Below are 144179 nucleotides of genomic sequence, written 5' to 3' on the forward strand. Positions count from 1 at the left end.
AGAGCCACAAGCTTCAGAGAGGCCAAGCAACCAGCCCCAAATCACACAGCTCATGCAGAGGCTGAACTGGGGCCTTCTGACATGCACTGGGCTTCTGTGCTTATGGATATTAATCACATGGCTCAAGTGGTAAAGAATCCACCTGCAATGCCGGAGACACAGGAATCGTGGGTTCAATCCCTGGGTCAGGAAGATCCCCTGGAGAAGGAAATGGCTACCCATACCAGTACTCTTGACTGGGAAATCCCATGGGCAGAGGGGCCTGGCAGGCTACATAGTCCATGGGGTCGCAAAGAGTCAGACATGACCGAGTACACATGCCCATAGATGCACTATCCTATCCTAAGGACATCAAGGGCAATAGGGAGATGGACTCATGTCCAGAGCGAAAGCAGAGCATGTGTTCTTCAGCCCTGAGGCTCACTTTGCACAAGGCCCTGGTACTTGTGGTCACAGCGACTGTCACAGCCAGCACTCTGCCCTGGTCATTTAGCAATCGGCAGCAATGCTGTGATTTATTGATGGCTTTCATTCCCCACTGGGATGGCATGGAAATAATCAGATGAATAATGAGCTCGTGAAGATGGATGCACTGTGAGCCAGCTCCCACAGAAGGGAAATATATGCTGGGGTTCTGCCCGGAGCAGCACAGGACGATGAATGTTTCTGCAGAAAGCTGGGCCTCATTTGCTCCTTTGGCAGAGAGTCACTACTCTCTGCAGACACAGAGAGGCTTAAGAGGTAATAGCACTGGCATTTCCCTGTTCCAGGAGTGGAGATGAGATGAGCACTGATGGGCTCTGGGATGACAAAACAGAGCCTCATCCTTGGGGGAAGAAGCTGCATTTAGCCCTGTGGTAGCTGGCAGGAAGGCCAGCGTGGGCTCCTGCCCTACTTGGTTATGAGCCATGGGACTGTCCTGCTGGTGCAGCCAGGTTGTTTTATTGCTGAATCACAAACCACCCCAAAACTTAGGGACTTCACACAACAATCATTTTATTCCTTACAATTCTGTGGGTCAGAATTTGAGTGGCTCAGGGGGAATGCTTATCTCTGCACCCCGTGGTGCTGTCTGGAGTGGCCTGACCGGGACTCAAGGACCCCAGGTGACCTCACTCCGTGTCTGGGGCCATGCTGTCCACTGTTGGCTGGAAGCCTCAGTTCTCCTCTGCACAGCCTTCCTCCAGTAGGACAGCCTGGACTTGTTTACATGACAGCTGGGTTCCAAGGGCAAAAGTGAAATTTGCAAGTCCACGTGGGCCTGGACTTCTGAATTCCCAGAAAATCACTTTCACACATTTTCCTGGTCAAATCAAGACAAGACATGAGGCCAGCTCAGATTCAAGGGGTGGAGACATGGACTTCATCTCTGCATGTCACTGCAAAGGGGTGTGGACATAAGAGGGGCCCCCAAAATTCCTTGGGAGCCACTGGGAAGCAGACTCTGAGTTGGCATGTAGTGAGTGAGCAAGATATGTATCAAGGAGGGCCCTTGGAATGGTCACCAGTAGAAAGGAGGGGAAGGAGCAGGCGGGGGGGGAGGGAGGTGTTGAGCAGCAGTCAGGTCCACTGACAGCCCAGCCTACGCCACAGACACGCTAAAGGGAAAATGGCCCTTCAGAGCTGTCCCGAGGTAGGAAAGACGGCCAGGACTTCATACGCACAAGTCAAAGGATGTGGGTGCTTGGAAAGGGGCATGACCTTGGGTGAGGCAGTCCCTAAAGGCTGCACCCCCTGCATCTGGGAACAGACCCTGCGCTGAAAGGCATCTGGGTGGCCCTCATGGTGTCCACCTTGCCTTCTACCATGCTTGCCTTCCCAGAAAATCTATTTTCCTCTCAGCTCCCCACCACCCAGAGGACAAGGCAAGACAGGGGAGGTCAAGGTAAGACACCCTGGACTCCCCTGGACCTCCCTCTCCAGGTCTACCTGCTCCACATTCCTCTCCCCACGTGTCCAGCCTCTCCCTCCCAACCCTACCTGGTCTGCTCTTACCTGGATGACTGAGATGTACTCCTACCAGAAGGTGTCCCCCCTTCTGCCCTTTCCCCTTCAAAACCCCTGTTTCTGCAGCAGCCCCAGCTGTCTTTCTAAGACAGAAATTGACCCAGGATACTCTCCCACTTAAAGCTCTTCCCTGATCCCTACAACCTCAGGACCAAACTCTGGCTTCCCACATGGCTCCCCAGGCTGCATGGCCTGATCGTGGCTCTGGCCACTTATCCCTTCACACTCCCCCTCACCCTTGGGAGCTTGGAGCATGCTCTTGTCCCTGCTCCGTCTGCCTGGACACTCCCCCAGTCTTGTGTATCCCCCTTCCCATGCCCCTCAGCCCCCCGCAGTCCGCCCCTCAGCCCACTCTTCAGCTAGCAGCACTCCTGTGCTGGCAGCCCTTCCAAGCCCCCAGGTCCACCCCAAGTATGTCAAGTGGCCCTTCCTCACACTCCTGTGGCCCCTCCGCTCCCCCACTTCAGCAATCTGCTCATGCGGGCAGTACAGGGGCCCATGATGTCTGTCCATCTCCCACTAGACGGTGAGCCCACAGGGGCCGGCCCCATGTTCACTTCACCCCAAAGAGGAGGACCAGCATCACCAAAACTGTGTGCACAGCACAGCACAGCACAGCGGCCCAGTCACGTGTCCTCTGGGTCACGTGTGACCTAAGAGCTGGAGGGGTGACAAGAGGAAGGGAAACAGGGGCTATGCCTGAGGTCTCAAATTAGACTAGCCCCAGGAGATGAAAGCCCTTGGGCGAGGATGGAGAGTGGCTCTGGAAAACGGGCCTGACCTACAGCATGTGCCCGGCCACAGGCCAGCATTTGAGAGCCCCTCCTTGGATGCAAAGTTGACCAGGGCGATGGGAGCCTGGGGGATGCCCAGCGACAGCGGACAAGCTGTGGAGGGCACTACTTCCTTGAAGATGATGCCCATGTCTCTACTCCCTACTGGGCTTTTCCTCAACATTTCCTCACAGCCTATCTTCCCCCCATCCCAGACAAATGCTGCCAACCCATAGCGCAAGAGGACTACCTGCCCATCATTCCTTGAGCTCGCACCCTGTCCAGCGTACTCTACAGGGATTATAGTCCTTGTGTTCCAGGTTAGGTAACGGAGGCTCAGAGGACATAAGTGACTCACCCAAGGTCCTTACAACTAGCACATGGCAAAGCTGGGGTTTGAAATCAAGCCTTGTGTCCTCTGAACACCTGAGACTTTACACGAGGCCCAGGCAGGGCAACCTGGAAGAAACCAAGCTAACGCCCCAGGAAGGCACCCACAACCAAAGAGGGATGGGGCCTCAGCGAACAGACCACCAAGTTCATATTCTAACCTCTGTAAACCACTCTACCATTCGCAAACACAGGACTGAAAGGGAATGTGGAGACAGTCTTGTCTAACTACCTCTGTTTGTATTTAATTTTATGTTGTGAGCCCTCTGGGTTATGGTCTTAAGATCCATCCCTGTTTCTAAATGAACATCTGGCCTGTTACTTTTAAGTGTTTCCAGTGCTGCATCAACCCTGGTTTACTGCCCACTGCCGCGAGGATGGACGTCCAGATTGCAGTTCACTACAGACTCCACCGCGCTCACTCATAGTCTTGCTTCTGTTTTAAAGGTGAGAAAACAAGGACCAAAGAGTGGGGAATGGCTGGCAGCCATGTTCATCTGTCGTAGCCATCTCTAGTTAGCTCTATGCAAACCCAGGGGGTGAGGCATATCTGTCTCCTAATTTTTGCATGTCCTTTAATGACAGGGCTCTGAGTGATATTGTTTGCATGTTTATACCCTTTGCAATGGTGGAGGTGGTGGGGGGTGGGGGGTGCTGGAGCATTCTGATAGGCTGAGCTGGGCCATGTGACCACTTTGGTTAGGGGTAGGTTGGAGCCATTTCTTACCTCCCTACAGGGGACATATAGGATGGGGAAAGGAACACTGAATTCTTCAAAGAAAGGAAGAGTCTTGGCAGAGAAAAACAGCTGGTGTCCACCCACAGCCTCATGGTCACTGCTGGGTTGGGTCAGCTGTGCCAGTCACAGGGGTAGGGTCCTCTGAGGGGTGGGCACAGTGCAGTTCTCCTAAGAAGCAGGGGTCAGCACGTGGCCCTAGGCTGCCCACCAGGAATAGTTCATCTCCAGTGCTGTGCCACCACACAGGGTGAATAGGCCTGATCTGATCCCCCTGCTGTCCCTCTGAGATGCTGAGCAGTGAGAAGCAGGACTCCTTGTTTACCATACACCACTGTCTCCATCTTCGTCCCAACCAGAGCATGGAGATGGAGAACCTTGGCTGACACCCTCACCACATTGCACACAGCAGGCTCAGGGCAGGGAGAATCTCCAGACCCAGACCCATAAGGGAGCTTCATTCTGCTAAATGTAGAGTCCGGGCTGCGCTGATAATGTCACCTGTCTGTCAGCTGTAAATTGGCACTTGCCATTGGCACTTGCCATCGACCTCTACAAGGATTAAATCATGTGCTGCTAAAGCTGCTGATTTTCAACACCTTCTGAAAGGAGTTCAGGGTGGAGAGCAGAAATGAAGCACTCTGCTCAGGGAAAAACTGCCAGGACAGGTCTTCAGATAGATATTTTCAGGAGCTGATTTTATGAGCCCAACTCTTACATCTCCTCATATCTAGAAAAGCGCTAAAATTTTTCATGGTGAGGACTGCTCCTTATAACCAGCAGAAATATTCTGAAAAAAAAAATAAAATAAAATGTGCTCAATTTCATGTACCCCTGCCCCCTTCCCCAAAATCACATATATATGGACCTTCCCAGTTACCTCTTTGGAGCAGTTTCTCAGAGCTATCTGAGGTGCTGTCTCCCAGGCTATAGTCCTCACTTTGTCCCAAATAAGACTTAACCTTGCAGCTTTCACATTGTACATTTTTTTTAAGTCAGCATCTCAGAACATAGAGGAAGGAGAGTGACTCCTTCATTCTGGTCCCCCAAGGACTCTGGTGGAATGGACAAGAAAGGAAATTGACCATGGTCACCCTAGCACATGGGTGTAGACTAGGCTGTGTCCACACCCCACACCCTCCACTGGGCCCAGGGCACACCTGAGACTTGGCACCAGGCCCAGGCAGGGCAATCTGCAGACACAGAACTAATGCCTCGGGAAGTGTCCATAAACACTGAGGATGGAGATTTGGTGAGTCAACCTCCAGCCTCCTTTCCCTCCTGTGGGGTGGCTTTGAGTCCCCTCTCCTGGGGCTCCCAGGGCTCCCAAAGGGATAAAGTTTTCCTTGACCACAGTGGATATACATGGGCATAACACACGTTCTAGGAGCTTCCTTCCTTTCTTGACTCATTTCTTCACTCCCTTATCCATGTCCCTGCGATAGCTTTTCAAAAAATGACTTACACACAAATCCTTCTCCAGATCTGTATCCAATTTAAAGGATACTTTCTCAATCTCAAGAATACTTGAGAAAGTAAATCTGGAAACCTGGAGATGCAGCAGTAATAGAGTGGATAACCCTACTCTGGGTTTGGAGTCATACAGTCTGTGTTTAATCTGCCTCTACTAGTATATAAATATTTAAAATTAAAATGAGTGTTGTTTATAGAATTTAGGAAGTAGATTTCAGGACACGCAGAGCTGGGAACTCTAGAGACAGGAAGATGTCTCAAAAAGGATGGGAGACTTTTACAAATTCTGAGAATATACAAATAATTCCTTCCTCAGAGGCAAAAAGGACAAAGGGCAAAAGAAGCCTTGTGGTAGGCTGAGAACAGAGACTCCACCCCCAGCCTGTAAGACAGGTATTGGGAGAACACACTTGCTAATATCCCCAGGACAATAGAAGGGGCTTTGTTAAAGTCCTTCCACATGAATTGGACATCAAGGAGATCAAACCAGTCCATCCTGAAGGAAATCAACCCTGAATATTCATTGGAAGGACTGATGCTGAAGCTGAAGCTCCAATACTTTGGCCATCTGATGCAAAGAGCTGACTCATTGGAAAAGACCCTGAAACTGGGAAAGATTGAAGCAGGAAGAGAAGGGGGCGGCAGAAGATGAGATGATTGGATGGCATCACTGACTCAACAGACATGAGTTTGAGCAAACTCAGGGAGATGGTGAAGGACAGGGAAGCCTGATGTGCTGTAGCCATGGGGTCGCAGAGAGTTGGACATAACTTAGAGACTGAATAACAACCACAAAAACATGAACTGGAGGAGGAAGGGCCAAGCTGGTGCTTGTGACAGAGTGGGACTTTCACAGGTGACAGCAAGAAAGCAGAGCTGCAAAAACCCCAATTTTACTCCTATCTTTCCTACCAAAGCAAAGGTTGTAGAACATAAAAGGTAAAGACAGACAGAGTTAAGAGAAATTAACACACAACTAAAGTCCAGGTGCTGGGGCTTGACAGGATTACAGGCTGGTAGACTTAGTGAGGCTGGGCTTGACTCCCCAGCTGACGAATCTCCATCCTGAGGGCAGTCGGCAGGTAGTAACTGAGGGGCTGCAGGATCCTGTGCTTCGTTTGAGCGTGTTTTCCACAAAGCATGACAACCCTAAGCACAGTGCTTGTCATAGAGAAGGCTCCAAACCCAGGATATTTTCTGGGTCAGGAAGACTCCCTGGAGAAGTGAATGGCTACCCACTCCAGTATTCTTGTCTAGAGAATTCCATGGATAGAGGAGACTGGTGGGGTCGCAGAGTCAGAACAACTGAATGAGCACATAAAAACCCCACTAGGTTGTCACAACTGGGGGTGTGTGGTGCTGTTGACATCCAGTGGCCAGAGGCCAGGGACGTTGCTTAACTTCCTGCAATGGGCAGGATAGCCCCTACCACAAAGGGTTACCTGTTCCAACATGTCAACAGAGCTAAGGTTGGGAAACCCGGCTCCACATGAATGACTGCTGAATGAATGAGGAGTTAGTGAGCGCCTGCAGATGTACAGATGATTAAGACACAGTCTCTTCCCTCAAGAGCTTATACTCCAGTACAAGAACTAGAGGCAGGGGGCTGTATAACAACAAGATGTTCTTTCATGGAGGGGATATGAGAACAGAGATAAAGGAATCACCAGTCCAACTAAGCAAAGTGCCATGTGAGCTGGGCTTTGGAAGATAAAGCTTGGTTAAGACACAAGGTGGAGATGAAGGGTGAGCAGAGGCGTGACGTGTGCCTGGTGTGCTGGGGGCACCACAAGTAATCCCACGTGACTGGTGTGCAGGGTTCTTAAGGAAGAACTTTGGGGACCAGGTGAAGGGTGGCAATGCCATGGTGAGGCCCCTTGACTCTCTGCGTTACAGGCACGGGGTTAAGGATGTTGTTAGGCAGATGTAACATGGTCAGAACCATCTAGTGAAAATAAGAATATATTCATTATCTCTTTGGTTAAAAAGAAATCTTTTACATAAAGAATTAGTGTAACATTAATCTCATTCACAAAGCCACCAGGATGATCTCACAAAAAACACATCGGAATATGCTAGATCCTCCTAAAGCACACCAGAACCCTCTGCCCTACCCACCCTCCTCAATCCCACCCTTTGCCCTGTATATGCACCAGATTTTTTTAAGTGTATGACTCAGTAATTCTCAGTAAATTTACAGAGCTGTGTAACCATTACCATAATCTGGTTTTAGGACATTTTTATTACCTCAGAGTCCCACGTGGGTATTTGTAGTCAATCCCCATTCCTACCCCTGGCCCCAGGCAACCACTGATCCACTTAATGTCTCTATACATTTGCTATTTTTAGACATTTCGTATAAATGGAATCACACAACGTGAGGTCTTCTGTCTCTAGCTCCATTCACTCAGCATCTTGTTTCGAGGCCCATCACACGGGAGCATGAATCAGCAGTCTGTTCCTTTTTATTGCTGAATGATACTCCAGTCAGATGTCTGTTTCAAAGAATGATGCTGGTTGTAGAAGGTAAGATGGATAGAGGAAGAAGAAATAGAAGCCAAGGGACAAGCTAGAAGATCCTGGTGGTTCTTCCGGCTGGAGACCAAGGAGGCCTGAGTTGGCCAAGTGGCAGTGGGCATGGAGAGAAGAAGGGAGGGAAGTGACAGGGTCTTCAGACAATTTGCTCATGTGAGCTGGATGGGGAAGGTGAGAAGCCTGGGCGAGGTCCAGATTCCCACTGGGTAAGGAAGGGGCGAGTGAGTGGATAGCACCTCTGGGCAGATTCATACCTGGCTAAAGGGGCCTAGTGTTCACAGATCCAGCCAGCCCTGAGCAGCCTCCTGGCAGCCTGCTGAGAGGTTGGGTCCTTGAGCCATCGGGATGACAACACTGAGAACATGCCTGTCCCTGTGCTGATGGCACAGAGCTATGAGGGACAGTGAATCTGTGATGACTCAATTCAAAAAATCTTGGTGGGCTCAAATGATGGGCCATGGCAGAATCTGGGCAGCTCTGTGGTAGTGAGACCTACAAATGCCAGTGGACTGTGGTTTTCTGAACACCCATCTATCTTCCTGGCATGCTGTGAGCTGTAGGAACAAAGACAGTGCCTGAGGATACAAGGAGGATCTCATGAAGATGACCCCAATAGCTGGCTTTGGTTGTCAGGGCCTCCTCTTTTCAGCTTCCTATGGGAATAAAGAGCTCCTTTGCTTCACAAGACGGTTTGCCCTGCCCGAAACTCCCACAGGCCCCCAAGTTCCCACGTGAGGGGTGACAGCTTTCCTCACTGCTCCTCTAGTGCCTCTCCATTGAACAACAAGCCCAGCATGCCTCTCCATGGGATGCTGACAAGATGGGGAGCTCATGTCCCTGCTTCCTGATCTTTATTTTGGTGTTTCTCCCAATGAATTCTGCTCCTTAACCCTTACTGTGTATTGTGGAAGAATTTATGATGCTATTAATCACAGTAGCAACTACCAACACAATAGGGGTTTCTTCACTTTTGAATCCATGCACTGCCAGCAGAGCGTCTGACTCTCTGTGACCCCATGGACTGCAGCATGCCAGGCTCTTCTGTTCTCCACTATTCCCCAGAGTTTGCTCAAATTCACGTCCATTGAGTCAGTGATGCTATCTAACCACCTCATCTTCTGTGGTCCCCTTCTCCTTTTGCCTTCAATCTTTCCCAGTATCGGGGTCTTTTCCAATGAGTCAGCTCTTCACATCCCTTGACCAAAGTATTGGAGCTTCAGCTTCAGCAACAGTCCTTCCAATGAATATTCAGGGTTGATTTCTTTTAAGATTGACTGGTTTGATCTCCTTGCAGTCCAAGGGACTGTGTTTGATAAGTAGCTATGGGCAAATAAAAGCACAGACCACTTGGATGATAGGTACCTGCCTTAAAAGCAATTGGTTCAGAATTCCAGGTGTTAAGCAAAGATCCTATCACCACACTCTATTCATCGAGTCCTAGTTCTTGGAAACTGGAGATCTGATAACATTTACTATAATTTCCAATTATAAAAGTAGCATATGCTCTCCGAGGCAGATTTGGACACTATAAGCAATGTTAACTTTTTGATTGATTTCTTTCTCGATACAGAAGGAATGTTCAGAATATTTATTCATTCATACATATACATAGGATACATATACACATACCGCAGATCCTTACTACATAATTGGGATCAACAGGAGGATTTAAATTTCAACTTAAAAACATCTTTCTGTCATTAAAACTCTTTGGAAACACGCTTTTTAATCTGGCCGGGATAGTCTATCACATGTAGGTGACACGGTTTATTTGCCCATTCCCCTCTCACTGACCTTGTCGGTTGCTCTGGGTCTGGGGGCTGGCTTCGGTGATACCTAAGTCTGCAGGTGCCAGGTGGGGCTCCGGAGTCCTTCCCCACCACGTGATTCTGTTATGCTTTTTAGCCCACCTCGCTCAGCTCCTGCAGACTCTCCTGTTCTGGCTACCTTGCTCAGGTTTACGTGCAACCTTACCCCTGCCCCGCTCCCCACCCCAGGGGCCAGTTCTTTCCCAGTTTCCTGTTTCCTCCCTCCCAGCTGGTGTCTAGGACTCCCGCATCTTCACAGTCCTGAAGGCCATGGTGGTGCTTGTTCCTGGCTCTCTCCTGCCATCTCCTGCCCAATTGCAACATCTCTAGTATCCTAGCTTCACTCTTACGATGCTGGGCCAACTGGGAAAGGACAGGTCTAAATCAAGAGGACACCATTTAACAGGTTTAATTGTAAAGTCCCATACTTATTTGTTCTCAATTATCTGCAGAGTAACATTATGAAAGGCCTGATTTAATTGTATCTGAAGGAGGCAAGGGGTCGGTCCCTGGGTTAGAAAGATCCCCTGGAGGAGGAAATGGCAAACCCACTCCAATATTCTTGCCTGGCAAATCCAATGAACAGAGCCTGGCGGGCTACAGTCCATGAGGTCACAAGAAGTCAGACACGACTGAGCGATTGAGCAGGAGCACAAAAACAGTCCTAGAGGCTTTACTTGGTAATAAGCCCTCTAAGAATCACTAATGGAATGTGGCTGTCAAAAAAAAAAAAGAAAGTCATACCATTTCCAGTCACCTTTATGTACTATTTTGGGACTCAGGATCACCAGGGGGATGTCTTGGGAAGGCAGATTTCAGGTTAAAATAAGGAAAAAGCTTTGTAACAGGAGCCGTCCTCCAATGAAATGAACTGGCAGTGACTGTTAATGTTAAGAAAAGATGGGATCCCTTATGCCTCCAAGATTTTATTGCTGCCCACACAAACTCATTACACACGCTTCTTAAGTGACTGCAGGGAGATTGAACACCCACGCTAGCAGTGGGAGGTGTGAGCTCTGGGTTTACATGTGAGCCTTCATTATGCAGCTTGTTCCCTGCCATCACTGAGAAGAATTCAAAGGCTAAGTGAGGCATGTGGTAGCTCCCTGGGGTGGTAGCTCCCTGGGGCGGGGGGGGGGGGGGTCCTGGGCAGGCCCTGAGGCCAGCTTTCCACCGCTGCTAGGCTTTGTAACTGTGAGGCAGCAGCCAGTCTCATGAGCTAGGATAATGGTACCTCGGGTGGTGGTGGGAAAGGGAGGGTCCTTCACTCTCCCCAGCCTGGGCAGGCCGTGCCACAGGCCTCACCCTGCCTTCCCATCTACCCCAAGATGCTCTGCTGCTATCACTGTATCCATGCTTGTGCGTAGCCACCAAGCCGTGTCTGACCCTTTTGCGACCCCATGGATTGCAGCCTGCAGACTCCTCTGACCATAGGATTTCCCAGGCAAGAATACTGCAGTGGATTGCCATCTCCTACTCCGGATCAAATCTGTGTCTCCTGCGTTGGCAGGCAGATTCTTTACCTCTCAGCCTTCTTGGAAGCCCTGTCTGCATTCATATAACCCACAGCAGCTCCAACAGACACTTGCCTGTTACTCATTGAACACAAATTTCCTTCCTCTAGGCCTGTTGCGTGGGTAAGTCTGCAGAGGAGGTTCATGACTGCATAAGGGAAAGGCTCCATTTCCCTTGGGGAGAGAGAGCAAGATAGCAAAGTCTTCAAGGGCCAAGGCAGAGGACATGTGAAAGGATGCTTGTGCCAGACAAGAGCAAGTGCAAAAGCAGAGGGGGCGGAGTGGCTTGGGCTGGGGATTGGGGAAGAAATAATTCAATATGGCAAGTGGCTTAGCCTGGCTCGGACTGAGGTGATGCAAAAAAGGGTGGGTGAGAGATGAAGGTAGTTGGGGCTCCAAATAAGAACAGCCATACTAAGGAACCCGGATTCCAGACTGAAGGATGTGGGGAGCTACTGTCAGAGAATAGTACTAACACCCTGAGAATTCAAGGACTGTGAGGTGTGCCGCTCCTTTTAAGAGCAATGACCAGCTGAAAGAAAGACTGAACAGCTCTGAACCCTAAGTTCTTGATTTTATAAGCTCACCTTGCCAACAGTGACCAACCAGAGGCTTCATGGAGCACCCTATGGAGAGCGTGGTGTTTTGTCCTCACCGATACACACTCAGATTTGTGTCCACGCACATGATGCCTCTGCTAGCACACCCATCTGTGGACTCACCTTCTACACATTCTCAGGATCAAAGACCACCTTGCTTCTAAGGAATCCATCCTTTGTGCAAAATTAGGAAGTTGGTTGATAGATCTCATTCAAAAGTTTTTACCATGTACCAAATTATTCAGCGGCAACTGGCTTTATTGTTATTGTTTAGTTGCTAAGTTGTGTCCAACTCTTTGCTACCCCATGGACTGTAGCCCACCAGGCTCCCCTGTCCATGCAATTTTTCAGGTAAGAGTTCTGGAGTGGGATACCATTTCCTTCTCCAGGGAATCTTCCTGATCCAGAGATCAAACCTGCATCTCCTGCACTGCAGGCAGATGCTTTACCACTGAGTTACCTGGGAAGCCCCACTGGCTTTACAGAAGGGTATAAAACTCAAGTTGTAATGCCACTGGACAGATGACACCTGAGGTTACCACACTGACTTACAGCATATGATACATGCCTTGAAGCAGCAACTAATACTCAGGGCCAGGAACCAAGCCATGGAAGTGGAGGTGCTCACTTGTCACTTTCATAACTAATGACTCCCCAGATTTTTGCTTCCCATCCCTATAACTCAGGGCTCTGTTTGTTTTGAGATTTTAGTCTTGAGAGAATGTTTCCATCAGGAGACAAAAATAAAGGTTTCAAAAACTTGGCTGTTCACCACCTCATACTACTGTGGTGTTGTAACATAGTACGTAACGTAACCATTTGGAACACACTGCCCGTGGAATTCTCCAGGCAAGAATACTGCAGTGGGTAGCCATTCCCTTCTCCAGGGGGTCCCCAACATCTACGACATAATTCAGGAAGGGAAAAGTATAGATGTAACTTAGAAGATCCCCTGGGACTTCTCTTAAAAATGAATGAAAACAGTAATCGATGACATTGAATTGTATTGTTTGCCAATTTCCTTAGAGTAAAACCTCCTCCTGTGGCCAATTTCAAAGCATCAATATGACATTACAGCATTCTGAACAGGCAGTTAAGACAAACAGTAGCCCACCGTTATGTGGTTTTTATACAATACATACAAAGATAATAAATAACCCCAAAAGGATAGATAATATAAAATAACTAGAAAGTGATGAACTTGGGGTATTTATTACATTGTTTTTAATATAATTTATTTGACGGTGAGGGCTTCCCACATGGTTCAGTGGTAAAGAACCCACCTGCCAATGCAGAAGACACAGGTTCAATCATGGGGTCAGGAAGATGCCCTGAAGGAGAAAATGGCAACCCACTCTAGTATGCTTGCCTGGGAAATCCCATGGGCAGAGGAGCCTGGCAGGCTATAGTCCATGGAGTCGCAAAAGAGTTGAACATGACTTACCAACTAAACACCAAAGTCCCACAATAACACATCATCTCTTAAGGAAAACCAGGATACAGCACAATCGGTGACTGCCTCAGGCATCTGACCAACTCTGTTCTCAAATGGAGGTGGGCTTAATTTGTCATCTTCTACTTCTGCAGCAGGAGGGAGGAATATGGAAGGAGGATGAAGCAGAGGAGGAAAGCAGCAGGCAGCCTCTTCAAGAGAGAGCTGGAGGCTCTACTCCTACGTCACTCACTGGTTTTCTCTCCAGATCAGGACAATTAGATGAGAACTGACTAACTAGGAGAGTTGCAGAATCATTGTAACTGCTCTGGAATCCCTGCACACTACAGAATCCAGAATCCTTTTCTTGACATTTCAGCTGGAGCTGACAGCTGCCCCCAGTCATGCCATATGGCAGCTAGGACATGGCCCCAGTTGAATCAGGCAGCGGGGACTTTCAGAATCACCATCCAGCTAGTTCTGCTATCTCACCCAGTTATTTTTAACACAAATATATTCCCCATTTTACAAGAGTTGAGTTTGGAGGGAATTTACTTATAACATTGCAACAGGGGTTTACTGGATTGGACACCAGAGGGAAGTTGGTGAATATTTGTATTTTGTTGGCTTGATTTTGGGCTTCCCAGAATTTGAAACCATTTACTTAATTGGGAAACTCCCACTGTATGAATCTTAGTATGAGGTGGTGCTGATGATGCCCTCAGCTCATCTTCCCAGCCTCCCTCACAATTAGCAGGTTAGGGGCAGCTGGGATGCAAACCTGCCTGTGGTCTGGCACTGAGTGGTATCAACAGTGGCATCTCCACCAAAACAATTCTGCAATGGGATTTGCTGTCCAGCCTTCAGATTCTGTCTTTCCATCTTTCCAGTGATTCCATGAGCTTCCCAATATTTGTTTCAATAAATTGCCTTTCATCTTGGGCTTCCCAGGTGGCGCTGGTGGTAAAGAACCCACCTGCCAATGCAGTAGATGTAAGACATGAGGGTTCAGTCCCTGGGTTGGGAAGATCTCCTGGAGAAGGAAATTACCCACTCCAGTATTCTTGCCTGAAGAATCCCATGGACAGAGGAGCCTGGTGCGCTACGGTCCATGGGGTTGCCAAGTCAGTCTGACACAACTGAAGCGACACAGGCCTTTCTTCTTAAATCAGACAATTGTTCTTGTGACTAAAACTCTCGGTTGATATCATATAAATAATTCTCAGGGGAAGTAGCAGAGTCTTATTCTAACTTCTGGACTAACGACACAGGAAGTAGGGCTGTCCACTAACAGAGTTCTGTGCATGTGGTGGGTTGAAGCGAAATGATGAGCCACTTTGAACAACTCTGAAATCCTTTTTGAATGAGTCTATTTCCAGCCTCGATTTCCTACTTCTTTGGTGAGCTCTTTGAACTCTCTCTGCCTTTAATCTTTCCTGTCATATGGCTTGTCTTCCAGCCACCGTTGTAGAGGCTGGAAGGGAGCTCTTATACCCAAAGTGGCTTGATTCGCCCCGTATTCTTCCTCTCTGTTAATACATGTAAGCAAGGACTGACTCCTTAACACCAGTGGTGAGGGGTTTGGGGACACACATACCAGCACACATACATCTCAAACCAAACTGAGTCAGAAAAAACAACCCTGAAGTTCATAATTCAGAAAAACCAACAATCATCCTAGGAGTAGAACTTTTCATAAAACTTTTATGCCAAGAAGAGCTGTTGTAATAATCAAAGCATTTCTCTTCCCACTCAGGTCTGGATATCAAGTCACACCAATCATCAAGAGTATACCTAGGAACCAGAACAAAATTTTGCTTACATCCATACATTTCACAAAACTTTATAAATTCTCATCATAAAATACATCCCAGAAAAGCCCATGGATAATATCTAACATGACCATATACACATACATGCATATAGTATCCAGTAAGACAAAAAGGCTTTCTATATAAAGACAAGTCCCAACTTCCAGCTAAGCTCACCAATTTCCAAAAGACATCCCTCACTTGATCTAAAGCTAATTTCTTCCCCCAGGACTTTAATCTCTTCTCCTACATGATGCCATTTTAGAAGATTCTCAGCAGACTTTGCACTTTGAAATTCTAATGTTTAGTTTTTCCATCATGGGCCCTGGCTTTTCCTGTTGACCAGCATAGCCAAGGCATAAACTGGGAAGTCCATGATCTTGAATACACCCCCATTCAAATGCAGAAGAGAAAGGATATGGGCCACTGCTGAATGTTTTCACTGTAACACAAAATAACAGAAAAAGTTCTTTGACCTACTCAGGTGCTAAAGGAGCTATCCTTTGGATTACAGTAGTAGCCCAGGGAAAGACACAGAAGACCCTAACAGAGCCACTTTTTCCTTTGGACTCCAGAAAGCTCAGAGCCAACTCTGCAGGTCAAGTTTAGTTATGCTATGAGGACATTACCCTCCCCTTTCTCTTCACCCTCAATTTCTTAATATAATTTTACCTTGCCATATATATTTCTTATTTTTCTGAGAAACAAGGGGAATTTATTTTTACCATATTTAAATTTCAAATAATTACAGAGTCACTGAAAGTTTTAAAGGTATTAGAGAGGCCCTGCTTTTCATTTCCCAAGAGCAAGAACCACACTGCCCTGGCTCTGCCACATTCCAATGGAAGGCCCCTGGGATCAGCTTTCCTTGTCCTGAGAAACCTTCGTGCTGAGGCAAACCAGGCCTGAGAACCGCGCATGGCTGGGTGGCTTTAGCTGTTTCAAAACAAGCGTGTAAAAGCCTGAGAGATTTGACAATGTGGATGCAAACTCTAATTCTCCAGCCAGGCCCCTCGGGATGCAGACCCTGTGTCCTGCATTCTATATGTTTTCCTTCCTGTACCCTATTCATTCTATTTTCTACATTCCCTTGCTGCTTTCTGGAGAAGGCAATGGCACCCCACTCCAGTACTCTTGCCTGGAAAATCCCATGGACAGAGGAGCCTGGTAGGCTGCCAGTCCATGGGGTCGCTGAGGGTCAGACACGACTGAGCGACTTCACTTTCACTTTTCACTTTCATGCATTGGAGAAGGAAATGGCAACCCACTCCAGTGTTCTTGCCTGGAGAATCCCAGGGATGGGGAGCCTGGTGGGCTGCCGTCTATGGGGTCGCACAGAGTCGGACACGACTGAAGCAACTTAGTAGTAGTAGTAGTAGTAGTTGCTGCTTTCTTCATAAGACTCTTTTTTGAAAGGGTAGAAGCCTTCAATGAATTTTTCTGTATTTTTAGCTGTTTAGCCAATGGCAACCCACTCCAGTACTCTTGCCTAGAGGATCCCATGAATGGAGGAGCCTGGTGGGCCGCAGTCCATGGGGTCGCTAAGAGTCGGACACGACTGAGCGACTTCACTTTCACACATTGGAGAAGGCAATGGCAACCCACTCCAGCGTTCTTGCCTGGAGAATCCCAGGGACGGAGAGCCTGGTGGGCTGCCGTCTATGGGGTCGCACAGAGTCAGACATGACTAAAGTAACTTAGCAGCAGCAGTAGCAACAGCCTTGTCTTATGTTTGACCAAGAAGACCCGAAACCAAAAAAGCCCCAAAGAGCAGGGCAGCCTGTTTGGATAATAGGCATTTTTGCTTGTATGTTTATTCCCAAGATCCTCACTTGACTGAGGGGCATGGAGATTAAAGGTTTCATTCTGTACCATTTTGTATGATTTGAATTTTTACCCTATGCCTGTTATTAATTTTTTGTTTGTTTGTTTACAAAGGTATACTTCATCAACTTGTTGTAGGTCATAGCCTAAGAGATAAAGGTTTTCTGGGAAACAAAGATTAAAGCTAGTATATTTTCCCAAAAGTCATACAGCTGTAAATGATACTCATCAGTTCATTCAGCCCCATGTAATTAATTCCTATTGATCTGGATGAAGTAACCAGGTTTTTCAGTAGAGTTTTGTCATTTGTTGGGCTTTCCAGGCGGTGCCATGGTAAAGAATCTGCCTGCCAATGCCAGAGACAAGAGTTCAATTCCTGAGTCAGGAAGATCCCCTGGAGTAGAAAATGGCAACCCATTCCAGTATTCTTGCCTGGAAAATTCCATGGACAGAGAAACCTGGAGGGCTACAGCCCAGGGTGTCACCAAGAGTCAGACACAACTGAGCACAAGCTGCTTTTCACTTACCTAGTTTCTTCCAATGGTTTACACGTCATGTAAATATAGTAAAACACCAAAACCAGGAACTTGATACCAGTACAATGTGTGTGTAAAACTCTAGGTCATGTTACCACATTCTTGTATCTCTGTAACCTCCACTGCAAGTGAGATACAAAAGCATTCCATCTCCAGAGACCTCCCTGTGCCGCCCCTTCCAGTCACACTCCCTCCCGTCCCTCCACGGGCCCTAACCCCTCGCAACCATTAATGTGTTCTCCATCATTACAATTTGGTCATTTTGAAAATGGTATATAATCCAGAATGCCCAACGCCTGGCAACCACTGATTTGTTCCCATTGCTATAATTTTGTCATTTTGAAAATGTTGTATAATTGGGCTTTGTTGTCAGCAAAGGTGAACGTAATTCTGAAGTACAATTATTTGTTTACTCATCTCTTTTTCTCTAGATCATTTCAATTTTCTACTTTATTTGTACATTCACTTATTCAAGTGGAAGAGTCTGGGCTGGGGTAGCCACCACTTGGAAAGAGTTTTTCTTCCAGGATCTCTACTGTCCAGTAGGGCTTCCCTGGTTGCTTAGCCGGTAAAGAATCTGCCTGCACTGCAGGAAGCCGCCTGTGGTGTTAGAGACCAAGGTTCGATCCCTGGGTTGGGAAGGTCTCCTGGAGAAGGAAATGGCAACCCACTCCAGTATCCTTGCCTGGAAAGTTCTATGGACAGAGGAGCCTGGTGGCTATACGTCCTTGGAGTTGCAGAGTCCGACACAACTTAACGACTAAACCACCACCACGTCCAGTAGCTTATAAATGGTTCAGGAGATATTAATAAAAATCAATGAAACTTATTTTGAACTTCCATCTTCCTGAAGGTGAGAGGATAAATTTCTGTTGTTTGAAACCACTGCACACGGTAGTATGTTACAGTCATCAGAAGAAACCAATAGGACAACTAAGAACATCCCTTTCTGATACAAGGCAAGCACTCAAGAAATGTTTTGTGAACTTCTTTGTATTCAGAATAAAAGGAAAAACTCTCCCAAAAGCTAATTCCTGGAAGGCTTCATGGGAGTGAAGGTCATGGGAGTTTAAGTTATTTCTTAAAGTACTCTTGCCTGGAAAATCCCATGGATGGAGGAGCCCAGTAGGTTGCAGTCCATGGGGTCGCTAAGAGTCGGACACGACTGAGCGCCTTCACTTTCACTTTTCACTTTCATGCATTGGAGAAGGAAATGGCAACCCACTCCAGTGTTCTTGCCTGGAGAATCCCAGGGACGGGGGAGCCTGGTGGGCTGCCGTCTATGGGGTCGCACAGAGTCGGACACGACTGAAGCGACTTAGCAGCAGCAGTAGTAAAGAACCGGGTAAATTATAAAGGGAAGAAGTGGAGTGAGAGATCATTTTAAGTGGGAGGAATACAACGGGGAAAGCAAGGACGTGGGCAAGCCTAGGACTCTGAGGGCAACGACCCTGGCCCAGTTTATCTGGGATAGAAGAAGGCCCTTATGGGGAAAAGTGGGAAAGTACTGCAGTACAAATGCCCTGGTTCCCCCAGCCTACATGTGGGTTTTCACCGGTTTTCCTCCAATACAACCAATCTTATCAATAATCTTAAAGACTATTTGTCTAAGACCTGAGTGTAAGCAGTGGTATTCTGTGGTGTGCTGTCATAATCCAAGTGGGTTTTCTTGGGTTCCCTACCAGAAAGCTATCTGGAGTGAAGCAGGAAAGAAAGAACCTTTTTCTTCCCCTAGGAAACGGCTCCATGAATTACTGATCAACTGTTTACCATTGTCTTGGTTACCGTAACTCGCAGCTTAGTGTAGATCTGGTAATGCACATAGCCAACTGATGGACTTGCCATCTGTCTCCCAGGACCCTGACATTCACTTCACTCTCAGCACTCCAAAAGCAAATTCAGTCAGCTCTGCTGTATCCAGTATTCTGCCCAAGCTCTGTTAATGAGGACATCAGTGCGTCTAGAGCATAATGATAATTAGTGTCTGTGCTGTTGCTGATGATCCTGAAATACAATAAGGTCTTGACAGCCCTATGCATTCTCAAAGGCAAAGTCAAATTACTTCAATACACTTACTTCTTTACCAAAATTCTACATTAACCAGAGTATTCCATCTCCTGCTCACATTAAAGGACAGTTTTCCATAATGATGGTTCTAATCAATAGGTTTACCTCAATCCCTGCCTATTTATCCAATATTATTCTTTATCTTTCTTAGAGTAACTGCCAAAAGATTTGGAACTTGAGATAACATATAGATTTTTGAAGTGGAGGTTAACAGATATATAGACCCGTGGAACATAATAAAGATTAAAAAACAGCCACAAATAGAAACTTATTGCACTTTTGAGTGGAAAAATCAATATTATTGCATTGAATAAAAAAGATAACTGAATTAATTAGACAAACTGGATAGAAATATGGATAATAATTAAGCTGAATCTGTACCTCATGTGATAGCATAAAAAAGTACAAATGCCTTGTTTAATATAAACAACAATATAATTAAAGAACTAAATAAAATATAGATCCATATGTTGAGAAAGCTTAAGGTATGATATCAATGCCAGAAACCATAAAAGACTGACAAATTTGAATACAAAATCTAAACTTGCAAATGAGAGAGAAAAGCCAAGTTAAAAGGAAAATAACAAAATCAGAGGGGAAAAATTACAGCCTATATGGCAGAGAATTAACATCCTTTTGAAGGTGATTCTTAGGTTAAATTTAACCATAATTTAAACTTAAAGGAGTTGAGAGCAAATGCTTGCCTACATAGTCCAACTCAATTAAGCACTCTCAGCTTCAGACTCTTCAAACAATGGGAGGAAGCCTATTTATTGGATTCCCTGATCAAAGAAGGAAGTGCCCCCAAATGCTATATTATTATTGTTTTACAGGATAGTCTTCCTTGGAAAGGACACATACAGGAAGCCTGGAAAAGAGACAAAGCAGTAACCATGGGTATAGCAAGGTTTGGAAGGGTTGGAGGGTGAATTGTTTTTTTCCTTTTTCTTGTCTGTATTTTCTAAAAGTTTTCAAATTGAATATATGTTTTTTTGGAATAAGGGGGAAAATGTTTAATCAGCCCTGATTCTTATTTGCAAGCAACAAAACTCAATTCTGGCTGTTTTAAATAACGAGGGGATTTATTAAGAATGCACTGGATTAGAAAATTGTTTTACATAATTTTTAAAATGCATTTGGAAGCTCATTAAGTTATAGAGAAGGTGGAAACCAGACTTGGGCCTAAGTGGACAGAAAAATCTTCCAAATTATATTTGAAAGTCTGAGGAGAAGACAGCAGTGGTCCCATCAAGGACTAGATGGTAATCTTTGGGATCACCTCCATCTCAGCACCAGAAACTTGTCTTGGAGCAAACCCAACTGTCCCTGCAACCAGAAAGAGAGACCAGTGCCATCTCCCCCTCTTACTTTCAGTCCCCCAGTCAAAGTCAAGGGCACAGCTGGCAAAATTACCTGGCTTGGGTCACGTGCCTACATCACAGGATGCTGGGGGAAAACAAACCCTTGGCATTTGCAGCCTCTATAGTGGGTGGATATCTCTTTATCTCATTAAGATACACGAGGCAGAGAATGCCCTAGACACGGAAAAGTGGTTCATAGGCTGGTGGTCAAGGGAAAAGTAATTGGCCACTACATAATACATTTTGGAGATTTTCATAAAAAATATAGAGGGAGGTAGGAATCTGAAAAGCAATAGCAGTTTAGAGGGAATTGTGATGGGGTAACTCAGGCAGCCAAGATGGCTCCTCGTGTGAAAAATTATCTCCTTCTCCCCTTAAAAATAGAATTTCTTCCAGTTATTTTATTACTGTCTCTAAGATTATCTGCTAATAAATACATTATTTGGGGTTAAACATAACTTTTTTAAGTAAAACATTTTATATAGTAGTTAACATGTTATAAATAATTTACAAATATATTCCTTTGGTCATACTGCTTTTTTAACTCCTGTCTCTGAAAGCTTCACCATTACTTTTCTTGGAATAGAGGTGAGGGAGATAAAGGAAAATTGGAGTCCATGTGAGGCCTGGATAAGGGGGTGCAAAATGGAGGATTCAGGGTATGGTGAGAGCATAGGAGGCCAGAAAGGACACGGGCAGTGAATGCACAAAAAGAGCGGAATGGAAGGCAAAAAATACCACAGACAGACAGCGACTTTAAAACTTTGTTTGCAGTATCTGTCAACCAAGAAAAAGGAGAGAGCCATCTGTTAGAATGGCCATCACCGAAAAGTCTACAAATAGCAAACGTTGGAGAGGGTGTGGAGAAAAGGGAACCCTCATACACTGTTGGTGAGGCTGTAAATTGATGCAGGCCCCATGGAAAACAGTATGGACATCTCTTAAAGAACTAAAAATAGAACTGCCATATGATCCAGCAATCCCACTCGCGGGCATATATCCAAGAAAGATAGAAGCTCTAATTCTAAAAGATACATGTACCCCAGTGTTCACAGTAGCACTATTTATAATAGCCAAGACATGGAAGCAACCGAAGTGCTCATCAACAGATGATTGGGGATCTTCCCAACCCAGGGATCAAACCCAGGTCTCCCACATTGTAGGCGGATTCTTTACCAGCTAAGCCACAAGGGAAGCCCAAGAATGCTCGAGTAGGTAGCCTATCCCTTCTCCAGCGGATCTTCCTGACCCAGAAATTGAACCAGGGCCTCCTACATTGCTGGCGGATTCTTTATCAACTGAGCTACTAGCGAAGCCATATACGAATGAGTCTATATACAAACAGAAACAGACTCACAGACATAGAGAACTTGTGGTTACCAAAGAGGGGAACAAATAGCAGTACGGGATTAACAGAAACTATGTATAAAATAGGTGAGCAACAGGAATTTACTGTATAGCACAGGGGATCTCACACAAATCATGGAATCATCTACAAGGGAACATAATCTGGAAAACTACAGAATCACTACGCTATCTACCTAAAACTAACACAATAATGCAAATCAACAGTAGTTCAATAAGAAATATAAGGTGAAAGAAAAATACAAATTCTTCCTCATGGACCCAAGTGGATCCAAAATGTGGAGCATTACTTGATTCAGTCATACCATAGGTTAATTATTCCAAAATTTAGAAATTATTACAAAATAGCTTAAACTTTTACCATCAGGTCTGATGGAAGCACTTAGGAAGACGCACCCTGTGCATCCCACTGCATATCCTGGAGTTTTCACTCCAGTTTGAAATGACATGCTGCACACATGGGGGAAAGCCTGGCCAGCTTCAGAACCAGGAATAACTGCTCTACCTAGTGGGCACAGTGTCTCACATGTGTGATGTCCACTTCCTAACACTGGCTGCTAGAAAGTTCCTTCAAATTGAGGTCAGTTCAAGAAATGTAAGCAGAATATTATAGTGCTTATGGCATGTTTTCTAGATCCCAAGTTGTTTGTTTTTCCTGTCTTTTTAGTATTTACCACTCCTCTTTTCCTCTCCCATATTAAGAAAAAAAATTGCAAGCCACCTTAAAATCCTTTTTTTGTAATGAGGTAGGGCAAAAAGTAATAAATATGCATATTGACATTTGCTTGGGAACCTAAAATGTAAATTCAACGCACTAGCTCCCTATTCTGGTTAGACATCAGATCACAATTAAATCTTCCTCAGATTCTCTGTTGTCCTGGTAACTGCTCTCCGCTTGGAGAACACAGAGGGTGATGTCGCCCAAAAGGGTCTGTGGAGGGAGAGCAAGAGCGTACTAAGGAATTCCTCCTGATGTTCATAACCACACAGCAAGCTGTGGCAGAATGGTAGCATGGAGCGGAGACAAGCCCTCCTCAGGTTACTCCCGTTGCTGTGATGTAGTGGGGCTTTGCTGCAGTTAAGTGGCTATGTACGTTATAATAACAAGATTGGCTATGGCACACCAAAAATATTGACAATGAATAGTACTTTGGATAATCACAGATTGCAAATCCTCTTAAACGCATTCAACTCTAACAGATATATTTAGACTTAGATGAACAGTAGCTGGGGGAATTTCTCAAAGTGTCAACTGGTGTGAATGAATAAAGATGGCTTTAAAGGAGCTATACTGCTTAGGGATTAAGGCCAACTGGAACAATTCACTTTTACAAAATAAGCCTCCAAGCTCAAGAGAGCAGCCCTTCTTTGTTTGATTGAGGCGTATCACTTCAATCCTCAGGACGTGTGCTGGCAGTCCTGTGATGGCTCATCCCTGTCCATTTGTACAAGAGGTTTTAATTGTACATTGATGGGAACTCGCAACTCTGTTGAGGCAATCTTTGTAGCAACGACAAAGAGGGAAAATTTTTAAGTAGCCGTCATTTTTATTTTGGCTTAACAGATTTTAGCAGGAAGATTCTGAATATGAATCGGCTTCATTTTTAAATCCTAAAGAGAATTTCTGAAGCAGCCCAGAAGGTGCCACTTTAGTCGGAGGCAATTAAAAAAAAAAAGCCTAGAATAGCTAGCAAGAAAGAGAATCACACAATTTGTTTGGACGTTGTAGGGAAAAAAGTTACAAATTACATGAAGTCCTTTCCTCCATCCTCCCTGAGTGTATTTGCTCTTGTTTACACTCTTACATACAATTCTTCCTCAGTGTTTGGAGGTGGGGATGGGACAGGAGGTATAATGTAAATAGTAAGAAGAGTTTATATTATTTAAGATACAGCTTGTCGCGTTTTAACTGCAACAAAGTCAAGTGTTGCGGGCACTTAACAAAAGGGCCAGTGCAGTGACTTTCCCGGTGATCCAGGGGCTAAGACTCCACACTCCCAATGCAGGTTTCATCTCTAGTCCGGGAAACAGATCCACGTGCTGTAACCAAGAGTTCACGGGCTGCAACTCAAGGTTCCCCCATGCTGCAACAAAGACCCTGTGTGCCATAACTGAGACCCAGTGCAACCAGTTAATTAATTATAAAAGGGGGGGGATGGTACACTTTTGGATGGTACAGAATCTCTTCCCATAGGGGAGTTGTTTTTCTCGAGTTGAATTCCAGCCTTTAGAAGGTAATGTGGGCATCAGTAGAGAAAAGTAGAAGCTGATTAAGTCATTTCTCTCTAGGTTCCCCCCATCCCCTCACAGTTCTTAAGGACCACCAGAGAATGCATTTTCAAACTTAAATTCTTTATAATGTTGAGCTACCTGAAACTACTAGACATATGGTTCCTCAAGGTGAAATGTCTACAGAGAGTACCCAGCTCCTGGGATTCCCTGCAGGTACCACTTTTAAAGTGGCCTGTACCATGTTCCTTCAGTTTGTGAGAAAGCTACTTAATGATGCATAAAACTAATTATTATAAAATAAGACTGAATCTGTATGGTAGCTGTTCACAATGTGGAAAATCACACTTTTTCATGGCTTATTTTCTTTTAAAATGTATGTCCTTTTCCCATCCTTAATGTGTTCTGTATATGTAAAATAAATACTCTTCGCAGCAGGACCCGGGCTTGGAGGCCTTAAAACCCAATAAAAGAATCCTGTAGTTTAATGGTCCTTAAATGCTCGACATCTTTTTCACTTAATGTAAAATCCATCTGATCTAATAGCCGTGACTGAATTATAGATATATAATTTTTTCTATTAAATGTTAATCTTCTGACTTGGCAGAGCAATAGAGGCTCTAAATTATTAAGAAGGCAATAACCTCTCTAAACTCTTTCCTGAATTCAGAATATTCCCAGGACTGCTATCTTGAAAAAAAAAGAAACTGCAAACCTATTTAAAATATAAAATAAAAATTGGGCCAATTAAGTACAATTTGATGCTAAATATCAGTTATAAGGAACATTATTTTTATAGATGTTTATCTCCTTTATTATTTCACTATATATGTGTTTGTAGGTATGTGTACACAGATACACACTTATAACTGGAGAAGCAACCCTCACAAGTCCTGGCTCTTTTTCATTTACATATGACATTTTTGTAACCTTGCCTTTTTGGTGGAATTCATTCATCATCGATGTTTGTTCATGCAGGCATAAATAATGAAAGTGCCCTCTAATGCGTAAGTGATGCCACGCGTCCAATTATGCTAAACACAGTCTTAATGCCCAGAGAATCTTATTGGAGTGCCATCTTTGCTGAAGTTTTTTTCTTTAAATCTCTACATTTATGATTCTCATGAGCCAAAGATCCATACATGCAGTAGGAAACAGAGCCACGTTAAGAAGCAGGTTAGTATGTACCTGGAGAGGCTAGTATAGACACTCTTGTTTCAAACAGTCAAGCCCAAAACATAAGGAAGAATTTAATTTCCAACAACAAAGTCTTAAATCCAGTTTAGTTGGGAACAACACTGAATGAAGTGGGAGCTGAAATATCTATTTAGCATTTTGTGCACGACATATCTTCTGGTGCCGTTTGCTTTTTTTGTTTTTCTGAAAATTACTCACAGTAATTGTTTTTCCTCTCTGAAATTTATTCACAACATTCAGCAGCCAGGAGCAAGGTCCAGGTTCTTCTTCCCTTGCCATACGTGTGCAACCATAATTTGCACAATTATCACAGGCAATTCTCTTTCGATCCTTATTTTGGTGCCTTTACTTTGATATACAGAACTTGTAGGATGAAAAGGATCACCACAAGGTTGTAGAATCCAGTGATGAGGAAGATAAAGACACTGCAAGAAAGTTTTCTTCCACCATGGGGAAGCAGATGTCAAAAGAAGTCTGTAATCACTACTGTCAATACTGCCCACTTGCATTAGTGTGAGCAGGCACTGATGGATCTGGTCATCATGGACACCAAAAATTAATTGGAAACTCCCCTTTTCTGCTTTGAAACAAGCAAACTGAAAATATGAACCATGTTCTCTGTAGGTAAGAAGCGCGTGTATGAGACCAATATTCAGGTCTTTGTTAGAAGAAAGGTGGTAACACTGGGGGAAGAAAAAGTGCTCATGTTCTAAAGCCGCAAGCTTTTTAAAGCACCAATGATCCAATGCATTCAGAATTACAGAAAAATTTAAACTGTATAATATTGGTTAGGGACAAGAGGAAAGGTTTAAATAAAAAACAAGCTATAAGAAAGATTAGCCTTAATTCCAAGTGGTGCTAGTGTAAGGAATCCACCTGCAAATTAAAGAGATGCAAGAGGCCCAGGTTCAATCCTTCAGTTGGGAAGATCCCCTGGAGTAGGAAATGGCAACCTACTCCAGGAATCTTGCCTTGAAAATCCCATGGACAGAGGAGCCTGGGGGGCTGCAATTCATGGGGTCACAAAGAGTCGGACAAGACTGAGCACACGCACACACACACACGCACACACACACACACACATCTGAAATTTCACAATAGCACAGGTGTAGCTAGTGCTTGATGCTGCAAAAGTGCTGCATTCAATATGACTACCCCAAAGCCTTATGTTCTTTGCAGCCAAAGATGGAGAAGCTCTATATTGTCAACAAAAACAAGACCAGGAGCTGACTGTGGCTCAGATCATGGACTCCTTATTGCCAAATTCAGACTTAAATTGAAGAAAGTAAGGAAAACCACTAGACCATTCAGGTATGACCTAAATCAAATCCCTTATGATTATACAGTGGAACTGAGAAATAGATTTAAGGGCCTAGATCTGATAGATAGAGTGCCTGATGAACTATGAAATGAGGTTCATGACACTGTACAGGAGACAGGGATCAAGACCATCCCCATGAAAAAGAAATGCAAAAAAGCAAAATTGCTGTCTGGGGAGGCCTTACAAATGAAAAGAAGAGAAGCAAAAAGCAAAGGAGAAAAGGAAAGATAAAAGCATCTGAATGCAGAGTTCCAAAGAGTAGCAAGAAGAGATAAGAAAGCCTTCCTCAGCGATCAATGCAAAGAAATAGAGGAAAACAACAGAATGGGAAAGACTAGAGATCTCTTCAAGAAAATTAGAGATACCAAGGGAACATTTCATGCAAAGATGGGCTCGATAAAGGACAGAAATGGTATGGACCTAACAGAAGCAGAAGATATTAAGAAGAGGTGGCAAGAATACACAGAACTGTACAAAAAAGATCTTCATGACCCAGATAATCACGATGATGTGATCACTGACCTAGAGCCAGACATCCTGGAATGTGAAGTCAAGTGGGCCTTAGAAAGCATCACTACGAACAAAGCTAGTGGAGGTGATGGAATTCCAGTTGAGCTACTTCAAATCCTGAAAGATGATGCTGTGAAAGTGCTGCACTCAATATGCCAGCAAATTTGGAAAACTCAGCAGTGGCCACAGGACTGGAAAAGATCAGTTTTCATTCCAATCCCAAAGAAAGGCAATGCCAAAAAATGCTCAAACTACCACACAATTGCACTCATCTCACACACTAGTTAAGTAATGCTCAAAATTCTCCAAGCCAGGCTTCAGCAATACGTGAACCATGAACTTCCCGATGTTCAAGCTGGTTTTAGAAAAGGCAGAGGAACCAGAGATCAAATTGCCAACATCCACTGGATCATGGAAAAAGCAAGAGAGTTCCAGAAAAACATCTATTTCTGCTTTATTGACTATGCCAAAGCCTTTGACTGTGTGGATCACAAGAAACTGTGGAAAATTCTTAGAGATGGGAATACCAGACCACCTGACCTGCCTCTTGAGAAATTTGTATGCAGGTCAGGAAGCAACAGTTAGAACTGGACATGGAACAACAGACTGGTTCCAAATAGGAAAAGGAGTACCTCAAGGCTATATATTGTCACCCTGCTTATTTAACTTATATGCAGAGTACATCATGAGAAACGCTGGGCTGGAAGAAGCACAAGCTGGAATCAAGATCGCCGGGAGAAATATCAGTAACCTCAGATATGCAGATGACATCACCCTTATGGCAGAAAGTGAAGAGAAACTAAAAAGCCTCTTGATGAAAGTGAAAGTGGAGAATGAAAAAGTTGGCTTAAAGCTCAACATTCAGAAAACGAAGATCATGGCATCTGGTCCCATCACTTCATGGGAAATAGATGGGGAAACAGTGGAAACAGTGTCAGACTTTACTTTTTTGGGCTCCAAAATCACTGCAGATGGTGACTGCAGCCATGAAATTAAAAGACGCTTACTCCTTGGAAGGAAAGTTATGACCAGCCTAGATAGCATATTCAAAAGCAGAGACATTACTTTGCCAACAAAGGTTCGTCTAGTCAAGGATATGGTTTTTCCTGTGGTCATGGATGGATGTGAGAGTTGGAGTGTGAAGAAAGCTGAGCACCAAAGAATTGATGCTTTTGAACTGTGGTGTTGAGAAGACTCTTGAGAGTCCCTTGGACTGCAAGGAGATCCAACCAGTCCATTCTAAAGGAGATCAGCCCTGGGATTTATTTGGAAGGAATGATGCTAAAGCTGAAACTCCAGTACTTTGGCCACCTCATGAGAAGAGTTGACTCATTGAAAAAAAGACTCTGATGGTGGGAAGGATTGGGGGCAGGAGGAGAAGGGGACGACAGAGGATGAGATGGCTGGATGGCATCACTGACTCGATGGACGTTGAGTCTGAGTGAACTCCAGGAGATGGAGATGGACAGGGAGGCTTGGCGTGCTGCGATTCATGGGGTCGCAAAGAGTCGGACACGACTGAGCGACTGACCTGACCTGAATCAAAGCTATAGTTCTTCCAGTACTCATGTATGGATGTGAGAGCTGGACTATAAAGAGAGCTGAGCGCCGAAGAATTGGTGCTTCTGAACTGTGGTGTTGGAGAAGACTCTTGAGAGTCCCTTGGACTGCAAGGAGATCCAACCAGTCAATCCCAAAGGAAGTCAGTCCTGAATATTCATTGGAAAGACTGATGCCGAAGCTGAAACTCCAATACTTTGGCCATCTGAGGCGACGAATTGACTCATTGGAAAAGACCAATGCTGGGATAGATTGAAGGCAGGAAGAGAAGGCCGATGCGATGGACATGAGTTTGAGTAGGCTCCAGGAGTTGGTGATGGACAGGGAAGCCTGGTGTGCTTCAGTCCATGGGGTCGCAAAGAGTCAGACATGACTGAGCAACTGAACTGAACTGAAACTGAGCCAGTGCTTAGAGTCACTGGATTATTAAATTTTAAGATGTTCATTGCATTAATATTTTATTTTAAAGGTTCTTTATAATACTAACCCTCTGTTAAAAGGAATGAGCTTTTCTGATGAAGTAGGAGTGATTAAAAAAAAAAAACAACAAGCAACAAACAGTAATAAAGCTTTCAACGAAGGGCTGCACTCCCATAGGGATTCAGTGATTCTTTCAGAGAGCACTCGTATCTTAGACAACTGACATTCCTCTTGGCCTAAGTTCAGACTTCAGTCTTTCTGAATACAGAACAGCAAAGAGACCAGCATCACACATTGTATGTTTCATTTGTTAAGGCTTGTACGAGCTCTGCATTTGACATCCAGAGGTGAGTGAATGAGAAAATGAGGTTAATTCAAGGAGGTTACTTGATATTGCATTCTACATAGCTAAATGAAAATAGGTGTCATGTGATGAACATGGGTTTGAGTGAACTCCAGGAGTTGGTGATGGACAGGGGGGCCTGGCGTGCTGCGGTTCATGGGGTTGCAAAGAGTCAGATACAACTGAGCGACTGAACTGAAATGAACTGATCTGTACTTTGCACCCCATCATTCTCTACCCAAAATTCTCCAAAAATAGCAAATGGACTTGATCACCTTGTAAATCTCTTACAAGGATGTTCAAAACAATATTCCACAGAAAATTTTTTTTTTTTGGATGGCTGAAGACAAAATAAAACATATATAAACCCATACAGGGGTTCCCTTACCATCCCTAATAAGGAAAGTATAACACTGAAAATTATTCAGTTAAGAACTTCTCTATTCCAGAGCTTCAATAGGTGACTTAAAACTCATGAAATAGAGCTCATGCTGAAGGACAACATTTAACATAAAATTTAAAGAATCTAAATATTGCTTATGAAAACTGTGTATACTTAACTAAAGAATTAAAAATAAATCCATTTCTGACTTTTCGCTGTTGTTTCTATATTGAAGAACTATGATAGTTTATCCTTTGGTGGGATAAGTTATTCTGATGGTCCTTTGTCCTTGTAATTGACAAAAATGGGATCAAAAACCTGGTTCAGGATGCTCAAAGATTATTGCTAAGGCACATTTTGCAATTTAAAAAAAAACTTGCATTGAAATGATTCATTTGTGTAGTTTATTTGCTAATAGTCAAATTAGTAATTTTCAATCTGAATTGTAAATAAAATATTAATAAAATAACAAAACATATAAACTTTCCTTAAGGAGACAGAAATAATAAAAATGGTTGGTTATAATATTTACTATAAACATGTCCAATTGCATTATTTTCTTGCTATCTATATTCTTAGAGTTTACTATGTTACTGCACTTTGTCTAAATCCTTAAAGATCTGTCCTCTAAAATCCATTCTCGAATGCTAATTTTGCAAGAAAACTGCCTTTTACATTATTAATCTCATTAGTGCAATTTTCCTATAAATAAGTACAAAACATTTGGAGGATGCATACATAATGAGTGCTTGGTTACTATAGTAGCAAATGTCAGAGTAATTACTAAAAAAAAAGTCTAAAACTTTTGACACTTTGAAAAATCTAGTATACCATTAATCACAGTTTTCTACATACTCTGGCAAGAAAAGTCACCACAAGTGAAAATCAAGATACCATTATGGAGATTATGAGGCAATTTTATTATGAATTCCTGATATATTCCACCCTTGCCTGTTCTTAACCTAAATGTAATTTAGCACTGCAAACCATCTGTGAAATGAAATTTACTTTAAAAGGCATAAATGTTACTAGTGTAAAAAGAAAAAAAATGTGTATCTCCAAAAGAGGTCAAAGGCACTCATTAAGTTACTTGAATAAAAATGGAACTTGGCCAAGTTACCATGTGTTCCTTGAAACTTCATGAGGTCTCATGGCTTGACTGAAGACCTGAAAGATCTTCTGATGCACTTAAAAGAGTCTCCCAACCCAATTAATTTCTCTGGAAGAAACCTTTAAATAATTATTTCCGCCTAACCCCTCTTCAAATGGACCCACTCAGTTGGCTCAGGTTTTACTGGGTACTCAATCAATTCAAACAATCCAAGGCAAAGTGTTAATGTTGTTTGTCTAATTGTAAAATTAACATACACAGAATATAAGATTTGAACTCATATTGAAGAACTCAGCAACATATCTGTCTAAATTAAAAACCTACTGATGGATCAAAATACACTTTATTTTAATTATACTAGCACAGCGAGGCCCAGAAAGGCCATGAAGTTGCGCACAGAATGCTCAGCACCAGCAGGGAAAGCCACTGTGGGCTGGGGGGTGTCGACTAGCACACGAGCCCCTGCCGCATCTGTATGATCTGCAGTAAGGCGGCCTGCACATCCTCATCCATGTGACCCTGGGAGAAAGAGGAGAGGGGAGAAGTATTTTATGTCATCTTCATTCACACACAAATTCTTAAGACACAGGGCTTTATAACAGGTCCTTATTGGTTGTGATTCACCAAATGCAAAATCCTCACCATCGTGGTGACATTCTAAACATTTTATTGGAAAACAGAGTAGAGCTCTATCATAGAAAGGACAATCAATGTAAAAGTAGTGCACACCAGTGACTCTAAATGTCTAGTATCAGAGAACAGATGGACAAACTTCTTTCTCTCTTTTTATTAACGGCTCAGGTGATAGAGGCAGCGTAAGTTACAGATGAGCAAAGTAAACTACTACAAGGAAAAGTTTCTTTTGCTTCTGCCAAGTTTTTTTTACCAGAAAAGTAATTAATGAAAATTCCTATATTTATATTTTTTACACAAGTAGGATCATATATATTATTTTGCAATTTGCCTTTCCACCTAGTGTTACAGAAATCTTTTTCAAGTTACTGCTTATTTTTATTCATTTATTTATTGGACACACCACATGGCTTGTAGGAACCCAGTTCCCCAACCAGGAATCGAACCTGGGTCCATGGAAGTGAAAGCCAGAGTCTTAACCACTAGAATTCCCTGCCTTAATTATTTTAAATTATTGTATAATATTCTACTGTGTGTATGATAATTTCTTTATTAATTCTCTCAAAAATAGACATTTATGGAGTTTCCAATCTTTCACAGCAGGTTCCTAGAGAAGAAATTGCTGGGTCAAAAAAGCAGCCTCAATTTTTAAATTTTGCCAAGTACTACAAAATTTCCCTCTACAGAGATAATGACAAGCTACACTCCTACCAACAGGGTATAAGTGTCCATTTCCCACAATGCCCTGGCCAGTGCTACAGATTATCCTTTTGTTTAATATTTGCCAATCCCAGCAGTGAAAAATGGTTACCTCCTTGTTTATTTCCCCTTTTACTAGTTATGTTGAGGTCTTTTAACATGAATGTTATCTGCTTATATTTAGAAAGAGCACTTTAAAGTTAAAATGATGGCAAGAGGTTGATTAAATGCAAGTCAATATGGTGGGCTTATAACAGCCACCCCCTTCCCTTTTCCTTTGCTTGAGCACTTGAATGGATTTCAGCATAACACTTCCTATTAATATAAAAAGTTTAGCTTCCAAAATCTGTTTCTATAACAGCAGGATGTTTAAATTCCAAACATTAGCCATAGTTGACTAAACTGAATTTCTTAGTTAACTTTATGATGCCAGAAGGCAAGACTATTTCATATGCCAATTGCTTTTGTTATGTTTCATTAGGAGTCAGTAGAAAAAAATTTCGAATTTCTGAAGCATACATGATAAAAAGTTGATAGGCTTGTTAGGTTTGCTGTCTTTCAGTATGCTGCTCCCCGCCTTGGCCAGAAGCAGAGCCAAGCAAGTTCCCCCTCACTAACACAGAGCTTCCATACTTTTCTACCATTTTCCCTCCAAAGAACTCCCCACCCTGCTACCCGTCAACAGTCTTCTCTAGTAATTACAATAATAACTTTCAAACCCCAGCTCATCTTCTATCTACTCAAAAGAAAGCAGCCAAAGAGACTTTTCCATATTATTCGTCCTTTTCCATTGGTTTCCCCTTTATCTCCTACAGAAAAGGCAGGCCTTTTTAAGAAATTGATACTGTAAAAATCTCTTTTTATTTTACCTAGTTCTTTTTCTAAAAATGACCTTCTTTTTTTTTCCCCAGTGTGAACACTTCAAATCCTAAACAATTTCTATTACATCTCACCTCCTATTGCTATTCTAACATTGTCTCGACTGTCTTCCCAAAAAATCTACCCTGAGAATTTTGGAGATGCTGATGGTGTTTCTACAGAGTATTAAGTATAAAACACTTCATATGTTAAACATATTTCTTAGTGTGATTTTTTAAATAGTGTTCTCATTACACCCCTCAAGAAGGCAATCTGTGGTCTTATGCTTCACTGAGATTAAGGCTCAAAAAATAAATACTACTGATATTCTAACAGAACCTCTCTTTCTTGTATTATTACAATTCTGTGCACACTTGTCACTTTTTTGGTATTCTCTACATTTCAAAGAAACACTTCTGAGCTACCAAGAAACAGTGAAGTTCTTCCTCCTCTCCTCTTTCAGCAACAGCCATGTGTGGATGTCAGGCACTCTCTCCAGCTAGCGATACTAGAACTGTGTGCTGCTGTCACATGTTGCCAAACTGTCTACAAAATGAGTGACAAGCAGATGGAGACAACACTAAATTTAAGATGCTGTGTTGCCACACAGCTTTGTAAATTTCTCCGGAAGACATGCAACCCGTGATTAAAAGAAACAATTATTTTAAAATAAGCATATGGGGGTACAACTACTTTAAACATCAGTGACTTTCACATAAATTTACTGGAAAATAAAGAATTATTTTCTCTAAAATGATATCCTATCCAAAGGAGTAGTTCTACTTTACCTGTGCAGCACTAAGAAGGTGTGTCCGATAAATTGCAATTACTTCTTGGTGCTGTCTGTCGGCATCCTACAAGTGTGGAAAGATGGGGAGGTCAGACTATCAGCATTCATGTTTTCAAACACATGGAGGTTTGTAACAATGCTGTCCTCAGGCCTGATGCTTCTAAGCAGTAGTATTATTAAAGTGCTCCTGCTATATTCTGATAACAAACCACCTTGGACCCACCAGATGCAAAATTCCATACCAAAACAACAGTATAAACTTTTCTAAAGAAAGTGTGGGAACATTCACAGTGAAAGCAATGCCACTCATCCTAGGTAATATGAAATTATTGCCTTAGATTACATCTAATGCCAGGAAATTATCCAGACACTTATTAACGTATGCTTTAGATTATTGCAAAAACTTCCCGTCTCATCACCTGTCTCTAGACTTTATTCCTTTCATGCTACTGAGACTCAAGTAACTCTGTCCTCACATCACTTTTCACTCAAAAATCTTGGGTGATACCTCATCAGCTAATACCTAATATTTCATATCTGTAAGAGGGAACTGGAATGCATCAGCTTGATTCTCAACAGCCTCCACAACTGGGCCTCAGACGCAGCTCCCAGGACTGGCCAACCTAGAGGCCTTTCATTGCCCTGAGGCACGCACGCCACTTGATTCCATTTCCAGGCCCTGCTTCACTCTGTTTCCTCTGCCTGAGGGAGGCTCTGCTTTCCTTTCACCTACCAAGACACCATCCGTATACAAGTGCAGCCCAGGTACTCCCTCCCTCGTTCAAACCAGCTCCACCACATCAGTAACCTTTCCTTCCTGGGAGTTCATATCCCTTAGATCCCGGGACTGTAGACTCAATTCTATATCTGATATTTTTGTCTCATTATTTTATTTTTTATGGAGATACACTTTGCCTAACTACCCGGAACCCTTGGGGACAGGGACTGTCTACTCTCTTTATCCCTGACAGTGCTTAGCACAGTGTCATGAACATAATAAATAATAAACAAATATTTCCGAATACTGAAAAATCTACCACATCCTTTTGGTAAGATCCAAATCAGCAATATGTCATCATTAATCTATAGGCCAAGAGTGTTATAAAATGAACACTTGAAAAAATAACTTTCTTCTATTCAAAAACAACTCACAACAAATTCCTATACATTAGAAAAATAGTACCCAACAATTTACATTTGATTGGGCTACATTTTACTTAGCCTCACAGCTCATTCAACTAAAAAAAGGAAACAAGCAAGCAATCAGTTCATATTATCCTATTCTAAGGATGAGGAAGCCAAGGATTAAGGGGAATGTATCATGTCACTCTCTTTTAAGTGGCAGGGTTTAGAACTGAGCTCCCAACTTTACCTTCTTAATCCAGATGTTTTCTTTTAATATATAAAGGAGATACATAACCACACAGGTATTTATGAATGTACATACAAACAGATATTTTCTTTTAATATATAAGGATATAATGTATAAAAACCATAAGAATGCCTACCTTTATTCATAAGGATAAAAGATTATTTTAAAAAGTGTGCCCTGTCATGTCTAACTTTTGTGATTCCATGAACTGTAGCCCACCAGGCACCTCTGTCCCTGGAATTTTCCAGGCAAGAATACTACCGTAGGTTGCCATTTCCTACTCCAGGGGATCTCCCTGACCCGGGGATCAAACCCAGGTCTCCTGCGTCTCCTGCATCGGCAGGCAGGTTCTTTACCATTGTGCCACCTGGGAAGCTTCCTTTAGTTTGAAAGTGAAAGTCGCTCAGTGGTGTCCGACTCTGTGACCCCATGGACTATACCATCCATGGAATTCTCCAGGCCAGAATACTGGAGTGGGTAGCCTTTCCCTTCTCCAGGAAATCTTCCCAACCCAAGGGTCAAACCCAGGTCTCCCACATTGCAGGCAGATTCTTTACCAGCTGAGCCACAAGGAAAGCCTAAGAATACTGGAGTAGGCAGCCTATCCCTTCTCCAGCGGATCTTCCCGACCCAAGAATTGAACAAGGGTCTCCTGCATTGCAGGCGGATTCTTTACCAATTGGGCTATCAGGGAAGAAGTGGACCAGTATTTTAGAGTCTGCAACAGTTGGAAAGCTATCAGATTTGGAGTAAATCCCAGGATTAAATCCTAGCTGTATGACCTCAGGCATATTTTCGTCTTTGTTTCCTTAAGAATTAAATGGGGGGCTAAATGAAACCTTGTAGGACTGTGAAGAAGATCAAGTTTAAAGATCAAGTACACAAAATGCTTAGTATAGTGCCTAGTACACACCAAGCACACCAAAATGATATCGTAGCACTGGTAGAAATAACTTCTGGCAAAAATGATTATATTCTTGGATCTGAACACAGCCACAAATTAATCTGATTTCTAAATAAGATTTTACAAACAAGCAAAGGTGACCCTGCACATCCCAGCATGAAGCCCTGCAGGTCCCAGGTACTCACCGCCAGCTGCTGCTGCAGGGACCTGACCTGCTGCTGCAGGCTGTCAATCAGCTGACTCTGCCTCTTGCTGGGACTCCCACTTCCATAGGTGAGCTGGGAAAGGCCATTGAGGGCCTGTTTTAATCTCTCCACATCATTGAGCAGTTCAGTTATCTTATGGAAAAAAAAAAAAAGATTGTGGGAAAAACACGTATTAGTCATCTATTCACTTATAAGGAACATCTTTACGCAGAGCTCATTCTCTGAGACACAAAGTTTACCTTTATATACCAGAAAATTGACGAATGAATACTGTTAAGATTGTTTCAACAGTATGTGCAGTATATGATTTCCTCCCAGTATGGGGAAAATCTTTCATAGTTAAGAAAATCAAGTAAAATCCTAATATATGTTTGGTGTATGGGTGTGCATGCTAAGTCACTTCAGTCATGTCCGACCCTATGAACAGTAGCCCGCCAGGCTCCTCTGTCCATGGGATTCTCCAGGCAAGAATACTGGAGTTGGTTGTGATGCCCTCCTCCAGGGGATCTTCCCAATCCAGGGATCGAAGCTGTGTCTCTTACGTCTCTTGCATTGGCAGACAAGTTCTTTACCACTAGTGCCACCTGGGAAGCTCCTTGGTATGTAGAATGTGCTTAATAAGTGGCAACAATTATAAGTGGAAATTAATAATTTGTTGTTATATTCATAACTGATTTCCAAACAAGGTGAGGGCACTAAAGTTCTAGGTCATATGAGCAGACATATCAGAAGGTCAGGACTTGTACCACTCGACTGGGCTGAAGCTGTGGCTGTGTCCCTGTATTCCCAGCACTGAACACAGCACCTGGCAGGTAGAAGGCATTTAATAATTATTGGAATGGGTAAAATAAAACTGCATCCAATCTCCCTGATTTCTCATCTTCCTAGTACATACTTTATTCAACTACCAGTTTTGAAAATGTTATTGAGCACCTGTTCTGTAAATTGTACAATGAGGATGAACAGTAAGAAGGAAAGAAAAGTTATGAATCTGCTCTTAAAAACTGGGTGGAAGACCACCCATATCATTCTGACATGGTAATATATATGCTGTAAATAGATGTCAAACCCAAAACACAACATACATTTTAGGAGATGAACCGTTTACTGTAGGCTAGATTGGCCAATGAAGGCTTTAGGAAGGAGAGTTAAGTGATGATGTGGGCATTAGGGAATGTAGAGAATTTAAGCAGGTAGAAAGGAGGCACAAAGACATTCTGTCTAAAGGAAGATAAAATGTACAGTGAGTTGGAGGGCTCAATTTACTGGTATGAGTGAGTTTCAATATTCTGGGAGGCTTCAAATTCTGGGAGGCTCTGCAGTGTCTTCAGCTTCTTGCAGCCCAGAAACATAGTTTAATTTTTTTTCCTTTCCCATTCTTTAGGTGGCCTAAAACTCCCTGGGTTTTGATAATTCATTTTTGAGGCAAGTGAATCTTGAGTCTCCCTATCCGTCCTGGTTCAGTTCTTGGCTGAACCAGATGAGAAAACAAAAAGAAAACTGCTTTTGATTTCTGTTTGTGTAACTTTACCTTCTTCTCAACTCTGTTTTGTTTTTGGCATATTCATAGCCAGACTAAAAAGGTGGCATTTAATGATCACTTTGTCAATGCTTTGGTAAACCTGTCTTGTGGAGTGCTACAGTAAAGAGTCCTATCATACCCTGGCAGTTCTGCCCTGGGGTTGCCAACACCAAGCCACGCTTCCCTAAAGTATTATTATTACCTTATTATCTTTTGCTTCGATTTGTTTGGCAGATTCCTGTATTCTTCTCTGTAGCTCCGTGATGGTTGTTAAGGATTTGTCACATCGTTCCTGCTGATCTTTGATTTCTTGCTCTATGCTGAAATGGAGCAATTCCTTCTCATCTTTAGCAGACAGTTCCTTCTTTTTGGCATGCAAAACCTCCTCACATACTTCCTCATACTTCCTATTCAGATTGGCCAATTTTTCGTTTAAGTCGGAAATCTGTGTCTCCAAATCGCTTTTCGTTGCTTTATATTTCGACAAATCAACCACCTCCCGAGTCTCTAATTTTTTTAACGCTTGTTTAGTATTCTGAATCTCAGACTGGAGTTTGGAGACCTCTTCAGTTTTGTTTTGGCTTTCTTCTTCCTTTTCTCTCAAGCTAGCTTTTATGATTCCAACTTCTTTCTCAAATGCTTCCTTAACCTGCAAATGCTCAGCCAGGGGCACAGAGGAGTTCTTCTGATTCTCCAGCATCTGCCGCAGTTGGGTCACTGTCTGCTGCTCTTTCTCATAACATCTCTGCTTAGTCTTCAGTTCTTCCTTGAGTGTCTCGATTGTACCACTAAGAGATTTTTTCAGGGACTCAACCTGCTCCAGCGGAACATGCTGCTTCTGCAAAAGAGTTTGTGCTGCAAGGATCTCAGAAGTCTGCTTGGCATTTTCCTCCACGAGCTTCTCTTTCTCCTTCTTTGCCTCTGTGTATTTCTGCAACAGGTCTTTTAACTGTCTGTTCAGCTCCTCTGTTTTTCTGCTTAATGCTCTTTCTGTTTCATGAGAATTCTCAATGTGAACATTCTTATCCTTTAGATCCTTCTGAAGAGTGAGGATCTCCTTCTTTAACTTGTCATTCTCTTGCTTGCACTTCTTGGCCTCTTCTTCGCTGGTATTATACTTCTGTGTCTGCTGGGATAACTGTTCTTTTAGTTCTTTCTCAGTGGCTTTAAATTTTCTCTCACACTCTTCCAAGCTGATGATCGGAGCATATTTTAGCTTGATGCATTCCTGTATCGTGTCGAGTTCTCTCTTCTGGGCTGCAATCTCCTCATGCAGGGTGACAATCTCCTCCTGGCTTTTTTTGTAGTTAGCCAGTATTTCAGCGCTGTTGTCCTGGACCTTCTTCATGCTCTTCCTTAGGCCACTCATCTTTTCTTCATGCTCTCTTAGGCTGATGTACTCAGCTTTTACTTGGTTCTGAGTGTTCTCCAGATTTCTTTTTAATATTTCGTTCTCATCTTTTATTTTCACAAATTCTTGATTTATATCTTCACACTTCTTTTTCACATCTACTAATTCTCTATTGGTTTTATCCAATGTGCTACTCAAGGCAGTTTTAATCTCTTCATGGGTTTTCACGGGCACATACTGATGACTCATGGTCTTTTTCAAATCATTGTTTTCAGACATGAGTGAATATATTTTCTCTTGGTCTTCACCACATTTTTTATTAAGTTCACACAGCTGCTTCTTAAGTTCAGTGATATTGGATTTCAGAGCCGTCATCTCTTTTTCGTGTCTCTCAGGAGGTATGAACACAGTTTCCAGGCGGCTGACATTTTTACTTAAACTGGCATTTTCCATAAGCAACTTCTCCATTTCCAACTTCTTTTCTGTATATTTGTGTGTCACATCTGAAAGCTTTTTATTCAAATCATCAACAATTACATCATGTGACTTTTTCATTTCTTCACTTACTTTTAAAGGGACGTAATGATTTTTCATTTCAGTTGTTAAGTTATTTACTTGTTGTGTAAGGAGCTTATTATCCAGGCAGACCTTTTCGATTTCCTTTTGTAACGTCTGATTTTTCGATGTTAACTCAGTGATCCTCTTCCCAAGTTCTCCTGACTTCTGCTCTAATCTGCTCTTGAGCTGCTCATGTTCCTCTGGTTTGACGTGCTGAGCCAGTTTGGCCTTCAAATTCTCAAGTTCTCTCTTTAATGGTCTAGTTTCATTAAGTGATCTTTCATATTCTCTTTCCACATCTATTAATTTTTTTGCCTTCTCGTTTAGTTCATTTGATAACAAGCTCTTCATGTTTTCAAATTTCTCTGCTGGAATAGAAAGGGCCAGCTTGGCTGACAAGTCCTTTAACTGGCCTTCCATCTCAGTGAGCTTCCTTCCTCTCTTCTCTCGCTCCAGTTCACACATGCTCAACTCCTTCTGCAGTCGCTTATTCTCTTCCATCAGCTTGCCCTCATCTCTCTTAAACTCTTCAACTAACATTTCATTTTGTTTGATTTGGTTTCTCAATTTCCCCACTTCTGCGGACGCACCTTCGTATTTCACTTTCATGTCTTTCAACTGATCCTTCAGTTCCTCCATCAGCCTGTGGTTCCCAGTGGCCGCATCACTTGTCAGGTGCTCTTTCAAGGCAAGAAAATGTGTCTGCATTTGTTTCACTTTACCTTCCGACTCATACATTCTCTTCTGCACGTCTTTCAAGGCATCTTCTAGTTGCTTTATCTGCTCATCTGAATCCTCTTTCACCCTTTCACATTCCAATGCTAAGGCCTTGCACTCCGCCACCTTGTGAGCCAGTTCATTTTGGAGTTTGAGTCTGTCTTGTTTTGCTGAATCACAGAAAGTTCTCATTGCTTCTAATTCTTTCTTTAAAATTTCGTTTTCCGAATATGAGGCTTGATTAGGTAAGGCTAGCTCCAGTGGTCTTAACATAGATCGGCTTTGCATATGGACTGGCATGCCTGTGGAAGTACACTGCAAAAATAATAGTAACACAATAAAATATCAATCCCAAAAGCCTAAAGAAGACACTTATTTACCAAACTTTAAAGTTGCCACATCATCAGTAGCCAAAGGGTTTCCAGGCTAGTATATTAGAAAAATATAGCAGTACTGATTTTTGAGGTAAGAAAAACAGTTCTAGGTATGATTTCCTTGATGCAGTGACATTTTGAAAGCCTGTTCACTTTACATGTATTTCTGGCAGACCAAAGAAGGAAACAGTTGTGGCCTCTGGGGACTTTTTTCTCTTTCTCTTTTCACAATATCTACGAATGAATGTCAACTGATCAAAATACATTTACTATTTCTATGTTTTACAGAACATGATGTGCTTAGAACTTCAAATTCTGAAGAAAGTCATCAGAGCCCTTGAGTAAAAACAAGGCTTTTGCAATTTTAAATCTGCAAATAACGATATATTATTATCTAATAACATATATTGACCTCTAAGTTCCCTCAATGCTAACTCAAGTGTAATGTTTAAATTATAAAAATAATACCAAAATAAACCTAGCTAGTTTAAGAATCAAGAGAATGATATTAATCAATTCACAAAATATAATCATGTTTTCTTCTTTCAAACAGAATGATAAATTAGAATTTAGCATACGCTCTTACTACAAAATTGAATCAACATCTTGTTTCTTCTATTAAATGCTAACAAAAAGAAGTATAATTTAAGTTCTCACTGAAATATTTCATAAGTACCAGAATACAGAACATATAACCATGAAATATTAAATTTAACTATTTCTATTTTTCCCTATCCACCATATTACAGCAAGGGCTCTTTTAAAGTACTGATAAAAGCCATGTGCTATGAGTGTGTCCCACTATTTTAATAGGCAGGTTTTACTGTTGTTCACTTCAATTAACACTGCCTTCCCATTGATGAAGAAGAAAACCATGCTGTGCTTAGTCACTCAGTCGTGTCTGATTCTTTGCAATTCTATGGACTATGACTTGCCAAGCTCTTCTGTCTATGGGATTCTCCAGGCAAAAATACTAGAGTGGGTTGCCATTTCCTCCTGCAGGGGCTCTTCCCAACCCAGGGATCGAATCCATGTCTCCTGCGTTGGCAGGTGGATTCTTTACTACTGAGCCACCTGGGAAACCCAAAGAAGAAAATTAACAACATGGAATAATTTCTCAGCCTCAGTCTGCTTTCAACTTACCAGTTATCTTTAGACTAAGACTACTATAATTTACCAACTAATTACTTACACAGGTTCACAATTTCCATACTTATTTTACTATAATCAAATGTTTATCTTATCTTCTTAAATATTATTCAGTTAATTGACATCCATTCTCTCAACTTAGAATCTTAGAAATTTCCAACTTAGAGTGATCCTAGACATCATAAAGGCTAACTCACTCTGCCCATGGATGATGAAGGTATATATATAAAACCTTTAAAAGACCAAATATTTATCAGTCCTGCAGTCCATGGAGGGTGCTAGGAAGGCAAACCTTGTATCCACTGGAAACTAAAAGTGAAGAGCAGTTAAGGAAGAGAATCAGACAACACTCCCTCTCGGAAGCTTTATTTTGAGATAAATTTCCCAAATATAGAATACACATTTGAATTCAAGGAACAATACCTCTCAAAGTCAAAAGAATGCTTTTTGAATTGTTCATACCTGTCTCCCCTGTAAATGGGCAAATACTTAGAGTTGGCCAACTGCTGTTAAAGAATAGAGGCCTACTATCAAAGACAATGAAACTGTAATTCAAATCTTTTAAGTCACTGTCACCAAAAATACTCTAGAGGGCACTAAACACAGCGTATCTGCTTTTATTAAACTCAAGACCACAAGACCAATTTTTCTTTGATAATGAAAACTTAATTCAATGTATATACAGATGATAAATAAACAATGTGGCTTTCCTCTTTTTAAAAAGGCACAAATATTTTTATAAATATTTTCTAAAACAAAACATTACCTGTGAGTCTGTCATGTACATTTGACCTTGTTTAAGAAGCATATCTTCTTTCCCTAAATAAATCCAAATAAAGGATACCTTAAATATCCATACCAAAGAAGGCTAAGCATTAATTTGGTGTTATTATCTCCTTTATTATTCAAACAAAAAAGAAGCATGACTTACAAAATAAAATTATCCTGTTATAAAATGGCCATATTTTTACTTATTTTTCTATATACATAAGGAAAGTATGTATAGTCTTTTGACTAGATACAAAGTTGGCTTTTAGAATTATGTAAAACTGTTAGACTAAATAAGTTAAATGATTATAAAACATGTATATTATAGTCAAAATAAAAATGGTATCATTTGCAATTTATAGGATGAATATTACAACTGCACTTAGCTAAGGAATAATTTAATATTCAATAGGAAGCAAAAAATTAGATTTTATAGAGAAACTTTAAAATTGGAGAATAAACACAGTGAAGATGAATTATGTAAAGTCTTAAAATAATAAAGAAGTATTTACGGAACATCTAAACAATTCTAAAATGCTTACCTGCATGAGGCCATATCCAAAGATTTTTCCAAATCAGAAAACTACGTTTATGTCTCTTTCAATAAAGAGCAAATCCCAAATATCACAGGTTAAATGTCTTAACAATCAATATGCAAATTTGGTAATTTGTACAATACACAATTTAAAAATTTAGGTCCTAAGGAAAATCAGAGCCTTAGTGATTACCAGATTTTCTGCTAAGAGACTATAGGAGTCATTTTAACCTCTTCCCTGTGCCATGCTGAGGTATAAGATACAAGCAGTTGATGAAGTTTTACAGCAGGAGTATCATATATAGTCAGACAAAATAAAGAGGCATAAACATTCTTTTTTGCTTCAACTGGGTGAACTGTAATGATAATCTATACTTTCATACTTACTGAAATGACTTCCTGATCCTAAATGATCACTCTGAAATCAGAAGAATACATTAAAACATTTTAGATGAATCCATTTTGTTAAATTCTGTATCTATTTCAGCTCTAAATGATCCAGCCATAAAACCATATTTTCAACATTCCTTGTTTCTCCTGGGCATTATTCTACTCGAACTCACAAAAAGGCAAAGCACAATTAGCGAGATCAGTTGGGAATAAACTACTTCACTAAGCATTTTAATAAAAGCAGACTAGTATTTCAAGAAAAAACTTTGACTGTTCAAAAGAAAAGCAAGCTCCAAACGAACTGAAACAACTCTGAATACGTACTCTCTGCTGCTTCTTTACCTCAAAAGGAAGGAAATGCCACAATCGCACCAAGAAATCAATTGCTATATCACGGTTGGGGAGCAGAAACCTTACCTCATCAACTATGAAACATTAGCCTAACCCTTTCTTTCAGATTTATAAAACACCAAAGAGCTGAGGCAAAGAGCTGCATACAGTTCATAATAAGCCCACCAATGCATCAGTTAGGAAAAGGAGAATAATAGAGAAAATTTAGATACTCTGAGTTAAAGTATACTTGGATTGCTCCCCATCCCAAGTAAGCCAAGTACAAAGAACCTAACAGAAAGTAAAATACTATACTGTCAAGAGTAAAGATATGCAGATGTACATCATGTTTCTATATTTTTCTATATTCATACTAATGGCTGTGTGTCAAACTCTGATAAGTGACCATGATAAAAACGGCCCACAGTTCAATAACTAAATTAATGTCCCACTAATACTTATTGCCCCAAGGGTATGGAAAAAGATCTGTAAACTAAGGTAAGCTCTGTGTTCTAAATAATATTTAATACTAGAATCTGCAATAGGTAGTAAATGGGCTTACACATGTATGGGTGAAGGGAGGCCATGGCACATAAGAAATTCAAAAAACTTAGTTTGGACATATTACCTTGCCTTGATGACTCAAATGACAACAAATGCATGAGTTACAACATAAAATTAGCATTGTTCTAAAATATCCATGTTTCCCAAACTTGTTCTATAAAAATAAGGAAAATGCCTACATAAAGTACCACACAGTTGCACTCATCTCACATGCTAGTAAAGTAATGCTCAAAATTCTCCAAGCCAGGCTTCAACAATACATGAACCATGAACTTCCAGATGTTCAGGCTGGTTTTAGAAAAGGCAGAGGAACCAGAGATCAAATTGCCAACAGCCGTTGGATCATGGAAAAAGCAAGAGAGTTCCAGAAAAACATCTATTTCTGCTTTATTGACTACGCCAAAGTGTTTGACTGTGTGGATCACAACAAACTGTGGAAAATTCTGAAAGAGATGGGAATACCAGACCACCTGACCTGCCTTTTGAGAAATCTGTATGCAGGACAAGAAGCAACAGTCAGAACTGGACATGGAACAACAGGCTGGTTCCAAATAGGAAAAGGAGTACGTCAAGGCTGTATATTGTTACTCTACTTATTTAACTTATATGCAGAGTACATCATGAGAAATGCTGGACTGCATGAAGCACAAGCTGGAATCAAGATTGCCGGGAGAAGTATCAATAACCTCAGATTGCAGATGACACCACCCTTATGGCAGAAAGCGAAGAAGAACTAAAGAGCCTCTTGATGAAAGTGAAGGAGGAGAATGAAACAGTTGGCTTAAAGCTCAACATTCAGAAAACTAAGATCATGGCATCTGGTCCCATCACTTCATGGTAAATAGATGGGGAAACAATGGAAAGAGTATCAGACTTTATTTTGGGGGGCTTCAAAATCACTGCAGATGGTGACTGCAGCCATGAAATTAGAAAACACTTGCTCCTTGGAAGAAAAGCTATGACTAACCTAGATAGCATATTAAAAAGCAGAGACATTACTTTGCCAACAAAGTTCTGTCTAGTCAAGGCTATGGCTTTTCCAGTAGTCATGTATGGATGACAGAATTGGACTATAAAGAAAGCTGAGTGCCGAAGAATTGATGCTTTTGAACTGTGGTGTTGGAAAAGACTCTTGAGAGTCCCTTGGACTGCAAGGAGATCCAACCAGTCCATCCTAAAGGAGATCGATCAGTCCTGGGTATTCATTGGAAGGACTGATGTTGAAGCTGAAACTCCAATACTTTGGCCACCTGATGCGAAGAGCCAACTCATTTGAAAAGACCCTGATGCTGGGAAAGATTGAAGGCTGGAGGAGAAGGGGATGACAGAGGATGAGATGGCTGGATAGCATCACTGACTCAATGGATATGAGTTTGGGTAAACTCCGGGAGTTGGTGATGGACAGGGAGGCCTGGGGTGCTGTAAACCATGGGGTCGCAAAGAGTCGGACATGACTGAGCAACTGAACTGAACTGAACTAAGGATTACACATAATACAGCAATGCTGGTGGCAGTTAATGAAGACTTTCAAGCGAGATGAGATAGCAGTGGATATTCCATACAAATTATGATTCCTTAGTTTTTAATAACGGCTTTCATAAACACTTTATAATTTTCTCTTGGATGGTTAAAAATCATTTCTAGCATAAAAATTCATTTGATTGGGGAAAATGTCCCCATTATACTGAATGCAAAAACTTATAAAATAGGATGTATAATAAGAATCCATCTAAAAAAAAAAAAAAAAAAGAATCCATCTGATGAATTCATGTGTATAACACAAGTTATGTACAAAGAAGGGGCTTCCCAGGTGGCTCAGTGGTAGAGAATCCTCCAGTCAATGCTAGAGACACAGGACATACGGGTTTAACCCCTGGGTTGGAAAGATCCCCTGGAGGTGGAAATGGTACCTCACTCCAATATTCTGGCCTGGAAAACCCCATGAACAGGGGAGTCTGGTGGGTTGCAGTCCATGGGAGTCACAGAGTCAGACCCTACTTAGAGACTGAGCACACACACACACACACGTACAAAGAAAGGTTTGAAAGGATGGTCAGGTGCTAAGAATGCCGGATCAGCATAGATGGGCCTTGTATCGGCATAGATGAGCCTTGTATCGGCATAGATGAGCCTTGTGTCGGCATAGATGAGCTGTGCCTAGTTCTGCACTTCATAAAAAAGGAATGATGCAGTATGTGCTCTTTGCGTCTGATTTCTTTCATGCAACATTATATCTGTGAGTTTCATCCCTGTCTTTATATTCTTCTTCATAGCAGTACCCGTTCTTTTTTTTATTTATTTACAAAGAAAAAACTGACTTTTGTTATGTATTTTGGAGTTGTATCTCACAATAAAAAGACTCACATCGAATTGGCTACTCTCTTCAGTGACCCCAGTGCTGAACAACATTTATAAAAATATGTATTATGGTCTCGAAAAATACATCTATACAGTTGCAGGTGTGGAGAGTGGTCACCCTTGGTGCAGGGAGCATGAGGAGGCTTCTGGATAAAGGTGATGTGCTATTTCCTGATCTGGGAGGTTTGATTTGTGAAATTTGTGAAAATCCTTCAACTTTTAACATGTACTTTTTAACGTATATTGTATTTTGATTAAAAGTTTTTAGAAAAACATAGTCTTGGAAAAACTAAGAGCTAACTGAGTCAACAAAAGATAAGTATATGATCTGAACCTTATTAACACACTACCCTCACCAAACAAGTTTGTATATGCACAAGGCTCTTTCTGAGATAATCCTGGAATTACCACTATTCATTTAAATGATGCTTTTTATTAATACCATCAGAATCACTGTAATTTTACAGGTAAAAGTATGACGTTTTGAAATGGTAAAAATGGACAAAGAGGAAGGTTGGGGAAGAGAAACTGGAACTGAACTAAATGTTGGTTTAATCAATTTCAATTATTTCATTTAACCTTTACAACAACTCCCTGGGAAAAGGAACAATCACCCCAATTTTGCCAAAGCAGCAAAAAGCTCAGAGACTTTAAATGAATCACCTGAGGTCACACTATAAAAGAGAGAGTGATAATTCAAATTCAAGTCTGACTTCAAGCCCTTTACCACTTCCATTGTAAGTTACACAAAATACTTAAGCTTTCTGTACCTCAAAATACTTAAATCTACTTTTCAGAGCCTCAATAGTTCTTAGGCTTTCTTCATGCTGCTTTTCTTTGGCTGCCAAAAGGGACTTCAGCTTTTCTTTCTGAAATGAAAAGGAATAAACACAGCACAAAATCATACTGTGCTTGAAATACATGTGCGTGAAATGTATTACAGAAAATGTGCATTAGAATTACTTTGAGGACTATCATTAATGAATTCTCTAACCTGGTAGATTTTTTAACTATTAGTCAAACTTCATACCAATATACTAATAATATACAAAATATACAAACAACATTATGAAAAATTCAAATTTCTGTGGTTTGTTTTAAGTCATATTATTTTCAGACATTTTCTTTATAATGCTTAGAATTTTATATCTTTTCATGACAAGTCTCATGGAAAATGAGACAGAACAAAATGCCTATAATAACCCATGCCACTATTCTCAAAACATAATTTTACAGTCACACATAGGTTTTGTTTTTCCCTTTGAACAATTAACCAAAAGATAAATTCTGTCTCCATCTCAATTTAGGACTTAAAACTTCTACTGCAATATTCTCTTCAATTTACATAATATTTTATAGCTTTAAAGTAAAACTTAATCATCCTACCTCACTTTCCAGATCATCAGCCACCATTACTTCCTAAATTTAAAAAGAAGAAGAAATACATTTTCACTCTTGAAAGTTTAAGAAGCATGAGCTTAGCAAATATCTTCTAAAAAGATGTGCATGTCATTAAGCGTGGGGTCAAGGATGTGAGAAGAAAATGCCTGTGCCACCACGTCTGTGCTCTCCACTGTTATTCATTCATCTCACTAACCTTGTTCACAAGCACTTTACACTCTTCTGACAACCTATCAATTCCTTACAACTCTTACTTGCTCTTCCTCCTCACTTCTGCCCATTCCTTCCTCTCCAATCCCACAACTCCAGTGTTACGACCATAGACCAACAGTGTTCTCTGTTCTTAGATTTGACATTAAGTTTCACACAAAGGTCTCAATAAGATATAAGTTTCCTCAAGGGCAATGACCTGATTTTACCTCCTTTAGCATCTGGCACCGTGACTTGCTGGGAGGGTTTGATCGTTAACAATTTGTTATTGACAATGATGAACACTCACAGTAAAATAGTTCTGGATGTTTTTGGTATCGTGCAGATTATTTACCTCATTCAGCTGTAGCTGTAAACCATTGACTTTATCCAATAATATTCTCTGTTCTTGCTGAATTTTTCTCAATCTCTCTTTCAGATCTTCATTTTCAATCTCCAGATCCTTCAACAGTAAAGATAACAGGCGCTAGACCAACTTTAAAGGAGCAACTCTTAAGGAAGAAATTTCTAAAAGCAGCTCACTATCATATACATATACAAACAGCTTTAAGTATAAAGATACAATAATTTCAATGACATTTAAATAACAAAATCTATACATGAGAAATAATGTAGAAAATTACAGTCCTATGATAACTAATAAACACAACTATATATATAAGATAGCAAATCATGATTCTAATAAATAAGAAATAAAAGCATCATCTAGAAATAGAAAATAGAAGAAGAATATGTCATTTTAACTTTTGCCAAACACCTCTCAAATTAATGAGCTTAAAAAAGTGAAGAATATTCTTACACTTTGTTAACCTAATCATCACTTCAGTGCTCTGATAAAACATTTAAGGCTATAGTTCACTTTCTTAACACTACTTAGTAAACTATAAAATCCTCCCAAATTGTTTTTGTTTCATTGTACAGAAATGGTTATTCAACTTATATTTTAATGGTATTTGTCACAAACTAAACCATTTAATTATGGCTCATCTTCCAATGCAACCCAAATAATAATTATTTTTTGAACACTTTAATGAACACAAAAGGTAAAATTACTGTGTGGATAACAAAAAAATTTTTTAGTCAAAATTTTAAAATTTAAGAAAATGTTCAGATTTTGTTTTATTCACAGTGATAATCATTTTGTCATTACAATTAATTTTCTGAAATACAAATGTATGATTTATGGCCTAAAACAGACATATTTATATCAACAAAAAGTTATATAAAGTTATTTACTTCCTAATGTATATTAAAACAATACTTACTGTAAGATAATACTGACACAAACATTCATATCAAAAGTCAATTCATTTAGAAGGAATTATGCAAGAAACAGAATCACAAAACATAACAAGCTTTTCTTTCTGCCCTTACTTATCCACACCACTTCCGATTTTTGCTTCCTTTCTTGTCCCAAACCTCACTACAAACAACACTGGAATTCTCTGCAAAGGAAGATACCAATGTTTTTCTTTTTACCTGAATGTTTTGATGCTCCCTCTGATTTGACTTCGTATTTACTTCATCTAGCATCTGAGACAAATTTCGCTTTGGTAAAACATATGAAAACACAGGTTAGCAAGTGTGAGAATAAAGAAAAGTACATTTTCCTCAATAGGAAATATACCCAATTAGTGATTTTCAGCTTATCCAAGTTCTAATTTTCCTGTGCAAAACACAAGGTGGCAGTGTTTCCACTTAAACTCCAAATGGAAAAGATTTAACACAGGTTTTAAATGAATCAAATGTAGTCTGTTTTTAAATACTAAAAAATAACAGAATTTAGAAATCTCTATTATTAACTATTTATTTTCACCAAAGTCACAAAATTTTAAAAAGAATTTATACTAGAGGCAAAACTCAAGTTATACTAAAAAGCATCAGCTACTATTCCCAAAACAAGGGAACTGGTATTTAAAAAGAGAAGGGAGAGTTATATTAATATTGAAAGAAAATATGGAAATTATTTCTTTGAGTACTGATGAAATAAAATATCAAAGGGTGTGATAAGAAAGAGACAGACAATGCACTGACGAAAGCTACATGAAAGACTTCTAAATGACTTGGCTGGTACATGATCTGTTTCTGTACACTTACTGCTTTGAAACTTTATTCCAGCTTAGAGACTTGCTTTAATAAAAACACAACACAATCATTAAACAAGAGAGAAAATAACCTTTTTTTGCCCAAATTGATCTGTAAATCTACACAATAATTTGAGAGCTAAAAAACCAAAAAAAGTAAATGCGTTAATTCTCTAAAGTAATTATGTTTTGCATTATTTGTTGAGTTTTGTTTAATCAAGTGTTTAAACTATCATTCAAATGAACTTGGATTTGGAATTAGAGTGAAAAAAAGTTCCCATTAAGATGATACTTCGTATCCACCGTTTGGCCCAAACTACATTTCTAGCTTCATTGCTTCTACCAAAGGTCCGTTCTCATGTGGAATCTGATCAGTCTCATCATACCATGTCCTGCCCTCGCCTTCCCTTCTGGTCCCTGGTTCCTGTCCCTCTGTCCCTCTACTGCCCCTTGGATGTGTTAGACACGTTCCCTCGTCAGAGGCTTGGTACTTGCCATTCCCTCTGCCCTTGAGGCTTCACCCACAGAGCTCCTGGCTCCCTCTTCACTTCCTTCAGACCTCTGCTGGAATGTCACTTCCTGACCACACCATCTAAAATAGCTTCCTGCCCTCTGTCTCTGCCTGCCTTCATCCTGTTCTGCTGGTCTTCAAAGCATCTCCTAGGATACTAAATACCTATTTGTTTATTATTCATCTCTCTCACTAGGCTAGGAGCTCCATGAGAACAGGACTTTGAACACTGATATTCCCAGCACTTAGAACAGTAATGGGCATAAAGTCAGTAACTGAATACATCTTATTTTTAAACTATAGGCTTCTTAATAACAAGGATTACATACCCTTTAGTTCAGAAACAAATCCTATTTATAACAGCTATTATAAAATGTATTGAATAAATAACTGAAATGTTTTGTTGTTCTTAGAATATTAATTCCATGAATTCATTTAGATAACTTATTCATTAAGATACCATTCCCATATTAATATTCAATAATTCTTTCTTTTAAATACCTGTATATTTCAGAATCATTTTTCTCTGAATCTGGGTGAGATGACTGGTACAGTTATAAGAGTATACATTTTATTTCCCTCTACCCCAACTTAGGTTATCTAAGGAGACAGCTGCTCCAGATGGAAAAAAAGTGACAGCAGACATGACCCATGCATGGACATATCACTTAATTCTGATGGACTGAAAGGGCAGCATGCTTTCATATAGCTTTCAGATTCAGGTGCAGGCTAGAGAAATGATGCAGAATGATGACAGGATGGCTGAGAAGGTACCTGATTACTTTCTCTTCAGGGTTTTGAAGTGTTCAGGTCCTTCTCACTAGAGAAAAGCTGAAAGCCTGGAAGGGAACAGCCAGCAGAAGAGGAGAGTTGCCTACACTAGCTTTGGGCAAGATGGTTAGAGTGCGTAAAGCAACCCCACTCGTTTTAACTCAGAGATCAGGGGAAATAATCAGACATCTACTGAGACACAAAACCAGGGTTAAGTAGTGATCTGATAATTAAGTTAGTGCAAGGGATGAATTACTTCATGTACTGTGTTTTTTTAAAAGTCAGTGTGAAAGTCGCTCAGTTGTGTCCGACTCTTTGCGACTCCATGGACTATACAGTCCATGGAATTCTCCAGGCCAGAATACTGGAGTGGGTAGCCTTTCCCTTCTCCAGGGGATCTTCCAATCCCAGGGATCAAACCCAGGTTTCCCACATCGCTGGCGGATTCTTTATCAGCTGAGCCACAAGGGAAGCCCCTTTTAAAGTCAAGTCCTCATTAAATTAAATACACACAGCAAAAAAGAAAACCAAAATGTTAACAGTGGCATTGAAATCACATACATAATCTTTGTTGAATTGTTTTCTTCACTTCTTGTTGCACTGACAGAATTTTCCCACATCAGGATATATTTGGTTCTGTTACTAAGCGAGAATAGGAAGCTGTCTACAGTCTGCCAGCCTAACATTCATCATCAAAGAATCTCAACAAGGCGCAACATTTCACACTTGAAAGTGCTGGATGTTCAGTGATCAGGAGGTTGCTTATTGCCCACTGGATATATTCACTGTAATTCAGACCCACTGTCTCAAGCTGAGTGACAGTATCTGTATAAAGCCTCAGGATCTCATGACCTAGGTTCTACATGGGATGATTAACTGAGAAGAGAGAACAACATTAATTTAAACTCAAAACAGTTAAACATAACTATTAACCAGGTTTGCTAAGCACTTCACTTAAATTGTACAATATACATAATTTTTAACCTGTTGTAAAGATGGTCCTTTCTTCCAAAGTTCTCTCCCTGAAGATTTAAAGAGAGGGAAAGAGAGGAGAAAGAGGAACAGTGAGACAGAAGGTTAACTCAGGTAGATTTCCATTCCCTAATTATATAATTAAGTCAATATTAAAGAAATAAATTTCTAAGTTTCTTTATAGCTTACTACCTTACAGTTAAACAATAGTGAAACATCACTTTTGCCTATCTAATTGGTACAGTATTTTTTTCCTATGATAACATCCATGTAGATAATATGCAATGCTAGGGAGGGGAGGGAGGTGAAAAATGAAAAATTGAAAACACTCCTAAATGAGAAGGCAACTTGTTGATATATATCAAAAGCTTAAAGAAATGTGCATAACCTGAAACCACCTGACTCAATTTCTAGGAAGTGATTCTGCTGCTGCTGCTAAGTCACTTCAGTCATGTCCAACTCTGTGCGACCCCATAGACGGCAGCCCACCAGGCTCCCCCGTCCCTAGGATTCTCTAGGCAAGAACACTGGAGTGGGTTGCCATTTCCTTCTCCAATGCATGAAAGTGAAAAGTGAAAGTGAAGTCACTCAGTCGTGTCCAACTCTTAGCCACCTCATGGACTGCAGCCCACCAGGCTCCTCCATCCATGGGATTTTCCAGGCAAGAATACTGGAGTGGGTTGCCATTTCCTTCTCCAGGAGATCTTCCCAACCCAGGGATTGAACCCGGGTCTCCCATATTGTAGGCAGGCGCTTTACCATCTGAGCTACCAGGCAAGTGGCAGAATGAGTGGCTAATTTTACTTGCTGTGTTTTTCTGTAATTTCCAATTTCTCTTTAATAAGCATAGAAATGTACTTGACACAAGTATTCAATAAATCTTGGTTGAATATTTTATATACACGTTTAAACAATGATTCTTTAAAACTTTTTAAGTATAAGACCTTAAATCCCTCACCCCTCATCAAAAAATATGTATTAGTAAAACCCTTTATTTGGGTCTTTCTTTTCAGTTCTTTAATTACTCCACAGTAGAGTAGGGTTGACTGGATAAGCTAGACAGTAAATGTAACACACACTGCCTCAAAATGAGTGACTAAAGTGTAAACCCGCACAGCTCAGGTAGAGAGGGAGATGAACCAGTACTGCTTAAGGTAAGGAGTGTTTTGCCCCTTACAAATACTGTAACTCTACCATGTAAATCTTAAAAAGCTATTCTTTATTAGCACGCTTTATTAACTAGCACTTTGCTAATGACAGAAAACTGCTGGTACCTTTGTTGGAATTTTCCGATGCAGTCTTCAGTAAGGTTAGAATGTCCAGATTGTCACCAATTCTTGCATAGTAAGAACTGTCATGGCCAAGGGCGTCCAGCAAGGTCACGTCAGCACCGTTTTTGATTAAGACTTCTACTGCATCTTTGCAACCATACTCGCATCCTAGCATGAGAGCAGTCCTACAAGGGAAGACGGAAGAATAAAAGACCATAAGGAGGATCCAAAAAACATTTCAGAAATCTCTTTCAGAGGCCCCATTCTTAAAGAACAGATATGACTTTAAAAAGCTATATTGTTAGACACACAGATTTGACTTCATATTTTTATTTTATATTTTAACTCCATTGCATTTATAAAAACATGTGCTTGTGTCTTAGTTTGCAGGGCTTCTCTTAGTTTACAGTGGCTCAGATGGTAAAGAATCCTCCTGCAATGCAGGAGACCCAGGTTCAATCCTTGGGGATCTTCCTGACCCCCTGAGAAGGGAATGGCTGCCCACTCCAGTGTTCTTGCCTGGAGAATTCCATGGACAGAGGAGCTCGGCGGGCTACAATCCATCAGGTCACATAGAGTCGGACGTGACTGAGCACAACACAGCAATGAAAAAGAGACAAACGTACTTGGAAAAACATAAGATCTATTAAATAAGACATTATATACATGGATCAGCCAGATCACACCTCTCTGATCTAAAATTTATTTTTATATCAAATTTTATTAATTTATATAATTTATAATTTATATATTTATATATAATATTTATATATTTTATATAAATATATATATAATTTATATATTTTAATAATTTATAAATTTATTAATCCATGCTTGGAGCCAGATTATAGTATCACAAAAACAAAGTAATATAAAAAAGTCACTTTCTTAAAAATCACACTAATGATTTAACTGCTTAAGAATTTCCTCCTTTGGGATGCCTGAACAGTAAAAACGATCAGAGCTATAAAATCTGACATCCAAAGACTATTATACTTATCTACTTCCAGTGAACTGCAAGCAATAGAATACATGTTTAAAAGAATAAAATTAACTGAAAAGAAACCAATAATTTTACTAGTAATCATCTATAAAAGTCTCAGAAACTTGTCATAAATTATTATAATGCTTCACCTGGTGAAATGGGCATATTTTAGATACTTTGTTGTCAGAAACTCTGTGACTATAAACATCAGAATTACAATATAGCAAGTAGCATGATACACTAAGCCCAGAAAAGAAGACAGGGAGAAATACAGACAGAAATTGTTAGTGGACATCAATTAAAATAACATCAAATACAGATGCAGAAGTAAATGAATGGAATCTGTACTGGGGTACAGAAATTTTTAGTGTACATCAATTAAAATAACATCAAATACAGATGCAGAAGTAAATGAATGGAATCTGTACTGGGGTACAGAAATGAACTCAGTTTCAGAGACGGAGGTGGCATGGTGCCCAGGTAGAAAGGAGAGAAAACAGCTTGAGAAAATCTACACTGAAACATGTCCATCTCCAGGACAGCCGAGAACTCCTTTACTCTCAAAAGATTCACTAATGAAGAAGTAGATTGTAGATGTAGCTTTTTATTCTTCTTCCTTATTTGAGCCCATTTCACTAAAGGTTATTTTAAAAGTTAAAAATAACTAGGATATAATTCCTCTTTCTTCAGTTCTTTGACTCAAACACAGGCCATAGTCATTGCATATATTTCGAGTTCACCCTCTCATCATCCCCTATTTCCCTCTCCCCTCTTCTGCAGCCAATTCTGAAGAAAAATAAGTAGTGAATGCTAATTCCAAGGAAGGGAGAACCACAGGGAGTGGAAAGGCCAGGTCACAGGATCACTGGGCATCCAGCTCGTGTCTAGGGAACCTTGATAAAAGAATTACCTGTTTTGTTTGTCTCTGGAATTAATATCCGCCCCTCTATCTATCAGCAGTTGACATATTGTTGGCCTACACATCTGGGTAGCCAGAACAAGCGGTGTCCGCCCATCCTAAGCAACAAAAAAATAAGACAGCATTAAGACAACAGATCTCCTAAAATGTGAAAGTTAGAGCCCATGAGTTGAAATGACAGTAAACATAAAGTGACTTACTACATCTTTGGCATTCACCGAGGCCCCATGGTCGCAGAGCAGCTGTATGCTAGAAGGACAGTCTGCCATAGCTTTGAGGGACAAAGGAAGATGATAAATGGTGAACATCTGCTGCTAACACGTGGTGTTTTGCAAGACCCTATAATATAAGGCCTAAATTCTTCAATCCCTAGAATACCAAGCTTTACATCCTCCACTCTCAGTTTAGCACTATAAGCATCGATTTTTCTATCTGAAAATGGATTAGACAAGATCATTTTGTAAGTTTTGTATAATTTATTAGAACCAAGGAATACTGTCATTCTTATAGAAGATAAGAATATACTGCTGTTCTAAGGGTAAACACTGACAATGAAAATCTAACTTAAATTTTCTATTTAGAGTATATTTTAAAATATGGCTATGACTGACTGGACCCTTAAAGTATTAGCTGAGGTTTTTTTTTTTTTTTAAAGAATCATATCCTTTCTTTTTTTTTTTAAATAGAAGAGCTACAGTTAATAGAGTATGACTCATACAGTTCACATGCCCTTTTCAAAGCAGAAACTGCAATGTCTGACCTTAATTATGCAAAAAGCAGGGTCATTTTGCTAAAAATTATATTACAAAGTCACATCATGCTTCTCTGATTGACACTGGAGTTCATTTTTGTATCAGGAAAAAATGGTCAAATTCATAAAATGTGTTTATACTTCCCATGAGTTTTTACAAATTTTTATGAGTTGATATTAGGTTATCTGTACAAAACAACTAAGTTAATTTTTTTTTTTTTTTTTGGTAAAATTCAATAAAGTAAAACCAAACATACATTAAAAAAATCAAGTAAATTTTTCATTTCTGATGTCTTTAATCCAGCAATCTTTTATATAAAATATACCATCAACCTTTTAAAAAAGATAAAACTGAAATCAAATACATTAATTCCAGAATTATGAAACGAACAACCATTCAGGTCCAAATAAAAATGAACAAATGTAATGGATAAAAAACTTGAGAGTTATACCATACTGCATAAGTCAAGTCAGTATTAGAGGTGCTATGATGGAGAATGTTAGCTGTTCTCCGTTCTTCCGTGGTAATAACTGTGCCGGTCACAGCGTGGTTCACCTAGACCATAGGTCCCAGTCTCCTCTGCATGCAGGCAAGACTACATGAGTTAGGTAGTGCCAGTTGAGTCTGACTGGAGGGATGTGTGCTACCTTCTGAGGCTAGGGCTGCAAAATGTGGTTATACATTCCTCCATAATCTTTCTCTTTCCTGTTAGCAGGAAAACAGATACCTGCAGCCAGCTTCAGCCTTAAAAGAGGACAACACCCCAGGCAATGGCAGAACTGCAAAATGGAAGAAATCTGGGTCCCTGCAGGACCATAAGGAGCAGAGGAACAAGCCAATCTGATCATCAGGGCTGGGACATGAAAGAAACTGTGTTTTTTTTAAAGCCAATGTTATTTTGTCACAGTGGTAGAATCTTGTCCCTAATCAAGACAAAAATTGCTATTGGGAGTCAGGTGCCGCTAATAACTAAACAAATAACTAAATTATATGTCACCGGTTTACTGGATGGATACTAGGTAGTCAGTAAAATGTATTTCAGGCTAGGAACCTTGTGATTTTTCTCACGCTGTAGCAAAACATTTGCTAGATTTATCTTGTGTTCCAATTTAAAAGGTACACCATGCGACTATGGAACCTTTCTAGGTGAAGCAACAGAAAAGAGCCAAAATTTTAGTACATCTTGACAGCTGCTTACTGCTTTTAGTAAGGGATTTTAAGAAAGTGATGAGGTTAAGCAAGAATTAGTTATGCACACTGTTGGAAGCAAACAGAGTGCCTAGATATTTGGGACCTCACAGGTATAGGAAGCCAATTATTTCTCTATACCAAACAGCAAGATCTAAAATTATTGCTTGGCACAACTTTTCTCAAAGACTGTGCAATAAGGAAAATAAAGAAAGGGGGGGAAAAAAAAGGTCCAGTCCTGGAATAAAGATCAAATTGAGGATACTATATTCCTATACAAGACTGTTATTTCAGATGACTTTGAGACAGCAGTATTAAAATGAAGTAGAGAACAAATGAACTTATTTTCAAAACAGAAGCAGAGACACAGACATAGAGGACAAACTGACCGTTACCAGGGGATGGAGGAGAGGGGTAAACTGAGGTTGGAATCAACATATACACACCACTCTACACAAAATAGATAACTAATAAGAACCTACTCTATAGCACAGGGAACTCTACTTAATACTCCATAGTGGACTATATGGGAAAAAGTCTGAAAAAAAAAAAAAAAAAAGAGTGGCAATATACATAACTGATTCACTCTGCTGTACACTTGTACACTATAAATCAACTATACTCCAATAACAATTTTTTAAAACCTTGTAAATTAATCTAATGTTCTACACTATATGGAACATTTTATAAATAAATAAATGTTCTAAATTTTGGCCAAAAAAATAAAATGAGGTAGAGAATCATGACTCTAGAAATAAAGACAAGAAATAAAGGAGGGTTAAAATTTTTATGTCTAGAAAATAAATGGTTTCTGGTATATGAAAGTGGCTGGCAACAAACAGGCGAGAAACTTACCAAGGTTTTGAGGGAATGAATATACTATCCCCAAATCCAAAAGCCCAGGCAGCTAAACCAATAACTCTTCCTGCACTTAAGCTGCCTTTATAGAAGGCATACCTTCCAGCATTTATTAGTTTATCTGTGTCTTAGAGGACAATAGACAAGTAAGAACCTCCGAGATGGCAGCGCTAGGGCCCACAGATGACAATGACAAGGGATTTCTCACAGGAAACAGAACCAGGGGGGCACATGGGGCAGTTAACCAAGAAATTTACTCCAAGACCTCAGCTGAAAGCCTTTGCATGTTTTGCTCAGCAGCATTTGATACCTGCTATTGATTAGTGATTGCTGTGTATTTCCCAGTTCTCCCTTTTCTGAAAGACACTTTAGTTTATTTATCCTGTTCTTGTTTCATCACTATCTATTATGAAGAGTAGATTTCTTTTCTTTGAGTTTACAAATTGTTGCACCAGGAAGAGCCATTTCAGAGCCAACAAGAGCACAGCACCCAGAAGCCCAACGTTGAGGTGGCCTCAGTAACTGGATTGGTTATGTATCCTCTCCTTGGGGAGGGGGCAAAGGTTCTATATGTGGGAAGTAGGGCTGAGGGAATATTTGGAAGGCCAGAAGGCTGGACTGTGGCGACTGTTACCAATCTGTTCTCCCCTTCTTCTACAGTGGAGCAGCTGGGCCGTGACTAGTTATCTAGAGATTACATTTCCGGGCCTCCTTTGCAGGCCACCAACTGACTTTTCTCTTGTTGATGGATTATGAATAAAGGGCTATTTACCACTTCCAAATCTGGGCCTTAGATCACGGGCATTTGCTCCCCCAGTTCTCCTTCCCTTTGCTGCTAGCTGGAACATGGGTATGACTACAATCCAGCTGCAATGACGTAGCTGAGAAAGATACCAGAGGAAAGTGGAGCAACAAGATGGAAAGAATTCAGTGCATGAAAGCACTGAAACCACGTGCTAACCTATATACCACTCAACATTTTTTTAATAAGCAGCTGGTACTGAAGTTCTTTTATTACATCAACTCAGTCTTCATTCTAACTTCATCAATATACCTAATGAATAAATATTTAGATTTCAATTGGTTAAGTTGTACCAGTTTTTTTTTTAATTTTATTTTATTTTTAAACTTTACATAATTGTATAAGTGTTGCCAAATATCAAAATGAATCCGCCACAGGTATACACGTGCTCCCCACCCTGAACCCTCCTCCCTCCTCCCTCCCCACACCATCCCTCTGGGTCGTCCCAGTGCACTAGCCCCAAGCATCCAGTATCGTGCATCGAACCTGGACTGGCATCTCGTTTCATACATGATATTTTACATGTTTCAATGCCATTCTCCCAAATCTTCCCACCCTCTCCCTCTCCCACAGAGTCCACAAGACTGTTCTATACATCAGTGTCTCTTTTGCTGTCTCGTACACAGGGTTATTGTTACCATCTTTCTAAATTCCATATATATGCGTTAGTATACTGTATTGGCACAAAAATAAACTCAAAATGGATTAAAGATCTAAACGTAAGACCAGAAACTATAAAACTCCTAGAGGAGAACATAGGCAAAACACTTTCTGACATACATCACAGCAGGATCCTCTATGACCCACCTCCCAGAATATTGGAAATAAAAGCAAAAATAAACAAATGGGACCTAATTAACCTTAAAAGCTTCTGCACATCAAAGGAAACTATTAGCAAGGTGAAAAGACAGCCTTCAGAATGGGAGAAAATAATAGCAAATGAAGCAACTGACAAACAACTAATCTCAAAAATATACAAGCAACTCCTACAGCTCAACTCCAGAAAAATAAATGACCCAATCAAAAAATGGGCCAAAGAACTAAATTGACATTTCTCCAAAGAAGACATACAGATGGCTAACAAACACATGAAAAGATGCTCAACATCACTCATTATCAGAGAAATGCAAATCAAAACCACTATGAGGTACCATTTCACACCAGTCAGAATGGCTGCGATCCAAAAGTCTACAAGTAATAAATGCTGGAGAGGGTGTGGAGAAAAGGGAACCCTCTTACACTGTTGGTGGGAATGCAAACTAGTACAGCCACTATGGAGAACTGTGTGGAGATTCCTTAAAAAACTGGAAATAGAACTGCCTTATGATCCAGCAATCCCACTGCTGGGCATACACACTGAGGAAACCAGAAGGGAAAGAGACACGTGTACCCCAATGTTCATCGCAGCACTGTTTATAATAGCCAGGACATGGAAGCAACCTAGATGTCCATCAGCAGATGAATGGATAAGAAAACTATGGTACATATACACAACGGAGTATTACTCAGCCATTAAAAAGAATACATTTGTACCAGTTTTAAAAACAAGGATAATAAAATCTATAATATACAAAAAATTATACACACTTAATGTATACATTTTGATGAGTTGGGACTAAAGCATACATTGTAATACCATCACCACAATCAAGATACTAAACATATGGATCACTTCCACAAGTTTCCTTGTGTCGTTTTGTGTGTATGTGTTTTTGGGGCTTGAGGGGTTTTTTTTTGGTGAGAATATTTATCAAAATATTCTGCCCTCTTAATATATTTTAAATTATACAATATTATGTCATTAATAATATGCAATACATTATTATAGTATATAATTATCTAAATTCTTGTATAATAATTATACCTCAGGTATTTAAAAAAGTAAAAATAACCGGGGAAAGCTGAACATTGAGATGATATTGAAACTATTTTCAAACACACCAAGTGTGATAATGATATTATATTTAGGTTACAAAATAGAATCATTATCTTTCAAAGATAAAAACTGAATTGTTTATGTTTTGGATTTGATTTAAAATATGTCAGGAGAGTAGAATAATGGGTGGTGGTATAAATAAATCAAGATTGGCCACATGATCACAACTGTCTAAATTGGATGAACAGTATAAGGTATTTTAATATGATAGTTAAACATTATGTTTGAAATTTTCCATAATAAAAATTTTTAATAATTTAAAAACATGATTATTAATAAGGTTGGATGGATTAAAAAATAACTATGAACAGGTGGTAGGAGAAGACAAATATCACATGACACAAATTCATACTTCATTAAGCAGCAAAATCATTTTAATATTTCTATCAAGCACAATAAATTAGTGCTACAGAAATGAAGTGTATTTATTTTATGGTGTCAAATTTAAACAAATCTGGTGATTCCATTACTACACAAGCTGATAAGTATATTACATACGAATCTAGGCTTATTTTTTTTAATTACTTAATTATTTTTATACAAGTAGCAATACAAAATTATCATAAAAATAAAAAACTACAGAAACTCACAAGGGTCATTGTGAGGCTCAAATGATAATGTATGTAAAAATTCTTTGCAAATAATAGTACTCTGTTCCAAAATTTTAAAAAATGCACTGTGTAAGAGATTAAACTATCATAAAAATACATATTTTTTTAAAGGAAGAAAATCAAGTTATAAAAGTTTGAAGGAAATTTGAAGTATAATACATTTTTCAAGGGACCACTCTACCTACCACATTATTCCATATACATGAAAGGAAACAGTTTTTTTTTTTTCCTCCTTTTCTTTGAACTTCTATTTAACTAGGAATTTCAGTCTTAGAAGAGTCCAGCCAGGGGTCAGACTATCTTACATTCCAAAACTCCTTAAATATTTAACTTTTTCCATTCATTTTCTTTAAGACACCTAAAGAATAATGCAGATAAACTTTGATATTAATAAAATCCTTGAAATTACTAATATAAATCTCTTTTAAAATAGAGTACACTGCAATGATATCAGATTCAGCACTGATACCTCTAAACCAAAACAAGCACCACCACCATTAATTGAGAAGTTACTACACGCCAGGCACTATTCATGATTCAGTTATAACCACTACTGGGCTTCCCTAGTGGCTCAGACAGTAAAGAATCCGCCTGCAATGCGGGAGACCTGGGTTCGACCCCTGGGTTGGGAAGATCGCCTGGAGGAGGGCTTGGCAACCCACTCCGGTATTCTTGCCTGGAGAATCCCCATGGACAGAGGAGCCTGGTGGGCTAGTCCATGGGGTCACAAAGGGTCAGACACGACTGAGCGACTAAACACACAAGGCAGTAGCATTATTAACTTCATTCAGTAGATGAGGAAAATGAGGCACAGACATGTTCATGAGGTGAATACAGTTTTTAAGAAAGAAAAAAGTCTTCCTTCTTCCATTTCTCCTACCAGTCCCCAAGCACACACATGGTATTTACAGCTCCTTGAGAACAAGGTTATGGTTTGTTCATCTTTGGACTCTCAGTATCTAGCATCTTGGCCCGTAAATACTGTCTGAATGAATCTTTTTAAGCTGTACAATCTACCCAATTTAAAACTTGAGTAAATAAAAAATTCATAACATTCTGTTTCTCCATGGATTACAAAAACATATGTATGTTAAACTCTGAAGTCAGTTTAAATGCCCAGCCATTTTAACAAAGATTTATGTCCAACTGAAACCTTTGCTTACCTGCATCATGAAGTGCGGTTCTTCCCTGCAGGTCTACATGTTCAGTGGGACAATTGTACTGTTAAAACACAGAAATTTAGTCATGTAATAAGTTTTATTTTCAAATTAAATATCGTGATTCAAATGAACAGCTGTTATTGCATCTCAAAAATACTGCATTTATCAAAAACTCTAAAGAGTACTAGACAAGTCATAAATATTTTGACATGTGACAAATACAATAACATTATACTATAAATTTAACAGTATTCCAGCAAACAGGAAAACATATGGTACATTACAATAGCATGGAATATAGAAACGGCTATTGTTTGGGTTTTGCTTTTTTTTCCTGTAACGGTTAAAACTTGAACAATTGAATCAGAAAAAAACAAATGAGCTCTGCTGTGAAACTCAACAGCAAACATGTTAAAGGAAACGTGTGACTAGACTCTTCAACTAAAAACTTAATCTAGCCCACTAGTTCATAGAACTTTGTGGTTGCCCAATTACAAGCTTAGCTAATGATGCTATTATACAGTCTGACTTACTGGTGTTTATACAGAAACATACAGATCCTACGCTGTGCCACTTCATCTCAAGTCATATACCAGACCACAGAAAATTCCAATCTCTAGCTAATGTCAACAGGAAGGTCAAGTCTTTGTTGTTTATTTTTAATACACTGAGTTATGCAATTCACTTCCCTCAGAGTTTTTGCTCTTTATTGTTCACATTCTTTCACAAACGATGGAAAAAATATTATGTAAGCTAACAGTCAAAGCTAGCCTACTATTTTCTTTGATCTCAAGTCCCAAAAATGCATTGAAAACACATCTACTATTTGCAGTCCAAGTAATAAAGTCAAAGTATTAACCACTTTTACTACCTGTAGAAGTTTTTGTAGACACAGTGCATGCCCATACTTTGCAGCCAGGTGAAGAGCATTCCTTCCTAGAAAAGAGATCATTTTAAACATAAGATAAGGGTTATTTTCTTCACATGTGAATTCCCCTTAAAAATGTGATTGATTTTTCCAAAATCAGTTGACAGACGACTTCATTTATAGGCATGCTTTGGGTTTGTGCTTTATTTGCACTGAAGGAAGGACGGCAAAAATCACTCAGACTGTTCACTAGGCAAAACATCCAAAGCAGAAAGAACACAGACAAAAACAAGAAAGACATATGTCGGAGTTGGAATCAGCACAATACACATATAAAGTTTTATGAGTTCTGAAAAGGTATGGTTAGTCCAAAATTTCTAAAAATGAATATTCTGCATCAATGGAAAACACACACGTGTGTGTGTGTGTGTGTGTGTGCATCTGTGTGTAATAAACAGTTTTTTCTTCATTCAAAGGTGGCAAGTAAATAAAGTTTGGTCTTCAATTAAGAGTTTGATGTACCTTTAGGTAAAGATTTACCTCACTAACTCATCTGTGATGTCTCTCTTTCTCTCCCTCCCTGCATTCCATTTCCAAACAGAGCTTTATTGTCCACATATGAAGTCACAGGATAAAACACTAAAGTTGTTAAGGAAACTCTCTGCTCTAGGTCAACTCCCATATTTCATTGAGTAACAAAGTATAAGTTCTAGTGATTGTCTATGTGAATGGAAAATTAAAACATTCACTAAAGAAAAGTGATAGCTATATTCAAACACTTAAAGTCTTCCTGTGATATGCAAACAAACTTATGCTATAGTATTTTAAAAGACAGACATAGGTATGACGAAGTTTAAGCAAGCGGCCTGTCTAAAAGAAATAATTTTTTATAAACATAGCTAGCTAAACAGACCAGGTCTCCTCATGAGACCTGATGGTTAAGAACACCGACTCTGACTGTGACTCATACACAGAAGGACCCTGGCATGTGACTTAACAACTCAGTGCCTTGCAGACTCATTGGCTTGATGTGAGGATAAAATGAATTAGTACATGTAAAGTGCTTAGCAGAATAGCATCATCTATTATCATGTTAAAAAAGCATCATCTATTCTTGTTATGATCACTATTGGTGATGCTGTTATGAGGCAATTAGTTCCCCAACAAGTCTAACCAAAGGCCTTAGGACAGCAAGAATTTATATACTGAATAGTACATGCATGTGTGGTGAGTTGCTTCAGTCATGCATGACTCTTTGTGACCCCATGGACTGTAGCCCGCCAGGCTCCTCTGTCCATAGAATCCTCCAGGCAAGAAAACTGGAGTGAGTCACCATGCCCTCCTCCAGGGGATCTTCCTGACCCAGGGATCGAACCCACATCTCCTACGGCTCCTGGGATTGCAGGTAGATTCTTTACCATTGAGCCATGAATAGTACATAAGTATAAATTAAATGGCCCCTATAGATTCTTTTAGAATCCTGTAACACTACCAAGACAAACCCTAGACTTCAGGTCTCCATCTGCTAATCTGTTCAGTCATGCTTTCTGCTACACTGCCCTCTCCCCCACAATACCTAAACTAATTAGAAACAAAGTTACGGCCTTCGCTCAGTAAATCACATTTAAGTCTGACTGAGAGCGTTATCAGTGGACAGCGCTTGTCTTCTCTGTACTATGGAGGCAAACATACCTGCGGTGTCACTGGTTGTAATATCAACTCCATGTATGAGGATGGCATTCAAACACTCAAGATTTCCCTTTGAGGCCACAACATGAAAGCTAAACAAAAAGAAAATTTTGTTACGCCATGGAAACTACCCAAGGTCAACTTTAATGTTACATTCATGCCATCTTATATTCAATGCTCCTACATACACACACGTACACACATGCATTTTAAAGGCTACACTAAACACCTACATATTTAATACAAGAAAAAAAGAAACTTATTTCACATTACTGAAAAACTCATTTTAATCCATATTTATATCACTACCCCTATAGTTTATCATTTCAATAGCAGAGGCACTGGTATTTAAACCTTAAATGCACTGAAAATTTTCTATCAGATTATTTTACTTAATTTCAAATATACGGAAACTGCCAAAACAAATGAAGATACCACAGAATGCTAAGGCCAAAGAGAGATCAAAACACTTATCCATCTCTTTAGAATTATTATATTAAAGCTGGCATAGAAAAGTTTTCAAAACAAGCTAAGCTATACTTGAAAGCCACAAAAGATCTGGCATCATCTTCTTCCCCCAAAGTACTACCACATAATTCCTCCTTTCACTCAAGAGATCTGTGTGACTGGTTGAAATTTCACACAAACAGGCAGAATTGAACACTTTTTCTAATAAGGCAAGGAAAGCCTACTTAAAAACATAACTTTAAGTCATCAAGTATTCAAGATACAGGATAAAATATCCCAGTGTTTCTTTGATCATCTAATACTTTTTCTTAATGAACAAACACAGAAATACTTTGTGTGCATTAAGAACTGATACTGTATGTAAATACAATAAGACTTATTGGCAAAGGACGTTGAACTCAGGCCATAAACAAGTACAGTAACCACTGTGAAGATGCCAGGAGGTAAAGGCTCAGCAAGGTGCCTGGATACAGACACACTCGGCAGCATACCCTGCAGTAGGGGTCTTCCCTCACCATACCACTTAAAAATTTTATACTTTCCCACTCCCTAAAACCTTAGTACTCCTAGCTCCCTCATCCCTGCTTTCATTATTTTAAATGTAACTATGCATTTCCTAATATATATAAATTCAAATTTTATTTTCTTTATGGTCTATTAATCTCCTCTAAGAAAGCAGGGATTCTTGGCTGTTCTGCTTCCTATTATATTCCCAGAACCAATTAAAGTACCAAACAGATGTATTGTTTTTTATTCACTAAGTCGTGTCCGACTCTTTTGAGACCCCATGGACCACGTAGCCCACCAGGCTCCTCTGTCCATGGGATTTACCAGGCAAGAATACTGGAGTAGGTTGTCAATTTCTTCTCTAGGGGATCTTTCCAACCAAGGGATCAAACCCGTGTCTTCTGCATTGGCAGGTGGGTTCTTTACCACTGAGCCACTTGGGAAGCCCACCAGACAGATGATAGACCCTCAAATATTTGAATAACTGAATGCTTAGAGACAAAATGTAGAGATACCTTGCAAATTCATTTTCAGATATTCAATTATGCCTCCATTAGCATTATGATGAATATAAATGCAAACTAGAGACCAAGCACTAAGTAAAGTAAACCAGGTTTGTGTACAGTTTGAATGAGAGAGAGATACTTCTGATAAAAAGAATATACTGTTCTTAAAAGTCAGATAAGTTCTCCTTATAGTAGAATTAAACTGCAATAAGGCTGAGGGTATCAATTCTTTCTGCAGCACTGAAGTGGGGAATTATATTATGCAATGCACTGAGAGAACTTTTTGAGGAATGGTAATTTCCTTCAAGCAAAGGTTTTTCATCTTCAAACAACTTTGGAGATCTCATTCTTTGTCTACCTGTTTTCACTTCTTAGCTCACAAAATTGGAAAGACTTCTTTTCGCCAAAATAACTTCGCATTATACCAATGATGCACTACGAGGGCAGAAATCAGCAAATCTACAATGCATTATTAATATGGGTGTGCTATGAATAGATGTGCTTCAGAAAGAAGATACATCAACCATTACACTGTATGCAGAGTTGCAAAGGAGATCTGGAAAACTGCTTTATAGAAATATGCTTTTTCAATTAAAAAATCAACTTTTTCTTTTTAAAAACAAGACAAGTATTACTACTATAATAGGAGAGCCCCGTAATTTGGACAGTCCCCAAATCTGAAGACAACCAGAAAAGCATACAAAATAAGAAATCTGCCTGAAGGTATCAGTGAGCTAACATGATAGTGAAAAATTACTAAGACAGTATGCAGGGAAGCACAGAGGCCCAGAGAGCTGAACCTGGAATACAGGGCTACTTTTTCTCTAGGAGCATTTGCTGGTTAGAGAGAAAAGAACTAAGAGGTTGAACAGTCCTTTGACAGCCTGAGGGGAAGGCGAGTCAGGAACTGGAACCCACAGCTCTCCAACAGCCAATAGGGATTCTAGGTGAACTTGCCCCATTTTGTATTGGCAAAGGGCTACATCCCTGGGAAAGAGGTGACCAGGAATAAAATAGATTCTTGTAATGACTATCGCAAAGCCTCAAATATTTCATTTTTGAAACTGTATAGAGATCAAGAGCGGCTTTGCTGATGGCTCAGACGGTAAAGAATCTGTCTGCAATGCAGGAGACTGGGTTTTATCCCTGAGTCGGAAAGATCCCCTAGAGAAGAGATTGGCTACTCACTCCCATGTTCTTGCCTGGAGAATCCCACACACAGATGAGCCTCGAGGGCTGCAGTCCATGGGGTTACAAAGAGTCAGACATGATGGAGTGACTTACACTTTCACTTCAGAGATCAAGAAGGACTTGTTAATTTTGCCTTACCTTTCAAAAATTAAAAACCAAAAAAAAAAAAATTAAAAATTAAACTATTTTTATAACTATAGAAAATATATTTGTAGTATGTCCTGTACTTAACTAAATATGAAATGCTTTAATTAAGAAACCCTTTGTGTATGAATAACAAAAGGAAAATATTTTATCCTGTGAATCCTAGAAAGACTTCTAATTCTATAGAGAATACCTCAAAAATTTACACTACTCAAGTATGTCATAAACTAAAGCTCACAGTTCATCATAAACTAAAGTTCACAGTTCATCATATTACACCAGATTTGCACAACTATGCAGGTCAGGAAGCAACAGTTAGAACTGGACATGGAACAACACACTGGTTCCAAATAGGAAAAGGAGTTCGTCAAGGCTGTATATTGTCACCCTGCTTATTTAACCTATATGCAGAGTACATCATGAGAAACGCTGGACTGGAAGAAACACAAGCTGGAATCAAGATTGCCGGGAGAACTATCAATAACCTCAGATATGCAGATGACACCACCCTTATGCCAGAAAGTGAAGAGGAACTCAAAAGCCTCTTGATGAAAGTGAAAGTGGAGAGAGAAAAAGTTGGCTTAAGGCTCAACATTCAGAAAACGAAGATCATGGCATCCGGTCCCATTACTTCATGGGAAATAGATGGGGAAACAGTGGAAAAAGTGTCAGACTTTACTTTTTTGGGCTCCAATATCACTGCAGATGGTGACTGCAGCCATAAAATTAAAAGACACTTACTCCTTGGAAGGAAAGTTATGACCAACCTAGATAGGATATTCAAAAGCAGAGACATTACTTTGCCAACAAAGGTTCATCTAGTCAAGGCTATGGTTTTTCCTGTGGTCATGTATGGATGTGAGAGTTGGACTGTGAAGAAGGCTGAGCGCCGAAGAATTGGTGCTTTTGAACTGTGGTGTTGGAGAAGACTCTTGAGAGTCCCTTGGACTGCAAGGAGATCCAACCAGTCCATTCTGAAGGAGATCAGCCCTGGGATTTCTTTGGAAGGAATGATGCTAAAGCTGAAACTCCAGTACTTTGGCCACCTCATGCAAAGAGTTGACTTATTGGAAAAGACTCTGATGCTGGGAGGGATTGGGGGCAAGAGGAGAAGGGGACGACAGAGGATGAGATGGCTGGATGGCATCACTGACTCGATGGACGTGAGTCTGAGTGAACTCCGGGAGTTGGTGATGGACAGGGAGGCCTGGTGTGCTGCGATTCATGGGTTCGCAAAGAGTCGGACACGACTGAGCGACTGATCTGATCTGATCTGATCTGATTAATATAAGTAATTTCCCTCAAAACTGAACCTTTGATCAAAAAAGTCTGAACAAAATCTCAAGTAACCATTCATTCAAAACATGCAAAGCATGGGCAGACAAAACTGAAGAAATAAGGTTTCACTGAAGATTTTCATCACAAAGAAGATCCTTTGAACTCTTAACATCATGGCACTTGGGGGAAAAAATACAAAAAACAGTTTTGATATTAAATTTTTACTATTTATACTGTGAGCCCTATAAATGGCTTAAAATTTAGCAAAAATAGAAGCAGGACTCAAAATAACCAGTTTCTGCAGCCATCAAATTGCCTACTTTACAAAACTGAAACAGTACAAAAAATTGGGACTTCTCAAACTTCAATGCTCTTATAAGTAACTTAAAGTCATGCTCTGCTATTTTTATTATATTTATGTATCTAAGCATTCTACATCAAACATTAACTATTCACTTCCTAATATTCATTTCTATATTTAGTATCTGGTTTCTAGAATTAAAAAAAAAAAAAAAAACTCTCTAAAAAAAAAAACTCATGCAAGTATAAGGCAGAGAGGAATTTAAGGAAATGAGACTTTTCACCTCTAACTTTGGAAGGTTTCCCAGATAAGGTTTGAATTGCTGTATTTATAGAAGATAGGAACAGAATCTAGATCTACCCTTTAACCCAACCGCTCCCTATCCTCAACATCAAGGGAAATAATGAAGACTAGGAAGCGGTGGGAGAAAAGATACCTGGTTTATAAGCATATAGACAAGCCAGCAGCCTTCAGTAACACAAAAGGGCAGGATCACTGCCTGTATCTCCCTAAGTCACACCAGTTATTCTGCCTCTCTATTGTCCTAGACGTCTTCATTTAAATTAATTACCCCAATAGAAAAATGGATTGGGGTTAAGGGGGAAAGGCAAAGTAATTTATAGAACTCTTCCAAAATAGAAAACTTGGGTTTATACCCCAGGCTGTGAATTTTAATGAGACTAGACACCAAGTTATTTAGCCTCTGTAAACTTCTTTCAGAAGACCACTGTGAGGATCAAACATGATAAGGAATATTAAAAAAAAGCTTATAAACAAAACTGCACCAAATAACCCAGGCTGTGATTTGCCATAGGGCCCAAACAACTAGACCGCTGGGTAGTATTCTAGTAGTCTCTCTCTCACTTTGAAAATCTTTCATATTGAGGACAATTATTAGTCCAAATTGATGAAAGTCATGTCTGAAAGATTTTAGAGTGTGGGTTTTGATAAAGACTTTTTAAATTGCATGTTGATAACCGTAATCCACAAATTTCATTTGTATGCCAAGGGTGTCCCCTGGAGAGAATTACCACCAGTAATACTCACGCAGATCTGCCTTCTACATCTAGCTTGCCTGGATTGACTCCCTTTTTAGCAAGGATTGAGGACACTTTTTCTACATCTCCCCTTTCTGCTGCTTTCATCAATCGGTCATCGTATTTGTTCCAATCTGCTGCTTGCTACAACAAAGGAAAAAAAAGTAAACATAGCACACTACATACTGTATTAGAAAGGCTCTCCAAAGAGGGAACGAGAAGGGAAACAGTGCTGTCTAATGCATCATTCGGTTGTCAAATGTGTCTCAAATTCCTTTCTCCTCGCTATTCTAACTTGATGAAAAGAGCCTTTCCAAAACACACAATATACAAGAAATATTTTATATATTATATATTTGAGAAAAAGGGGGTTTCTCATGTTTTCTGCCCTGTTTTCTTTGCCTTCGGAGCAAAGAAAGGAAAGGAATTAACTGTTGAATACCTACCATGTGCCAGGTATAAATTACTGGAACAACCCTAGTCAACTAGATTTATCACCTCCATTTAACAGGTGAGAAAAATCAAGGCTCCAGGGATATTAAACGACTTAAGAGGCCAAGCCCAATTCTGACTTCTCATGACTTCCCAAAGCAGTGCGCTTGTTTCCTACTCTGTAATTCATGCTTTTGAAATTGGCCCTGGTTACCTATCGCCCAAGACCTTTAGCGGCAGTGGAATTCTGTACACATTTAAGAACACTCACCCCTCTCCCCTCAGCATCAGTTGCTTAAAAGGTACTACTGCAAATATAATTATAGAAGCAAACTGTACACACATACATGCAATTAGAAAAGCAATCCATTATGCTTATATATTAGGATAAAAAGAAACATATACACAGATTATTTTTTTAAAAGCTCTAAAAATATTAACTACTTAAAAACCCTAAAATTATAGGATCAGAGATGACTTTCATTTTCTTGCTTCTTTACATTCAACATATACTGCTTTTTATTAAAAAAAAAATGTTTGATTTCAACAAAAACAGTGCATATGTATTTCAAAGGAACATTAAAGGCAATTTTTTAAAAAATAGAAAAACATATCAAATGATATATATTTTAATTATATCAAAGTTATCAAGTTTTAATTGAAGAAAATACATTCAAGATATTAGATATTCTGAAGCCAATAACTTTAACCTTTTCTTAGTAAGTAGAAATGTATTACTCAGAACTAAAATATACATTATTTAAACAAGTAAGGTTTTAGCCTTTTAAAATTCTGTACAGTAAACTTATTGCTAAATTCTTCTTTGCTAAGTTCAATATCATTTTTAGAACAAAAAACAATGTACACATCTTTCACTTAACTTACAAAGCAATTCCTATGTCCACAAATACAATAACAAATCTCTGGAGGAAAAAAATGAATCACCTTATATAAAGCAAATGTTTGATCAACAGGATTATTTTATATCCACTCTTCTCTAAAACAAAACAAAAAAGTAACCAATCTTCTAGCTAAATAAGTAATGTATTCATTAAATACTTGAAGTGAAAAATATAAAAACTGAATATGAAAAAAGACAGATATATTAAAATTTTAACCCACCAATGAAATGTAACATTTCAATGGAATCTGGTTCAAGTATCTACACAGACTTCAGAATTGTTGTCTGCAGTCAAATTTGGAGATGAACTACTTCCTTCTAACTTGAAAAGTTCAAACTATCAACTATGATACGAGTCCTAGGAGCCCTACTTACTGCCTCAGTCTAAACAACATTTTCAGCTTCCCCTTTCTTTAGCTTTAAAACAAAACAATCAGTGTACTGGCTCTAATTTGGGGAGTGGTAGTAGATGCAGGCTTTTGTGTTTTCAAATGCCTAAGGGATTAAGTCACGTTTAGCAAACAAACCCTTGCTCTAAATTGATTAGTTTACCCTTGCAGTTAGAACAATCCCAATTTTATTTCCAAGTAAACTAGCCGGTGGAGAAAGGAGCTATCTAAAACACTAGAGCAATTGCAAAATCCCAAGGTAAGGCTCTTTAAAAGATAACTAAATGAGATTAAAGTCTGGTATTAATCCTGTGATTTTCAGTTCTTCTCTACCAAGCACTTTGGTCCACTGTCAGTTAACAGAAATACTGCTCAATTACTAAAATTCTATTATGAGCTTTTTCAATCCAGAAAAAGAAACAAGCACTTTTGTTTTCGATCACTAGCCCCAGCCTGCTAATCAAATAAACTAGAGAGAACAGAGTAAGACAAAGAAACCAAATTTTTAAAAAAAGTAGTACGTTTTAAAAGAATACAGTTCAGAAAGCCTGGCCAAGACGCTTTTGTTTCACTGACTACAGGGATACCTACTCTGTTCTTAGGAGCACAAGAAAACCAACAGCTCATCATAGACAGGATTTAGTTTCTTGTTGCTAACAGCAAATTAGTTCGCATTAAGTTACAAATCACTGTGGCTCACAAAGCGAGCCCTCAGAGAAACTCCTAACTAGTGACTCAGTCCTTCTTCTTAGAACTCTTCCTGTTCTGCAATCTTCATGCTGCACTACACTTAGCTTGGATCTCTAAGGATATTTTCTTCGTCTTCGGAATCCTTCTCCGCCTTCATAACGCTTGAAAATTATCTTCCTTGCAGCGGCAGCACTTGATTAAGAGCAGCCCCAAGTCAGGTACTGTAACTCCTCCTATTTGTTATTTAGAAGCTGTCTTTCTCTGCCTTCCCTTTTCGGGGACTCCACTGGAAAGCTTGAACAGCACTCTACATCCTGCCGCCTCAACACTGCGACACAGACCAGCGTCTGTGCACAATAAAGCTGTCCACATCCGAATCATCCCATAAACAGCGTGTAGACTGTCTCCCATTGGTCAGGATCTATTTTAGATTCCATAGGCCTTGACAGCTGAGTGATGGATAGAGAAGAGCAGCTAAGAATATACTATAAATGCATGCTTCTCCTCTGAGTAATAAACCTAAGGTCTGCGAGGGAAAAATGACTCAAACACATTGTAAAACATGCTTTTTATATCAAAGCAACTTGCGTGACATTACAACAATATTGTTAACAGACAAATTTGGTTATTCCCACAAAAAAACATTTTAAACCCGTTTCAGTCTTAGGATTGTCTAAACAGAAGTTATAATAACCTTGATAAACAGAATATAAAATTCTATTTTTGGCAAATAGAATCACACTTTAAGGAAACACACACACAAAGAAACATTTTCAGATTTTTCTCCATTTTCCTTGTACCCCCTCAGTCTCATTCTGCATGCAACCAGGTTTCAGCTTACAACTGCTGCCAGTCTGTCTCCTAACATGTTAAATGAGAAGAGCGAGGCACTGCCAAGACATTAAATAGTCTGCATTATGATGAATACTTTTCAACAAATTTTAAATTTAACTCACTGCTCTTAATTTCCAAGTTTAGCACCCTGCCTGATATAGCAAGTAAATATTTTATCAGTGGAAAATCAAATTATCTGGATTCAGGGATTTTAAAAAACAAATAAGATGATTAAATATTAAAGGAAGCAAATGCATATTAACCACTGAGCTAGACTGTAAATAAAACTCCACTTGGGGACAAAGTAAACAACCTCTCCACGTCCTCCTCCTGATGTTTTACCTGCTTGTACTACAACATCCCTTACATTATCAAGGACGGTGACAAATTTCCACAAGCTCCAGGGATTGTTTCTGTTCTAGTTCCCGCATTGGCACAAGAGTAATTTACACTTCCTCCAAAAAGTCAGATTTGGGAAAACCATTCCATGGGAATGAAAAACCGCCCAATACAACTGTGTACAGGAAGGAGGCAAGGGCTACACTGCAGAGCATGCCGCCAGCTAAACTCTGTTACGAATATCATCAAGAAAGCCATTTTCTACCATGCGAAATATTAGGCACATATTCTGAGATATATAAGATCATATGCCATCATGTATTATTTTTGAAACAACTTTTTTTTCCCCCCAAATCACGTTAGACATCACAATGGATTCTTGGCTGGACCCAGAGACTCTGCCCACTCCATTTCACCCTTCTTCAGAGGAAATCTGGGTGGGATAGAACTCAGGCCCCATCCTTTGGTTAACAAAGCAAGCACATCCTTTCTAGAAATAGGACAGCAAAGGCAAAGCAAATAGAAAGAAAGGGGGAAATCTGCAAGGAGTAATAACAGCTATATATGGAGCTGTCTTCTGTAATAACTAAGGCTCAGGAGACAGGATGATGGACCCTCCTACACTGTGGATATCCTGAACCTCCTCTGTTTCTCAATCTCCTTTTCCTACTCTCTCTCTCCTTCTCAGCTATTTCCCAAGAGCTCAAGACAAATTCCCACCTCTGCTGTCCCCTGTGCCAATAAGGTTCTTCCCTTACCTTCATTCTAGTTCTTAAATACCACTTCCTCAGAGAACTTCTCAAATACTGTATCTACAGCACTAGCCCCATGCTAGCCTTGCCGCTCTTTATCTTTCGGCCCTGGTTCATCCATCTTCATAATACTTACCAGTATCTGCCAGCATATCATATGTTTACCCATTTATTAGCCTACTTCCTATTTCTGGTATTTACTTCAAAAATAATCAAAATAATCAGGGGAACAGACTGAATTCAACAGCACATGGAAAGGATTATACACCATGACACCACATATACCAATGCAGGAGACATGGATTCAATCCCTGGTCTGGGAAAATCCCACATGGCCATGAAGCAACTAAGCCTATATGCCACAACTATTGAGCTCATGCTCTAGAGCCCAGGAGCCACAACTACTGAATCCTGCATGCCCGTGCTCACAAGAGAAGCCATGGCGATGAGAAGCCCTTACACTGCAACTAGAGAAAAGCCCATACAGCAATGAAGACCCAGCAAAGCCAAAGATAACTAAATCATAAAAAAAGAAGGAAATTACCTCAACATAATAATAGTTATATGTGAAAAGCACATAGGTATCATCATATCCAATGGTGAAACACTTCCTCTACCATCAGGAACAAAATAAGGATGCTCACTATCACTATTTTTATTCAACAAAGTATTAGAAGTTCTACCCAGAACAATTAGACAAAAAAAGGAAACAAAAGGCATTCAAATTGGAAAGGGAGAAGTAAAATTATTCTGTTTGCAGACGACATGATGGTATATGTTGCTCTTTGTTGTTCAGTTGTTAAGTTATATCTGACTCTTTTGCAACCCCATGGACTGTAGCCCGCCAGGCTCCTCTGTCCATGGGATTTCCCAGGAATGAATCCTGGAGTGGGTTGCCATTTCCTTCTCCAGGGGATCTTCCTGACCAAGGATTGAACCCAGGTCTCCTGTATTGGCAGGCAGATTCTTTATCATTGAGCCACCTGGGAACTTGATGTTATATGCAGAAAATCCTAAAAATTCCACAAGAATAAAAAATTTAGACCTAATCAATGAATTCAGCACAATTACAGGATAAAAAAGCAACACACAACAATTATGCTTCTATATACACTAACAAGGAGTAATCCAGAAATGAAACTAAGAAAACAATTCCACTTACAATAGCATCAAAAATAATACAATAATTAGGACTAAACCAATAAAGTGAAAGACTTGTATACCAAAAACTACAAAACATTGCTGAAAGAAATTAGAGAAGATAACAAATAAATGAAAAGACAGTTCATGTTAGACTGGAAGATTTACTATCATTAATGTCAATACTACTCAAAGCAATTCACAGATTCAATATAATCTCTATCAAAATTCCAAAGGCATTTTTTTTTTCAGAAATAGAAAAATTTATCTTAAAATTCATATTGACTTTCAAGGGAACCTAAATAGCCAAATAATCTTGAAAAAGTTTGAGGTCTCACATGTTCTGATTTCAAAGCATGCTACAAGGTTACAGTAATCAAAACAGTATGGTACTGTCATGAGAACAGATACATAGCTCATTGGGCTTCCCTGGGGGCTCAGACAGTAAAGAATCCGCCTGCAATGCAGGAGACCTGGGTTTGATCCCTGGGTTGGGAAGATCCCCTGGAGGAGGACATGGCAACCCACTCCAGTATTCTTGCCTGCAGATCCCCATGAACAGAGGAGCCTGGTGGGCTACAGTCCATGGGGTGGCTAAGAGTCAGACACAACTGAGCGACTAAGAACACACACAGCACAGATCTATGAAGTAGAATAAAGGACCAGAAATAAACCCTAATATATAAGGTCAAATGATCTTCAACAAGGGTGTAAGACCAGTTGACGGTGAAAGGACAGTCTCTTCAACAATTTCTGTTGAGAAAACTGGATATCCACGTGCAAAAGAATGAAGATGGACCCTTACCTTACACCATATAGAAAACTTAATTCAAAATGATTAAAGACTAAATTTAAAGACCTAAATTTAACATTCAAACATAAAACTCCTAAAAGAAAATACAGGGAAAAGCTTTATGACTTTGGATTTAACAGTAATTTCTTATATATGACAACAAAAGCACAGGCAACAAAAGCAAAACTGGAACTAGATCCAACTTAAAAACTCCCGTATGAAAGACAAAGAATGAGAAAGTATTTCCAAATCATGTATCTGATAAACAGTTAATAAGGAGACTATATAAAGAACTGTAACTCAATTATAAAGAAACAAATAACCCAATTAAAAATGGGCAAAGGAGTTAAATTAGACCTTTCTCCAAAGATGATATATGAATGACCAATAAGCATATAAAAAGATGTTAAACATCCTTAAATTAGAAATACAAATCAAATCGTAATAAGATATCACTTCACGCCCATTGGAATGGCTACGATCAAAAAATTAGGAAATGGTAAGTTCTGCTAAGAATGTGGAGAAATCTGAACCCTTCCCATAGATGGTAGAGAAATCTGAACCCTTCCCACAGTTGGTGGGAATGAACACAGTGTAACCACTACAGAAAACGAGATGAAGATTCCTCAAAAAATTAAAAATAGAACCACACAATCCACTAATCCTTTTTCTGGGTATATATCTGAATGGATTGAAAGTAGAGTCTCAAAGAGGGATCTGCACGCCCATGTTCACTGCAGCATTATTCACAATAGCCAAGAGGTGGAAGCAACGCAAATGTCCATTGATGGGTGAACTGATAAACAAAATGTGGTATATACGTGCAATGGAATAGGAATCAGGCATAAAAAGGAAGGAAATTCTTCACGTATTACACCACAGATGAATCTTGACATTATGCTAAGTGAAATAAACTTCAGCCCTCCAAAGACAAATACTCTATGATTCCACTTATGAGGTATCCAAAGTGGTCAAATTCAGAGAAACAAAACATAGAATGGATCTGGGGAAAGAGGGAAATGGGGAGTTGTTATTTAATGGGTGTATTTTAGATTTATAAGGTGAAAATTTTCTGATGATAATTTGCACAACAGTGTGAATATACTTAACACGACTGACATGTTCACTTAAAAATGGTTAAGATGGTAAACTGTCTGTGCTTTTTACCACAATTCAAAAGAAAACAAAAGGAATGCAGTCTCACAATATCATTACCATGATTTACATTAATTAATAAACTTTTAAAAACAAAATTAAGAGGGTGAAGATAGAGATGAAATGAGATTGACCACAGGTCAATAATTGTTAAAGCTGAGTTACAGGTTCATCAGGGGTTCACTAGGCTAAACTATTCTCTCAACTTCTGGTTCATGCACTTTTGACACTTGGTCCAATAAATGTGGTTGATGTATAAATTTTTTAACATGCCTCTCACCAAGGCCCTTCACTGATTCATTAATTTGGCAGGAAACACAGTATATCCTTTCCACTCAGTCCTCTCTGGATTAAAATGAAGCCATTTTCATTCACAGCCATATACTTACAAGATGAGTCCTGTGCTACTGAATGAAAGGATTCTGAAAAGAAGCAGTTTTTTTTTTAAAGCATTAAGTATTTACCACATATTATAATAAATGTTTCTGTACTTCAGTACTGTACTGTTTGAAAAGAAGCTATTCATTAAACTCAGAATGTACCAAGCCAACACATCTAAAAATCAAAATACAGTTGTTTCTAGAGAATAAATAAAACATTCTAACACAAAGATTCTAGGTAGACCTAAATAGATGATACCTTTAAACACTAAATCACCATAAAGAAAATCACTTAAAAGTTTCAACAGTGATTTCCTCATACTAGCATCAACTGCAAATTCATAACTTTTCAGAAATTAAATGAAATTTTAAAAATGTTTACATAATACATATCTAATGTAGAAAATTTGTAATACATTTAACTTTACATATAAAAATAGAAATTCCACCACGCAGAAAAAAATTACTAAAAATTTTGTATACTAACCTCTAATTTCTTCTCTGTTAAAAGGTCTGGTTAAGATTTTTAAACATAAATGAGTCCAACAGTTGCTTCATTTATTCAATATTTAGGAAAGAAGGTCTCTTGAGAAGAACTTTATAGAAGCAAATAAGCAAGTAGACTTTAAAATATATGCAAATTCATATAAAGTATTTATATATTTAAGGGGTAGACTCAATAGGTCACAGGTAATATTATTTAAAGACCAGTTTTAGCCTAAAGGCCATTTTAGATGCATTATCCAAAAGAGAAACATACAGAAAACTTTCACAGATTACCACAAAACTTTCATAGAAACTGCTTAAAACCAAGAAAAAGACATGCTAAACTAATTCACAGTTGTTGATCATTCTAGTGTCGCAGACCCCTTCAAGAATGAGATGAAAGGAATGGACACTCTTTTTAAATGTATATATAAGCACATAATCAAAATAATTTACATTTATTTTTGGAGGATCACTGATCTCTCTACAAATATGGAATCCAAGAACTCCAAGTCAAAAACCGCTAACACAGATAAGGAGAAGCAGCAAAGGAGTTTTGTCTTTCATTTCTAAAATACTGAATAACTGTCAGAAAATGGGATAATTTATTTTGTTCAGTAAAAATTTACCAAGCATTATGTGTAAAGGGATATATTTAAATACTCGACTCAGGATTTAAATACACATTATCATTTGGTATGTGCTATGCCACAAGTCAGGTGCAGGATATAAAATAGGGAACAAAACATACATGAGACCTGGCCTCAGGCAATTCACAGGAATAAAACCCAGTTATTTTCTTCAATTGCTCTCACAATATGAAAAAGACAGATACATATGTAAACATGCAAATAATCATAATACACTGCCATCTATGTTCTATGCTCAGATGCTCAGTTGTGTCTGACTCTTTATGACCCCATGGACTGTTGCCTGCCAGGTTCCTCTGTCTATGGGATTCTCCCTGCTGTAATACTACATTAATTACATGGAAGGTATAGAAATAGTCCAAAGAGAGAAAATCAGAAAAAAAAAAAAATTGTAGGAAAAAAAGTAGATAGTTTAGTAAACTACCTACTAAAAGATGAGTAGGGAGACAAGATCAGAGGCCGAACTCAGGATCTAACAAGATGGCCGGGCTGCCCCACAAGATTATCAAGGAAACCCAGCATCTGCTGGCAGAACCAGTTCCTGGCATAAAGCAGAACCAGAGAAAAGCAATGCCTGTTATTTTCATGTGGTCGCTGCTGGCCCACAGGATTCCCCCTTTGAGGGAGGGACTTTTAAACTTGAGCTATTCCTTCCAGAAGAGTACCCAATGACAGCCCCTAAAGTACATTTTATAACCAAAATTTATCATCCTAATGTAGACAAGCTGGGAAGAATATGTTTAGATATTTTGAATAGGTGGTCCCCAGCACTGCCATATGAACAGTTCTGCCATAGATCCTGGCTTTGTTAAGTGCTTCCAAACCAGATAATCCATTAGCAAACAGTATAAGAGCACTGGAAGGCCAACGAAGCCCAAGCCATAGAAACAGCTAGAGCACGGACTAGGCTATATGCCATGAATAATATTTACATTGATCCGATCATCAAGTCTGCATGACTTCTGTTCTGCCAAGACGTCTTCCTTTTTTGTTTGCATTTAATGGACACAGTCTTAAAAACATTACAGAATAAAAGCCTAGACAGGTTCAGTCCTTTGGTGATTAAATACACATTAGCAAGTCTATGTCTTGCCCTGATTCACTGTTGTAAAGCCTGAGTAGAGGCTACAAGTATTATCTGGATGTTGTGAAACATTAAAAAGCAGTGACCCCTCTCTGCTTTTACTCATTTCCCCCATCATGGTTTAAATAGAAAGCACTGTGAATAAAGGTGGTGGTCAGGGTTAGCAGCAGGGGTGCGGGTGTTATACTTTTTTTTGGTGAGGGAGAAGGTAGTTTTAGTTTATTTAATGTGTTCCTTTCTCCCGTCTTATGGTGATCTAACTGCATTGGGTAAAAACAGCTAGCCAGTTTTTTAGAATATGCTCTCCAGCCAAGTCTAACTTTATTTAGACACTGTAGATGGACAAGCTCTATCATTTGAACTAAAATGGAAACATTAAACAAATATCACAGCCCTTATTAGTAACACTGTGACCTTCCTGTCAAGTGTAGAATTCTCCCTTCAAGAAAAACCTTGTGATCATTTTGTGTGGCTTGTCTGGAAACTTTTGTAAATCTTATGTTTTAGTAAAATATTTTCTGTCATTCTAAAAAAATTAAAATTAAAAAAAAAAGATGAGTAGAAAAATCACCAGGTTTGAAATAACACCACAAATTAGAAAATTAAACACAACTTGTAGACAAAGCACTTCATCATATTGTAATTAAAAAATCTGTTCACATACGACTGCCATATACACATCTGCAACCCAGGCTTCTCTAAGCTTCAGGCCCACATATTCAAATTTCTTCTTGACAATCCCTCTTCAGTGTCTTAAAAGTACCTCAATGTTTCAAACTATAAACATGTTCTTCCTCCTGAAACTTGATCTTACTCCAACTTTCACTAACACAGTAAATGATACTATTATCCATCTAGCTGTACAAGACAGAAATATAGAGATGAGTCTTGACACCAGACCCTCCTTGTTCCCCTGGCACCAAATCTCAGAGACTTTCAGTTCAGTTCAGTCGCTCAGCCGTGTCCAACTCTTTGCGACCCCATGGATTGTAGCACGCCAGGCCTCCCTGTCCATCACCAACTCCCGGAGTTCACTCAGACTCACGTCCATCGAGTCGGTGATGCCATCCAGTCATCTCATCCTCTGTTGTCCCCTTCTCCTCCTGCCCCCAATCCCTCCCAGCATCAGAGTCTTTTCCAATGAGTCAACTCTTCGCATGAGGTGGCCAAAGTACTGGAGTTTCAACTTTAGCATCATTCCTTCCAAAGAACACCCAGGACTGATCACCTTTAGAATGGACTGGTTGGATCTCCTTGAAGTTCAAGGGACTCTCAAGAGTCTTCTCCAACACCACAGTTCAAAAGCACCAATTCTTCGGCGCTCAGCTTTCTTCACAGTCCAACTCTCACATCCATACATGACCACTGGAAAAACCATAGCCTTGACTAGACGGACCTTTGTTGGCAAAATAATGTCTCTGCTTTTCAAAACGCTATCTAGGTTGGTCATAACTTTCCTTCCAAGGAGTAAGCGTCTTTTAATTTCATGGCTGCAGTCACCATCTGCAGTGATTTTGGAGCCCAAAAAAATAAAGTCTGACACTGTTTCCACTGTTTCCCCATCTATTTCCCATGAAGTGATGGGGCCAGATACCATGATCTTAGTTTTCTGAATGTTGAGCCTTAAGCCAACTTTTTCACTCTCTTCTTTCACTTTCATCAAGAGGCTTTTGAGTTCCTCTTCACTTTCTGGCATAAGGGTGGTGTCATCTGCATATCTGAGGTTATTGATAGTTCTCCCAGCCATCTTGATTCCAGCTTGTGCTTCTTCCAGCCCAGAGTTTCTTACGATGTACTCTGCATATAAGTTAAATAAGCAGGGTGACAGTATACAGCCTTGACGTACTCCTTTTCCTGTTTGGAACCAGTCTGTTATTCCGTGTCCAGTTCTAACTGTTGCTTCCTGACCTGCATATAGGTTTCTCAAGAGGTTGGTCAGGTGGTCTGGTATTCCCATCTCTTTCAGAATTTTCCACAGTTTATTGTGATCCACACAGTCAAAGGCTTTGGCATAGTCAATAAAGCAGAAATAGATGTTTTTCTGGAACTCTCTTGCTTTTTTGATGATCCAGGGGATGTTGGCAATTTGATCTCAGGTTTCTCTGCCTTTTCTAAAACCAGCTTGAACATCAGGAAGTTCACGGTTCACGTATTGCTGAAGCCTGGCTTGGAGAATTTTGAGCATTACTTTACTAGCGTGTGAGATGAGTACCTCCCCATTATTCAAATCCAACTGCTCAGCTCCATGTCAATCAACATCACCCTACTTCAAGTCAACACCATCCTTCACCAGGATTACTGCATTAATTTCCTAAACAGTCTGTCCAGATTCATTCCAGCCCCTTCCCTTGTATTCTCCACACTGTAGCCAAAGGGATTTTCAGAATGCACACCAAATCACACCACCACCACTGCCTTTCAAACGCCCTCTGCCACCTCACTGAAAATCTTTCAGTAGTTTCCTATTCTTGGAGGAGAAAAACAAATTCCTTCATGTCCTGTTGTTGTTCAGTTGCTTAGTCATGTCCGACTCTTTGCAACCTCATGGACTGTAGCACACCAGGCTATGCTCATGTCTACAAATCCCTGAATAGTGTTATCCCCACTAACTCCTTCAGCCTCCTCATATTGAAATGCTAACTGATTCTCATATTATATATGCAGAAACTGAGTCACTGGGAGATTATGGGATTCTGTATAAGGCAATTGCAGTTAGCTGCAGAATGATTAGAGAATTCTTTTGTTAGACCTGTCCACTGGTTTCTACTAATTAAGAAATTTCAACTTCTCAAATCATCTGAAAATAAATCTTTGATGTAAAAAGCAAGTGTCTTTTAAAAATTTAAGCCTCAGAAACTTAGATGTCCTTTACATCAAAAAAATAAAAACTTCCATATTTGCATACACAAACTTCAATGAAGCACCTAATATATGTCAGGCATGGCACCAGAGATATAGAAGTGAATAAGACAGCCAAAATCTCTCTTTTTTAAACCACTTTATTAAAGTATAATTGACATGTAAAAAGCAGTACATATTTAAAGTACATAACTCAATGAGTTTAAGGCTTCCACAGTACACTACAATTATCACCATTCTCATTACTAAACCCAAGACAAGCCCCAACTGAAAATGGAGCGAACAGCAGAAAGCAAAGCTCATGAAGCATAAACATTCCTTAAAGATTAGGCTGCACAATTAAGAACTGTTCTACAGTTCACTGGATTGATGATAGTTAGAAATATTTCCCCCATTCCATTTAGTCCAAAGGTTATTTACTCTTCTTTCTTATATAACAGCAAGTTAGATCTTACATAACAGAAAAAGAAAAAAAAAGAGAGAATGTTAAAATAAAACAGGAAAACAAAAGCTGTGCATCCAGTATCTTTCTCCTAGATGCCAGGCTCTCTTCCCTTTCTGATTTTTCCTTTTCCTTATTTAATTAGGCCCCATCTTATCTACTCAAGTCTTCCACTATGTCATCTGAAAGCACTATTTAGTCAGGACTCACTGGAACAATTAGAGGAAGGGGAAAATTTATCCTGTCAACCATTTTTCTGACCAAGACATTAACAGGCTAAATCCTGCTTTCCTGAATTTCTCTACATAAAAATGTCAAGAAAAATCAACAATAATTATTATTATTACTTAAATAACAAATCTAACATCTTAAATACTGAAGATGCTATAAAATTTTAAAAATAAATAAATAAATAAAATAACTTTAAACAAACTACAGTCTAAAAGACTCAGCACTGCCTTGATAAGATTTCCTGACCACTCCGTTTGATTCTATTCTAGTCTGTCGTATAAATACCAGACTGTCTACCACGAACTATTGCAGGTATTTGCTCCTTTATTAGAGCTGTCTAGGGGCCCAAAACAGGTTGTTTAAAATAGATAGGAAATTGCCTCTCCGATTTTAATATGTATCATTTTTTTCATAATATTACATATTTCACCCTTCCTGTTTTATTTTAACATTCTTCTGGTAACAGAAGAAGCGTCAAATTCTAAAGTAAATATATACACAGATCTTGAACACAACAAATTATAAATGTGTATCATACAAGAATAGAGCTCTTAGGCTGGATATAAAAGATCTTATTTAAGATCCCCTTTAAAATGCTAAGCAATTGGTTATTTGGGAGAAAAATTTCTCCCGAGAAAATTTTAGAGAAAAATGTATTCAAATTAGTTCTAACATCTAAGTGTCATGAGTGAATTTTATTCAGTATAAAGGTAAAAACCAAGAAGGGTCTATTATGCCTCCTACCCCACCTTACACACACCAAAGAACACAGTAATACTTCTGGTAAGTTTTAACAAACATTTCTGCTAATGTCTGAAAACAGGACAGATTTAGGAAACATTCTATGTTTATTCTTGACGAAGTAAAAAGCAAAACAGATACACTTATAAAAGAGCCTCTGATGCTATTTGACTACAGTGAAAAATAAAGAGATATTTTTGTTTCTTTGGTTTTCTATTTATTCTTGGCTTTGCAGAGAAACAGCTAAATAAAAATATGTTTGCTAGAACTAAAAAGACCCTTCGAGAATTAAACTGATAATAAATCTTACCCTACTAGCCAGTATTTTTAAAATTGAAAGTTGGAAATACAAAGATATGTAGACAGAGGGTCATAAGAAAATACATGTTTTTACAAACACATTAGAAGTTAACTGCTTTTCTTTTTAACTATGAAAAAGATAATAGTTCTACATATATGCCTAACTCTTCCTGCACAGTTATTTTACACAGGATTTGTTCCCAATGAGTCTTAATATGTTTCTCTTCATTAAAAATACATGACAAAATTAATAATGAGGACGAATGACTACTCTGATGATATTTAAGCATACAATAATAAAACACAGCATTTAAAATAAAGATTCAATTTCAAAATTCTTTAAGAAATACTTCGAAGTGCTTTACAGACATAATTGTTACACTATAAGAAAAACTCTCTAAGTCACATTGTTATTTCTACTTTCCAAACGGGGCATAAAGGAACTAAGCAACTGATGGTGTTAGCTTGGGCAGCTACTATTAATTCCCTCCTCTCCTGTAAACCCATCCTTTGCAATATGACTTTGCCATGATTCTCATCAAAAGATGGCATTTATTTCCTCATCCCTTAAATCTGGGCTGGACTTGACAAGTTGAACTGTGGCAGAAGTGATCTTGTAGAACTTTGAATCTAAGTCTCAAGAGACCTTGCAGCTTCCCCTCTGGGGCTGCTCTGACACAGTGTAAGCAAGCTAGCCTCCTAGAGCATGAGAGATCTTACGAGAGGAAGAGCCCAACCACCCAGTCATGCAATCTAGCAAAAACTGCCAGACACATTAGCGTGGCCAACTTAGACCACCCAGCCTTAGAGGCACTACCAGATGACTTGGCAGCCACATGAGTAATCCCAGACAAGACCAGTGGAACAACCAAGCAGCGGAACCCAGCCCAAACTGCTGACCTATGGAGTCAGCAGCAAGTAAAATAGCTGTTGTTTCAAACCACTACATTTAAACCAAGGGCTGTCTGAATCCAGGACCTAGACTCTCTCTACCTACTAAAGCTGCAGCTTATTATTTGGCTGGCAAACAAATGTATCTTGTAGTCTGATTCCATTTTATAGATAAAGAAGCAAATTAAAAAATAGCTTACTTTTTTTTAATCCATTATCTAAAAAAAGGGGGATGAGCTGGGCATAGAAATATACCTTTTTACCATCTTAAAAGAAGGAAAATAGAGACAAACAATGAATTCTGCAACTGTAATAATATGAAGCTGACCAAATTTTGTACAAAAAGTACTTTCTCTTCATTCCCAAAGATACACAAGTGTTCATTTAAAAACTAACAGCATTCATATATATTTTATCCATAAAAACTGAATTCAGCAAGTGATCTAAGAGAAAATTTGAATGTCCATGCAAAGAAAAATTAAGAAATTATTAAATTTTATGAAACTAGTAAAATCTGTGGCTTTCAACAACAAAACATTGCTACTGTAACGTTTAATAAGTATACATTCATACTTGAAGGGAAATATTGAACTAGGAATGAACCATAACAGAGAAGAACCACAAGCAGCATTTCTATGTACTCTTTAAGCACTGGCAAGCACTTTCTATACAGGGCTAGATGGTAAGTACTTCAGGGTTTGCAAGCCATGCAGTTTCTCTTATAACTGTTCAACTGTCACTGCAGAATGAAAACAGCCACAGACAATATACAAAAAATAAGTATTGCTGTGTTACAATAAAACTTCATTTATAAAAAAACAAGCAGTGGGCCACAGTTGCCAACCACTATTTTAGATGCTCAAACATCTTCAGCCAAAATACATCTAGTTTATTAGTTGTGATCAAACTAATTTGTTTGCTGCCTTATCATGAGATTTATTAGAATGTACTTTCTGTATTCATATTCCACTCTCTTCAAAACAGCACATGAGTCTAGATGTTGCTATGAAGGTATTTTGTAGATGTAATTAACATCTGAAATCAGGTAAAGGAGGTAAAGGAGATAACCCTTGATAATGTGGGGTAGGGCCTCATCCAATCACTTGAAAACCTAAAGAGCAAAATCTGAAAATTTCCAAAGAATAAGCAATCCTGCCTCATGGCTGTAACACAGAAGTCCTGCCTGAGTTCCCAGTCTGCTGGCCTGCCTTACATCAGATTTTTCAATCCCATATTCACGTAGGCTAATTCCTTAAAGTAAATAAGTATCTCTCTCTTAGATACAGATATCTTTGAGATAGAGATATATAAGTATCTTCTATTCTATTTCTCTGGAGAACCCTACCTGATTCAATAATGGGGTTTTCCTGGTGGCTCAGTGGTAAAGAATCCACCTGTAATGCAGGAGACCCGGATTTGATCCCTGGGTTGAGAAGATCCCCAGGAGAAGGGAATAGCTACCCACTCCAGTATTCTTGCCTGGAGAATCCTCTGGACAGAGCCTGGCTGGCTACAGCCCATGGGTCGCAACGAGTTGAACATTACTGAGCAACTAACACTTTACTTTTACATACTCCCACTTTAGATGCCAATCACAACTCCAGTCTTTTCACCAAGTTGTCTAATATTTTACACCTAACCTTTTTGTTTACCACTACATTATGTGGTTTGCGCTTACAGTTTCCTTGCTGTCCCATGTCCCACCCCCTGGCCTCCATGCCTACATCATATATTTTTATTATTTTTGGTGGTACTGGTACTGAAGGTAGCACCCTACTTCTGGTTCCAGTTCCTGCAGTGTTCATTTTGTTGTAATAATTACCTCCGAATTTCAGTGGTTTCTCAAAATAACAAACTTGTATATCCTATTAACATTATGTTGTAGACTGTGGGTCAGCTCTGTAGAAATAGCCTGAGACGCCCCTCCAAAACCAAGGCTGAAAGAACAACCCTTATAGGAAGGGCATTCTTTTGATAAAGTATTGAAACAAGAAGGCTGGCCCAAATTTGGCCAAAGCATATGACATGAGCAGTCCCCAAATCAATAACCGTGGGAGGTCTAGTCTTTGTGAGATATGCAAAAGTCATACACGTGGGGATATATATTATACACACACACACACAGACACATATATGATCATCTTCAAGGAAGCAGGGGATTGGATAATCTGAAATAATTATACTGTCTACCACAACTTTCTTACAGAGTTTTGGATAACATACAAAAATCAGAGTATCCTTTTTAAAATTTAAGGTCATTATTACCTTAATGTTGCTGTTGTTTAGCTGCTAAGTTGTGTCTGACTCTTCTGCGACCCCGTGAACTAACCAGAGCCACCAAGTGGGAGAGGAGCATCTATAGTTCCACGACTGATCCCTGAAACTGTGAGGTCTGAGCTAGTTCTGGGTAGTGCCAACACTGAGTTATTGTATAGGACACCCAGCTGGTATCCAGAGAGAACTGCGTGGTGTGGGAAAAACCCACACATACTTGGGAATACAAAACTATTCAGTGAGTTGTGAGTAAAGGAAACAAATGTTTTCCTTTCACCCAGTAAACTCTTTCAGTGGAACAAAATGGCTTGGAGGGTAACTCCCCACAGGAAGAGACTAAGGATGTGGTGCCAGAGAAGCCTGATAAGCTCAAGATAATTGTACTGATGTCTAGAGAAAAATGCATTTCTCAAGGAATTGAGGATTAGTTCATAGCACATGGATCTGACTGAAATCAAATAGATAAAAAGACAAAAGACAACTTCCAAAACAATCCCTAGCCTGAGTTAACAGTCTATTACTCTCCTAGATCATCATGGGTCCCCACATTTCTACAGGTGAGAAGCAGGCCAGGAAAGCTGCTCACCATTTACCCATTCCCCAGCTGAGAAGGGTATACCCTCCAACACTCTGTTCCAATATGGATGAGTATATTAAAGGAAACACTTCACAGACGGCACAGCCAACGGCCACAGAAAATGATGACCTAGGGAGCCTCACACAGGAGCACAACCAGGGCCTAGTCAAGGAGCATCCCCTAGTGTGAAGAAAAGGAGGCCTCACTGTATTTACCCAAGAATATTCTTATAACTGGGGCTGCCCAGGTGGTACAGTGGTAAAGAATCCACCTGCCAATGCAGGAGACACAAGAGATGTGGGTTCAATCCCTGGGTCAGGAAGATCCCCTAGAGAAGGAAATGGCAACCCACTCCAGTACTCTTTCTGGGAAATCCCATGGGCAGAAGAGCCCGGTGGGCTATAGTCCATGAGGTCTCAGAGAGTCAGACATGACTGAGCTACTGAGCATGCGTGACACACGCAAGCGCGCGCGCGCACACACACACGCACACGCACACACACACACATACACACACTCACATTCTTACAATTGCTAGGATCCAGTGATTGCTGTACCCAGGCAATTCTAAGAATGTGTTGCTATGGCTTCCTGGTAGCTCAGTTGGTAAAGAATTTGCCTGCAATGCAGGAAACCCCGGTTTGATTCCTGGGTTGGGAAGATCCCTTGGAGAAGGCATAGGCTACCCACTCCAGTATTCTTGGGCTTCCCTGGTGGCTCAGACAGTAAAGAATCTGCCTGGAATGCAGGAGACCTGGGTTTGATTCCTGGATTGGGAAAATTCCCTGGAGGAGGGCATGGCAACCCACTCTAGTATTCTTGTCTGGAGAATCCCCATGGACAGAGGAGCCTGGCAGGTTGCAGTCCATGGGGTTGCAAAGAGTTGGACACAACTGAGCGACTAAGCACAGCACAGTGATTGCTGTGTGCCTCCATTCTCCCCCTTTCTTAACAAATGGGTTTACTGTGGACAGCCTATCCCTGCTCCATCATTGTACACTGGGGAGACAGAGGGTGGAAGATGACTTGTCTCTGGATCAAGAAAATCTACATACAGAAATGATGTAGAAATTTTAATGTGCTTCAAGACTTTAATATGATTGGAAGAAATTCATGAGCTATTTTTCTTGAGGAAAGGATAAATAAATCTAGTACGCAGAAAGGAAGAAAGTTAATATTTGTAATCAAGAGGCGAGATTGTGGCAGATTACATTACTGTTCACTCTTTACCATACCCATCCTTGGAAAAGGCTCTATATCCCTGCTCATTAATTCTAACTTGCCTATACCCTCCAGTGGGAACAATATTTGTCCCTGTGCCTCACTGACTTTGAACCTAATCATGTGACATGTTTTGGCAGTCATGAGGCACTCCACACCTGAACCGAAGCTTTAAGGGCTATCAGAAGTTTCAGTCAGCCCTCTGAGCTCTCAATACCATGCAAATTGCAAGTCCAGACAGAGGCTGCTCCTTCAGTCTGGGTCTTAGACTGAAAACACGTGGAACAGGGCCACTCTGCACAGGCAGCCCGAAGTCTTTGTGTAAGATAATTTGATTATAAGCCACCGAAATCTGGGAGTTATCTATTTCTATAGCCAAGTTGATTAACACAGAAATCAAATGAAGCAAAAGGTAAAAAAAAAAAGGTGGAGGGATTCTGTGATGCGAAGCTATTACTTTAGTAGCTGAATACAGGGCAAGATACCTATGATTATAGGCTAGCACAGTTAGTGAAAGATGTGTATTTCTCTAGCAGCTGGGGGTAGGAGTAAATATAGAGTCCATAAAGGATAAATCAGTTCAGTTCAGTTGTTGGAAGTGAGGTTGCAGCAAAAATAAAATTAAAGTTGCAAACCCGATAAGTTAACATTTATTATTAATAATAAGCACTTCACATTCCCTTCACATAATCCTCAACTTGAGCAAAAAGACTTTTATTTACCATCTTCATTTTCCATGTAAAGAGAAAGAAAATTAGAGACATTCAGTAACTTGCCAATGTGAAACAGCTACCAAATGACAGAGTAAAAATTCAAATTCAAGACTCTCTAATTCTAAATTTCAATGTTTTTGTATACCAATCTGTCAAAAAAAGGGCAAAGATTATCTAGTCATCAGTCCATAGAAGAGTTATCTTGGTTTTAAACTTTTTACATTTCTACAAAATGGATGCAAGAGAAAGGTGATGCCATGAGCTCAGTTCTAAATCCAAATCATATTAAACATATTATTCAGAATGAATTTTTTCTTTTATACTCTAAGATGTCCCTATTAATATGACAACCAAGAATCTAAAATAATACATCTTTTATTTCTACTGAATATATTTTCTTAAATGTAGATTATAGTAACTCAAAATTTTGAAGATTCAGGTTAAGTAATGGCCTAAATTTACCTAGTTAATATGAAAAAGATTTCCCAAGCAAATCAATAATGCAAGAAAATGGTGATGCATTTTAGATTAGAAGAGCATTTAAAACACTTTATGAACCATTTAATAGCTCTTATCTCACCCATATAAACAAAAAAATGACAGCTATTTTTATCATATAACACACAAGTTATACAAGACTAATATAAATTCAAGAAAAGGGTAGACAAATTATACAAGACTGATGTAAATTCAAGAAAAGCAGAAAAGACAACCCAGCAAAACCACAGTTAAAGAGATAATAACAACTTTACATTTTGTTACACATCCTTCCTCATTTTCAATACATAAACATTTACTTTTAAATCAAAATACACATATTTCATTTACATGGTTATTTTTAATATGAGTTCAACAGAAGTGCTTGTAAATGAATATTCCTAACTTGGAGAACTCCACTGTATTCAAATACCAGTCTTTCTGGCTCCCTCTGCTGGACACTAAGAGAAGCTTTTTATTATTATTCATTTTGTTTAAAAACTAACTCAGTCTCAGAGAAGCACTCATTTATCATTATTAAAAACATCTTTGACAACTTGTTTGAATGTATAATTTGGCCAGAAAGAGTACAATGGCCTATTACTGAGTGTGCTCCTATTAGCCAAAAGGGATTTAGCATCAGAAAATCCTCGACTGAGTTCCCAGCAAGTTCCCAGCTTGATAACTTATTTGCTAATGACCTTGGTCAAATTATTTATCCCTTCAGAGTTTCAGTATCCTCATCTGTAAAATGAAGCTAATATCACTTAGCATTTATAACCACCCAATTAGTTATAAAAATTAGAATCAATAGACTAAACGCAAGATACATGGCAGTTAAGTATTACTGCTATTACCATCACCACCACCACCAAGGGGTTAAGTCGGGATTAGACAACATACCCTCTAAAGAACTATTAATACTATACAGTTATCAAATTCAAATAGATTAACTTTTAAAATGTAAACGTACTGTACTTACTCTCCGCTACTTCCCACTGCTCTCAAGATCAAATTCCTTAAAATGATCGCTAAGATTCTTCATGGTCTGGCCCCTTCTAACTTCTGGAGTGTAATCTTGAACTTGGATACTCTCCCTTCAGTCCTCCAATCTCTTTTCATAGTGAAGTTCTTCAAAAGTACCAGGTTCCTTCACAGAGTACCTAATTACAGCATTTCCTTCCTCGATGCTGCTTAACAATAACTCATTTTTTTAGATCTCAGTTCAGCTTTTGCAGAGACACTTGCTCTGCCTTCCCAGACCAAGTCAGACCTTTCCTATTATGTATTATCCCTATTACGTATTACCACACAGAGCTGTAACTGTATATTTAAATGTGTTAGCCCTGTAATACTGCCTCCTGACCCACCCTTGTCTGTCTACAAGTTCCTCAAGATCAGGGAGTAGTATTCTGCACCCTCATAGCCTTGCCACTTGGCTGCATAGAGTAGGCACTTAAGTATCTGTTGAGTGACTGAATAAACTTAATTAACAAATACTGAAATCAAAGAATTCTTTCTCAGCCTGACTACTTCACACAGAAAGGTGGCCATATAAATGTAAAACAACATTATGGATATTTTCCTTTGTATAACTTCTCAGGCAGGCTGCTTATAAAGCCTGTTCATGAAGTTAGACAATAATACACAGAAATATCTTTAACTAAGGTGTACACTTCAAAGAGAAGAATTTTTAAGAACACAGAAACCTAAATATATGATAATCCTTTAATACTTATGATTTAATTTTTTAATTAATGTCTGTGGCTTGCTTTTGTAACAAATATTCAATTGAAAATCTGTCTAAAATTGAGTGTTTTACACTGTATTAGAATTTTACTTTTCAAGGGAATTTGTGCTTGGCAAATTAGTTGAGCTAGCAATAACCAGCTAAAAGCTGTGCTTCATGGTTTCTTCCAGAAATATGTATATTGCTGCTGCTGCTGCTGCTAAGTCGCTTCAGTCATGTCCGACTCTGTGCGACCCCATAGACGGAAGCCCACCAGGCTCCCCCATCCCTGGGGTTCTCCAGGCAAGAACACTGGAGTGGGTTGCCATTTCCTTCTCCAATGCATGAAAGTGAAAAGTGAAAGTGAGGTTGCTCAGTCGTGTCCGACTCTTAGTGACCCCACGGACGGCAGCCTACCAGGCTCCTCCGTCCATGGGGTTTTCCAGGCAAGAGTACTGGAGTGGGGTGCCATTGCCTTCTCCGAGTATGTATATTGCACTATTTTAAACCAACACCTACCTCCAATTGCCTTAAAGAGTGTGACCTTTCCATAGATTTAACTCCTTCCTTATATAGTAAACGTTCCCAAGTATAGAAGTTTTGCCCCAAACAGCTTTTCCTCAACAAGGAAAGCCCCAACCAAACAAAGCAATGTTTGCAACACACCTCCCAGACTCAAATCTTATTTGACAGAATATCTGATAAACTCATTTGACAGATGTGTTGGATAGATTTTTCTCTTTATTGATGATTTTAGCAGATCCTATGACTCCAAAATATGCTTCCCTGGTGGTTTGATCCCTGGGTTGGGAAGATCTCCTGGAGAAGGGAACAGCTACCCACTCCAGTATTCTGGACTGGAGAATTCCATGGACTGTATAGTCCATGGAGAGCAAAGAGTCGCACACGACAGAGCAACTTTCACTTTTCACTTTTATGACTCCAAAGCTGCATTATGACATATAGAAAATTAAAAATTATTTCCTTGTTACATTAGGGAAAATCAAATTTTAAAATAAGCTCATATATATAAAATAGAATCAAGCTGTTGGGGGATCATCCAGTTCAGGAATGGTAAATAATTAGCATTATATGTGGCCACTCCCATGGCAAATATAGATAAGTCAATCTTGGCCCTCTTTCCTTTAGACCAAAGATGTCCACAGACCTCCCTGAGAATAAAGCAGTAGTCCAAAATGTGAGAAAAACATGTGCTTTTAATTGTTACAGGAAACATTTGCTGCTGATGGTTGTGACAGGAGGGAGATAGCCAACAAATTCTGGTAAATCTCCCTCCTCCATGTTTGAAAAGGAAATCCTTCAACTTTCTTGATGGACTTTCAGCCTTGAGGAGGATCTCTGGTGATAGATCTCTTAATGCACCACAGTCTCCACAGAGGTGGACGGGCCGTGATCAGGCTCAACCGTGCCTTTCCTATGTTGTCATTTAACCAAAAAATAGGAATCAAGAGTGAGAGGCACAACTAAAGTCACTGTGAACAAACTGGAACAAAAGGAGAGGTGCATTAAGAGGGAAAGTTTCAGAAATTCAGGTACTGACCTTGCAAGGAAGATGACAGGACACCAAGTCATCAAAACACAATGGTGGCTTCAAACATTGGAATGGTATGACTCATTCCCACTCTTCTGATACTGCCTTCACCAAGAAAGCTTCTGATCAACTTGCTTCCCTATAGGGAAAGACTGGATGAAGTATCCAGCCCACTAGTCAGCTGCTTACTTCTTATAATACAATAAGATGACATTTAATACTTCAGTGAACTTTCAGTGTAACTCAGCATCTTCAAATCCAATCAAGATTGAGCTTCTGCTCAAACAAGCCTAATGTGAATTTATCAAGGTGACAAAAAGGCTTCCCCTGACAAGAGGAAACTGGGTCTCCCTTAACAAAACTTGAAATTCACACTTTTACAAGACATGTATGAGCAACACTGAGGAAATCTGTAAAAACTGAAAATAGCACCGATTTTCTCACTAGCTTAGAAGCATCCTCTTTGCTGCTCTTTTAAAAATAAAACTAAATCTCTCCAAAATTCAGGTTTTAAAAGTACATACCTACTAGTCTCTCCAATTCTCGTTTCACTTGGCTTTAATTTTCATCTGAAGTAGAAATAAGATCAGAGAGCTCAGTACACTGAAAAGGCATGCAAACATTAATCTAGGTTGTAAGATCACAATTTTAAGGAATAAACATTCAGAAAAATAATGAAAGGAAATAGCAAAACAGTTAACAACTATGGAATGTGGGATTAGAGAAGACCTGAATTCTTTACATTTTCTGTATTTTCTACAATGAATATTGTTTTATTCAAGCTTCTTTACTTGCAAGAAAAAAACACCCATTCAGTAGCCTTAAGAAAAACTGGATTTATCATAAAGCTATATAAACAAAGAGCTGGAAGAGCAATCTCACAGAAAATGACAGCTGAGCTGAGCTCTACAAGTCTGGAGCTAGGGTGAACCTGGCATCAATTCTGCTCCAGAAAACTCAAGAAGAGGTCTGAGTGAAGCTGCCTACCAAAGCTCTGCCACGTACATTGTTCAATTCTAGTCCATGCATGTCTTCCACTCTGTCAGCCATGGACATGCTTTCTTTGCTTCCACCTTAAAGTCCAAATTTCCTTCATTTTAAGCAGAAGGCTGTGTGTTTAGGTATAAGAAGGTTAGGAAAATAAGCAGCTTTTGCTTACGGACTGAATTGTACTTTTTTAGATTATGTGTTGAATACACACACATGGTTTTTAGACAGAGCCAACATTACAACTTTCCTGGTGGCTCAGTGGTGAAGAATCCACCTGCTGATGCAGGAAACAGAAGTTCAATCCCTGGGTTGGGAAGATCCCCCTGGAGAAGGAAACAGCAACCCACTCCAGTATTCTTGCCTGGGAAATCCCATGGACAGAGCAGCCTGACAAGCTACAGTCCATGGGGTGGCGAGAGCCAGACACGACTTAGTGACTAAAGAACAACAAGCCAGTATAGAGAAAGGACTACAAAAAGGAGAAGTCTCCCTCTCCTCCCCGACATTTGGAGGTGGGGAGGAACAACCAATAAAAGGAAAGTTAATATTTATGTTTCTAAAAATGGTAAAAATATTATTTAAGAAAGCACAATATCCTTAGTTTCTCCTTTTACTACATAAACAATGATTATACAACAATTAGAAAATGCACATAATCAAAACAGATTACTTTGAAATTATCTGATACTGCATCACATATATATAATATGAAGTACTATAAAACTGATTGGTTCCCTTTTAAATAGATATTTCTTCTGAACTTTACTGTCCAAAGAGCAGATTAATTTATATTGGCAATCTATTTATAAATTATGTGAAATATTTCATCATGGTAGAAACATCTTCTTTTCTAACACACTTTCCCATCCTGCTCAGATTAAATTGATTAAAATGAAAATAACAGAAAATGTTCTCAAAAACTAAAAACTCCAAATATATGTAAGGTAGAAACATTTAAGTTTTAATTACTAAATACCCTCAAACTGTTCTAGAACTTCTACTTGATGTGGACAGCAATCTCAGATGGTGGTTTTCAAATCTTTTTAATTTCAGAAAAATTTTTCAAAGAAGTCCTGAAGTGAATCAAGAAGAGGAGTTTCTCTTTGAAAATAGGGTCCCTTTGCTGACTGTTTTCTTTCCTTTGTCCTCTACCACCTAAGATACTCACTCCATAGAGCAGTTCAGCCCTGCAAGCTGAGCTGTATGTAGCAGGTAAGCCATCAGCATCAAAATAACCTGGTACGTGAGTTTATTCAACACACAGAATGATACCAAATCTAACCCACCTCTTAAAGTGTGGTGCAGGAGTATCTTTGAGAACCCCATATTCCTGTACTCCTTAAATATAGGAAACTACTTTTAAGAGTTTAATAAAGAATTTAGTATATATTTTTCCAATTAAAAACAAAATTCTCTACTAACCAAACTGCTGCTAAGTCGCTTCAGTCGTGTCCGACTCTGTGCGACCCCATGGACTGCAGCCTACCAGGCTTCTCCGTCCATGGGATTCTCCAGGCAAGAACACTGGAGTGGGTTGCCATTTCCTTCTCCAACTAACCAAACTAGGATTATACTAATAGGCTATCCTCCAACTTGCTTTTTTCACAGAATAAATATATCTTGGATATCTTGACATGTCACATATATGTAAATATGATGATTTCACAATCTAAATGTTAATCTCTAAGGATTACAATTTTCTATAATCAGAGAAAACAAAGTTTTTAAAAAGGAATGAATAACAAATGCTTCCATTGGTGTTTCTGTTATTTTGAGTACTGTGAATTGATTTTAGAGTTTAACGTTAGGGATTATAACATTAATACTGTACCGGAAGGTACCTTTATGGGAAACATGCCTGGTTTGGGGTCTGGACGTTCACTGAAAGTGAAAGTGTTAGTCACGTCCGACTCTTTGTGACACCATGGACTGTAGCCTGTCAGCGTCCTCTATCCATGGGATTCTCTAGGCAAGAACACTGGGGTGAGCAGCCATTCCCTCCTCCAAGAGACCTTCCCCACGCAGGGATCGAATTCAGGTCTCCTGCACTGCAGGCAGATTCTTTACCGTCTGAGCCACCACGGAAGCCCTGGCAGATTTCTAAATTGGATAATTAGTTTAATTATAGTCTTCATGTTTTGGAAATATTTAATAACTCTTACTAGCAATTTTGAATTTTTCACATATTTTACATCAGTCATGTAACTGCATATGAAGAATAATTTGAATTTAGCACGAATAAGTAGTTTTCAAATTAGTATGATTTAAGTATTATTTTATAATGAAATTATAGCAAACTATTCTAACTGTATTTCACTATACAATTGGAATTGGGATATTTTGTATTGATTTTAATAAAATAGTGGCATACTCAACAGATTTCAAATAATACTCTGTACTTATGAAATTATGGAGCTTAAAGTTCAGTATCTTTACTCTCATCTTAACAAAGGATTGTAGTTACTTCTATTGCAGTGATTATTCCAGTTGGAGTTAATAAATGTTTACGTTTATAACCTCTCAGTTGACAGTGACAAAGCTCATGACTTTGCTAACGGCAGGGCTAGGCGCTGTGAGCAGTAAGAGTTTCAGGTCACTGGTTCTCACATGTTGCCCAGTGATCCTCTCAGGCACTGTGAGAGGTACAAGGGTGGCTCATATTCATCACCATATTTTTCTGAATTTCAAGGATGTTTAATGAGGCGGAGATCTAAGATCTAGCACAGCTGCGGTGCTTTAAAATCACTACTGTTCAAAGCTGGGAAACAAATCTGAATAGGCAGCTATCAGGGCTCAGAGTGTGAGACTGAGAAGACTGTCTATCCCTTTGGAGTGCAGCAGGACCCTTTTTGGGGACCACTTTCATACTGTGAACAAATCAAGAAGAGCAAGCTATTTCATCTGAAGTCTTATATAAAACATACACATTAAAGATTTAAAAAAACCTGTATTCTCTTGAGGTAAAAATCTTAAACTTTATTACATTCTTCCTAATAAGTTTTATTCAGTTTTAAACTTGCACAGTATTTTTTTCCTATATTCAAAAACACTTGCTAAATCTACTTACTTATATGTATTTATACAATATAATTATTTTGTTAAATACGAGATGGTTCAATTCTTTTTAAGAATATCTTTTGTACTTCAATCACAGCCTTTTCCTTAAAAATGAAAGAATTTCTTTTAAAAAGAACAAGTTCAGTCATAGTACTTAAATACAAAGCAAGCCAAACTCAGAGGTTCACTCTTACAATAAAAAATTTGCTTAGACTTTTCCAACAATATAGATATAACACAGCCTCACACATTTTATAGTTTGTTATTCCATTCTCATCTTTCTCTTTAACGTTTGGAGGAAAGATGAGCTTTTAAATAAACCCATGAGTTTATTATTTTAAAAGGCCAATTTTTAAACATTTCATTATTTCTCAAGTGAGAGTATATGGAAAATACAGAAAACGTTTTAAATAGCCTACAATAAAATTGATTTCTATTAATTAATGGCAATAAGAAGAACTGGCACAGTGGTAAAGAATCCACCTGCCGATGCAAGAGACACAAGAGATGCAAGTTCAATTCCTGGGTCAGGAAGATCCTGTGGAGGAGGAAATGGCAACCCACTCCAATATTCTTGCCTGGAAAATCCCACAGACAGAAGAGCCTGATGGGCTCCAGTCAATGGGGTCACCAACAGTTGGAACCAACTGAGCCACTGAGCACACGCACATGTTATGGTTTTGCTCGGGAGTTTTGTGTTTTTTTTTAGTTTCTGCATCACTGTGGACTATGACGATAATCTATGAATTGGCCTCCCCACTCTATCTGTGCCCCTTGACTACTTGTAAGCTACAGTTTACACTCTACACAGTAGTCAGAATATTTTTTAAAATCGAAGTCAGATCATATCACTCCTTTGCTATTACTGGAGGCAGTAGTTAGTATTCTCAAATATTTAACCTGAAAGTGATATTAGGAAACAATCAAGACAATTCAAACTGTGGGATGTTTTGTAAAAAGCAAACAAACAAACAGAAGAATTGGCCTACTGGACTTTTTAGATTGGGATCCAAATACAATCCAAAATCCTTACCCATGATCTGTACCTGCAAGAGATCACTGACAAAATTTCCTTCCACTTTCTCCCCTTTGCTCACCTCACTTCAATTTTAATGGTCTCCCTGTTTTTAAATTACAAAGAAAACAAATACAATTGCATCTCAAGGCTTTTAAACAAGACATCTGCCTAGAATTATTAATAATTAGAAGAAAAAGCAGATACATTCATTCCCTTCAAAAAGCTTACTATGATAATTTATCAGTTTTCCACTGCTGCAAAACCAGACAGAGACTTAAAATAGCTACCATGAATTAATATTATTGCTCATGAGTCTACACGTCAGCGGGGCAGTTCTGCTGTGCTGGTGAGGCTGGGTAATCTCAGCAATGCATGTGTCTACCGTCAAATGGCCTGGCTGGCTGGACTGGGATGGCCTCTTTCCCATGTCTGGTGATTGCTGAGATGCCTTCTGGGACAATAGGAGCAACTAGTAACCAGCAGTCTAGCCAGGCAAGTGTGGGCTTGATCACAAGAGAAAACAGAAGCCATGAAAGGCCTTTTGAGACCTAGGCACAACACTGTGCAAAGCAAGGCGCTTGTACAACCTATATTCAAGAAGCAGGGAAACAGGCCAAGTCACATTGCAAAGACTATGGATACGGGGAAGGGTAGAGAATGGAACCATTTTGTAATCAGTCTACCACACATCACACCTGACAAGAGCACGATTTCAAAACGCTGGTTCATCTAAGATGTGGGGGTGAGGAGAATAAAATATACACAGGATGATATAAACTATGTGTTGCTATAAATCCTATAAAGCATGCTTTCTCAACCTTGGCACTATTGAAACTCTGCGCCAAGTAAGTATCTGTTGTGAAGGGTGTGTCCTATGCACTCTAGGATGCTTAGCAGCATGGCTCCCTGGCATCTACCCACTACACACCAGTGGTACACTCCCACGTTGTAGTAACCAAAAGCGTCTCTGCTGCTAAGTCGCTTCAGTCGTGTCTGACTCTGTGCAACCCCATAGACAGCAGCCCACTAGACTCCACTGTCCCTGGGATTCTCCAGGCAAGAACACTGGAGTGGGTTGCCATTTCCTTCTCCAATGCATGAAAGTGAAAAGTCAAAGTGAAGTCGCTCAGTCGTGCCCAACTCTTAGCGACCCCATGGACTGCAGCCCACTGTCCATGGGATTTTCCAGGCAAAAGTACTGGAGTGGGGTGCCATTGCCTTCTCCGAAAAGTGTCTCTAGATATTGCCAAATATCTCTCAGGGAACAGAAACCACTCATAGCTGCGAACCACTGCTAAAAAGGAATGAAATAAAGTATGGACAACTTGGTCTTATTCCTGCCAATATAACCTAATTTTACTTTAAAAGGCCATTCAAATGAGTCTAAAAGGTAAACTTTATTTACGGATATATAAAATGTATACCAAATTCTTAACAGTTTACATATTAAAAATTCAAAATTTCACTGATAATACTTAAGATTCCTGCTAATTTAACCAAAAACACAACCATATTTCAGCAATCAATATGAAAGAAGTTAATTATCAGAAGTTCAACTAAACTAATAGTACTACCTCTAGGATTTGGCAACCCACTGCAGTACTCTTGCCTGGAAAATCCCATGGACAGAGGATCCTGGTAGGCTATGGTCCATGGGGTCACAAAGAGTCGGACACGACTGAGCCACTTCACTTTCACTAGATTTAGTATGGTGCATAAATAAATCCCAGATTGGTTTATTATTTATATTTTACAACAAATAAATACCAAGAAATGGTGATATTTCTCTCCCAATCTCCAAAGGTAAAATTCTGTCTCAAAACTACAGTTCATGTCCAATCCTCTCTCTCCCCCTTTCAAGGCAATGGCAATATACATCCCATTTCCACCCCTCACTCTAACAGCAATTACAAAGATGAAACACACCATGAAAACCTCTGTCATAAATTACAGGAGTACAAAGTCTCAATAAAAGAAGGAAGAAAATAACAAATCAGAACATTCCTGGGCATACTGGAAGACCTTGCAGTCACAGTCACGAAATATTTATTGATCTAAACTGTTCTGACAATATTTATGTTCTGGAAATGCTACATACAAGCCAAACTACTTCAAATGCATAAACTAAATATCTTCTAACTTATATTCATATACATATCGGTGATAGCATTGGCCAAGTGAAGTCATATATACAAGAACCAACTTAAAGACCCTCCTTTTGGATTCTCTGGGCAAAAATCTAATAATTTCTCCTTCAGAGAAAAGAAAATGGGATAACTTGCTAACCCAGTGATGCACCAATGAGCAGGGCTGGGACCAGGGTAAGGGGAGTAAAGTGCTAAGGACACCAAATTTAAGGAAGGGCTCATCCTAATGGCCAGGTAATAAGCTAAAATGTGAGGAAAGCAACTGCTGTTTTAATCTTACCTCCGGTTCAGCAGGGATTGCACTTAACAGCAGGAAACAGCACCCTGATTTCCGCATCTCCAAGTTCTGTCCTGTCCTGAGCCTTGGCACTTATACCTTTCTCCTTATCTCTGAGAGCCCTCAAAGAACCACAGGGCCTGCCTAGACTGTCAGTCTGATGGTACCAAACAAGGAACTGGGGAATCCAGCAAAAAGAGTCACCCACATGGATACAACTGGAACACCTAAATTTTGAAGGTTGGGGGAAAAAAAAGGGGCATTTCAGGAACTCCAAGATTGTCCTTTATAAAGTTGGCCTTGCGTTTATAAGTGGTTTATAATTTTTAAGCATGTGTATTAACACTTTCAATGGAAATGTTATCATTTTCAACATCTTTTCCCAATTATCACTATTTAACTGAATCAGTGTTATCAACTAGAAACACTGAAAAGCAATAGAATACCTTGTGGTTAGCAAAATTAGTTTTAATAAATCAGTTTCAATCCAAAAATAACTATAGGGTAGGAGTTCATCTTCATGATGCAATACTATTCTTTTCCTACTTATGGTCTTCAACACTACTGAGGAGCAGACAAAGGAAATTTATCTTATAAGTTAGAATCACTGACAAGAAAAACCCTACATGATAGTCTCATTACATAAAACGAGACACTTTTTTGTCTCAGGAGTAGACCCAAACACACCACCACGCCCAGAAGTGTTTGTCAAGGGTCCTAAGTATAGTTCCTTCCTCTTTTGTGACTCACCCTTTCCCACACTATCAAAACAGTTCAACAGCAGGAATGCTATTAGATCTAAGCAATTAGGAAAACTGCTGTTCCATTTCCTCAACTGTGCAGAGAAAGAGTTCTGATAACAAAGCTTACCTTGCCCAACCCCCTGCAATAATGCCAGTTATTAAGGCTAGATCACTTTAAGTGCCTTGGAGACCAGTAATGTTTGGTACAAGTCCTTTCACATCTTTATTTTAAAGGCCACATGTAAGCAATTTAAATCTATCTTTTCAACGGCCACCTCATGACCCCTACACAGAATCTCTTTTCCAAAACTGTGCAGGCCTATGTGTTCCCCTCAACAACACAGGACAGCAAAGGCTACTTCCTCAGCAAATCAGTGATGGGGTGAATGCTAAGGAATATAGGGGTTTTAGCTTATTGCCAATGGGCTCTTTCTACCAATTATCTTAATTATATACATTCAATAATTAAGGCAAGGGAAACCACTCAGAAGCTTTTTACATGTAACACTTGCCAGCAAGAGTCTTTGAGGCCTATGGACTTACATGTTCCCAGTAGTAAATCCCCAAATAAAATTAAGCTGTTAGTTTTCATAAATAAGTGTATTAAAATTATATTAATATAAATCTATTTTAATTATAAAAATTAAAATCATAACAAAGAAGTGAAACATAAAACCTTCATAATCCATAACGATGATCACCTTTGTGTATTCCCCTGCTGGTCTTTTCCCATGTGAATTTTTATATGACTATTATCAAGTTGTACCTATATTTTTTATTCTGATTTCTTTCACTTATAAGATTTCCATTTCTTCCATAGAATTCATTTATATAGCAAAATAAGACTATGGCAAAAGTCTTACATTGTTCTACTGCTGTGTAAAAAAAATTACTACAAACTTAGAGGCTTAAAAACGAAACTTATTTATGAGTTCACAGGTCAAGTCCAGTGGGGTTGACTGGGTTTTTTACTTAGGGTCTCTCAAGGCCAAAATCAAGATGCCAGCCAGGCTGGGTTCTCGTCTGGGAAGAATTAACTTCCGGTTCATTCAGGTTATTGGTAGAATTCCGTTCCCTGAAGCTGTAGGTCAAGGACTCTTGTTTCCTTGGTGGCTGTCAGCACAGAGCCTCTCTCTCAGCTCTTCAAGGCCTCTTGCATTCGTTCACACATGGCCCCATCCATCCTCAAGCCAGCAACAACATACCAAGTCCTTCCTGTCCTTCAGATCTCTCTGCTTTCCAATTCTGCTGTGAGCCAGAGAAAAATCTGTTTTTTAATTCTCATGTGATTAGAATAGGTCCACCTGGTTAAACTCCCTATTGTCTAACTCAAAGTCCAGTTGTTAGTAACCTTAAACTACATCTGCAAAATCTCATTTGCCATGTAACAGACATAACCATGGGCATAATATCTCATCAAATTCAAAGTCCTGGGGATTAAGGTGGGAAATTAGGGAAAGCCATTTTTAGAATTCTGCCCACTACCTCTCTGTCACAATAGAAAATGTATTCTAACTGTGGATAACAGTCAAACTTTAAGGTCCTTTCTAATCCTAAAATGCTTTTTAAAAATCTAATATTTAAACAAATTACAGAGATAAAGTGAAGGGCTATTTTAAAACTCATTAAGAAAATCAAATTATATGAATTTAAAAATTAGTTACATTAAAAAGGGAACTGAACTTTCCCCTAGTTTAAAAAAAAAAAAAAAAAAAGACATGTAAGACATGTTTTTGCAAAATCATCACCTTTTGGAGCCAATTTTCTACACCAAAAGGCAAAGCATGGCTATAGAAATAAAGGTTAGTGCCAAATCATAATGACTGGGTAAACCAGACGTGAAGAACCCTAACACCAGTGACAGCTTCTATAGTACAAAACTCCAGTCTGATTCTTGCTCTAAAGAGCAGAGGAGTAAACCGGCCAAATGAAAACCTGGCTCTTAGGCTATTCCACCCAAGGTTCATTAAGGAAAACGACGACTAAAGATACAACCCAGGGATCAGGGTAGCAGCGCATCTCAGAGGGATTCAGCCAACTGACTTTGGTATGAGACAGTCATGCCCACCACAGAAATCTAGCCATAAAAAAAAAAGCAAAGGGGAGGAAAAGCAAAGAGGAAGCGAGAAGGAAGGAACCAAACCAAACCAAACCAAATCTGGCACAAAGAAAGTACTAAATAAATATGTGTTGAATGAAAGCATAACGTAATAGACAATAATATGTATGTTAGCCTTCAGGAACTTCACTCCTCTGAACAGAGAAGACAAGTCTTTTAAATCTCAGCTACTAATGGGCTAACCATTACCAATAGGCTACTGATAGACTGACAGTGGGGTCCAAGGTGGGGCAATCTGCAAGGGACTGGAGAGCAGTTCCTGAGAGTGAGAGAAGAAAATGAGGGCAAACAACAGAAGTTTTAAGCCCAAGAAAGAAAGTCTGACAAATATGAGCGGAACTGAAATTTTCAGTCTCAAAGTAATTATAATTTATACAATGGCGGATATATCAATACAAGTAGATATAGTATGTTCCACAACAGAATTCCAAAGATTTGTTCCCAGCAAAATAAGCCAGATTCTGCCTATCTGTATTAACCGGTGGGAAGAGTACACTGATAGATATGAATGATATCATGGAATGATAAGCTCATACAGTGGTAAATATAAAATACTAACTATAATGTGATGCAGTGAGGCCAAAAAAAAAAAAAAAATACCAACTATAGCTTCAACTCTATCAAATACAAGAGTAATGTCTTCCACGGCTAGCAAAATGCTCTAAATTGAGGGTTCTTATAATGCTTATAAGAATTATACAAATTGCTTATAATGATTATTATAAACAATGTGTGCTTATAATGCTTATAATGTGCTTATAATGTTTTACTAACATAGCATGTTAAGCTTTCAAAAGTATTTTTCAAACAATATCATCAGAACTTTGAACTATTCATCCAAACTATGAATCAGTGTACTTTAAAACAAGGCTAAGATGTTAGGATACAGGAAGATGGAGATGGCATTCTCTCCAGCCACCCCTCCACTCCCACCTTGAGAGTTACTACCTCCAGTCTGGGACTGTACCTTCCCCACACTGCATCATCAGGGGCAGGGGGCTTAGTGGGACTTGCTCAAGGCAAGTTAACTGTATGACTGGCAAGTCACAGCTTCTCTGGTCTCAGACAACCCATGTTTCTCTAACGTATTCTCTCTTCTCTGTCCCATCCAGCACTGTTATGATTCAGGCCCTCACTAATCCTTGCCTATCCTATGGTAGTAGACTCATAGACAATCTGCCCACCTCTAAGACAGACCCCCTCAAATCCATCCTGAACACAGCTACACAGTAATCCATCTAATAAAACACCTGTGATCATATGATTCGCCACTTCTGCGTACACAGGACAAAGTCCAACACTAACAACTGGCCTATTTTAAGCCATTCCAAGATTTAGCCCCAACCGCCCTTCCTGACTAGCTCCCCTTCAATCCCTTGCTGATTATTTTGGTGGCAAAAAGCTGAGCTGACAATCCAACTGCCCCTTCCCCCAACTCCAACATTTCTTCCCTTCATGCCTCTGTTCTTGCTGTTCCCTCTGAAAGGAATGTCTTCCTTTCCTGGATCACTCCTACCCACTTCTTTTAGCTTCAGATGAAGAGGCTCATCCTGCAGACTGGTGGTTGGGGCTGCCAAGGGGTAGGTGAGAAGAGCTGGAAAGCAACTGCTTAATGGGTACAGGGTTTTCTTCTGGAGTGATGAAAAAGATTGGGAACCAGAGATGGTGCTAACACAATACTGTTACTATATTATATGCCATGGAATTGTTCACTTTAAAATGACTTCTGTTGTGTGACTCTCATCTTAATTTTAAAAAAAGCAGCAGCAGCCCAGCCTACAAAAAACACAGAAAACCTTCACCGACTCCTCAGCCCCAGACTGGTTCAGCACCTTGTAAACTCCTCTATCACAGCACTTATTACTTTGTTTTATCCATTAATAGAGTTCCCACACAGTATTTTGAGCCTCTTTATCTTCCTCATCTTCTCATCTCCCTGTGCTTAGCCTAGGCCCTCAAGAATTAATTTTTAATCAATAAAAAATAGAGATACCACTTATCTCCCTGGGGGCAAAAGGCTAGGGGCAAACAATCTTTTGAAGATCTCAGTTCTATAAAAAGCCTACAAGAGCATGTATTAATTGGAAAGAAAAAGATCAGGAAGACTGCTATTTATCTAGTTATAAAGGACAAAAATGGAATGAGCTCAGGTGAGATTTTTCAGGGAGTAATGAAAAGAACCACCATTTATTGAGTTAACTGCAATTATTAACCCCACATTCCAAATAAGGAAACAAAATATATCGAAGTAACTTGCCCAAGGTCATAAAGCTGATTATTGGGAGCAGCAAGATCCAAGTTCAAGTCTACCAGACTGCAGAGCCTGACCCTAGGACACTGCCACACCAGCTGCCCCTTCACACTGCTCCAGGCAAAGTTTCAAAAACTATGCATAGTTGGGCCCACAGTGTGCCTTTTCTGAGGCTGAGAAAACACTCCACATTCCACATTTATCTACTTATCCATTGCCATGAATGTTGTTTATATTTTATAAAGTGTTTTTAAAATACAAAATGTTAATTTTTTAAAAGAATCCAACAGTCAAAAAAATAGAGGTGAATCATAAAAAAATCTCCCATTTAAAAAAAAAAACTTCTCATGTGTCATTCAGCGAGTGTTTGTGAGCTATTTCTCATGTACACAGCAGAAAAGATCAGAGTGCATCAGTCTCACTAGAACCACAGGCATAAGACTCCCACACTAGAGAGGCTGCGGTATTTTCATGATACCCCAACCTCTACCAGGCTAAGTATCATGTGGATGAGAAAACCACAGAATAACCAGAACAAGCTAGAAGAAAATTTACACACACTTTTTTTTAGTTTAGAAAGCATGATTGTTTTATGTCCTTCCTCCCTTCCGCTCTTTAATAATACCAGAATCTGGTAAGAAAAAAATTAACCAGAAGTCAATGAGACTTTTTAAAACATGTTTGTGCATCCAAAAGGAAAAACTTTACTACAGAAGTAATGTCGACCTTGACAACATATCAATAAGGTCAATATTAAAAACATATCTCCCCCCACCCCAAAAAGCATATACCCTTTTAGACACACATGTACACAAGCATGCACTCACATGCACACACATACACACACCCCTTTCCAGACAGTAAGCCAACAATTTTTAGTTCTATTGGACACTCAGGACTTACTTCACCCATACATCCTCCAACTAATGCTAAAGCCAAGGATGATGGGATAATCTATTGGGTGAACATACACATATATACAATAGCAAAAGGCAAAGAGGATACAATATGACAGTATTAATATCAACAATTCAAGACAAAATTATAATGGGACAAATTCAAGATTTTTATAATAACTAGTTAGACTTTACAACGAATATAAAGTAGCCAGGAACCTTAAAATATCAATTAAAACAAAATTAAGTACATAAAGCAAAAACTGTTTGAAATATAAAGGGGAGAGGACAGAAACGCAACTATAGTCAAAGATACACTACTCTCAAAGCTATGATGGGCCATAAAATAGCAAAAATAGAGATATAAAGCTCTCAAAGATCAGGCATCAACAGAAAGAAATGGTCAAATAACATGCAAGTGCAAGAGCCAATAATCACAAGAATATTGTCGCACTCCCTGGAAAATAAAGACACAGATTAAAGCAATAATATTTTGGCTGATAAATAAACATGTTTTAAATCATAGTATGATTATTGGAAGGGTATGGGGAATGCAACTGCTGGATAGAACACAAAATGGTTTTGAGACTTACCATAAAAGGTCTTGCTTCTGCCCAAATACCCTGCCTCCCAATATTTTAGGTCTTTGGCTTAAGACACAAATGTCATAGCTTTCAGTTTGAAATTGTATCAGTTCACGATGGTTAAAAACATGGTTCCAGAGTCAGACCACCCGGCTCTCCACTTTTAGCCATAGCACCTGGGCAAGTAAATTATTTAACGTCCATCTATAAAATGATGGCAACAGTACTCACTTCTTAGGGTTAATGTGAGGAGTATGTGAGTTCATGTAAAGCACTTAAAATGATGCATGGACATCCACGTTCAATAAATATTGGCTATTGGCACTTGGACTTCTTGTATGTCATTTATTTTTAAGAAAATTCACTAGCATTTACTGAGTTCTTCTAATGGGACATTTGAATCTGCTCAAAGCATTTCAAATTATTTGTAGTTTTAAGTACAAAATGTCTTAGAATCAAATATTATTCAAAAACATACACATATCATTACTGTGGCATTAAGGTCACTAAATGCTAAGTGGATAACAAAGAGGTACTATGGAATCTTTCAATAAATATCATTACCTGTGGTTTAAAATCTGATGAACAGAACTACAATTGACTTGTTTTGTTCTTTATCTTCAATTATATTTTGTTTTCTAAAATGAGCATGTGTGACTTTTATGGGGAAAAAAAGATTTTTAAAATCTATAGCCATTTATCCTCACTGGTTCAGTCTAATATCTACTCTCTCTCAAGGGCACTGCCAGTCTGATTCCATTACATAAACACAGCTCATCAAATCCCAGCCTCGGTCAGAGCTTTAGTCACGCAACTGCACTGGTTCATGTTTTACACTTCATTTTAGAGACTACACTCTGTGGAAATAAGTTAGTCCACATCAACAATAATCAGGATTCCTGAGAATAGAAAAAAGCCCAACAGACAAAACTGTTTTTGTAACTACAAACAAGTGAGTTTACCCTTGTGTTTTTGTGTTATATTTTTAAACCTTAAAGACCTATTACTTTTTCCAACTACATAAAAGCTATGTAAAGCTTTTAAATGTTGTATGACTTAGGAAGAGACACAATGCATATATTAGCCTATCATTCTGCTTATAATTTCAGGAAGTACATTTCAAACATCTATTTTTAGGCAAATTCATTACAGAAATCAATTTGATTTCGCTCACGCAGATAGCTCACGCAGGTAGGAATTTTCACCAGTCTGTTAGATCCCTTATGTGAGGACAGACAAATGTTTGCATGATCTGTAACAGGACACTAAAGGTTTCCATATGATACTGATACAGAGACCACATGAGTTATGTTTAAATCTAATATTCTGGGATCTAGATTTCTTCAACAAGGATACAACCATAAGTGAAACAGGGCTGATGAGAACAAAACTTTGCTGGCTGTTAGCTAATTCTAGAGGAGAGGGGATGAGAGGGAACATGAACTTGTTATTAACAGGATAATTTCTGAAGATGAAACTTAAACTGACTCTAGTCAGAGATCCCTCTAAACAATGGTTAAAACTTGTCAAGAAATTCGAAGTTTTAATTCAAGGCAAAAAAAAAAAAAAAACGAAAAAAGAAAGAATAATCTTCCTTTCACTCTCCTCGCAAGCTGTCACCCTCTAACTCCTGACTTGCACTGAAATCCTTCTCAGTAACTCATCTGCACCATCCTTTACACGAACACCAAATTTTGTTTTCAAACCTAATACGCCCACAATTGGCTATATAATTTCACGACTCCAAAACATTGTGCTCACTTCTCTTTTGCCCTCAATGCCCTTCGAACTCTGTCTGACCATGTTCAAGCTTCACCTTTCTACCTTTACCCTCGACCCCACCCTATACATTTGTGCTCTCACAGCAATGTATACACACCTATATTACGGCTCTTAGCATACTAGAGTACTATTTTATGTCTGGCTCTCTGAAACTTCATGAAAATTATGATTTTATCTTTCTTATTACAGAAGTTTTAAAACATATACAAAATAGTATCACAAAAGTAAATACAACAGTATCATTATCCAACCGGTTACAATAATTATTAACTCACAACCATTCCTATTTCAACTATATCCCCCACTTACTTCTCCCACCCACCCACAGATTATTTTGAAGCAAATTCCACACTCCACATCATTTCATCTGTAAATAGTATACTCTCAAATGTTTCTCTGAAAGACAGACCTCTTTATAAATGTAACTGTGTTACCAGTGCTGTCACACTTAAATCTTTTAAAATAATAATATACTATCAACACAAATTCAGATGGTGTTCACATTTCTTCCATTGTCTTATAAACTTTTATTTTTACAGTTATTTAATCAGGGTCAAATGAGGTCTACCACCGTAGTTAGTTAATATGTCTCCTAAATCTACTAATATATAGATTTCTCCCCCATTTTTTTTCTTCTTCTTAGAATATATATTTTTTAAGAAACTAGGTCACTTACTCTAGAGTTTTCCACGATTAGAACTTTGCTCATTGCACCCCCATGTTTCTCTGTCCTCTGTATTTTCTGTAAACTGGTGGTTAAGGTCTAGAGACCGATCATATTCAGGTTTGGCATTTTTGGCAAGACAATTAGTAGCAATGAACATTTCCATCAGGAGATAAACTATGTCCAACTGCCTTTCTGAGACATTAGCAGCCACTCATAAATGCCTGTTGGCACTCTATAGCCATTGATTCATGAGGAGCTAAAAAACTATGATATGATTCTATCATTCCATCTTAATCTATTAGCTGGGGTAAAATACCTTTAGTTACCCTGAGAAAAAGCACTAGTTTCATTCTTTCTCTTTATTTTAGTCCTGATCTTTGATGACTTCTTTGCCTTCTAGTGTGATGAAGGATGCCATGGTCATCTTGCACATTTTCTGCTCCCAGTTTGGAATTATCCATATCTTCAAAGAGGACCTAATTATTAATTCAGTCTTCTTGAGCCTAGCTTATGTGTGCCATAAATGTGCCACAAATGTAAAAAAGCAGTTGCCTTATTACTAATGAATTAAAATTTGAAAAATGTGTATGATGTGGAATAAATAAATGCACAATCATTACTCCACTGTTATTAAAAGAAGTAATTAAAATGCTTAAGTACTCATCATTTAAGTTCTTGGACTCATTATATACTAAAAGACATACCAAAGCAATTCAACCTTCCTGCTTTGGTATTATAATAAAGTTCAGCAATTAAAGTCAGCACGATGCTGAGCAAAACTGCTGCTGGGTTGAAATCCAAAAGTATAAAAAGAGGGCTTCTTTACTGCGATCTTCCTGCAAGAAATTCTTCCTGCAAGAAACCGCAAGAAATACAACACAGGAATAATCCTGGGAAACTATCTGAATAAAGTTTTAATTAAGGTAAACATTTTGACTAAAGGTTGGCATCTTTAATGAAAATGAGTAAACACTGCTCAATTAAGTATCATGAGTTTAAAAACAATTTGTGATCTTAATTTTCTTATTACCACAAAATCATCAATACAAAAATAACAATAACATCCTTTCAAACACACCCATATCACCAAGTGGAAAACACAAATGCCTCATTCTCAAAATTACAACTAAAACAAAGTAATGCTTAATCCTTTATGCTTTTCAAAACATCTCAAACTTCTGCTCTTGGTGGGAACCAAAAGAAGGTTTTTGAAGATTTTTCAGTTGCTATATTTATAACTCCAAATTCTTTTAGAAATACCAAAATGTTTTTCAGGGTACTGAGACATTAATGAGATGCTTTAGAACATATTTGGTTGCTGATTTATAAAATTGATTGCCCCATTTTAAGAGCGGCCTAAAGAAATGGCAGCGAAAATTGTCACTGCGGAACTTCCCAGGTCAGAGATTAGTAGTATAGGTACAATTTAAAGCGGAACCTCCTTCCAAAATGTGTGCTTGCAATACGGGTTTGCAGTAGTCCTTTTAATTACTACTCAAATTTCCTAATCTGAACTAGGTAAAAATGGAACAAGCCTCTTCTCATTGTACATATAATTGTACACATAATTGACTGTACATATAATTGACTAGATCTGAAGTAGCATTTATAGTTATTTAATTATCCCTTTCAGAAATCTGAAACTCCAATTTAGTAATTAAAAATAAATCTGACAACAAAAATTGTCTTATGATTAAAAGATGCAGCTATCTCTAGATTTAGCTAGTAAAGGACACTTACATGTATTCTATGCACAATTTAAAATTGTGAACTATATTTATTCATGTGTATAAACACACCCTTTTTTCGTGAACTCTAAACTCACTGACATATTTATAACCACGGTACTACTCAGAATATTTGAAATTCCTTATATAGCATATAATTATAATTTAGCATGTTATGTTAATATGCTGTATTTTTCATACTATAATATCATAAAATATTTACATAGTTCATTTCTAATGTGTCTCCAGATAAATACCTTAAATACTATAAATGCATGACAAAAACTATTTATGAAATACACTTTTTAAATCTTTAAAGTTGTACAAATTGTGATCATCTCCATAATGATTAAATGAATGCTTTAAGATTCAATTAGGCAGCCACAAGGGGGAAATGGAAGAGAAGGAAGAAAACAAGATGTATACCTCTTATCTTACACCAGAAAAAATTCTATATGGATTAAAAGTTAAATATTTTTAAAAATGAAACAAAGACTAGATGAAACCAGGGAGATTTTTCTTTATTTTTGTTTAATATTGCAGAGTGGAAAGGCCAAGATAGAAAAAGTCACAAAATAAAAGGCTGATAAATTCAACTGTATAAAAATAAGCCACACTCTGCATAGCAAAAGCCACCATAAACAAACTCATTAGACAAAAAACCAATTAAGAAAAAAAATTCATATTGAAAAGGCTAATTTCCCTGATATAATGTACATACAAATGAAAGAAATTGACAACCCAATAGAAAAATGGAAAGAGTAAACTCTTCACAGAAAAGAACATGGAAGGGGCTCTTAAAAACATGAAAAGATGCTCAGCTTCACCCACAGTAAAAGAAATGCAAATTCAAACTATCCTGAGGTACCATATTTACTTATCAGGCTGACAAAACTTAACAATTTGAACAAACTTTAAATAAAAGCATGGGAAATGATACTTTCTTATACACTGGGTACATGATGCACAGAGGAAATTCAACAACATTCTTTAAAATCATACATGCACATGTCCTTTAATCTAGCAATTACACTTTCAGGAATTGATCCCGCAAGTATACACACACATGCTTGCATATACACAGGCTTACTCATCATAGCATGATGTACATTATAGCAAAGATTTGAATGGGGATGCTCTAAATGGGCCTAGATTCTACAGTTTAAAAAAATATATGGAATAGCAAGTACAGTGTATTACCATTTACATAAAGGGTGAATACTTTTATTAATATTTGCTTGTATATGCTAAACTCTCTCTGGTGGGATATACAAGCAATTGATAACACCAATGGCCTCTGAGGAATGGTGGGGGCAAGCAGAAGAACTGAAGTACACAGGTGGGAGAAGGGCTTTCTGCTGTAAATAATTTTGTTCCTTTTAAATATGTTACATTATCTATTTAAAAACTAATAAATTTTAAATAACTCTGAAAGCAAAAAGATTTTTTAAAATGCTCAATCATAACAATACATACACATGTGACCAAATAGAACATTAGGGTTTATGGTTTATGCACTGAAAAGCAGAATCTATTTCCCCTGTTCCTTTATTAAACTCTATCAATGTTTAGTTTGGTTTTATTACTCATCACACTTACATATTTTCATTTAAATATTTTACAAAATGTATTCGAAAATTTAGCTAAGACTGAGAGATGTTCACTTTTTCTAAGCAGGTAGGTTCTATTTTTTTATACCATGTACTCTTCTTTATTTTTTATGACATTATTTTTTAAAAAACAACAATGCCCAGTGTAACAAGTGCTAAAGATTTACACTCAGAAAGATGCATTTTCTGCAAACCGGCATGCTGGTAATATCAGTAACAACTAAATACTCTGCATCTCTAGAAGAGAAAACAGGCTAAAATTAAGGTGTACAAACTTAGTGCAAACCAAATGGGGTAAACATTGTGAATAATGCTAGAAAAGTAACTGTTAAAGCTGAAAACAACCTGCACTACAAAGAAACTGAATCTTCAACTCAGCTATGTACAGTGATCTGATATCACTAAATCACTAATCTGTCAATTATTTTCTTTTAAAAAATCTGAAAGTAATCGTCCCTTCTATGGGCTACTTAAACGACTTCATGCCATATTAACCAACATCAAAGCATCAAATATCATGCTATCTGAAACTATCCCCTCTTTTTTTTTTTCAATTGGGAAGTAAAGAGCCAAGTTTCACCACAATTTCCTTTAAGCCCAAGTAAAATCATCCTAGAAGTAGTCAAGTAGAGAGAAGGGCATAATTCTGAATTCACTCAAAAACCAAAGCAGATTAATGAGTAGTCTCAAAAAATGCATTTAATCATTTGGTAAAACCTATGTTAAATTATTAAAATCTGTTTTATGACTCCACAGGGACAACCAGGCAGTTTGAGCATTACACCTCGTAAACGTTTCTGACTCTCAAGACTTTTAAAATAACGTTTATTCCAACAACATATAATGTGGAAGATATAGCCATTCTTCTACTTGCCAAATTATCTAAATCCCAACATCTGCAGTCAGGCTGTTTCTCAACATTTCTGTTCTCCTGCCAACTGAAGAGAGGCCCTGAGAACTTCTTAGCTTGCAAAGGCCGGGCTGCGGATCAGCGCCGAATGCAGGTCTGCCGGGGGTCTGTCTGTCCCACAGGTGAGACTTAATAAGACAATTTCCCAACTTCACCACCACTTTCAGGATCACCACCCATTTGGGGCTTTGTCTTTACAACTACGCCAGATGCATCTGCATCACTCAGAAATCAAACTTCTGCGTGTTTGATTCTGAGTCCCAGTGACCCAGCGACAGCGGCCAGCACACGGCGTCCACCCAGCCCAGCAGCGCTCACCCACGAAACGTCCGGAGTCTGGACGGGGCGACGCCGGGTCCACTGCTCTGCCCACCTGGACTGTGGGGCGCCAAGCCCCCGCCGGACCCGCAGGCCCGGGGACTGAGGGGCGTCCGCTGTGCCCAGCAGAGCCGGGACGGGCCTGAGCGCGCGTGGGGTGCGGGGGTCAGCCGGGGAGAGGGCAGGGACTAGGGTCACCGGAGAAGGGCCGAGGTGGTGGACAACCCCGAAACACCGACTTGAGTAAGAGCGAACAATTCGATCCTAAAGGCCAGGAGCTGGGAGACCTAAGGGTGAGGGGTGGGGAAAGGGGCCCAGAGAGCCCCGGAGGCAGCGGCGGGGAGGGTCCCCGGGGTCTCCGGGCCAACGCGGAGCCTTGGTCTGAGGAGGGAGGAGGAGTCGCCGGGGCCGACCCAGCGGGACACTGTGAAGGAAAGCCGAGCAGAGACGGGCTCTGCGGTTCGCCGGAGGGCAGCGCCGGGCGCTCGGGCGCGCACTGGCCATGGAACTCACCGCGCTGACGGCGGCGGCGGCGCCGGACGGCGCGGGGCCGGGCGCGTCCTGCCTCCTCAGGCGGGACTTCAGGCTCTTCATGGCCAAGACCTGGCAGTCCCACTCCCGCCGAGCGCGGCGCCCCCGACCTGCGCGCGAACCTTAAAGTCCGCCGGCTGGAAACGCACGGAGGCGGCGGCGGCGAGGGCGGTCCCGGCCCCACCTGCCACCTGGGGGCCGCCGGGCGGCCGTCGGCTCCAGGCCTGCGGCGGGACTCCACTCCCACAGCCAATCCGCCCATGATCCTGGTGGGGATGGGGCTGGCTCTGACCAATAGGAATCCGGGAAGGGGAGGGACTTCCCTTTCAAACTTAATAACACCCTTCCTCTCCCCTCGGGAAAAAGTTTGGAACTTCAGCTAGGGAAGCGGTGGAGGTGAGCAGCCGGCGATGTGGAGTGACTCTAGACGCTCCAGGCCGTGGGCGCCACGACTACCTGGATGATGGAGCGTCACATCTAGAGAGAGCATGGAGTCTATCCGACACCAGCTCTCATCTACCCGGACTCCCCTCCTCTTCCCACCCACGTGCTCTTTCCCAAGTAAATTTCTCTTTCTTCCGTCTGATCCCAGAAAAGACTCTTGGTCACCTGCACACTCACCGGCTTCCAAGAACAACTTCCCTTACATCAGTTGATGTTTCGCTAGACAGATCCCAGTATCTGGAAACAACTACTCGCATCCAAAACTCCTGGAAAAAAAGAAAAAGAAAAAACAGACTTTGAAGAATAAGGTAATAAGGTTGTACAGAAGGATTAGGAACAGACTGAAAACGTTATAGAAAATCAAAGCACGTGTCATGTGCTCAATAATTATTTGTTGAGTCCAGAATCTACTGCTTTGGAGGGTAAGAGTTGAAAGTTGGACGGGGAGAGCTTTAATCAAAAATGACCCACATGGCCAAAGTGATACATAAAAAGCTGTCAAAGAAAAAAACATTGTCTTTTTTCCAAAAAAATGATGGTGTTTCCTGTAGAAACACGTTACAGGTGAAAGTATACAATGAAATTAATTCATCCTGTCCAGAAATCTGGATGGATAAACAGGCAGGTGAGCAACACCCAATAATTTGCTGTTATAGTGACATCTTCAGAAGTCTTCCTGGGAGTCAGTTTTTCCCAGGAAAATATTTATTCTAGCATTCACCCATTTGAAAAGATAAACAGTCCACATTTCCCACTAACAAAGGACTCTTTTTGTCTGAAAGGTCAGTTGCTTCTTTGGAGTTTCCTTAGAATAACTAAAGATTTTATTCAAATAGTGTAAGAAGGTTTTCAGAACTGTTTTGGAGAGACAACACCCCTGTGTTTACCCTTAACAAAACACTAAGTAACAGTTAACTTCTTTACTTTAAGAGAAAGTTATTAAATTTTCTCTTGATTAGTTCTATGGAAGTAAGTTTTCTTCCACCTCCTTCCTCAAGATCTGCAGTCATTCAGTTTTGTTGGCTCTTTATAGTGTCTGTGGATGGCTAGTTACTCTCTGTCCTCATCTGCCACTGCAGATCCAAAATAATCTCACACCTGGATGTTATAGAAGCTTTCCAACAGAGGTTGCTGACCTCTGAACTACCAATCATCACAAAATTTTACAAAATAGTCCTTCTTCGTTCAAACAGCTTCAGGGCTAATAAAATTTAACTCTTTTACTTGGCATTTAAGGCCGTATAATATGTACCCAATCCTGTTCTCCAGCTGATACTCCAAGCAAACTCTTCAGCCCATTCCTCAAACATGGATCTTGCCTTTTAATTTTCACATCTTTATGCATGCTAATCCTTCCTCCAGTAATTTCTCTCTGTCTACATTCATCTAACAAAATTCTACTGCCCCCGCCAAGAATGATCAGAAGAGAGCACAATGGGAACTTCTGGAGTATTGTACTAGTCTATCTGGTTATATAACTAGTGTGCGGATTACATAACTAATGTGTTCAGTTTGTATAGAATCAGTTAGCTTGTAGTCTTTATGATATGTGCACTTTTATATATACTTGAATTTAAAAAGTTTTTTAAATTCATACATCCATTTCAAGTGTCCTCCCCTGTAATAGAGCATTTTCTGATCGCTCAACTGAAAGTGATTTCTCCAACTTCAGAATGATTAAATTGAACTACTCAGATGATACTAACACATATGTTCTTAACAAGCATTATTTCACTGCTGCTGCTGCTAAGTCACTTCAATCGTGTCCGATTCTGTGCGACCCCATAGACAGCAACCTACCAGGCTCCCCCATCCCTGGGATTCTCCAGGCAAGAACGCTGGAGTGGGTTGCCATTTCCTTCTCTAATGCATGAAAGTGAAAAGTGAAAGTGAAGTCGCTCAGTCGTGCCCGACTCTTAGCGACCCCATGGACTGCAGCCTACCAGCCTCCTCCATCCTTGGGGTTTTCCAGACAAGAGTACTGGAGTGGGGTGCCATTGCCTTATTTCACTACTAGACTTCAAACTCTTCAAACCCAGGGAGTAACTGATACATGTTTGAATTCCCTAGAGTGCTCAGCTGGAGAATCCCAGGGATGGGGGAGCCTGTTGGACTTCCGTCTATGGGGTCGCACAGAGTTGGACACGACTGAAGCGACTTAGCAGCAGCAGCAGCAGAGTGCTCAGCATGTGTCAGGTGCTTGATAAATATTTCTGAATAGATTGATGCATTTTTTTTTTGTTACTAACTGCATTACAGTTTGTTGTGTGTATTCATGTAACACAGGATTGGTACCTGCCCTGTGGTGAATGCTGGGTGTCTCTTGAGCATCCAAGTTCTCGGAGTCCTAGTAACTGGTCTCTTTTCAGTTGTTACTGGATAAAGCAAAGGAAGCAGACAGAGCCACAAGTACAGCTTACATCAGTTTCCAAAAATGCGTGGGCAAGTTATTTTTATAAACTGTCTGCATGATGTCCCCATGGTGTCTGTGTTCAGTGGCCTTTGTGGATTTTTCCAGGCTAGAAACTTGATAGCTGTTGTCTGCGAATTCCCATTCGAGAGCTGCTAAGTAAATAGCACTGGTTTGAATGTGCAGTACATCTTTTTTGTATTGATCTGGAAGCTCCCCACATGAAGTAAAGGCACTTTTATTAGTATTCAGCCAGATAGGTTTTGTTTTTTTTTTTAACCATTATCACTATTATTTATTTTTTATCTCCCCTTCAGAGCAAAAGACACTTATCAAATCTAGATGGAATTTATTTGGTACCATGCTGAATCTATGTGATTTTTTGGTTGTTGTTTTGCTTCTTATAATATGTGAGATCTGGAAGGGAAATGCGTTTAAAATTATTTTAATAGGTTATACATTCATAATATAAAGACATCTCAAGTAATACAGAAGGGGGAAAGTGAGTCTCCTTACCACCTCTACTCTGGCTCCTGCAATCAAGGAACTTGTATTCTAGTCTGCGGGACAAAGCTAACATACACAGCTCAACTGGAGAGCAACTACTTCCTAAACTATGGTAGAGTGCAGATGTGGGTGGTATTTAGGGAAGGAAAGATCAGGAGAAAGATCGGGAGAATAGCCAAGGTTGGGAGAAGATTCAGTGAGTGTACTGAGAAGGAACACCAAGAAGGCAAAGGATTCCCTGGGGACCAGCCAGAGCAGATAAGAGAGTTCCGTTGGGAGATGCTCGTTGATAACCATGTGATGATAATGGCAACATGATGACAAAGACAAATTAAGCACAGAGAATCAAAAATTTACAGTTAAAATGATCTACTTTTAATCGTGAATTTTATGAATTTTATGCCCAACAACTTCCCTCTTCATTTTCAGAACTTCCTGTCTCCCCTGGTAACCCCGGGGAACCCTGCCAACAAAGTCAGTCAGTAATTCCGTGGAGAATCCCAGGACATCAGTCATTGTCTCCCAGCTCAGATACCAAAGCAGATTAGTGGCAGACCCACATGTGGCCACAGGGTCATGAGGAAAGGCATCTGCACCCACAACTTACAGGGCAGCCCCAGGAATGAGAGACCTGAGGCAGTTCTCACACCCTCTTCTCTTGCCACAGTCAAGACTATAAAACACATTGCATAAGACAGCTTTAAAAAAAAATAAATAGGTCATCTTTGGCACTAATTTTAAACCCATCTGCATTTCTAGTAAGCTCTCCAATGACTCCATCCTGGAAAACTAGAGTGGGAAGAAGAAAAGTAGGGAGAGGCGGTAGCTGCTCCCCTCTTCAGAGACGCTTTAATCTCCTGCTGAGGGCTGTTTTGCGTTCTGCTGTAGCAAGCTTGAGCCTACCAATTATCTCCTGAAGAGGACTGCTTTCCATCTCCCTGTCCTCCTTGGCGTTTACAGACTGTCATTCATGTATGACACATCAAATGTGTCATGAGCTTCAATACTGAAAGAGGGAGCGAAAGAGCAGGGAGAGGCGTTGTCAGGAACAAAACCAGACTTCCCTGCCATAACTGAGCTTACACTTAAAAACAGCCATAACTTTTTCTCTGAACTCAGTCAGAGTTAAAGTCAGAAAATCCAACCCATCTCCTTTGGTGAAAAGTAGCCTTTATTATTGAGTCTTGATTACACAAAGCTCCAGAAATACCACTGGCCTCTCTCTGTGAGACTGATGGCCCTCAGTGTGAGTGGTAGAAGGTCTGGATTGCCTTTTTTAAAACAGGCTACTCAACCTGGAACCCAGATAAATGCAAGGCATTTGGTTCAGGAACCAGTAATCATCCGACTTCCATGATAAACTTTCCTGGATTCCAGACCCTGGATTTTTCTTATCTTGGCCAGCACACCAGGATATTCACAATGAGCCAAAAAACTCTCAAGACTTCAGCACTGTTGAAGAGGAATAGAAAGGTTTCTTGCTTTTAAATTGAAAATATGGTAAATAAAGAATATCTCTATAGAGTTTAAATGATATTTTTGATTGAATACTGACTAGTAAATTATGTTACTTGTATACCATAAGTTGTTCCATGCCAATCTTTGCTACTTAAGCTAATGAAAGAACATCCCAGACAATAAGTCAAGGTGAATCTCACATTCAAATATGCTTGGTAAAGGTCCCAGGCTTTATGATACATATTTAACAATGATCTTACAGTCATTTGAATTAAAACTATAGTGGTTTAGGTTATGCTGAAAGAAAGGTCACAGCAAAATGCTGGATAAATAGATGTTCTAAAAAAGTTATATGTAAACACAGCCTATTATGTATATTAGATACTATATCATTATATTTCACATTATACAAGATTATATTATATTATTATTTTTAAGCATTATTTAGGACCCATTTTTTTTGAGGCAAGTAATAGTGACTTTATTCAGAAAGTCAGCAAACTGAAAATGGAATTCTTCATAAAATAGCTTCACAAATTAACAAATCTTGATGTAAGTCCTAATTTTCGTATAAAAAACTGAACCATATTAGTGTGGGTAAATTTGTATTTCAAAAGGTTAATCTTCAAAATCAGTTACTTGCACAGTATCATACAGGATTTATGTATTATGTGTGTTTGGATTTGGTTACCAAATGACTCAGACTTTTGCTTCCTGTATGAGAAAAGCTTGCAAAAAATTTTTGTCTGTACCCTTTTTTCAAAACTACTTGCATCAATGTTTAAATTACTATCAAAAACTAAACTTTAATTTTGTATCAAATTTCTAAGTAATGCTTAATTACAATGCTTATTTGAGAGAAAAGTTTAAGTTAAGATACAGTTCTTGTGTACAGTGGCACTATCCCACCCTGCACATAAGCAGTAAGGGCAGTTTTAAAAGCATTCTTTAACTATTCAAAGAGATTTGTCCACCCTCATGCCCTCATGAATTAACCACGTATATATTCTTTACATCAGTGATATCAATTTACTATAAGCATCAAGATATTCAATAATAATGGATCAATTTATCCTTTACTTACATAATTGCTGTTTTATGAATGCTGTTGCTACAAGCAAAATACATAAAATAATTAATCAATTAAAATATCAACACACTCTGGACTTCAGAGTTACATTCTAATTTTGTAATACTAAGGAGAAGCATTACATATTATCTTCCATAAACTTCAAGACCATCCCTAGACCTAAATAACAATTAAGAACTATTCCTTTGAATCTTAGGAGGGTGTAGTTCATAAATTACCCTAAGTTCAAGGCATAGCATTTTAAGGCTAAACTGAAAGGCATCTTTCTTCCGCTCCTGAGACATGAAGAGAATAATAAACTCTCAAGTGCATCAGCTTTTTGGCTCATAACCCTGAAGTGACATTCATTGAGTCAACAAATACAAATAAGCCTGACTACCCTAATACCTGAAGGGTTGGGCTCTGATTAGCCAAGTAAATCCTAATTAAAGTGACCTTGGGGAATCCCCAAATATGAATCATAGCAAACCCCTAACAATAACAAAGTTCACACTGCCACATGAGCCCTTATGGCCAGAAAGCTCCCATCCAATATCTCATTGCTCCAAGTAAACACTAGATGTCCACGCTTTCAAAGCTGTCGTTTAAATCACACTTCTCTCCAAAAAGAAACTAAGGTGACATAAAAGCCTTCCCTGATGGTTCAAACAGTAAAGAATCTGCCAGCAATGCAAGAGACCCAGGTTCCATTCCTGGGTCAGGAAGATCCCCTGGAAAAGGGAATGGTTATCCACTCCAGTATTCTTGCCTGAAGAATTCCATGGACAGAGGCTGTTGGCTGACTACAGTCCATGGGGTCACAAAGAGTCAGACATGACTGAAAGGCTAATACTCACTTTTTCAACAAATCTCACTACCGTACTTTCCTTAAGAAAAGTAGGAAATAAACCAGAGGAAGGGACTGTTAAAACAACTATTATTGCTGGCCTGTTTTTTTTAATTCTTCTTCTTCTTCTTCTTCTTAATTTATTTGACTGTACTGGGTCTTCACTGCAGCATAAGGATCTTTAGTCATTGCATACAAACTCTTAATTGTGATATATGGGCTCTACTTCCCTGACCAGGGATCAAACCCAGGCCCCTTGCACTGGGAGCATGGAGTCTTAGCTAGCCACTGGACCACGAGGGAAGTCCCACTGTTCTGGGTCCACAGCTAGGGCAAAACAAAAATGGAAACAATCAGTGACAGCTTTAATATGAGGAAAGAAAGAGGCACAACAGGTTCTTCCCAGAAGTCAAGTTTCCCAGATGCTGCATTCTAGAATATATTTCTCATATGGGTGTGGCGTCGCATCCAGAACAGTGAGCGGTGTGGTGGACAATCTCCTCACTTATGTCTACTCTTGCAGTATTTAGAAATACCTTTGTTAAGCATCCAGGATGTTCAATCATTCACTCAGCAAGTGTTAGTTAGTCACCGATGACGTGTGAGACAGTGCTGAGGAAACAAAGGGGAGCAAAGTGGACAAGGGACTCGCTCTCATGGAGCTTAATTCTCGCAAGAGTGGTGGAAGGGAGGAGAAAATGTAAACACACAAATAAGTGACCAAGATAAATTCAGATAGTGGTACATGAGGAAAATAGGAAGAGTCATGTGCTAGAGAATAAGGGAGGAGGGGGTTACTGCAGATTGGGTACTCAAGAAGGTCTCTTGGAGAAGTGAATTTGACCTCAAGTTTGCATGAGATCAAATTAAGCCTCCTCAAACAGGCTTAAAGGAGCCTGCCAAGTATAGATATGGACAGGACTTCCCTGGCAGCCTAGTGGTTAAGACTTCGCCTTTCGATGCAGGGGGTGTGGGTTCCACCCCTGGTTGGGGATCAAATATCCCACATGCCTTGTGGCAAAAAAAAAACACACCATAAAACAGAATGTTGTAACAAACTCAATAAAGGCTTTTAAAATGGTCCACATCAAAAGATCTTAACTAAAAAAAAAAGTGTAACTGTGGAGGCAGAGGGAACAGCAAATGCAAAGGCGGAGGTCCAGGTTAGTCTGCTGAAGGAACACACTGAAGGCCAGCATGACTGGCACATAATGGGGAAAGAATATGAGCAAGATGAGTGTGGAGATGCAGGCTGAAGCCAACACAAGTAAGGCCTCTCGGGCCAATGTAAGGCTTTGGATTGTTTTCTAACAGGAAGCTAATTAAGCAAGAGATGATGGGATCTTTTTTATATACTAAAAATATCTTTCTATTTATGGGGAAAGAACTGATCATAAATGACCAAGAAGGAAAGCAGGAGGGTATGAACAGGACTGGAACACAGTCTAGAGTTAGAACTAACTTGCTAGTAGACTGGATACAGAGAGGAGACATTAAGCGACTAGGTGGATGGTGGTGCCATTTACTGGGTGGGAATGACTACAGGAGTTCTGTTTCAAAGGGAAACTTTGAATGTTATTTGAGTGTTATTTTTTGGTCATGCTGTTTGAACTTCCCATTGGGCATCCCAGTGGGGATATATTAGTTTGGCCAAAAAGTTCATTTGGAGTTTTCCCATAAGATGTTATGGAAAAACCATGAATGAACTATGTTATGGAAAAACACCAAAAGAACTTTAACTAGACAATCTAAACAGCAGTATTTAACTAGACAATCTAAACAGCCAGAGTAAAACTCACTGGAGAGATGGGGCTGGAGACACAGATTTGGAAATTAAAAGCTAATAAATGAAATGTAAGGCCATGGGACCAGATGAGCTCTATTATGGAAGAAGAGGGCCAAAGGCCAAGAACATGGATACTGCAGCACTTAGAAAACAAGAGAGGAGAGGGTGAGGAGGAGGAGACTGAGAAACAATGGCTAGAGAGCAGGCAGAACCCCAGAGGGTGGCGATGCAGCAGCCAAGAGAGGATGGATTTCCAAAGGTCAGCTCTGCCAAACAGTGCTGAAAGATGGAGAAGCGTAAAGACAGATGAGAGACCATTGGACTTGGCATCAAGTACAGTAAGAATAGCCTTGACAAAACAATTTCCATCAGATTTGGCTAAAATAGGTTCAAGACAGAATGGAAAGTAATGGGGTGGAGATTATGACCAACATGGTGTAAAAGGGAGCAGAGAAATGGGAATAATAGCTAGAGGGCAACAAGAGGTCAGTAGAAGTCTTTTTAAGGTGGGAGCTATTGCTACTGAAGCTTTTCTGTAAGCTGGGAGGAGAATGATCCAGGAGAGGGGCAAGGACTCATGAAACAGAGAAGGGAGCTGTTCATAGGGATTACGTCCTTGAGAAGGTGAAAAGGGGGTCTGATTCCTCAGACAGAAGCCTGAACTCATCATCTGTATTAACGGGAAGGAAGGTAAAAAAAAAAAAAAAAATACAGGCACAGGTACACAGAGGTTGGTATATTTAGAGGAAAGAAAAATAGAAGGTCTCAAGTGGGTTACATCTATTTTCTTATGAATCATCATCAGTTAAAGGGAAGATGAGCAGTGAGGAAATGGGGTTTTTGGAAGTCTGAGGAGAAATGAGAAGGTGTGAAAGAGCCAATATCTTTCAGTCTTACGACTCCAAAATATCAATTTTCTCTGCCTGACCTGAGATCCTCAATGTTATTATGGGAGCATGAAATAACTATTCAACTGATAAATTTCTACTAGTAAAGGGACCCACTCAGACACGGTCCCCCAATATCTAAAGCACCAAGCAGCACATATTGGTTAATTTGGGTTCCCAGGCTGTAAAGCAGGGATGGGTTAAAATACTGAGCCACCAAAGGACCACATCTCACCTTTTTGTGTATGTACCCCACCGCACAAAGTGCTACTAATGAGTACTACTATTACTGTGCTCGTGTTTAGTTGCTCAGTCGGTCCGACGCTTTGCAACCCATTGGACCATAGCCCACCAGGCTCTTCTCTCCATGGGATTTTTCAGGCAAGAATACTGGAGTGGTTGCCATTTCCTTCTCCAGGGGATCTTCCTGACTCAGGGATCTAACCTGCATCTCCTGTGTCTCCTGCACTGCAGGCAGATTCTTTACCTGCTAAGTCATCAGGGAAGTCCAAGTGGCTTTACTACATGAGTCAAATGTATTGAGGTACCACCACGTGCCAAGCACAGTGCTAAGTTCCTTACCTATGTTGTTTCTTTTAATACTCCCAACAACTAAATGAGCAGCACATACTATTATTATCTCAGTTTTATAAGTAATGCATATGAAGCTTACAAAGGCTAAATTGTATCAACATGAGAGACGGTGAAGTTGTCCATGAGATGGGAGAGACAGAGAGTCAACCATTATTAATCATGCCATATAATTAGAAAAGATGTTGTGTAAATGAATGCAAAACCAAATCTATTAGTAAATAAGGTATTCGTGCTTGTTAATAATTTGCCCACAGGGGGGGAAAAAAACTATAAAGCCAAAACTGAAATAAAAGACCTATACCTATAAAGGTATACAATTTGCTATAGAAAGTTAAAATCCTTCAGAAAGTCCAACATGGATAAATGGGAATTTAGAAACCCCAGTTGATTCTACAAAGTCTGTCAAGTGACTTTGTAGAAGTGATTCAACTGGTGGTGCAGAATTGGTAAAATGTTTAACAGTTGGCTTTTTAAATTTTCTTGTGGGGTTAATGGGTTTGCAGTAATTGCTCAATCCCATAGTGTAAATAATCCCACTTTGGAGTTCAAGTCAGCATGGAGTTCAGCTTGTAAAAATTCCTTAAAATTTAAGAATCAGCTCTTATAGCACACCATTGGAAAAAGTTAGTAAGAGACCTTCTGGGACCATCAGACCTCGTGCTTCCTTGGGTATGTTTAGCAAGGATGACTTTGAGATCTCAAAAGTTCAGTTGTTCTGAGATTATAGCACCCCTTCTATGGGCTAAATGAATAAAATAAAAGGAAATCTCTCACTATAAGAGCACTGATTCTAATATACTTTTGATACTAGGATTAGGAATAGGTGTAAGAGATTATCTTGTTCCAGTGTTTGCATTTTGTTCAGATCTTCTGTCTTTTTCCCCAAAATATTGAAATAATGAAATGAATAAGGTATAATGACATATAGAGAGTCAGAGTGGTCACTTTCTGTGTTTTAATATATCTGTATAATTTGAGGCCTACAGCTTCCTCAAATAAGTGCTGAGAAGTTGGTGTTGACATTGGGTAATGTAAGCGACTGAGTTTTCTGTCTGAAAACAACTCACACACAAAGATTTAGGTTAATGTCACCTTAAACAAAGGATTCATTGACCATCTTGTCTCAGGTTTAAGATTATGAATACTCACCAAAGTGGTGCATTTATAAAGTCGCAGGTGATTGGTGATTGGTATGTGAAATTCCAAAATTATGTCTTCCCGCTTTCATTCCTGATTCATGTCAGAACAAGCAGGACTTAGAGTGTAGGGTTGAAAAAGACTGTTCCTGGTATTGTAGGAGCCCTGCATTCTTTTGTCCACTTTAAGCAAAAATCTAGCCAATGCTGTCTAAAATTGAGATTCTACATAAACATTTCAAAAAACAATTGAAATAGCAAAGAGCATCATTAAAAACAGGAAAAATTAGCAATATGAGAGTTTGTGATTGAGAAAATGGAGTCACTCATTCATTCATTCAATACTTGCTGAGTACTTTTCAAGTGCCAGGCACTCTTCAGACTCCTTGAGATTAATCATTGTTCCTGAAGGACAAAGAACAGAAAGTAAAACGTGCCCATGTGACTGGAACAACATGAAAAAGGGCAAGAGATGGATATGAACTGAGAGAAGTAAGGTGGAGTAAAAAGTTACATCATGTAGTTCCCAGCAGGATATTGTAAGGGCTCAAGACTTTTCTCTGGTGCTGAGCTAGAGTTGCCTATAACGCATCCTTATCTAGCAGCACAGAGGCTATTCTGGTCTGGAACTAAAGATAAAAATCTCAGGTGTTGTCAGCAAATATAAATGATAATCTGAACCACAGGAATAGATAAGAAGGCCCAGGAGGTATGTAGAGTAAACCATAGGACAGAGCCTAAGGAATGGTAGTCTTTAGAGAATGGATTCAGAAATGTAGGCCAGCAAACTTTAGGGTCGAGAGGCCAAATGCCAGTAAATACTAAGTGCAAGTGATACAGATAGAAGTCAACAGCTACTTTTCTACTGTCATTCTCACAGAGCACAGCTTGTCAAACACTCAGAACACTTCTGAGCCACACCCTATCTTCAGTCCTGAGAGAACAGAGAAACCTAAGGCACCCAACATGGCCTGACATGGCAAGACTGAATTTGCAGTTGATCACAATTATTTGGGACATCTGTTTGCTTTACTTCTTGGTATTTCAATTAAACAATGTGCAGAGAAGTTATTAGAACAGTAAATCCTCTATTCTAGCAAACTCTCAACCCATTGACATGAGAACCACAGGTGTATCTACATGATGGAGGAGGTCCGTGCAATGATGTTTCCTCAAAGAGGCCACAGGAGATTCAGTGACTCTTGGAGGTCCTGCATGCTGGTGTCCCTGCTCTCTGTCCTACACGCATGACACATCCATTGCCAATGGACTGGCTCAGTTCAAAGCTGACGCTAGCCAATTCGGGGTCGAGGGACCATTAGTCTGTTTCTCACCTGTAGCCACATCTTGGACTATTTCCTTTGCACTTTATGTGCAACTTCTGTCCATGGTTCAACATTCGTCTCAAGTCCAGCTGCCATCACAAACCTTTGCTTGACCATTTCAGTCTTTGGATCTTTTTCCTTCCTATGAACTTTTATCACTGTTTCTGTTGTTCACCTGGTTCTTGATAATATCTGGTCTGAGATTAACTTCACTCTTAATCAAATAACTCTGAGTTATTTGCTGTCACCAGGAAGGATATGGAAGGCCTTGATAGCTTCTAGTCATTCTCCTGGAAGCTCACAGATCCACCTCTGTCCTTGGCATAGATATAACTAATAGCGAATGACCATTATTATATATATATATATATTTAGAATCATATGTAAATTTATTCTAGATCTTACATGATTGTGGCATGTTTAGAGTGTTAAGGTCAAAGGTCATCTCACTCAGAAGTAGTTTCAGTCTGAAACAATTTGTTAACTATTGAGGAAGGCATAGAAAAATAAGCTGAGATCATGTCTAGGCTCCGTACAATACAGCTGATTCGCTTTTTCTCTTACATTTTAATGTAAAAACTGAACAAATCAAAGAGTCACACATTATATACTGATGATGTGTCAGTTATTGACTTATTGCTTCTCATCTCCAAATTCACCCTTCATTACCCAGCAAACTGGACCCTCTAAAACATCCCTCTTTATCTGACAGCATGATGGAAGCTTTGACCGCAGAGGGTTCTGGAGAGAGACCGTGGGAAAGTAGGGGAAAGGGACTTCTTTTCCTGGTTCTAGTGTGATTTCTTTCCTTTTTTAAATTTTCTTTTTTTAATCCTACTTTAGATCTTCGTTCCCCAACCTGGGATCAAACTTGAGCTCCCTGCAGTGGAAAGCTCGGAGTCCTAACCACTGGACCACCAGGGAATTCCCGGGTGTGTTTTCTTTTCTACTTACTCCTGAGGCTTTCTTGTGGAGACAAGGGGCTGGGGGCATGCTCACCTCAGGTGAGTATCAGGAGCGCCCCACAGGCACATCTGTGGAATTCCACCAGCACCCAAGCTGACTTCTCCGTGAGACAGGCAGCTCCTCGATGAGTTTTTCTAGTACCCCTCACCTGTCAGCCCCATTCTGTAATACCCCAGTGAATCTCTGTGCCATTGGTCGGGATACAGCTAAAGGTCTTTATTTCAGCCTTGGAAGTGGGTATTCTCCAAATGTGTTCCTTCCTTGGGTACTCTGCCTCAGCCCCTGGGGCAGGCCCTAAGCTGTTCCTTCTGTCTGTGGTTCCAGTATTCTTAGAAGTTTGCTTTACCCCTGAGTTGCTAGTTCCTTGTTATTAGCCAATAAATCCTTATACGAAACCTTCCCTGTTCCTAGTACGGTGTGGTTTCTGTCTCCTACCTTGAATGACAAAGATAGAATGAAAAAGAATCATTTTATATAACTCCCTCACTTTATATGTAAGGAGATTAGAGCAGAGGGACCAGAAAAGTAAATGCCTTGCCCAAGTCACAGTGAGCAGTAGAATCAGAGGAAGTCACATCTCCCAGGGGTCTTTAAGTAGTGACTTCACTGTACTAAGCCAGCGAAGTAGATACATTTTGTGAGTGGATTCATGGATTCAGGCTCTGAGAATAAGGCTTCATTGGGGTAGATCAGGAAAGAGAAAGTATGAAGCCCAGGAGTCTTTGATAGTAATAAAGGAAGTTATCACTGAAATAAGAGAAGTGTACAGTTAGGAGAAGCCAAGAATTTGCTAGATACTTCACAATGGAACAAGCTAAACCAATGGCTTGACTTCAGGCCACAGATGCCCAGGGGATTGGAGGTAATTTCTTAAAGGTATTTGTCTTCCAGGTTCCTGAGCCTGGAGCATCCTTGGCCGTAAGTCCTGTCTGTGTATCCCAGTGACCACCCACTGTCTTTTCAGATCACCCAAGCTGCCTGAATATTCAGCAGATGGTGACAGTTTCCTTGGAAGGGTCCCAAACTAATTGGTTTGTGGTATCCTAAAGGAGGCAACCCTCTCTGTTGTGGGTGAAACCTAATGGCAGTGGAGAGGGCCCCTCCAGAAACACCCCCATCTCCCACCATGCTCATGAGATCCCCACAATCCACAAAGCAATGGTTTGGTTTTTGTATTAATAGTTTGTATTTTACAAGATGGCTTTGGCATAGTGGATGCCAATACACAGTCCCTTTGAAGCATTGGCCAAGGCCCAGAAGTTGCTTCTAATTTATAATTGGGGCATGTTCGGATAGCAAGAGAAGAAACGCATGTCTAGCACTGAGATTAGAAAAAGGAGGAGGTGTGAATGGTTAGCCTCAGGGAAACTTATACACATTGTTCTGGAAAGTTTGATAAAAGGGAGGGAATTCTATGGGTAACAGGATACAGTAGAAAGTACACTAACCTTGAAGTCCAGCTCCCAGGTGTCAAGTCCCAACTGTGTTACTAACTGGTTATATGATCCTGGATGAGTCACTGCACCATTCAGTTCAGTTCAGTTGCTCAGTCGTGTCCGACTCTTTGAGACCCCATGAATCGCAGCACGCCAGGCCTCCCTGTCCATCACCAACTCCCGGAGTTCACCCAAACTCACATCCATCGAGTCAGTGATGCCATCCAGCCATCTCATCCTGTGTCGTCCCCTTCTCCTCCTGCCCCCAATCCCTCCCAGCATCAGAGTCTTTTCCAATGAGTCAACTCTTCACATGAGGTGTCCAAAGTACTGGAGTTTTAGCTTCAGCATCATTCCTTCCAAAGAAATCCCAGGAAGGAAATTCTGATCTCCTTCAGAATGGACTGGTTGGATCTCCTTGCAATCCAAGGGACTCTCAAGAGTCTTCTCCAACACCACAGTTCAAAAGCATCAATTCTTTGGTGCTCAGCCTTCTTCACAGTCCAACTCTCACATCCATACATGACCACAGGAAAAACCATAGTCTTGACTAGACGAACCTTTGTTGGCAAAGTAATGTCTCTGCTTTTGAATATGCTATCTAGGTTGGTCATAACTTTCCTTCCAAGGAGTAAGCGTCTTTTAATTTCATGGCTGCAGTCACCATCTGCAGTGATTTTGGAGCCCAAAAAAGTCTGACACTGTTACCACTGTTTCCCCATCTATTTCCCATGAACTGATGGGACCAGATGCCATGATCTTAGTTTTCTGAATGTTGAGCTTTAAGCCAACTTTTTCACTCTCCACTTTCACTTTCATCAAGAGGCTTTTGAGTTCCTCTTCACTTTCTGCCATAAGGGTGGTGTCATCTGCATATCTGAGGTTATTGATATTTCTCCTGGCAATCTTGATTCCAGCTTGTGTTTCTTCCAGTCCAGCGTTTCTCATGATGTACTCTGCATATAAGTTAAATAAGCAGGGTGACAGTATACAGCCTTGATGTGCTCCTTTTCCTATTTGGAACCAGTCTGTTGTTCCATGTCCAGTTCTAACTGTTGCTTCCTGACCTGCATACAAATTTCTCAAGAGGCAGGTCAGGTGGTCTGGTATTCCCATCTCTTGAAGAATTTTCCACAGTTTATTGTGATCCACACAGTCAAAGGCTTTGGCATAGTCAATAAAGCAGAAATAGATGTTTTTCTGGAACTCTCTTGCTTTTTCTATGATCCAGCGGATGTTGTCAATTTGATCTCTAGTTCCTCTGCCTTTTCTAAAACCAGCTTGAATGTCAGGAAGTTCACGGTTCACATATTGCTGAAACCTGGCTTGGAGAATTTTGAGCATTACTTTACTAGCATGTGAGATGAGTGCAATTGTGCGGTAGTTTGAGCATTCTTTGGCATTGCCTTTCTTTGGGATTGGAATGAAAACTGACCTTTTCCAGTCCTGTGGCCACTGCTGAGTTTTCCAGATTTGCTGGCATATTGAGTGCAGCACTTTCACAGCATCATCTTAGAACAAGGACTTCACTTGTATCTATAGAGGTATAAATGACCCAAAATGCTTTTTGTGCACATTCATTAAATTATTCTCTGAGCACCTTCCAGGCCTGAGGGAAGCAGTCAAGTTCTGATTACTTGAAGATTCATACTCAGAGCTCTCCTCTACAAAGCCTTCCTGCTCACTGGCACACTTTCCTTCTTTTCTGTGCTCTTACCTTTTAGTGTCTGTTCAACTCATTTCATAATTCGTCCTATAGGCCTGTGGAGTTTAGCAATCCAATTGTTACTTTATATCTCAAGCCTTTCTCTTAGAGCCTTCATTCATTAATCCATTTATAGAGACATATGTCCTGTCTCTACTAACTGTGAGACCTCACAAGTAGGAACTGGATCTTACACTTCGTATCTCCCACAGGATCAAGTTCAGTGTCCTGGATATGGTTAGTGCTCAATTAAAGATCCTTGATTAATTGGTCCATTTAGCATGGTGGATGTACAAAGGCATGTTAGAGGAAGTTCTTGTCCTCAGGGAGGATTCAGTCTAAATGAAGAATACAGTCCAACCTGAAGAGCTGTGCGACAATGCAAGCAGTACCCTTGACCTGTGATTCATTGCAAATAAATCCATAGACCAGTGATTCACAAACTTTGGACCTCAAATCTCTTGTAATTTATGGGTTGAACGAAGCCTCAGAAATCCACATATCTATAAGATGACTTAGACACATCTCAAAAAGTACACATATTTACTTTTCAAATACATATTATGATTGGTGAAATACATAGCTATTTGCCATGCTATCCTTTGGTCATCATGAATTTTTATAATAGGTACTAAAAGAACAATTATTGTGATGTAGGTTATGCAAAGATTTTTTGAAGTTAAAAAAGAGAGATGATCATACCCAAATAGGATTGTTCAAACCACTGGTATAGACAGACCAAGTTTAGAAAAGAAAGTGAACATGTTAGCCTAGGTGGGTCAAAGGATTTTTTTTTTCCTACCTGAAAGAGATAGGATTTGAATTTATCTTTGAATAATGATTAAGTTTTTAACAGCAAGAGCATATCTGAGGTTCAACCCACTTCAGGAGTCCTGGTGTATGTGAAGGACTTTCGTGGTGGCTCAGTGATAAAGAATCTGCCTGCCAATTCAGGAGATACTGGTTTGATTCCTGGGTGGGGAAGATCCCCTGGAGAAGGAAATTGGAACCCATCCCAGGGTTCTTACCTGAGAAGTCCCATGGACAGAGGAACCTGGCCAGCTATAGTCCAAAGGGTCACAAAAGAGTCAGACATGACTTCTGACTAAACAACAACAATGCATGTGAAAGGAGAAAGGCCACAAGAAGCGCCCATACCTACATGCTGCAACTCCCTCCCTGACAGGTCATGATACTTCAAGAGCAGGAAGCACACATGTGGATTGGAGCATGGGTGGATGTAGACCTCAGGGTAACTTAAAGAGCATCCAGACAAGTTGCAAAGACATAAGAAATCATTCACCTTAGTAATGTATGCCAATCAGTTGGGAGGCTTTAAAATTTAACTTCTTTCAGATTTTCTTAAGTGCACCTTCAAAGAACTGTAGACAGCTACATACATCCTCAAAACTTAATGAGGGAAATGTATACAAGGAATCACATATACAAAGATTGTGCTGAACTGTTACACAATGACTTTTATTTATCATCAACTGTGGATGGAAATATGGGTACTAGTCCAACATTTTCCAACAAACTAGCTGTGAGTCACTTCTTGGGTAAATCACATCATTTGTCTAGACTTTGATCTGACAAAATGAAGGATTGGACCAAAGAATTTTTCAGATCTCTTTCTTTTGGCAAGTTTCTGCCTTTTGGAAGGTGACTGTGGTAGGAAGAGCCATCTGTCCACAGGGGAGCTGACTGCTGTGCGTTATCCATAATGGTGAGGGGAGGACTAGCAGATGACTTTCCAAACTGATCTGGAAAAAGTCCCAAGAGTCTCATTCCTATGACTTTTTTTGTGAAAATTCTTCTCTCTGTGGGCTTTTCTGGTGGCTCAGACAGTAAAAAATCTGCCTGCAGTGCAGGAGACCCAGGTTTGATCCTTGGGTCAGGAAGATCCCCTGGATCTTCTCCGGGATTGTTGCCTGGAGAATTCCACGGACAGAAAAGCCCGGAGAGCCACAGTCCAAAGGGTTGCAAAGAATTGGACATAACTGAACAATTAACACACTGCAAAGATAATGCTTCATTTTCTCCCTTTCTGACTTTTTCCTTTAAGTTACTATTTGCCAAAGAATTTAATTTCTTTTTCTTTTTCTTTGAACTTGGTTTCACGCACATCAAAATGCTGACTGCACTACTGGGAGCAGATCACGAAAGATGACCCAGGTCTTTTGGAAAGTTTTTTGGCAGGAAGGCTCACAATGTTTAAGAATATTCATAGCCTTTTATCTTATAATCCTAAGATACCAATCTTAAGGATGTAATTCTAAATGTCATTAAACATTCAGGCATAAAGATGTTCATCATCAACTTGTATAATTTATAGTTGCAAAATATCAGAAACAACCTCAAAAGAGGGAGATGGAAGGAAGTCAAGATGGTTAAGGAAATCATAGTTTATTGAAGCAATGAAATACTGTGTTGACAAATGATTTTAAAGAGTTTGAAATAAAAACTTGGAGACTGCTTATTTTGCAAAGTGATAAGTGGAGAGGGTGGGAGACAAAATTGATTGTATGGTATGATTTTAACTCTGTAAGCCAAAAAAAGAAAAATTTTTAAATACCTTAAAAAATTATCGGGTTGACCAAAATGTTCATTCTAGTTGTTTTGTACCATTTTACATAAACCAAAATGAACTTTTTTGCCAACCTAATATGTCAAAATATTAGCAGTGGTATTTCTGGGGGCTAGGATTCTTCCTTGCTCATAATCATCTTTTTTTATCAATAAGTTTTATTATTATCAAAATAAAAATATGATTTAAATATAAAGAAGCAAACCTGAACAAAATATTAACAACAAAACCTCCTAACAAAGGGAATGAATTGTTATTTTTTTCTTTATATTTTTCTGCATTTTCCAAGCTATATATCATTTGTATAATCAAAGGAAAACAATGCAAGAAAGCCCTTAGCTCAGGAGACCCTCTCGGGATGATTATCAGGAGGCTCCCACATACTCCCCACCCCGTTGGTGCTGAGAGATGGTGCAGTACAGCTCATCAGCAGCTCAGGGGCCTGCCAGAGTGACCCAGGCCGGAAGGTGCTCTACTGTGCTTGTCTCTAAATTTAGACTACAGGTGGCAGGAAGGACACAGGAGGAAGGATAAAGATCCAAGGGGGTGGCTGCTTAGCAGGTCTCAGAAACCTAAATCTGGGTTGTGCTGTTGAATGGAAACGGCGCTTGCAAACATCTTGGCCAACCAGTGCAGCTTGTTTATCCTGAGAACTGGAGGTGGACTCACTGATCCCCACAAATGCCCAGCCCAAACACCACCAGCAAGAGTCAGCTGAGGCCAGCTGCCAGCTGGACAGGTGACTCCACTAGAGATTGTCCCTTCCCTCTGCTGCTCCAAAGACTGTCAGACTCCAGCTGCAGGGAGGTCAGATTCCCAGCAGATTCCAGGCTGAACAAAACCCAGGAAACGCTCAAGGCTTCTGCTCTTCATCTCAAACATCTGGCCCTGAGGCGAAACACAGGGGCTCTGCAATGGGAGTCACGCTTGTCCTCTAGCTCTTCCATTGCCTAGCTGGGAGCCCTCAGACAAGCGGCTTGATTGGTGCCTCAGTTTCCCCATTTAACCTTGAGATAGGACCTGGCAGGTAGCTAGTTAAAGTGTTAGTCGATCAATTGTATCTAACTCTTTGTGACCCCATGGACTACAGCCCACCAGGCTCCTCTGTCCGTGGAATTCTCCAGGCAAGAATACTGGAGTGGGTAGCCATTCCCTTCTCCAGGGGGTCTTCCCAACCCAGGGATCAAACCCAGGTCTTCTGCATTGCAGGCAGATTCTTTACCATCTGAGCCACTAGGGAAGTAGTTGATGCTTGATAAATGGTGTTGAATGAATGACAAGGGTAAGGTAGGGTAGTCTCATCCAACAGGCCCTTGGGGAAGGCTATGGGAACCTCTCCCCTTTGAGAAGAGGCATATGGGCTGGTGCTCCCTTCCTTCCATACCCATACGCCACTTACTGCAGACCAGTTCTCTTCCATCCATGAAGGCACTTTTCTGGATTTCCTCTTGGTGGGCGGGCACAAAATGGACAACCTAGCCTACAAGTAGGCATTATTCAGTCTTGTCGCCAGTGTCACCAGCACAACTTCACTCAATACCTGCTCAAATGCATGTTAAAGGCAACGGTCATAAGCAGAGCTGGAAGCATAGATGAAAGACCCAGTCCTTGTCTTTACCAAGCTCATTTTTCAGTCCAAGGAGAGAAAACTAGTTATGATTCAAAATCCTAGGTATAAAGCAGAAGCCTGGGGACTTCCTTCGATGATTAAGAATACATCTCCCAATGCAGGGGACATGGGTTTGATCCCTGGTCAGGGAGCTAAGACCCCACAAGCCACAGGGCATCTAAGCCCACTCACTCTGCTGCTGCTGCTACTGCTGCTGCTAAGTCGCTTCAGTCGTGTCCGACTCTGTGCGACCCCATAGACAGCAGCCCACCAGGCTCCCCCATCCCTGGGATTCTCCAGGCAAGAACACTGGAGTGGGTTGCCATTTCCTTCTCAATGCATGAAAGTGAAAAGTGAAAGGGAAGTCGCTCAGTCATGTCCGACTCTTAGCGACCCCATGGACTACAGCCTACCAGGCTCCTCCATCCATGGGATTTTCCAGGCAAGAGTACTGGAGTGGGGTGCCAATTGCCTTCTCCAACTCACTCTAGAGCCCAAGAAATGCAACTAGAGAGAAGCCTGTGCCCTGCAACAAAAGATCCCTCATGCTACAACTAAGGTTTGACACAGCCAAATAAATAAAATAGTGTTCATTTTAAAATAATAATCAGTTCAGTTAAGTCACTCAGTCATGTCCAACTCTTTGCGACCTCATGGACTGCAGCACACCAGGCTTCCCCATCCATAACCAACTTTCAGAGCTTGCTCAAACTCATGTCCATTGAGATGGTGATGCCGTCCAACCATCTCATCCTCTAATGTCCTTCCCCTTCTCCTCCTACCTTCAATCTTTCCCAGCATCAGTGTCTTTTCCAATGAGTCAGTTCTTCAAATCAGATGGCCAAAGTATTGGAGCTTCAGCTTTTAGCATCAGTCCTTCCATTGACTATTCAGGACTGATTTCCTTTAGGATGGACTGGTTGGATCTCCTTGCAGTCCAAGGGACTCTCAAGAGTCTTCTCCAACACCACAGTTCAAAAGCATCAATTCTTTGGTGCTCAGCTGTCTTTATAGTCCAACTCTCACATCCATATATGACTACTGGAAAAACTATAGCTTTGACTAGACGGACCTTCGTTAGCAAAGTAATGTCTCTGCTTTTTAATATGCTGTCTAGGTTGGTCATAACTTTTCTTCCAGACACTTGTTCCTTAGAAGAAAAATAATAATAAGCTTAAAAAAAAAAAAAAGCAGAAGTTGGCACCAAGTAGTCCCTGGAAACCTCGAATTGGGAGGGGTGGGGGAGGAGGATGGGAAGGCTGAGGCCAATCTTCACCTTTGAACAGACACTGGCAGAGAAGCGATTTGCCTGACAAATGATTCACAGTTAAATGAGAACTAAAGGAAGAGGACCTGGTGCCTCATGGCAGAAAAGGGGTAAGTCTGATGCTGAGAAAGGGAGAAAGTGCCAGGGATAGAGTGAAGGGATGCAGGGGCAAGGAGTGGAGACCCTAAGTGTCAGCAAGAGAGTGTGCTGGATCAGGAAGAGAAGCTGGAGCACCTGTCCAGGAGTCCAGGCATGGGAGATGGAGATGGTGCGGAGATGCTGTTGGGAAACCACTGGAGGGCTGAGGTGAGCCTCTGTTGTTGTCATGGGGCTAAACAGAGACATGCTGCAAGAAGGACTGCAGACATAGAGAATGGACTTGTGGGCACAGTGGGGGAAGGAGAGGGTGGGACAAATTGAGAGAGTAGCATTGAGAGTGTGTGTGTGTGTATATATACGTGTGTGTGTGTGTGTATATATATATACATACATACACTGCTGCTGCTGCTGCTAAGTCACTTCAGTCGTGTCTGACTCTGTGCAACCCCATAGACGGCAGCCCCATGTGTAAAACAGATAGCTAGTGGGACCCTGCTCTACAACACAGGGAGCTCAGCTTGGTGCTCTGTGATGACCTAGAAGGTTAGGATGGGGTGGAGGTGGGAGGGAGGCATAAGAATGTGGGGGCATATGTTTACTTATAGCTGATACACATTGCTGTATGGTCGAAACGAACACATTATAAAGCAATCATTCTCCAGTTAAAAATAAATTGAAAACAAAAATTAAAAGAAAGAAAGACTGCAGATGCAGGGAGCAGAGGAATCTTGGGAAATAAGCCCCAGGACTCTTAAGAAATCCCAAGGAGAGCTTTGTTGTCACAGGCAGAGGGGAGGTCAAGACCTAAGCTGGTAGAGTTGGGGCTGCAGAGCCTCCACCACTGGTGGGTCAGGTAGCTTTTCCCCATCTGTCTCACAATCTTGCTTTCTCTTATATACTGAGCGACTGAACTGAACTGAACATATTTCCATTCTCATCTTAAGCATGATGTTATTATATTATCTTTAAAGATGTGGAAAAGTCCCCCACCCCCATTTCCCACCAGCCCTACCCTGCTACACTGCTTCTGGTCACACACACAGTGGGGTCCAGTCTTGAGCCAAGTGTAACCAGCCCACAAGAGTCAAGGGGACCCCAGGGGACCTTAACATTAAAGGAAAAATAACAGCACATCAAGGCCTTCCCAAAGAGCCAGCCAAGAAAATGCTGAAGCCCACGCACGTTTCTTGAAGCACACTGAGAGGTATGGAAGAGCTTCCTTGGGTGGGCCTGAGGGGAAAAATAAACAGAAAGGAAAATCAGCATTCGGGCGAGCCAAATGCAGGGAAAATGGCAGGGTTCCCTGTGAGGTGGAACAGTGCGTCCACAGCTCGCAAAGTCACTCTGGATCCAAGGCTACAAGTGCCCCTGGTGCCACAGGGGCTTCCCTTCAACCGCTGGAGTAGAGACAGGGGCGCATCAGGAGCCAGCCCTGGCGACCGGTCCACGCTGGGAATTCAAGAACGAAGGGCACGTTGTCAACCGATGCCTGGACTTTGTGGATGTAGGGGGCGAGGGTGTGTGTATAAAATGGAGTTTGCCCGTCTGCTGATCAAGCCCATGAGCAACAACTGCAGCATCACTTTCTCTGAGTCCACTGCAGCTTATTTTAGTCATCTGTCTGCTGGAATTTAGTTAAAATGAAATTTTAGTAGAATTCTTCATGTGGGCGCTGTGGTTAAACAGAAATTCCTTTTAGATGAAGTCTGAGGAGTGAGGCAAAATAAGCAGAAAGCCAGGGATGAGTAACTCCAGGATGGTGCATGAGCTAGGTGGGGAGGATATCCACGTGGGAGAGTACAGGCCAAAGTCAAGGTGATGGTGGCTCCCCCAGCCTCAGCCCAGGGCGAGGCATCCTTCCCTCTCGCCATCCCACCACCGTTCTATCGGCATTGGGTCTTCCTTCCAGAATTCTTGGGCATGACTGAACTTCAGCAGTCGTAGTCAAGCGATCCTTTCTGTCAAAATAAAATTTCTTTTACTGGCTTTTTCTTTTTGAAGGTTTTTATTTGTTGGCTGCGCTGCGTCTTCGTACCGGCTTGTGCTCTTCTCTGGTTGTGGCCCAGCAGTTGTCTGGAGAGGGTTTAGTTGCTCCGCAGCATGTATGAATAGCATCTTAGTTGCCTGACCAGCAATATAACCCAAGTCTCCTGCCTTGGAAGGTGAATTCTTACCTTAGCAACCAGGGACGTCCTGTTGTTTTCTTTTTAAACAGCACCACTGCTCATTAGAAAAAGTGAGAAAATACAGACAAGTGAAAAGAAGAAATGGTCAAATATCCATAATCTCACCTGTTTTAAACAATTACCATGTAGTAACACCATGTTAGATAGCTAAAATATCCCCCTATATAAATAATGATATTAATTTTTTTTATAATTGGTATAACATTTTACACTATTAACACCATGTTAGATAATTAGAATACCCTCCTCAGTAAATATATATATGTATATATGTATGCTGCTAAGTCACTTCAGTCGTGTCCAACTCTGTGCGACCCCATAGATGGCAGCCCAGCAGGCTCCCCCGTCCCTGGGATTCTCCAGGCAAGAACACTGGAGTGGGTTGCCATTTCCTTCTCCAATGCATGAAAGTGAGAAGTGAAAGTGAAGTCTCTCAGTCTTGTCTGACTCTTAGCGACCCCATGGACTGCAGCCTACCAGGCTCCTCCGTCCATGGGATTTTCCAGGCAAGAGTACTGGAATGGGGTGCCATTGCCTTCTCCATATATATGTATACATGTTATTATATATAAGGAATATATTGTACTATATAAAATACATAATGTACTATATATTATATATAATATAATTATATACACACACACCCCAAATGTACTTTTTTCAAGCAAAAATGGGTTCATCCTGTTTATACTGTTTTTGTAATTTTTTCCCTGCCCCTTACCTAACATTTTATGAGGCTATAGATATATTTCTCAACATCATTTTAATGCCTGCATACATTCCTACTACCTAAATTACTCAGTTTATTTAGCCAGTTCTTCATTGCTAAACGCTTACGTTATTCCAACTTTTTCTCTATTCATAAGAGTGTTGTAATGAACATTCATGCAGCTAAATATTTGCATAAATGCTTAATGCGTTTTTGGAATCCATTCCCAGAAGTCAAATTGCTTGCAACTTTTTGATCTCCATATGTTGGGAAAATGAAACCCAGAGATTGGCCAAAAGTGCTACAAAAGGAATAAAACCGGGGGGTGGTGGCAGAATAGACCGCCCAGGCCCAGAGCCCAGACCTGCTGGCTTCAGGTAGAGTGCTGTCTGTGCTGTGTGAGATGAGGAAGGGACGCACCAGATTCCTCCGACTGTTAGTGTCAGAGGAAGGGGGCCAGCTGTGCACACAGGGGACACGATTGCACTATAGCTTCTTGTAAAAGCAAAGGCTCTTAATTTCGTGTCATCTATGGGACTTACTCACCTTCTAGAGCCCCAGGTCCTGGGTACTCTTGGGCTACTCGCTTACTTCTCACTTCACACCTCTGCCCTGAGAGGGCTCAGAACAGAAACACAAATTGTCGGATTTGTTAGAAAGCAGGACAGCAAGGAGATCAAACCAGTCAAGCCTGAAGAAAATCAACCTTGAATATTTATTGGAAAGACTGATGCTGAAGCTGAAGCGCCATCTGATGCTCTGGCCATCTGATGCGAAGAGCTGACTCATTGGAAAAGACCCTGATGCTGGGAAAGACTGAAGGCATGAGGAGAAGGGGACCACAGAGGATGAGATGGTTGGATGGCATCACCGACTCAATGGACATGAGTTTTGTAAGCTCTAGGAGTTGGTGATGGACAGGTAAGCCTGGCGTGCTGCAGTCCATGGGGTTGCAAAGAGTCAGACATGACTGAGTGACTGAACAACAACAGGGTAAGATTCTTCCCACTCACCATCCCCACCCCCAACTTCCTAGTATAATTTATTTATTTTTCACAATTAAAAAAAATATATTTATTTTTGGTTGTGCTGGGTCTTCATTGCCGCACTCAGGCTTTCTCTAGCTGTAGTGAGCCAGAGCTACTCTAGTTGCAGTGCCCAGGCTTCTCAATGTGGTGGCTTCTCCTGTTGCAAAGCACCAGCTTTAGGGCGCACAGGCTTCAGTCACTGGGACATGTGGGCTCTGTAGTTGCAGCTCATGGGCTTAGATGCTCCTCGGTATGTGGGATCTTCCAAACCAGGGGTAGAACCCATGTTCCCTGCATTGGCAGGTGGACTCTTAACCACTGGCCCACCAGGGAAGTTTCCCTAGTACAATTTAAATCGAGCTGACTCTTTAAACTAATAATCTTCCCCACCAAGGAGGGAGGTGGCTGGATAGGGAATGGGTGCTGGTGCCGGCAACAGGTTTATAAAGGAATACTGGTGTGGGGAGGGCTTCCCAGGTGACTCAGTAGTAAAGAATCAACCTGTCAAGCCGGAGATGCAGGTTCGACCCCTGGGATGGGAAGATCCCCTGGAGAAGGAAATGGCAACCCAGTCCAGTTTTCTTGCCTAGGAAATCCCACGGACAGAGGAGCCTGGCAGGCTATAGTCTGCAGGGTCACAAAAGAGTCAGACGTGACTTATTA

At 39.8% G+C, this 144179-nt stretch overlaps 1 protein-coding gene and 1 pseudogene across 4 annotated transcripts; one reads left to right on the forward strand and one right to left on the reverse strand.

The window, feature by feature from the left end:
- Window positions 1–30574: 30574 nt before the first annotated feature.
- On the reverse strand, window positions 30575–117695 carry UACA (uveal autoantigen with coiled-coil domains and ankyrin repeats). Of its 4 annotated transcripts, none has more exons than XM_070377362.1 (19): window positions 117444–117695; window positions 71813–71946; window positions 66374–66462; window positions 64685–64749; window positions 63817–63874; window positions 56707–56777; window positions 56498–56604; window positions 54606–54787; window positions 53344–53381; window positions 50473–50541; window positions 49328–49435; window positions 48769–48801; window positions 48153–48251; window positions 44128–44158; window positions 43204–43256; window positions 38491–41229; window positions 36746–36898; window positions 34283–34348; window positions 30575–31823 (listed from the first exon to the last, which is right to left on the reverse strand). In XM_070377362.1, the coding sequence occupies exons 1-19, from the start codon at window positions 117522–117524 to the stop codon at window positions 31752–31754; spliced, it is 4248 nt and encodes a 1415-aa protein (XP_070233463.1). In that variant the 5' UTR covers window positions 117525–117695; the 3' UTR covers window positions 30575–31751. The 4 variants fall into 4 exon arrangements, with proteins under 4 accessions (XP_070233463.1, XP_070233466.1, XP_070233464.1 ...); XM_070377365.1 differs by lacking the exon at window positions 117444–117695 and adding an exon at window positions 95844–95973; XM_070377363.1 differs by lacking the exon at window positions 117444–117695 and adding an exon at window positions 74116–74550.
- LOC102272646 (ubiquitin-conjugating enzyme E2 N-like) lies at window positions 81001–81702 on the forward strand (annotated as a pseudogene).
- Window positions 117696–144179: the final 26484 nt, after the last annotated feature.

This window comes from Bos mutus, chromosome 10, assembly GCF_027580195.1.
Source record: "Bos mutus isolate GX-2022 chromosome 10, NWIPB_WYAK_1.1, whole genome shotgun sequence".
Taxonomy (NCBI): domain Eukaryota; kingdom Metazoa; phylum Chordata; class Mammalia; order Artiodactyla; family Bovidae; genus Bos; species Bos mutus.

Bases quoted from the DNA above. Each gene is read 5' to 3' on its own strand.
- UACA (XM_070377362.1), bottom strand. From the start codon at position 117,524: ATGAAGAGCCTGAAGTCCCGCCTGAGGAGGCAGGACGCGCCCGGCCCC. The intron at 63,875-64,684 runs GTAGTAAAAGTG...GTGTTTTAACAG, and splicing joins GTCTACAAAAACTTCTACAG to TACAATTGTCCCACTGAACA. The intron at 49,436-50,472 runs GTAAAAAGAAAA...TTACTGTTGAAG, and splicing joins GGGAGCATCAAAACATTCAG to GATCTGGAGATTGAAAATGA.